The sequence below is a fragment of the Lytechinus variegatus genome, chromosome 9 (genome assembly GCF_018143015.1).
Source record: "Lytechinus variegatus isolate NC3 chromosome 9, Lvar_3.0, whole genome shotgun sequence".
Lineage (NCBI taxonomy): Eukaryota > Metazoa > Echinodermata > Echinoidea > Temnopleuroida > Toxopneustidae > Lytechinus > Lytechinus variegatus.
The window spans coordinates 33,305,861-33,437,634 of NC_054748.1; the positions used below are offsets into that span (position 1 = coordinate 33,305,861).

The 131,774-nt window shown below is 35.6% G+C and overlaps 3 protein-coding genes across 5 annotated transcripts; 2 read left to right on the forward strand and 1 right to left on the reverse strand.

The window, feature by feature from the left end:
* Window positions 1–31,888: 31,888 nt before the first annotated feature.
* On the forward strand, window positions 31,889–32,934 carry LOC121421987 (salivary glue protein Sgs-3-like). Its single transcript, XM_041616789.1, has 2 exons — window positions 31,889–32,750; window positions 32,867–32,934. Exons 1-2 carry the CDS (start codon window positions 31,889–31,891, stop codon window positions 32,932–32,934), a joined length of 930 nt encoding a protein of 309 aa, XP_041472723.1.
* A 3,144-nt stretch (window positions 32,935–36,078) lies between these two features.
* LOC121421794 (adhesion G protein-coupled receptor L2-like) lies at window positions 36,079–59,222 on the forward strand. Of its 3 annotated transcripts, none has more exons than XM_041616594.1 (22): window positions 36,079–36,240; window positions 37,308–37,433; window positions 42,650–42,687; window positions 43,606–43,839; window positions 44,293–44,455; window positions 44,814–44,966; window positions 45,617–45,674; window positions 46,153–46,273; window positions 47,196–47,269; window positions 47,745–47,868; window positions 48,755–48,858; window positions 49,471–49,573; window positions 51,368–51,524; window positions 52,385–52,451; window positions 53,078–53,144; window positions 53,834–53,919; window positions 54,307–54,433; window positions 55,256–55,297; window positions 56,145–56,243; window positions 56,736–56,877; window positions 57,618–57,733; window positions 58,051–59,222. In XM_041616594.1, the coding sequence occupies exons 1-22, from the start codon at window positions 36,180–36,182 to the stop codon at window positions 58,114–58,116; spliced, it is 2,328 nt and encodes a 775-aa protein (XP_041472528.1). In that variant the 5' UTR covers window positions 36,079–36,179; the 3' UTR covers window positions 58,117–59,222. The 3 variants fall into 3 exon arrangements, with proteins under 3 accessions (XP_041472528.1, XP_041472527.1, XP_041472529.1); XM_041616593.1 differs by lacking the exon at window positions 37,308–37,433 and adding an exon at window positions 39,019–39,258; XM_041616595.1 differs by lacking the exon at window positions 37,308–37,433 and having other exon boundaries at window positions 36,081–36,240.
* A 5,403-nt stretch (window positions 59,223–64,625) lies between these two features.
* LOC121421797 lies at window positions 64,626–95,809 on the reverse strand. Its single transcript, XM_041616598.1, has 4 exons — window positions 95,691–95,809; window positions 77,591–77,663; window positions 73,497–73,621; window positions 64,626–66,135 (listed from the first exon to the last, which is right to left on the reverse strand). The coding sequence occupies exons 2-4, from the start codon at window positions 77,634–77,636 to the stop codon at window positions 65,953–65,955; spliced, it is 354 nt and encodes a 117-aa protein (XP_041472532.1). The 5' UTR covers window positions 77,637–77,663; window positions 95,691–95,809; the 3' UTR covers window positions 64,626–65,952.
* Between the last annotated feature and the right edge of the window lie 35,965 nt (window positions 95,810–131,774).

A 131,774-nucleotide genomic window follows, 5' to 3' on the forward strand; every position in this document is an offset into this window, starting at 1 on the left:
ACGTTAAAGGTCGTTCTCAGAGGTAAATAATCATATTTGATTGATTCACATCTAAACAAACTCAATTAGACACACATACATACAAGGAAAAGAAGTATGATTATTAATATTTCTATTCTTTCTTGTTACATGTTTATTGCAATTGATTTGGCAGTTCGATGGACACTCCTCCTTTGCTGAAAACCATTTCTACATGACTATAGAGCCGTGGTGTAGTGGTTCTGACTCTCGCCTTGTAAACAGAGGGTCGTGTGTTCGAATCCCACCACGGTATAGTGTCCTTTGGCAAGGCGTTAAACCACACTTTGCCACTGACCCAGGTGCTAAATGGGTACCCGGAAGGATGCGAAAGATACTGTATGTTTGAATTTACTAGCGCCATTTTGAGGCTGCGATGAAAGCATGGAATGCTCCCCAGGGAGTGGAAATTGTGCACTTTTCGTGCGGGATTGAAATGAATCCAATGACCGGGGTAATAATATGCTGTAACGCGCTTTGAGCCTATTTGGGGAAAAGCGCTTTATAAATATTGGCTATATGCTTATGCCTTTATACATCAGACTCTGTATAAGTCAACCTTTCATTAGTCAAATAACTACCTAACTTGAAGCATTATTTTAGACCAACATATGCAAATTATGTCTTGTTTACAACTAGTCAGTTGAGGTGAAACATATTTCTGTGTTCCCAAGTTATTTAAATGGAAAATTCACCCTGACCAAAATTTTATGGTAAAAATAGCAGAAAAAATAAAGAATCTTGGCAAAGGTGTGAGGAAAATCCATAAAAGAATAACAAAATTATTAAGATCTAAATATGTGACGTCATATGCGAGCAGCTTTCTTAAATATTGTATGGTAAAGAATCAATGAAATGTCATTTTCTCAGAAAACTGAAAATAGTTCTTGTTATATCACACCAGCTCCTTGAAAGAAAAATATAAATCACAAACCATTAAAAAAATTGAAATTTAAGCATTATATATTACATAACATGTGGGGTAGCTGCTCGTATATGATGTCACATATAAAAACCTTTAAATTCTAATAACATTCTCAATCTTTAATGGATTTCCTCAAGCCTTCAATATCTTTTTTTTGTGTGCTATTTTACAACAAACTTTTTGTCAGGGTGAGCTTTCCCTTTAACTTGTGAAGGGTCATGTGTATTAAACCTTTGAAGGACTTGTAGATTAACACACTAAGTACCCATTTTCACAACTGTTGTCTCATTGCATGATTTGCCCGTAGGTTAATGAGACAACATTTTTGAAGGGGGGGGGGTCAAATATGTTTTGGGCTAATTCTTCCCTAATGGAATCTGCAAGCAAGTGAAGTGAGTGAGCAAAATTTTTGACATTTTATTAAGATTTAATACAAAAATCTAATTTCAATAATAATATAGGGTATTTATATTGCGCACATATCCACCTTGTTAGGTGCTCAAGGTGCTCCTATATTACCCGCCTAAGCTAGGCATTCATAGCGCACACAGCTTTTTAAGGAATTACTTCCTACCGGTACCCATTTACCTCACCTGGGTTGAGTGCAGCACATTGTGGATCAGTTTCTTGTGATATATTCGCAATGATATTGAGGAAATATCATATTTCACCCTTTTTTACTTTTTATACCTTTTATTTTGGTCGTGAATATATCTTTCTTTTTCTTTTATTTATTTTTTTTGGGGGTGGGGGTGGTTCTCCATGGCCCCCAAGCCTCCCCCTCCCCATCTGTATGCCAGTGTCATCTGCCAATCTATTGCCACTCTTATTATGTGAACCATACATCTCTCTTTTTAGAAGCTGAGCACCTGTCTTAATTGCTTCCATGGGCCTCAATTTTGGGGGGAGGAAAGGAAAGGGTGATTTCCCTCATTGGAATCCCTTCTTCCTCTGGAGACCTATGTTTCCTAGAAATGACAAGAGTCGGTGTCAGTGAAGTTGGATGGGGTTGGGAGGGGGGGGGATAAAATGACCTTGCTCTGGGGCCTAGGAACCAGAAGATGGGGGTTCCAATCTATTAAAGAAAATATAAAAACAAAGGACAAAATCTTGAAGATTGCCATCTGATTCTGATTTTGTTCATGTTTATCCCCCCCCTCCCCCTTTCAACTGAGCATAACACTTGCCTTTGCAAAATTGTTTCACAGCCCCTGTTACTTCTCGTACTATTGCCATTATGTGGTTGTTATAATGAGTATGAATGATATTCATTACATGAAATATATTTCATGAGTGTATGATATTTATTGAATATATGCAATAATATATATGTATTTATATGACACCTAGAAAGATCCTTGTCTTTTGATTGGTTGTTTGATATCGGTCGTTCAGCCCATGACATCAACAACCGTGCAATTTTGGATCCATACGATTTTGTCCATTGCACACGCGGACCGAGACAGGCACCACAAAACTACTCGGGTTTGAGGCGCGTATGTTGTATGTACGCGATAATCAGCAGACCGAGCTCGAACAGCATGACCTTGGGCCCGTTGCATAAAACTTTTTACCTGAGAAAACTCGGGTTGTTTTTACCGGAAATTTTGCCCTGTGTTAAAGTCAATGGCAGAAATCAGACTAACCTTAGTTTTCAGTTTTTACCAGAGTTTTCTCAGGTTATGCAACCGGCCCCATATTTTGCAACGAAATATATAAATTTCATATGAAAAAAAAATCAATTTTAGCTGTAATATAAACCAAATAATGAATGTTCTTTTCATTCATGCAATGGACAGAATCATTGATTCGGTGAAAGATGAAATCTTCCTCCTCATTAAGTATTCTGTCCATTGCACGAATGAATATTCATTATTTGTATGATGTGACACTATCATTGGATATTTCATATTTTGTGTTTGGCCATTTGAAGATGGGATCTGCTTACGAAATATTAGTGAAAATTATCTCAATGCATGTTTGTTTAGAGTTACTTCGTAGCTTAATATGAATTGTGCAATATATTCTATTGTATATATTGTATGTAAGACCTTATGAAACTGCCACTTCTTGATCTTTCAAAGTAAGCAGTTACATTTTTTCATCATATATTGTTTATTGCAGTTTTGTAAAATATTGTTAATTGCAATTTCGTCAAACCAACTTGATGCCGTAGATTAATATCATTTTTGAAATGCATTCATTATCAGAGAATGTCATGATCACAGTGATATCATAATGATGCAGATGTAAAGTGCAAAGACTATTTTTTTTGTTTTGTATAGTATGAAGGCATGTTAGATTGCATATATGTTCAATATTTGCATCAGTGGTATGAAAATATCTTACCAATAACCATTGTTTTCTTGTGATAATCTACTTAAAATGTATTGCTAAAAATAGACAAAATCTTTGTGATCACTGTTTGATATCATTTTGATGGGAAAGTGGTGTGGTCATGATGATGTTAATGATGATGACGATGATGGTGGTGGTGATGATGATGATGATGGTGATGGTGATGATGATGATGATGATGATGATGGTGATGATAATGATGGTGATGATGGTGATGGTGATGATGGTGATGATGATGATGGTGATGATGATGATGATGATGGTGATGATGGTGATGGTGATGATGGTGATGATGATGATGGTGATGATGATGATGATGATGATGATGATGGTGATGATGATGATGGTGATGATGGTGACGGTGATGATGATGGTGATGGTGATGGTGATGATGGTGATGATGATGATGGTGATGGTGATGATGATGATGGTGATGATGATGATGATGGTGATAGTGATGATGATGATGATGGTGATGGTGATGATGATGATGGTAATGATGATGGTTATGATGACATGATGATGAAAACATGATGATAATGGGGATAGTACCATTTATGGTGATATGATGTTGATGATGATGAGGATGACATGATGATGAAAATTGGGAGGAGGATGATCAGATGATGATGACTGAAGATGGTATGATGGTGATGATCATGATGATGGTGATGATGATGGTGATGGTGATGATCATGATGATGGTGATGATCATGATGGTGATGATCATGATGATCATGATGATGGTTATGATGATAGTGATGACGATAGCTTGAGGATAAAAGCATCCCAAAATATCAATCATCTTTTATGATCTAACATGAAACAAGCCATTGCAACAATAACACCTTAATAACTCGCAACTATTCCGCAGTAGTTAATTACATTATTGATGTCTCGCTTCGATTTGCTCACCCATGCTAAGTTTGAATTGTTTGTTGATGATTAATTCTGTATTGATTTTGAAGGCCGATATCTAACGCATCCAGGTCATCCATACCAACCTGTCAAACTAGCTGTGAAGCATGTAGATTGATTTTATAGTGACCTAGATCACTGTTATTGTTTTATAACAGGCTTTAAAGGGATGGTCCGGGCTGAAAGTATGTATAGCTTAATAAACGGAGTATAATTCACTGAGCAAAATTCAAAATCGGATAACAAAGTTATTGAATTTTAAAATTTAGCAATATTTTGTGAAAACAGTCGTCATGAATATTCATCAGGTGGGCTGATGATGTCACATCTCCACTTGTTCTTCTTTTTATATATGAAATTAGGTTTATTCAATTTTTTTCCTCCAAGAAATAGAAAAATTGGATTGACAACTGATTTAGTGCGGTAGATATTCATTGCTGCAACTTATTTCATTATGAGGGAGACATATCATTCAATTAAGTATTAAATAATGGAAAAAAAATATTTTATGTAATAACATAAGAAAACGGAAAGTGGAGATGTGACATCATCAGCCCACCTAATGTATATTCATGACGACTGTTTTCACAAAATATTGTTACACTTTAAACTTCAATAACTTTATTATTTGTTATCCGATTTTGATGAAATTTTCGGCTTTTTGCTCAGTGAATTCTACTCTATATTTAAGATGTAAATATTTTCAGCCCGGACCATCCCTTTAACACTCTTTGAATAGCGAGCCACATCCTATCAGATCTTGCGTCGTTCATTTTGTTTTATGTGACAAACAAAAGGAAGGGGTTCTCGTTGCGAAAACAGACCATTTTTTTTTAATGTAAAAACTCCGAAGAGAGAACGATAAATAAAATCACTCGAGGAACGTATAGAGCAATTATCAGCAATGGCACTGGCGGATCCGGGGGGGGGGGGGGGGCAAAGCCGGTCCGTGTCCCCCCCCCCCCCAGGAAAGGCACAATTAATTCTTTTAATTAAAAAATGCCGATAAAACAGAAGTGTGCCCCCCCCCCCTTAAACGTGAAGGCCTTTCTTTTTTGGCATGTTAAACTTTTTCGTAGACGAATTGACCTTACTTTTTGGTTAAACCTTTTTGTTTTTGCTTGTCAAATATTTCCTCGGAAAATGTGCCCCCCCCCCTTGGAAAATCTTGGATCCGCCCCTGAGCAGTGGTATATGCATGGAGCTATATGTATCCTTATGAAAAATCCTGTAGGCGTCATTAATCCTCAACATTCAAGGAATTGTGTGTATAGAGTGAAAGTGATGGGAACAGGATTTTTTTAAAGTATAGTTTTGAAGATTATCGTTTGGCCGCACATATCCTTTGTCTACTGTTTCTGTTTACTCCCGTAGGAACTCGGCAGAACAGCTATTTGCTGGTACACGAAACTGGACTTGATGTGCAGAGGCGGAGAAAGGGGGGGGGGGGGCATGAGGAGAATCTGCACCCCTTCTCCCGTTGCCCCTCCCCCAGCAATATGAAAACTGAAATGAAAATATATTTTGTCTGCCTTTGCCCCCAATTCCTTTTCCACCAACTTGCCCCCTATTCAAACAAAGTCCTGGTGCCGCCACTGTTGATGGACGCTGGACCCCAAACGTTTCCCGACCAAAAAATGGAAGAAAGAGAGAAACAAAACGAAAATGATTGGATGTTGTTAAAGTATATGCAAAGTTTTCATCATATGGAAATCTTTCAGGTTTTCATTAGAAAAAGATCATTTTAATCGCGAGCTCGAGATTCTTTTTCTTTTCTTTTTTTTTTAAGAAAGTTTTGTCCCATACGTCATGTGGTATGTCTAATCATTATCATGGGGCCGATTGCACGAAAGGGTCTTTCCAAGGACCGTCTTTCGTGTCGCCCATCTTTTATGATACGCTATAAGCGGGGTGTTTTTGAAATTTATGATAAAGAATAAGATTCGTTAGCTTGCTTCTCAATCAAATTTTATACAATTTCATGATATATCACATGATTTTTTAAACAAATATTTTGTTTAATTTAACGGACGAATTAAAAATGTTTGCAGATGATTAATTCAAAATGCGTTTCACATGGCGCATCATAAAAAATGGGCGACACGAAAGACGGTCCTTGCAAAGACGGTTTCGTGCAATCGGCCCCTCGTTTCCTAACAGTGAAAGTTTAAGACGCAATTTGATTGATGTAACTGTAAGTATAGTTTTATCACTTTGTTTATAATGGGTTCCTAGAACATCCAGTCTCCTATCGATATAAAGTAAGGATCCACCCAAAAGTAATGATTATAAATAAATAAATAAATTAATTAATTTATTTATTTATTAATTGATAAATAGATAATTGAATACATGAATAAATACATAACTAAATAAATCAAATAATTAATCAATTAATTAATGTTTTAATAGCATTTCACAATTTATCAACCAGAAAACTGGCGTACAGATCGGGGGGCTTGAGGTGCCATGGACCCCAAATTAAATTTCACGACCAACTGACCAAGAAAAAAGGAGAAAAAGGAAAAGGCGAGGGAAAGTGCGAAATGTGATACTATTTTCTGAATTGAATATCGTGTCCATTTTTTTAGAACTTATAGTTCTGCATTTAAACTGCTCAATTTGTCTTGCTCGCAGCTTTTTATAAAATTTGCCCCATACGCAATATCCCGCCCCTTCAAAATATTTGCTTCGTTTCGCTTCTAAAACAGAATTCCCCAAGGTGAATCCTATTGAATAATGCAACCAGTGAAAATGACTTTCAAATCCTGCCTCCTTTTGTATTATACTAGCATAATTAATACAATCATCACTTCTTAGAAAGGCGATCTTTGAAATATTTGAACAGTTTCGATATGTCCATTAAAGGATCCTATTCGGGAATAAGAATGCAATTTAGAAAGAGGATTCGGTTTTACTGTATAACTAATTGGATTGCGGTTTGGGATGAACTCTCGTCAAACTATATATTATGCACACTTGAAACGAATGTGATGTCATTAGACTATTAATCATAATGACTCATTTAGAATTAAGCGTTTTCTATTTTCATGGTATATCTTACCAAGGTATTTTGATACTTTTTAAAATCTCATTTCTTGTACTTTTACTGTCATACCTTGCGAATAGAATTATTTATTCAATCACATAAAAATGTGACTCACTGGCAGTGAATTAACCTATTGTTCAGGGGCGTGATGGTCTATTTTGTCCCCCCCCCCCCATTTGAATAGCATGACGTCATGGATTTACGCTAATTATGTGACTGGTTGTTTTAAAAGCTATAAGAGTATTAAGCCAAGATTTATGACAATTTCAAAAATAACAGTCAACTATTATATTATTTCAAAATACATTTCTTGCAATAAAGATAATTGTTTACCGAGATTGTGTCATAAAAATTGACGAAATGCATGGCACTTTACCTATTTTTGTTCGGTAGAAATGATCACGAAAGAATGACCAAGGCTGTAATGAGTAAAAATTATCAAAGTGAAAAAAAAATGGTTGTATAATTTACCATGTTTAATTGCACTTTAGAGAATTTTTGATTTTATTGAATTTACGGAGCGCTTGCTGTAGCATATGACGTCACAAAATCAAAATGAAAAAAAAAACTAGCAAAACTCAGTTGTTTTCAATCGATTTTAACTAAACTTTCATTAAAAATATTCATTTCACTCATAGGCCCTATTTTATATCAAAACCAATTTGTAATTGTCAGTATAAACCTCCCATTAAAGGTCATTCTGTCCGAATTTCGATTGATGACCATGACGAAAGTTAATTATCATGCCTCATTGATATCTTTCGGTATAACTGGTGAACTATATTTTGTATTGCAGTGCGGAGTTGTTACATCCATGATCGAAGTAAATATATATATATATACCTACGGTAATTCAGAGACAATTATTAATAACTGACTATTTTGATCAACATTATGAAAATAATTCATGACGTTATTTCGAGTAGGTCTGCTTTGTCTTTTGTATCCGTTCAAAGTAGCATTGTGTTGGAATTCTTCTATATCAAAACTAATTATTCGTCACATAAACAATGTTGGAAAGTAGGTGAATAGTTCATTCCTCATATACCCAGTGGCGAATTGAGCCCATTTTTTTTTGGGGGGGGAGGGGAGTATGGCGTATCGGGCAAAATTATTTTTTTTTAATGCAAGCAAATACAGCGAGCAAGCGAATATTTAACCTTGTTTATTTTGAAAAAAAAATCAAGTCTTTGGATAGATTTTGACATAATATTCAGAGAATAATATCACATTTCATCCTTCTCTCTTTCCTTTTCTCTTATTTTTCTTGGTCGTGAATAACGTGGGGGGGGGGGCAAGTGCCCCCAAGGCCCCCCATCTGTTTGCCACTACCCATGCACTCGTTCTCCCTCCCACCCCCTCTATATTACTCTATTTTCTCTCTCCCTCTCTCCTGTCTCTATCTCCCCTTCTCTATTTTACATTGACCGTGTCTCTTTAAAGGACAAGTCCACCCCAACAAAAAAACTTGATTTGAGTTATGATATTTTAAAGTTTCGCTTCATTTCACATAACAGTTCTATGCACATCTCGGTCGGTATGCAAATGAGGGAACTGATGACATCACTCACTATTTCTTTTGTATTTTATTATATGGAATATGAAATATTTTGATTTTCTCGTCATTGTCATGTGAAATGAAGTTTCATTCCTCCCTGAACACGTGTAATTCCATTATTTTAACATTTTGTGCTTCAGGCAAGGAGGTCCTAATCGTCAAATTCGTAAAAATTGAAATATTGTATAATTCAAACAATAAAAAACAAAAGAAATAGTGAGTGAGTGACATCATCGACTCTCTCATTTGGATGTATCTGGCTCGTTCATATACCTATTTTGTTAAAAATAAGCGAAACTTTGAAATGTCATAACTTTCTTATTTTACATCCGATTTTGATGAAATTTTCAGCATTGTGCTCATCTGATTTTTCTCTATTGATTCAAATCAACATTTTTCTGAGGTGGACTTGGCCTTTAACTGTCTTACTGTTTTTTTCTCTCTCTTCCCCTTTGCCTCTTCTCACTCCCCCTCTCTCTCTCTCTTTCGTTTGGATCCAGTGCCTTGTAACATAAAGATACAATTAATTTCTCTATAATCAAGCGTAACTGTAATTCTATGCCACAAATGCATGTACAAAATATGCAATCAATCGTATCTCTTTGTGTTACAACCCCTGGATGTGTTAATTACATCCTTTCTGTCCTGCGACGATTAAGACGATATTAATGATATGCACACAGTGCAAAGTTTGATCGAACTTTAGTATGAGGGTAATTAAGAATCTGGATCCTCGTGAATGACAGATGTCATGTATAATGACATGTTTTCTTTCGTAAGAATAGTTACTCAGCCGCATCATGTGTAGAATGCTTGTCATCTTGAAAATGAAAATGAAACATTGTTGGAGTTCTATATAAGGTGTAAATTTAGTCGTTGTTAATTCCCGTATGACATGTATGATCAACTGAAAAGGCATGAAAGGGGGTGGATCGTTTATCAGCCGGAACGATTACTATTTTACTCTCTCAATCTGAAAAAGGGTGAAATTTTAGTCGTTTTTCGCTCCCGTCAGTAGTAACTAAAGACCACTCGATTTGGAGTGAATTTAAAGACAATAACGAACGTTTCACACAGGTTTTACTTGATGAAAGAGGTGAAATTTGCTCAACGACGAGTAAAAGTCAATCTTAATCTCGCGAACTCTAATGCCACCAAGCATACACGTACTTTTAAAACAAAAATTCACAATTTATTTTTGATTGATTTATGAAAGTGTATTGTATCATGAATAACCTAGGGTACGTAGACCTGTGTCATGTACATGATATATGGTAGGGGATTCACTATTTTGAGTTCAGTGCCCCCTTTAAAGGGATGGTCCGGTCTGAAAATATTTACATCTAAGTAAATAGAGTAAAATTAGAGCAAAATGATGAAAATTTGATCAAAATCGGATAACAAATAACGAAGTTATTGAATTTTAAAGATTTGCATTATTCCGGTGAAACAGTTCGAGGCATGTCTTTATGAATATTCATTAGATGGGCGGATGATGTCATATCTCCTCTTGTTCTTTTGCTTTTTAGTATATGAAATTAGGTTTATTCTAAAATTTTCTACCAAGAACTAAAACAATAGGATTGACAACTGATTGGAGGAGACAAAGCATTGGGGGGGGGGCACTGCATTGTTTGTGAACAATGCCGTGCCCCCCCCCCCAATGCTTTATCTCCTCGGGGTCACGGTCCGCCACTGTTAGTTATTTATTGCCACTATGACAAGTTATTTCATCATAATGGAGACACATCATTTACATATGCATGAAGTAATAAAAACATTTATGGTTACATGTAATAACATAAGAAAGAGGAAAGTGGGGATATGACATCATTATAAGCCCACCTAATGAATATTCATTACGATGTGCATATAACTGTTTTCACAAAATATTGATAAACTTTGAAATTCAATACCTTCCTCATTTCTTGTTCGATTTTGGTGAAATTTTTAGCATTTCGCTCTGTGAATTTTACTTTATTTATTTAGATATAAATATTTTCAGCCCGGACCATCCCTTTAAATATTGTTTCAACAAAGAGCTTAGCTCGTCTGCAGCATCTTAAATGCCGCGGTCACACCCTCGAATCCGACTCCAGACCGATCAAAGCTATTACGTTATTACCAATGACATACCAACGGTCGGTTAGGGGTCGTTGTATGTTTTTGTGACTAGAGCCTTAGTTCCTTTGCCTTGTTTGCAGAGGCCATTTAAATCTATTTTCTTCCCAACGATGAAAGGAAGTAATTATCTTGATCAATTTAACAGCCTTGCTCCTTTATGATTCACAATGTTGGTTTACTATGAGGAAAAGGTGGGGGAAAGGCATAGCACAGGAGAGCTGGAATGTTGTTATTTTATCAGAGTGTCGATCGCTCTCGCGTACAGTTGGGAGGGGGGGGGGCTTGAGGGCCATGGACCCTTAAAATGTTCATGACCGAGAAAAAAGGACGAAAATTGAATAAAGGAGGAAATATAATATTATTTCTGAATGTCATGTCAATATCTGTCACAAATTAGATTTTGTTTAGTTAAAGGAGTGACTTTTGTGATAGCTAGCCTCACTCGCTTGCATGTCTGACCTTATCAATCAAAAATTGTATTCATTATGCTACTGGATCGGCGCTGGTGGTCAAAGGAGTCCAGCACATTGTGGGTACATTCCTTGCTGAAAGAAACTACGCCATAGCTGGGATTTGAACCCACGACCCTCGATCTGTTTCAAAGTCATGAGACTAATCCGCTGGGCCACAACGCTCCACATTCAATTCAGTCATCCATTTTCCTCTTTCAATATTGCCATATTTACAACGATATATCAATTTCCGTATAGACAACATTTAAATCAGTTTGTACAACACCATAACATCATGAAATCGGAAGGGAGTGAGGCCGAATGAAAATAAGACCTCGTGGGGTGAAGTTCTGAAGGCACCCATTTCTAAGAAGATTTAATAAAAAAAAATCCCTGATTCAAAACCCTTACATTTTATAGGGATATGCTTAAAACAAGATCTGACCAGTACATTGTTTTATAGCGATACGACAAATGAAAGCCTTGTTGATATCCGAGCCGGATCCGCCGTAATATGATAACTAATATCATGTTCATGATGTCAATCCTTTCATTGCTTACACGCAAGTAAGGTAATGGTCAAAATTTAGCCTACTTGTCAAATAGGACATCCCTACGTCATGTGACATAGTATATTCCAGAGCATATTAGTCAGCTTTATTCGTTGAATTATGTGTTTGTTCCTAAACATAAACATAATTGCTCGTGTCATCTATTTAAAACGATTCATTGTGTTCCAATTCATATTGTCATGTTCATTCGCTGTATAAATTACGTGTTTGTTTCCAAAAATAAAGAGGATGATAAAAATGCTCATTGCAGTTTCAGTATGTTCCAATTCATATTTGTCATGTTCATTCGACACTATTAGTCATTCTTTGTTTCTAAACATAATTGCCCATTTTTTTATATTAATACATAGGCCTACATGTATGTTCTAACAACATAAACAATATAGCCCCACCAGTCATTGGTATATTGTATTCACGGCAATATATCCACCATGCATGGATAATAATGATGATTAATAATAATACTTGCTTATATAGCGCTTAATACTTACTTTGTCAGAAGTCTCTAAGCGCTCTACAGTATATGCAGCATATTACCCTGGCTTTAGCAGTGCAGCTGTTACGCGCGCTGCGTTTCAAGGAATAAAGTCCTAGCCAGGTACCCATTTACCTCACCTGGGTAAATGGATAACATGCGAATATAGGAATAATATTGTAAGTAGGATTTACATTATCAAAGTTCAAACGGTTTTCGTGTATAATAATTTCAAGAATATCAATCACCTTCGCGTGTCCCCACCTCCCTATATTGATAAATTTGAATCCCAGCATTCATTTGCAATCTTCAAATTTATACAGTTATTCATGGGATATTTATAAAGTTTGATATTGGTATCCGCCTCTTTATACACGGAATACGATTTCCGAAGAACGACCGGGAAATCAAATTGTGAAAAATAAGGGAATACCAGACACGGATTGGTATAGGGAAGTTATAAATAGGTTCCAAGAACATCTTTTTGTTCAATGTAGTTATACTTTCTATCCTGAACCTTTGAATCACTTTGTCAAAAAAAAAAAAAAAAAAAACAGGCCTATCATTTTCCTGAATCAGTTGGATTATATACACCATCAGTTTCAATTTCAAGTCCAAGTTTTAGAAGCGTCGAATTGACAAATATATTCTTTTTGTCTTCTATGTTTAAAAAAATATATTTTATGGGAGGGTAACTCTAAAAAATAACAAAGAATATAATTATTGCATACTTATAATTTTTTTGTATCAAGTAGTTTTTATTGACAACTTCAATTCATATACAAAATAAAAATACATATAACAAAATAGAAGTTTGTTGTCTTTAAATACCTTGACAACTCATAAATTAAACAGCATTTTTCTTTCCTTAAGTGTTACAATAAAAATGACAAAGAGGATCGATATATCATTGTTATTCCAAGTTTGATGTATAATTATAGGGAATATGGATTTATTGTATAATTTATAATCGTCTTTCAAATAATTTGTGAAACTAATATGGAATGTCAATGTGTATTTTGATTTGAGAGAATACAATAAAAACATCCTAAAAACAAAAAAATCCTCAATAATATTTCCATAGCATGGCTTGACCAATAATATGAATAAGGTATATGAAACCATGATATCATTTTATTTACCGATAATAATAATCCGCTTTTATATAGCCCTTAATACATCGAAACGACGTGTCTAAGCGCTTTACAGATATATCATTACCCCGGTCATCGGATTCAATCAGTCATTCCCGCACACAATGTGTGCACATCCTCCACTCCCTGGGGAGTATTCCGAGAGGGGAGAGGGGGTAGAAGAGATAAGGGAAATCTGCAATTGGAGTGAGATATAGCATAATAAAGCTTCTGTGGATATACAGGGGCCACGGAAAGGGGGGGGGGGGGGAGTCTGCATGGGTCTGTACCCCCCCCCAAAAAAAAAATGAATAAAAAAATAAACAAATAAATAAATAAATAAATAAATAAATAAATAAATAAATAAATAAATAAATAAATAAATAAATAAATAAATAAAAAAAATACGTAAACCGTGTCGATTTTTTTTTCAAATCACCATCCTATATATTTGCATGATAATTCCTCCCCCCACACTTTCGGTTCAGCCCACCCCCCCCCCCCCCTTCCACATCCGTTCAGCGGCCCCTGATGTGTACAAAATTTTCTCCTTATTGCCCCTTCCAAAAATATAACCCCGGTGGCTATTTGGTTGTTCGCCATATTATCCCCCTTCTTTTTCCCCTTTTATTTGATATATCAATCGTTTCACCCTGTCTGATGCCCCTGAAATTTACAAACGAAATATGTGCCCCGCCCCCTCCCCCTTCTATATCTGTAGATCGTGTTGATACCCTGCGGAGGCGATCGAGGAAGCTGCAGGGGCGCCCCATTCGCGGTACTTTCCCCCGTTCCATGCTGCGGGTACTTGAGCGAAAGCGTGCGAGTGCTGTCAATCCCCAGTAAGGTCCAGTCACATCCACAAAACCAATACCCGTCCGATCAACGCAGTCGCGTTATTTCCAATGGTATACCACCGGTCGTTTTTGGACACAGCTTCCTTGGTGAGACTCAGCCTGCATGATGTCATAGTTCGAATAGATCGAGAGCCTTTAGATGGTGCGGATCAGTCATTCACACTTCGTTATTTTTGGTAACTACCGTGATGTTATTGAGGGGCTTAACAAGGAGAAAAATTAAACAGGAAAAGAAGACGTGGTATTGCTCTAATCAGCTTTCTAAGACTGTAAACGGTTGATTGTTCTCCCCCGCGTCTATGCGTACTCGCCAGGAATAAAAATAGGCGCTATGGAGTATTTATATAGGTCTCTACACACCATTCATTTGAACAAATGTTTTTTATGATTTATTGTGAATGCATATGGATGATCTCTCTTCTGCTGTAACTTCTCCAAGTGAAAATGTCGATGGATCTAAAATTAAGGAAGGAAAAGTCTGCATCCGAGGTGATGTCTGAGTAATGTTGGCTGTCTGATTGCAGCGCTGATGTGCAAGGCAGAAGAAAAGTTGGAAACATTGTCCTTTGTGGTTTGAATATTCATTCAATACCCCCTTTCACTTTCCATACCTACAGCACCGGGGAAACTTCGCCAGTTCTGCGCCTGGTCAAACTCTATTATCACCAAGCGGAACCGTTTCAACAACTAAAAATACTCACTTGAAATCTATTTATAGAATCATTGCAAGATTTGTAATGTTCCTATCTGTGTCAGATGATATGATTTAATCTTCTTTGTATTGTGTTTCAGTCGAACTCTGCGATGAACCTTGGACAATCGGTTGGAAACTGATCGTTAAAAGAGGAAGAAACTTTATTTTGATCCATCCACGCTAATCAAAAGGGTCTATGCCCTTAAATATATATTTTTTCATAACATTTTTTTTTCGTCTGATTCTTCCCAGGATTACATTTCACCATAGCAACTTCCTTCCTCTGAAGCCTAACTCTGATGGTAAAATTCTAACCCGTTTTGAACTCTACAATTAAAAAGTGAGACGTTTTCATTCAGACAGCGAGCGGAAACAACTCGTCATTTTATCATCAAGATAGAATCCCTCTATACATGAAAGTCAATGCCATGTCAACAGCGAGCTGCCTCGTATAGTTATCTCGGACAGCCAACAGGGACAATTTAGGAATAGATCATTTTTTTCTAAAGACGGCACGATGTGGATTTATTACAAGTGAATATTACAATAACAATGACCATCTTCTGCTAATTAAGGTTTATACATTGTTATTGAGTTATAGCTGCACGCGACTTCGTCGTTTTCGTAGTTTCGCCTTTATCCCACCAAGGACATTTGTACTAATAAAATTGTGTTCCACTTTGAACTTCAGGGTTCCAATCAAGATGCACTCTAATTTCTGCTCGTACATGGTAAGTGACCATCTTCTTTATTAAATATTTTGCTTTGAATGAGATATTGAAATCGTAATATCTTTGAATTACAGGAAGTTCGACTTCTGACATACTTTTGACTGCAAGATGTGTGTTCAATATACTGTTTTTATGATAAGCAGTTTGTATTGTGATAACGGATTCAAGTTATGTTAAAAGTTAAATTATTTTCACCAGAATTCTTCTTACTATTATTATTTTGATTATTGTTATCATTGTTGTTGTTATTATTATTATATTATTGTAATTATTATTATTATCATTATTATTATCATCATCGTCATTACGATTACTATTTTTATCATTATCATTATGAATAATAACCGTTCTGATCATTATCATCATCATCATTGATTTCCTTTTCATGGTTTGGATGGTTATGTTTATACAGTGCACATTTTGTACAAACATAATGATAAGATAATAATATTGTACAAACATAATTAATATAACTTCATTAAGTAATAAAATATAATAAAATTATAATAAGGAGAATTTGAGAAAGAAGGAACTAGTGTTACATAAACAAATGATTGCATATTATGCAATCATTTGTTAATGTATTCGTTGTTATTGATTATTAATCAATAACAACGAATAAATAGTCATCGCAGTCACTTTCACAAAGCATATTCTCCGGGCTGAAAATAGTATCATTTAAACAGATAGAGAAAAATAAGACAAACAAAACACCGAAAATTCGATCAAAATCGGAAAAGGAACAGCAAAGTCATGGCATTTTAAATATTTGTATTATTCCGGTGATCAGAAACGGTAGGCATGTCATCATGAATATTCAATGCAGGCGCGGAAATAAAACGTGCTTAGACAGTTTCCAGGTCGGAATATCAAAAATTTTGATCTCACGCTTCGCACACCCATTATTTAATTGGTGATACTTGTATCCTTTTCATTAATCAGTAAAAACCGTTATTGAGTCCCTTATCACAATACTATATTAAAATTTCGGCTCGCGCTTCGCGCTCGCATTGTTTAGTTGGATACTTTTCTTTGTTCATGATTATAAAAACTGCTCAGAATCTTCGGGTCTAAGGACATAAAATATCAAAGAATTTGAGCTCACGCTTCGCGCATTATATTAAGACCACATGAGATACATTATCCTGTATAACAATAAAAACTAAAACTTCAGTCTTTAGTTAGGACTATATCCCCTGAAAACCAACAATTATAGCGGCCAATCGAGAAACATGTTGATGAAAATATTTTTCGCCCCCCTCCCCTATTGGCGAACACTGTTAAAAAAAACGTGATTTTACAGAAAATAAACAGAAGATTTTGCAGAAAGCAATAACAGAATCATTCTGTAAATTCATAAAACAGGAATTTTTCTGTAATTTAACAGAACAGGTCTGTTTAAAAAGGGGAAAAGGATGTTTTATTCAAGGAAATTTGTAAGATTCCATACTCCAAATACCAATTTCTTGTAAGATTACGCAAATCGGTAAGATTACAGGTGTTCTCGAGACTCTGCTGCAGGAACTTCTTTTATTTTGAGGATAAATTTTCTAACAGTGAAAGCTGGATCCGCCCCTGCAATGAGTAAATTAAGGATGTCACATCCCCACATGTTCGTTGGTATTTTATTATAAATTATGAAGTTAGGTTTATTCAATTGTTTTTTTTTTACCAAGAACTTTAAAAAATTGGATTTACAACTGATTTAGTGCATTACAAATCCATTGCTGCAACTTATTTCATTATAAAGGAGACACATTATTCACCCATGTATGAAAACAAATGAAAACAAATGAAACAATTATGATTTCATGTAATGACATAAGGAAATAAAAATGGGGATGTGACATCATCAGCACACCTAATGATTATTCATGATGATGTGCATATAACTATTTTCACAAAATATTGCTAAACCCCAAAAAATCAATAACTTCGTTATTTGTTACCCGATTTTGATAACATTTTCAGCATTTTGCTCTGTGTATTTTACTCCATTCATTTAGATAGAAATATTTTCAGCCCGGAGAACCCCTTTAAAAATTGTTTGGAAAACAAGACAATATGTCACAAAGGAATATCATAATTATGACACTCTGAATCTATTGGTGGCATTCGATTACTGAGCATTAATCATGTTAATCATACGTTGAACAGTATTTCATTTATTTAATTCCTCTCAATATTGAGCATCGTGGAGAACAAACCGTCTTTGGGGTTACTGGGGTAGCTTATGTAGTAAATGTGTGATATACTGCTGTGTTAAATCATGCATGTACAACAGCTTTGGCAACTCTTTATTTAAATATGTGATGATCTAATTGAATTCCTAAACATAACGTTATCAACTCATACTTATATCTACAGCAATTACAGACATTCAAATGCCAAGCGTCATAGATTCTTAATTCTTATCATGGAGATAGCTCTATATGTTCTTATCATGGACCTATTATGGAGGGTCAGACTTGATAAAGTATTTTTTTAAAGCAAAAAAGGGAAAAAGTTAAAAGAAATGTGTTTAAAAGATATACAGCGGTGAATATTATAAAATAATGATCTAAAGTTATTTTTTAATAGGCCATACATCCTGTATTGAGTGCAGTCCGTTGGTTTGTCACGATTGGTCTTTATATCAGAAGAGTTTTATTACTCTGTTTACTTTGAAATCACATCTCTGGATACCATTATGTCTTCTCTATTATGACGTCATGTCTCTTCTCTCTTCGTGCATTTTGTAATGAATGAGATGGGTTAGGGTTATTATATAGGAGTAACAAAATAAGTAACAAAAGAATTGATAATAATAATGATAATAATAATGATAAAGAAGAAGAAAAAGAAGAAGAAGGAGAAGGAGGAGGAGAGGAAGAAGATGATGAAAAAGAAGCAGAAGCAGAAGAAGAAGAAGTTAAGCGACAGCAAAAAGAACGGTTAACGGGTTAAAAAATAGTACAGTACTACTTATTCTGCCACGACTACTAACACTATAGAAATCGCAAGAGAAAAAAAGGAAGGGATATTTCGAACAAAGAAGAAGAAAAATGGAGGAGGAGCAGAAGAAGGAGAATAAAAAAATAATGTAGAACAAGTTGAAAAGGATGAAGAGGGGTAAGAAGAAGAATAAGAAGAAAAAGAAGAAGAAAAAAGTTAAGCGACAACAGAAAGAATGGTAAACGGGGTAAAAAAAAAAAAACTAACGACATCTTCGATATCATAAATAATCATTGTTTAGGCGTATAGGCCAATATTTGAGCTACTAAAGGCTTCAGTGATTGAAATGTGGAAGCACTATATCTAGTTTAATGCAAACTTTCATATTTTCATTATATCTACTGATCGTTGACTTGTTATCTTAAAACATATTAATTACATCCTATGCCGCTAATACTTCCAAAAATATGAAAAGATACATAGTCTTCGACAAAAGTCACTCTCTATTTGTAATTAACGAGTTATCGTTTATTTATAACCTCGATGAATGAAAGACACTGCTAAAGATAGGGAGACTTACATTTCCATTCTAAATACAGTTTCAAATTTCTTATTCCCTTTCAAGGGGATTATACAACGGGTTTAAAGTTTCGAAAGGGAGCGCTTGTTAATGAGAAATTCCCCTCGGTTCCAAAATGCAGACCGTGATGTATAATGGGCGAAATGACAATAATTGTTCCAGTTAACATGACCGGGACTTATGGTAAAGTTTTAATGCATGAAAATAATCATCATCATGATTCGTGTGTGCGAATGTTCCCGGCAGCAGCATATAAAGACCTCAAAACCTTTAGGGGGCCAGAAATGGGGTAAGGAGATTTTTTTTAAAGCTTTCAACATTTTTAAACGAAAAATCTAACTTGTGATAGATTTTGACAAAAACATATTATTCAGAAAATAATGTCATACCTTTTCCTTTCATTCCTTTTCTCCCTTTTCCCCCTTGGTTGTTTTTCTCTCTCTTACTTTTTTTGGGGGGAGGGGGTGGTCCATGGCCCCAAATCCTCCCACCATGTACGTTAGTGGTTCTTAGATTTACCCTTGACCGATATACACTAATAACCTACAACATACACAGATATGGACTGGTATTCAGGGAATAGAGTTTTCTTTCCCTGTACTGCAGAATTAGTAAACGGGAATACACAGCAAAGAAATTACCCCCCCCCCCCTCCTCACTATGGGGGGCCCTCACTACGGGGCTGAACCTAATTGTAGAGACTTGCTTGTGGGAAGGGGGGGGGCATCATGCATAAAATCACGAAGATTGGACATGAAGTAAAGAAAAATACTCTGGGGGGAATTTGCCAATATAACCAAGGAGATATCAGAGATCCTTCAATGCACGCTGCGGATATTGTCTCTGTATAGTGAAAACTTTCGATGTGATTATAAACTTGCGTGTAATTGATACGTTTCCCGTTTGATAAGTAGGTTATAACAGCCCCTTTTCCCCAATATAGCTTTTACACATTAGATGGAACATTATATTGATTATCACACAGATGAAATAATGTCTACAAGTCAAGAACTGTTGACTTCCGAGAATAATCACTCGTAATATAGGACTTTTCTGAGTGGTGGAGTTCTATGCTTATAATGGAAGTCAATTCAGTTTCTGAAGACAAGCTTTTGGGAAGTTAGAAACAAGAACCTACTATTTCAATGGTGATTAATAAAGATCATAACAGGAACAAAACACAATTTTTGATTATATATGGCGTAGTCCTCTGTGAGTCAACACCGATGACATAGATGTTGTTTTTAGACAGTATTTGCCCCCCCCCCCCTCGATGGTATAATGAGCCAACAAGATTTCGGCCCCAAACATGGTGTTTTGGCCAAAATTTAGAAAATGTCGTGAGAGAACTAGGCGAACGAGCAAAATTGATGACACTTTTATTACGAAAAGCTGATTTTATGCTAGATTTTTGCCGATATTGATTTGGAAGAAATAATATCACACTTCACCTTTTAATTTCTCCATTTTATCCTTTTTTTTGGGGGGGGGGTTGTATAGCTTTTGGGGGCAATGCTGGCTTTAAGACCACAACTAATACGCCGCAGCTCCCTTTGTATATTGATTATCTTGTCAAGTCAAATTGAAAAAAAAAACACTTTCGGTATGGTCTCGGAAACCCTACCCGTGTTCACTCAAGACCCAGAGGAAAGAACAAAAATTAAAAAAAGTGAAATACTTTCAATTTTAACAATAAAATGACAACATAGGTTTCGGAAACTTTCATTCTTACAGGAAAGCTACGCTTAATGAAACCGGATACCTGTTATCAAACTTACCCATTTTCCTAATCCCCATTAGTATGATTAGTGTTTCAAACTTTCATAACATGTGTGTTGTTAAGCACTTACGTGTTTGGAATGCCCCCTTTCTTTTTTTATTTTACTTAATCACACTTTTAATTTTGACAGATAAAAAAAAACAAGATAAAAAAAAACCATTTATGCTAGAGACGTGATGTGATGGCTAGCATTTTGTGTTTGCTTACTTTAGTGTGTTGGCATACGTGAGAATTGAAACAAAAACTGAGTGTTATGATGATGACGGCCTATATCGATGTTGGCTTAATGCCATCTGTGCTTTCCCGCGCTCTGTCGATCATTGTCATCTATCATCATCGGTAATACATCATTAACAATTCATTATTACGTCACAAAACACCATTATTAATTCATCACTACGTCACAAAACATCAATCAATCATCATGTCACCATCGGGTTCAATATTTTATGTTTAGTCTTTTACCGCTTAATGTATGGTTATTTCTTTCGATGAAGAACGATAGAATTTGACAAAAACCCCGCCATGTATCAATTTAATTATTGTTGGTGTTAAAAGTAATGCAGTGTCAAATATTGATATGTGATCTGCATTAGTATACACGCTATGCGGAAGCATTCTTATACGAATATCAATTTCTTCCTTGAATTAATAGTAATATGAACTAAAATGTTACTATGTCACGGAACGTTTATTTAACTAGCGATGGGTTGGCCTACGTGTAATGAACTATAGCAAAAAATGTATCAATGTATCAATTTAATTATCTACATTACTAGACTACTACTATTATATAAGCTATGCGAAAGCATTTATACATATATCAATTTCTTCCTGAAATTAATAAGAAGTGAATGTTATTGTGTCATGGAATGTTTATGTAACTAGCGATGGATAGGCCTCCGTGTAATGAACACTGATAAAGACGACTGCTTTATTGCTTGGAAAATATCGCGTGCAAACTGGCTAACGCTAATTACGAGCGATGAATAACGATACCCATAGTAAGAGATATTGGTCAAGGTGATATCGATAATCGACCGGACAGTTGATGTTTTAAAGATATATGAAAGACTGTCTTGTATGTTTTTTGTTTGTTTTTTGAACAAGCTAGTGCACACCAGGTTACCAATAGCACGGCACCTCCGTGAACCGTACCGAATCGATCAGAAAACGACATTCACGGGGAGAGAGAGAGGGGACCGCTTCTCGATTAAAAATTGTAACAAAAAAGGTCACTTTACCTCGAACTGCGCCCGCCCCCCTCTCTCTCTCTTATATATTCATTCATTTATCTATTTAATGTTCATGGAAGTCTAACAAAAATGGGAAAGTCTTTCTTTCCTTATTTCTTTGTAAACGAAATTGACTGTAAAGATAACTTCGTGGAGTTATGGCCCCTATATAGTGTACAGGGCAGCAGTGCCAGTGAGAAGACAAATTGAGCACCCCCTACCCCCCCGCCAGGATTTTAACACTGAAAAAAAAACCCACCGTAAGTCTTGATAACCTCACTTTTTGCTTGTTAGAACATTTTGCACCTCCTGACCAAGTTTTCCAGGTATACGACACTACACTGTAAACAACGAAGTGCTAATTTAGCACTTACAGTGCTCGAATAGTGACTACACTACGAGTGCTGATTTTCTAGTTGAAATTTGAACTAGAAAATCAGCACTCGTAGAGCAGTCACGATCTGTAAGTGCTGAACTAGCACTTCATTTTTACAGTGCCGGTAGCTGGTGCATATCATGCACATTGGGCCATTAAAGAAATGAATATATCCATTTAATAGGAGAAGGCCCCTATATATCTTATGCTACACTCTAAAAAATGAAGTGCTAATTCAGCTCTTAAAGAGCGTGTATAGTGACTGCACTTCGGAGTGCTGATTTTTCTCGTTCAAATTTGAACTAGACAATTCAGCACTCCGAAGTGCAGTCACTATACACGCTCTTTAAGAGCTGAATTAGCACTTCATTTTTTAGAGTGTAAAATTTCAAATTCGTTATCAGCGATTAATACTTGGCTTTGAATATTGCGGTTTCTCTCAATTGCATTTCCTCCCCCATTTTGAACAAAATACTGCACGATAAAGTATAATAGATTGTTCAGTATAAAATAGTTCATCATCACAATTGCATACCAACAACCGAAATATGAAAATAAAGAAGAGTGAAGAGAAAAGGACGAATCCACCCAAAGAAAAGGTTTATTTGAATAAAAGGAGAAAAATCCAACAAATATAACACTGAAAATGTCATCAAAATCGGATGTAAATTAAGAAAGTTATGACAGTTTAAAGTTTTGCTTAATTTCGCAAAACAGTTATATGCACACCCTGGTCGGTATGCAAATGAGCAGACTGATGGCGTCATCCACTCACTATTTCTTTTGTATTTCATTATAAGAAATATAATAAATCTACTTTTTGTCCCAATTGACATGTGAAACAAATTTTATTCCTCCTTGAACATGTGGAATGAGCATTATTTTAACAGTTTATGATTAAGTCAAGTAAGTCCTTGTTGTCAAATCTTTTTAAATTTGAAATATTTTATAATTCAAACAATAAAAAAAATAGTAAACGAGGGACATCATCGACTATCTCATTTGCATATCACTGAGTTGTGTATATTACTGTGAAAAATAAGATAACCTTTTTACATTCGATTTTGATGAAATTTCCGCTTGTTTTATTTTTCTCTTTCATTTTCAATCAACAATTTTCTGGGTGGGCTTTAAAAATGGTATGGACATGTACCTCGCAGTTATTGTAATTTATGATGTCACATCGGGGTATATCGGAAAGAGTTAAATACAAAACAAAACGTAACCGATCTCTTCTGACTATAAATTATGAGACGAAATACTGTCGATATTATCGATTGGGAAGAAGCTCTTAATTTTCGTCTGAGTAATACCTCGGAGTCGGTTACATTTGCTCTACGGCGGCCGTACGGCGAGTCGAAAGCGGCCGTTTTGACATTTTTTGTACCAGCTACTGGTTTGTATGAAAATTTATAAAACGGCTGATTTCGACTCGCCGTATGGCCGCCGTAGAGCAAATGTGACTGAGGTATAAAAGCCATGTTGACCTCTTCCGCTGAAAGACATTGATTGCCTCTTAACTTGATATATTGTTTATAAAATGTGAGACAAATTAATCTGTACCTTACCATCATGATTTGGATACTTATAATTATACTACACTCTAAAAAATATTGGGTAATATAGTGCTCCATGAGGGTAATTATGTATCCGACCAACATTGAGCATTTCTTTTGGGCACTTTTAATTATGTATGATGAAAATTTCGCCCATTCTAAAGTAATTGCTGTTTGTATCTTAACCTTACTGGACAATATGCTTCCGCATTGGGTAAAATACTGCCGCATATTGGTTGGACACATAATTACCCTTGTGGTGGTAAAAATTTGACCCAATATTTTTACAGTGTAGTAATGTATGCTTACAACATATTTCGAAACTCGGATGAAGATTTGCCAACAGACATCACACAGCCTTATTGGAATGGGAGGGGAGGGGGGCTAAGGCTGTCTCAGCTCCCCCATATACCAGTAACGCTATACATGCGCGTCATGCTGTAACTCTGATCAACGTACCGACCCGGGTTTGGCCAGAAAAAAAATCATCTAAAGTGGCTCAGTGATCTGTGATGACAGCCTGGTGTGATTCTCCCAAAATTGCGCGAATAATGCAGCGTTATGCCTTACATCTAGAATTGATTCCGGAAAAAGTTATGTAAAATTTTCCGCATATTATGCTGGCGCAAATATTCAGTGCTGAAAATACGCGCGCCGTAGCTAAAACAACAACAAAAGAAGTGAAAGAAGTGGTTTAAAATCCAGAGACACCTATTGTACCTGCTTTATTTTATTTATAGAGTTACAACACAATGTTACGTTAAGGTGGAATGTGAATGTTTGTTTGGGTAAAATAAAGCCAAATGTTATGTAAATATTTTCAAAATGTGTAAAAACAAGCATAAAAAAAAGCATTAAATGAATACTCGAAGGAGTTGTGATATCAAATAAAGCCTGCTAAAAGCAGTGTCAATTCAAACATGTTAAATAATTATTATGCTTTTGAAAGTGTGGGACCATACGTGTCGTACGGGACATTTTGACAACAATTTTTAGTTTTCTAGCCAAATGCTTGAGCAATAAAATATTCTTGTTTGTCAATGATAAAGCTATAATGGTATAGTCATGTGAAAAACTAATAACAAACACACAAAAAAATGATTATGGGTAAGTTATAGGTGAAAATGTTGTGTGTCGTACGGGACGCAGAAATGTCCCGTACGACACGCAACATTATAAGCTCTAATTCACCTATGGACAACATATTTTTGTTGGTTGTCAGTTTTTTGCATGTCTACCCAGTAGTACTTTAATAATACCACAAAGCAAATTGAAGTTTATCGTTCATGAACAGCAGATTGAAAAAAATGTTGTGAAAATGGCTGATTTTCTAGCAAGGAATCGCCCTATGAAACATGGGCTAGTAGGCATGGAAGGTGAATCACAGGGGGGGGGGGGGGTGAATCATTGGAGTGCGTCATGTGTGTTGGTTACATGTGTGATTGGTAATGATTGGGTGCGCGCTGGTCTTGATTATATGCAAAGGGTTTGCCCAATGAATAAAAATCGTCATAAAGCTGTTCGTAAGATACGAATGACTTTACGCACGACTGGTGATCCTATCTTGTGCTATATGTGATATCCCTATGTAATTGATCTATGACCTAAGATCATGTTCCAGTCGTGCGTAAAGTTGTGCGTAACTTTACGAAAAGCTTTATGAAACACCTACCTTGACGTACGTGGACTACCCCATAGGAGGCTTTTTTTTTCAAGAACAGCTAGGTCATGAATTTGGCGGGAAAGTTGGGTGAACTGTGAAGGAATTGCAGTGTTGAAGAAGTACTTGTCGTCCCAGTGTCTTCTCAACAACCCAACTGTATGCAATGGTCATAGGAGTTTAGAGTTTAATGGCGTACCGAAGTCCGACGTCAATGTCATGACAACAAACCGGCTGGTTCTGAACAGAGTCGCAGCTGACGATCGTCTATACACATTTTATTTTGGCAAAAATTACCTTAATTCTGAGGTTGCAAGCTGTGAAATTCCGTTAGCAGCCATTTTTTCCTATGAGAAACACGCTCCGGGTTCATTTGTTTAGAACCAGGCCGCCATGACACCATGGCAACTGACGTCATCGCTTCGGTACTCTATTGTTATGAGGACATTTATCCAAAGGATTTGAGGAAGTGTGTAATAGGTGAGAGGCTGCTCTCTTGGAATGGAACTCATGCACGGCAGCTTTATATCTACCAGTTTGGACATGGCTTCCTTTCATGTCAATCCATCCATCTTTATTGTTCGAAATAGACATGAAATTAAATACTCCGAAAAATTGCTTTACCCAATTGATCGTGGGCCCGGCAGCCGGGCTGTGCAGCGCCAGATCGACGAGGCTCTATCCCTTTAATAAGCCAGTTCGTAGTTCTTTTCTGCTCATGATCAAAATATTCTACGCATGATCAGAGGAAGGTAATTTGTACTAAAGTGACATGGTGGTTTAAAATCTAATGAGATAAGCACCAACTTTGATGTCTTGATTATTCATATATTCTCTTGAATTGTAGTTTTCATTTACCTCCACAAAAAACAGCAATGCGTCCACGAACGACTGGTATTTCACAGTTTGCCAAGTACATTGTGCAACATGCTATGATATGCATTCAAAGTAGGAATGCAACAAATACCTTCATAAAGTGTTCATTGGTATGTTATTCTAGTCACCTGGTCTATTCAATCTCTTCATCCTGCTATGTATGGCAAGTTTACGTAATATCTGGCTTTGGAATCTGCCTATCATGATGAAAGAAATGAAAGGTCATAAATTGCCCCTGAAGTAACTACGAACTGGTCTATTGCATATGATTTGTTCCTTGGCAACCAAGGAGTGTTCACACCGCGTCCCAGAACGTTTTTAAGAACAGAGAAAATGTATTGTCAAACACCCTTCATGACAAAGAGCAACCGAGAAGTCTTTGTCGAATATTGGTGATTAAATACAGCAGGTTCGTCCTGGACTCTGGAAAAACGATACATTTGCAATTCCTCGTAAGCTCCGACACTAAGGACGAAACTGCCCTTCCGGTTCACCAATTTTCGACAAAGACCTCCAAGCTGTTCATTGTCACTTGACGAACATTCTCAATACATTTACTGTGTTCTTGGATTCATTCTGCGTCGCAGACGAGTGAAAAATCCTAATATGGTATGAATGGTGTGAAAAAGTATCGCGAAAGTATGATTAATTATTCTATACGAGTATTAATATATCGTAAGACTGCATGGTCAGAATGATGCATTATGGGAAAGGATCCAGGAACTATTTTTGAACATTCCATGGCTTAGGCTGGACCTGTTCAAAATGAATGTAGAAAACTGGCTTCGAATATGTTGTTTAAACAAATATTTTACCTCATGAAAATGCAATAACACCTTTTATCGAACATTTGGATAATATATCCTCTAATTCTACTTTTTTTAGAGAGTGTGAATTTGTCATTGTTTCTATTTTTGTCATTCTACAGGTCGCTACATTTTTACTGGTTTGTAGTTGTTTCGAAACAGGATGCGGTAAGTCAGTATAATTGCAGATTGAGGGTAGGATTTTTTTTTCTAAATCGGTAGACCTGAGGTCCGTTGCAGAAAGAGTTGCGTTTAAACGCAAGCCAAAAAATCATTCGCAAGTCCCAAATGCGCGCTGTTGATTGGTTGAAAATCAATTAGTTGCGCATGATTTTTAGAGTTGCGATTGATTGCAACTCTTTCTGCAACGGGCCCCTGAATATACAGGATACAGACAAAATGAAATGTAGTTGAAAATAGATAACAAGGAAATAAAGAAGGACAATGGAGGATAAGGGGATAGTGAAGGGTAAGGAAAAGAAGAACAAGGAAAAGAAGGAGGATAATAAGTAGTAGAAAAAAAACAAGAATGAAAACAAAAGACAAAGCGAAACTAATTGCTTTCATAACAGACATCATGTTGATTGAAGACAGATTAAGGATTTACCGAAGGGGAAATCTTACGAGCAAAAAAAAGGTCAAATGTCACTACCGTCGGAAACCATTTTATTCGGAGAAAAAAAATCTGACAAGCCATTTTCTTTAAAAAAAAACGGTCAAAAAAATGACCCCTCCCGAATCTTCGCATCATGTTCATGTTAAATTAGTTTCATTAAACTACACAATGTTCTAATGATTTGTGTAGGTCTATGTTTATTTCATATGTATTGCATGAAACTCAGTATCAAGCAACTCGAATATATTTTTTAAATTTGTATTGGACTTATGATTATATTGAATTTTATACATTGAGTTATATGAATTGAAATTATCGTTACAGCTCAAGATGGCGAAGGCGCATATGGAGGCAATATTTATTACTATTACACGCCTGAGAATTTGACTTTTGACGATGCACAGACACACTGCCAAAGTTACACCAATGGTGGATTAGCTGAGCTTTCTACAGAAGATATCAAAACATTCGTAAATAGCCTGATCACTGGCAGCCATCGCATGTGGATCGGATCTAAAAAAGTAAATATTTTGTTTTGTTTTCTCTTATTACTGATTAGTCGCTCATGAAAGCTATAACTTTTTTTCTTAGCGGAGTGCTATTTCTTGTCAGTACTTGCTCCCCGACGTTGAGGGCAGTGGGAATGACAATATAATAGGCTGTTTGGAGGCTTTGGATCGGATTACAAATCTTGGACATGCATTTCTTGTCTTGCCTCAATTTTAATAAAAAGGTTTTTTTTAATCGTTCTAAGCGAGACTCAAAACTGCGTCCATGAAATCGACATATCGACTGCAGGGTTAGCTTACTGATTGAGCTACACCAATGGGGAGGTAGATAGGTCGGAAATTATGATATATCCTAACGTTTTGAATATTCATGTAGCTTAGTCTGACTAAATAAACACTATTATATCGCCATTCACACTGCCCTCTTGCGTCGGATGGTCAAGTACTGACAAAATAAAAACGGGGAGGGTCGTGACTCAAGACCGTCAGAGCTATTTTCGTTCTAAACACAAAGATATACCATCGGCCGGTTTGGAGTCGATTAGTTCATATTCCAAGAGGCGTGTAGATGGAGAGGGGGACTGATGGTATTGACCCCCAAAAGTGTCACAGCCAAGAAAAGAAGGTGGAAAAAGACATTAGTTTCCTACTTCCGGGTATTCTCAGGTGCATGTCGTCATGCAATGTTTAGGCGAATGAGAAGTGGTAAATGTATTCTAGTCCTATTAAGGATGTCAATAACGACGACTGACGTCAAATAATTGTAACAATAAAATATAGACATAAGTGTGTGAAAATGCATTGCAAAACTGTCATATGTCCCTCTGAAATTGATCCCCTCACTTATATTTTCTTATTTCATTTTTTCCTTAGCTCTCTAATACATTTACATGGATTTATACACTTACCGATACACCCGATTCAAGTGTTAAAGGCGCTGGTAATGGTGAGTAAATACTAATGCTATACATCATTTCCCTTTGTTGACATATGTTTTGGAATATCATTTAGAAATATTACACATTATAGAGGGCATTAAAAGGAATTATGAATTGGGTGTTTCGGGACAGTCCAAGCATTTTTTCAAGTAGTTAAAAATGATGGAAAGAGCGGAAAAAATAAAAGAGGAAGAAATGGGCAGGAGAGTCAAAATAAAAGGAAGGCCTGTGTCCTGTACCTCCAGAATATCCTTATTTTCCAGTGGAGAAAAAAATAACCTAAGGTAGTCTTGGCCCATTTCAAAATAGCTCGGCGCCGCCCCTTGGGTTCATTTTCCTTATTTCAAAACTATAATGACTGGTCGTTATAATTCACTTATGACCCCTCATCACCGGTTATAAAACACGCGAATTGAGCCAGCCAAAAACTGATCGCTCTTTATGCTTAAATTGATTTTTGTTCAAACTAGTCTGGCGTGTTCAATCTGCCAGATGCTAATGACAATCCAATGAAAATATGATGTAATAAATATGCCACTTTTGTGACATGCCTTGAAAGGAAATTCACGCACGCACACACACATATTTTTTTTCAACAGCATACACCAACACACACCCACACAACCCCACCCTTACACACACACACACCCTCACACACCATACACCAAGTCATTGAGAATCACATTTCACAGTTTTTGCTGTTGATATACCAAAAAAGCTATTACTTTCGACTTAATTTTGCAAAAGATAATATGTTACATCTATGCACATTTTATATCAAACTCGGTCACGAATCTTTTTATGAGGCCGCCATCAATTTCAAACTTAACCGCTCACGGTCATGACGGTGGCGGTCTCCTGCGTTCATTAAGTATTATTGTTAATAGGTTGAGATTATACTCACTTTATTGTTGTGTATATTCATTATGCATTATGACCATACTGTTTATTTTATGGATTGTTTTGTACGTTGCATAGAATTATGTCACATTTATATTCTATTATTTGAATGCAGAAATAAAAGCAGACATAACGACGTTTACTCTGGCCTTAATATCTCAGGTCTTAGGGCTAGTATTACGATTATAATGAAATTTTAAGTTTAGAATATTGTAAAGATAAGGATTAGAGTTTATTTAGTTTTGGAGGTTAGGTTTTATGTGTTGCCTAATGTGCATATTTTCCATCGAGCCATCGTCACATGAGCAAATGTGATGGAGTCTTTCCTGTAACTACTCTATATACTTTTATTTTCTGATTTTTAACAAGTCGTTGATGATATAATTACCATGACTGCTAAATTATTATTGAATCATATTTATCTTTTTTATACCAGGTAAAGATTGTGTATACTACAGAAACTCAGGAGAGTGGAAGGCCGCCCGATGCACCGACAAATACGGAGCAATCTGCTCAAGACCCGACAGTGAGTGATATAATCAAAATCTGGATTTTATTATCATCATTTTCAATCTATAATAGAGCATTGAACCCGTATGCTAATAATAATAATGATAATAATAATTAATAATAATAATAATAATAGGCATTTATATAGCGCCATCTATCTAGAAATATTCTATTCCGAGGCGCTTTGTTGTTATTATTATTACCCCGGCTTTAGCTCGAGCTGCCTCTCAGCGCTCATGCATTCAAGGAATTAATCCTGCCGGGTACCCATTCACCTCACCTGGGTCGAGTGCAGCACAGTGTGGATAAATTTCTTGCTGAAGGAAATTACGCAATGGCTGGGATTCGAACCCACAACCCTCTGTTTCAAAGTCAGAAGACTTATCCACTTGGCCACAACGCTATATTTTGTATCGTGTACATTTTGAACCGGGGGGGGGGGGGGTAACAATTTGGCACTGACTGTCGACTCATATAGAGGATGGATGGTCCGACAAAAAAACACATCTTACAATTCATTGCAATATCACTGCCATCTTAAATCTTTAATTTTATCATGTAATTTATGTCTGTTCAAATGTTTTTATTTATTATTTTGTTCATGATTTACATGTATAATTCATTATTTTATGTTTTTCAACTTTTATGTACGGAGTTGCTGAAAAACAGCATTGCGGCTGAAAGCAGTTTTTTTTTCTTTATCCCGTATTTAAATAAATAAAACATACAACCATACATCAATAACGTAATGATTAATACAGATTCAGCCCAGACAACCGAAGACTCAACTACAGTTGCAATACCTCCAACTGCTGGTCCATCCTCAGAAATGTTATCCACTACCACGAATCAAGTAACTGCCACTATGGAATCAACGTCGGGACTTATGTCCGCAACCAAAGCTCAGGAAATTACGGTCTCTACAACAAAGCCCACCACTCGAGTTCAAACGTCCGAAATCGTTTCTACCACCATCGGTCAAGTAACCACAGTATCTACAACTACGCCTACCACTGCAGCTGCAACATCCGAACTGGATTCTAGAATCACGACTCGGGAAACTACGGTATCTTCGACAACGCCTACTACTGCAGCTGCAACATCCGAACTGGATTCTAGAATCACGACTCGGGAAACTATGGTATCTTCGACAACGCCTACCACTGCAGCTGCAACATCCGAACTGGATTCTAGAATCACAACGACTCGGGAAACTACGGTATCTTCGACAACGCCTACCACTTCAGTTGCAACAACTGAACTCGACATTACAACCACGATTCAAACAACGCCTACCACTCTAGATTACACAACAACGAATCAAGTAACTACAGTATCAACAATAACAACACCTATAGCTGCAACATCTGAAACCGACTCGACAACCACAAAAGCAAGTACTGTATCTATCGCTGCAGCTGTAGGTCAAACATCCGCAACAACGCCTTCTCTTCCTGGGCAAACTTCTCATTCTACAAACCCACCAGTTGTAGCACCGACATCATCATTCCTACCTCAAACCCTCCATCTAACGTCCTTGACGTCAGTGCCTTTAACAAACACTCCAGAAGTAAGTTTTCAACCGCCAACAACGATGCAGCAGGCGTTGGGTGAGTTTCTAGCCAGCTCATCTACAAAATTATCTGTTGTCGCCCTTTGCGTTGCAATCGTTTGGGCTTCATTGAGAACAAAATGCTATAATGCTCTTTATTCTTTTTCTTCGCAGAGTTCTACAGACGTCTCAAAGCTATCCTGTTGTCACCTCTTTTTTCTAATGCCGCAAATCTCCGCTGAATATCATCCTGTCTCGTCTTCCATTTTATTCTATATATTATAAACTTGAGATGGATTTAATGTAATGCTTTGTGTATACTACTACACAGCAAAAACTGAGGTGTTAACCGGAGTACATAGAGGACCACACCAGTTATTTTACACTGGTGTTAAATTGGTGGTGTTAGTTTTACATCTATAGGTGTTATTACAACACCTTCTCTTGTTACATTTACACTCTTTGGTGTTATGTTTAATCTCTAGGGTGTAATTTTAACACCCCAGGGTGAGGTCCTCTATTAACACCAATTGGTGTCAGTTTTAACACCGCAGTTGTAATAATAATATGCAACATTATGTTTCTTAGCGCTGCATTCTGTTACCCCGGCTTGTATGTAAGTATAGTATGTAAGTATGTGTATATGTATGTATGTAAGTATAGTATATAAGTATGTGTGTCACTTTACAGATAATTAAAAAAAAAAATCTTCGGGTAGTTCTTAAGTCCCTCGTGAGGTATTGGAATTACTATAGAATGATTATTATCTTTAAAGTGATATTGAGTTTTATTCTGCAGACGGGATGACCAATCATTTGTTATATTTCGTACAATCCATTAATCCTGCTTTCAGACACACCGATTTGTAGTGTATGTATGCGTCGTATGGATATACCATAAATGAATATATACCACCATATGGGATAAATCAGACGCAATGGTCTCTCCGCCTTGCAAGTCCACGAGCACAGGTCACGTCTACTAGTGGACGTGTAAATCGAAAAGTTCCTCTTATGTGTTGCATTGTATCAATATAGCTTGGAAGCGGTAAACCTTTGAATTTAGATACGTCGTATACGATGCGTGGTATATCGGGATGAGATCGATCTCTCTCGAAACTGAAAATCCCGGTTATGTTTGACAAGGTATCAATGTATGAGCATTTTGAAGCCGTAAATTCCGTTGTATATCGAATTATCGATACATGGATACTGAAAGACCGTGTATCGATTCGAAATCTCTTTCGAAGCTGCAAGTAGAGTGTGTGATTTTGTTTATCTATTAAAGGGATGGTACAGGCTGGAGATATTTATATCTCAAATAGAATAACATTCACAAAGCAAAATGCAAAAAAATGATCAAAACTGGACAACAAATTAACGAAGTTATTTGCCGCAACTTATTTTTTCATCGTAATGGAGACACATCATTTACACATGTATGAAAAAAATGAAACATTTATGATTTCATGTAATAATATAAGAAAAGGGAAAGTGGGGATGTGAGATCATCAGCCTACCTAATGAATATTCATGACGAATCGTTATCCGATTTTGATGAAATTTTCAGCATTTTATTCTGTGAATTTTACTCTATTCATTTAGATATAAATATTTTTAGCCCGGACCATCCCTTTAATGTGAAAGTAAGCGATCGCTCATGGTTTCTTGGATGTTGTTCTGAAATCTACTTATATGTCACGTGTGTGAAGCAGTTAACATTCCCTTACGTTATGCTGATTTTGACTCTGTAATAAAAAAAATAAATGTTATGTTCCTGTTGGTGTTGTTTGTTATTGTTTTCATTGTATCACGTTTTATTGTAGTTTTCTTTTTACGTATATGTATGTACTTACAATCACAACCGAGGACTTACTGACACACAAACTTCCAATTTAAAACTGAGTATACACAAAGAAAATAGGACGTCCTCGGTTTCCGGACCACTTCAAAATGTCCCCAAACCACAAACAAACTTTACCCTTATCCATTTTTGTGTAAAAATTCCTGTTTTTCAGGTAGGATGATACTTTTACTGTGTATATTTTACTCAGCGGTGCGTTGAAATATGCATATTGCGCAGTACAGGACAAACTCTTACCCAAGAACATTCCCAATATTGGGAGAAAAAAATGGTAGGGGGCGTGCTTTGCAAAGCTGTACTGTCAACATCTCCTCAATTCAGAATGATATGAGATGTCCTCGGTTGTGTGGTAATATTTAAAAAAAAATACATGGTCCTCTATTGACTCGAGACAGGCCTCTTTTGACACCAAGAGCTTCGACTCTGCAGCAATCTACTTTTATTTTCAAAATGTCACCGAGTTTTAGTGTTAAAGATTGTTTGTGTATGCGCTTGATTCGCTGCCAAGGTAGGTTTGCAGGTTTCGTAATCGCTTCACAATGTGTGTATAATTTATGTACCAATTCGATCTGTGATAAAAAGATGACAATATTTTCAAATGTAGCAGATTGTTCTTCTAGTTTTCAATAACGTGTATGTGCTTTTGTAAGGTTTAATTTAAACGTTGGTATCATCCCTTGTCTACCAAAGCATTTTTCTGCCTCACATTAGAAGTGTTAATTCTTATGTTATGTACTTGTATCATGATTCCATTACTATACTATTTTACATCTTTTACAAAATGTTTGTTTTTACCATTCATTTGTCTTGCCTATTTTGTTACGTGCTTGTCGAATAATAATTTAGTTCATTCAATGCAATATTGGTGATATAGCTTTTATTATGGAAAAAAAATCACGTGATGCGATTTTACCAGTAGTAGGTCGTATACGAACACAGCAAAATATGTGGTGTTAACCGGTGTACATAGAGGACCACACCAGTTATTTTACACCGGTGTTAAATTGGTGGTGTTAGTTTTACACCTGTAGGTGTTATTACAACACCTTACGTTGTTACATTTACACTTTTTGGTGTTATGTTCAATCTTTATAGGGTGTAATTTCAACACCTCAGGGTGTGGTCCTCTATTAACACCAATTGATGTCCATTTTTAACACCACAGTTTTTAGTAGCGGAAAAGGTTCTAATAACAGGACGAGGTGTAGTAGAAGTAGTATTATCATTCACCAACATCATTTTCCCATCAAATCTCGCTATCGTAATCTATGATCATCATAATCAACATTATCACCATCATCGCCAACTCCCCCCCCCCCTGCTCCTTCTTATCACCATCACCACCACCACCACCACGACCATCATCATCGTCATCATCATCACCTTCATCGTCATCGTCATCACCACCATCTTCCATCATCATCATTCGACTTATGATGATGATGATCATCATCATCATCATCATCATAGTCTTCGCCATTATCATGATTATCACCAACATCATCATTATTCAAAAACACATGTCTCTATAAATTCGAACTGTACATTTTCATAACACTACAGTATTTCATTGATTTGATTTGACTGAAGCAAAGATAAATCGTTTTACTATCTTGAATTTATCATGATAACTCTTATATTATCTGCAGACGTAACCAGTTCAGCGCCAGGCACAGACGTCACGGGTAAGTTTAGTCACTTCATCAACTAATCCTGCCCTTAACCCTTTGCGCGCTGATGTTGCAACCTTGCACATTCGTACAATTAAATTCAACAATAAACTGTAATAATTAGTTTTCTCCCCTACCTTCAAATTAGATAAGCTGATAAAAGGCAATAGTTCTTGGATAAAATCTACATAACAATAATAAGTATCAATGGTGCAATATGGTAATCTTGAATTAAAGAAAGTAACAAGGAAACATTATTGTCATTAGCACAGATGATAGAGTTCCAATACAGTTGGTGTTTAATATTCAAATCGGGATCCTGTTTATTAATACCTTACAAACTTGGATGTTGAAACTGACAGTAGGTTGTGTCAATAAAGGAACACATCCTGATATGTTAAAATCACGCCCTATATGTCAGTATAATTTATAGAGGTTGAACATAACAGGAAAATAAATAACACCAAAGGTGTTAATAACGCACATAAGTGATGAACCAACACTTAAACTAAACTCCACAGCGTTCGATATGAAGGGTGTTCCTCAGGTTTTCTCTATGGCAAATTGTTATAGAATATATATATATATACATATATATATATTACTGGCAAGTAAGCAGCGTATTTTTAATGTATACTATGGAACAGAGATCTTTCAAGAAACGGGGATGTATAAGAAGAATGACTCGCTAGTGGTACATGTTTAGTGCATGTCTGTTTTATGTGATATTTGTTCTTTTATTTTGACGATGCTTGACGTTTAATGCCATTAAAAAAAATTAAATATGAGACGGCTTTATGCATGAGACATCATAAAATTAAAACCAAGAAAATTCGTATCCCTATTACTATGAGATGCTTTTTGTCCGACTTTCATTCACTATTTTCTCATTTTTTCTGTCTTTATCAAAACCCAGGTTGATATTTTCCTTTAAGACAAAGCTCCTTCTTACGCATTTCTTAATCAAGTTCATTCGGTAGATTTATAATTTCCTCAGTGAGGAAGTACTCATTTCCCAATTTTGTTCTTTAATAACAATCGAAATTAATTGATTAATACCGAGTGGATTAATTATTGGACAGGTATATCTAGACTGGTCAGATATCTTCATCGAATGCGACGAAATCCAGAAAACATGGTTAAAAGACAATTGAAAAGGTCTACTTCTGTACCGACCTTCTCAACTCCTACAAGAAAACCGACTGGTAGTATGTATCCATTTCTCGTTTAATGAAACTCATGGCTGCTGAAACCACTCTATATTACACTAAAAATATGTTATTGCTTTTTATCATCAACGTTTATTTTGTTTTATTTCAGCTAACATTGCACAAAATACTGCGTTTTACTTCTGAAATTAAGTGCTTGCCTGATAATCACATGTATATTGGACTATATATACTTTTGAGTTCAATTTTTGCCCCCACACACAAGAAAATCGACGCAAGTCATATTAATAGGTATTGATTTCTATTTAAAAAATACATGTCTACTGGAAAATACTTATACTTTAAACACTGATAATTACTTTTAATTTGCTATCAGATTAATTTGTTTACTTTTAGCTTTGACATCGCAAGAAGCATCGCGTTTTATCATTGGAATTAAGTGCTCGCATGTTAATCATATTTCTAGCTTCATCGTGTAAACTATACTTGAGACGCAGCTATCATCATCAGCAGCATGATCAGAGAGAAATGATAATCAATTATTAATTTGGTAAAGCATCTTTTCCTTCCGGCTACAGTGCTTCCCAAGTTTCTCTTCTAGATGAAAATGTTGGCTACACAACAGTGATAACATTTCAAAAGACCAGTTGAGCACTGATAATTACTTTTAATTTGCTATTAGATTTATTTTGTTTACTTTTAGCTTTAACATCGCGAAAAGCACTGCGTTTTATCATTGGAATTAAGTGCTCGCATGTTAATCATATTTCTAGCTTCATCGTGTAAACTATACTTGAGACGCAGCTATCATCATCATCATCATCATCAAATAGAAATGATAATCAAATATTAATTTGGTAAAGCACCTTATCCTTCCGGCTACAGTGCTTCCCAATTTGCTCTACTAGATGAATATGTCGGCTACTCAACAGTGATAACATTGCAAAAGACCAGTTGAGCAAAAAAAAAAGTTCATTAAAAATAAATAGATTAATAAAGAACTTTATTAGTCTCCACTGAGGTTTTTTTACACGGAACGTTGAGGGCAGCAACATCTGTAAATAGTTGACGCCATCTACGTTCAATGATGTTTAATTACAACATGATGCACTGTAAAAGATTGTGAAGTGTTAAACCTGACATCAGTTGGTGTTCCTGGAGAACCACGCCTTGTATGCCTTGAGTTGCTAAAATAGCACCTTAGAGGTTGAACATTACACCACAGAGTGTTAACGTAACAACCAAAGGTGTTGTAATATATCCCATAAGTGTTTGAACTAGTATAAATTAACACAGGGGTATATGACTGGAGTGGTATATACGTACACTAATCAACACTGCACCATGTCCCCGTATTAAACGTACACTCTAAAAACAAATCAGTCAAAAATAACTAGTTAATAGGGTCAGCTGGGTGCAACTGTTATTCTAGTCATATTTGACTATTTTCTAGTCATATTTTACTAAAACAGGCTTTCTGACTAGAAGATATGTCAGAAATGTGACTATCAGTGATTGCCATATCAGTTGCTCCCAGTTGACTACTGGTCTAGTCAATTTGACTGATCTGTTTTAAGAGTGTGAACTCAGTCACGTTCTTATTGGTGAATATTATTTTGTCAAGCCTTTCCATTCAGACGCCTAACTGATTCTTTGAGACGTAAGAAACGAGATGAAGAGGGGGACGAGGGGGGCACGGAGGAGGATGGCTGTGGTAAGGAAAATTCGACAGAGCAGAGTAATGCCGGATCAGTTAATCCTCGATTTGAAAATATCAGGAATGATGCAACCTTCCCATCCACTTTGGAGCCTACTTCGAGTTTAGAAGTAACAACGGAACTCCATCGAACTGTTGAGCCTGACGGTATAGACAGATAATTAAAGATTTCTTTCGGTATATTCCACGTATTTCATGGGGCCATCCGGCCATCGGGTTTCATCGGTCGTTTTTCTTGTTTTTGTATGGAATAGACAATGTTGGTGGTGTCTTTGTCTGACCTCATTTCCGGTTCTTATACATGGATGGTTTGAATGGATCGTCTTTCATTTTCCTTAAAGGTCAAGACCAACTCAGAAAATTGTTGATTTGAATCAATAGAGAAAAATCAGAGAAGCATAATGCTAGAAATTTCATTAAAATCAGATGAAAAGTAAGAAAGTTACGACATTTTCAAGTTTCGCTCATTTTTCACAAAATAGTTATATGCACAATTTAGTTACATGCAAATGAGAGAATCGATGAAATCCCTTACTATTTCTTTGTTTTTGTTTTTATTTGAATTATACAATGTTTCAATTTTTACAGATTTGACCATAAGGACCAACTTGACTGAAAATAATATGTTCAAACGTTCAAGGCAAAATAAACTTTGTTTCACAGGACACTGAGGAGAATATTAGAATATTTCATATGAAAAAAAAAAGAAATAGAAAGTGAGTGGTGTCAGCATTTCCCTCATTATCGATCGGGATTTGCATTTAACTATTTTGTGAAATGAGGCGAAACTTAAAATGTTATAACTTTCTTACTTTACATTCGATTTTGATGAACTAAGATTTCAGTGTTTGTGCTTGTTGGATTTTTCTCTCTTTATTCAAATCAACTTTTTGTAGGGATGTCCTTTAATTTATCAACACTGATAGCCGTTCGTCACCACCTTGTAGCTTGTCCGTCTTGGGAATGAGGACCTTGATGTTGTTGGTTTGAATGATTATTTGGGTTCAAAGGTCGTGTCGGAAGTAGGCGGATCCACGTGCAGTATCGGAGATCAACCAACATTTTTTTATAGCCTGACGTGTTCAATCAAAGGAGTATTCCGGGCTGAAAATATCTATATTGAAATCGAGTAAAATTCACAGAGCAAAATGCTGAAAATCTCATCAAAATCTGATAGCAAATAGCGAAGTTATTGAACTTAAAAGTTTAGCAGTATATTGTGAAAACAGTTATGAATATTCATTAGGTGGGCTGATGATTTCACATCCCAACTTTCCCTTTATTTGATTGTTTCACTATGTCATACATGTGTGAATGATACGCCTCCCATATTATAAATCAAGTTTCGACAATGAATATCTAATTTACTAATTTAGTAGTCAATCCACTTCTTTTATTTCTTGAAGGTAGAAATTTAATAAGCCTAATTTCATACAATGACATCATCAGTATGCTCTATGAATATTTATGAAGACATGCCGAGAACTGTTTCACCCGAATAAAGCAAATCTTTAAAATGCCATAACTTTGTTATTCCTGACCCGATTTTGATGAAATTCTCAGTGTTTGGTTTATCTATTCAAATCATACTAATTTCAGCCTGGAACATCCCTTTAATGATTTTGTACACTTCTGTTGAAACGATCCTTGGCAATAATAATAATGTAAAAATGTTCTCCGATGATGCACGGAGGACCTCTATTTCCGACTCATGATATCACAGCCCTTTCCATCGTTGGTGGCGTCTGTCATTTTCTCTTCTTTCTCTCTTTCATTCATTTAAGCCCATTCTTTAATGCGGATTGCAAGAGACAAGGTCGCAGCGATTGCAATTCAAAAATGTCAACAAAAGCACTTCACAGTTCAATCTGAACCTGGTAAATCATTACAGAGGGGGCATGCCTATTAAAGTTATGCTGGCAATCCAAATAACTATAATGCATTCGTTATCTTTAAAAATGCAATTGCACTGCTTGAATTTGATGTTTTATATGCTTTTGCATTTCATTTACATTTTATTTATCAACTTAATGATTTGTATTACTATGACACTCACCATAAAGAAACAACGATCACTAACTGTCTCCAAAGCGGCTTTGTGCACGTTTACCATGTAGATTGAAATACGTATAGAAGGCATACACGATGTGCCGAGTTGTGCCGCTGTGCGCCATCTTGCTGAGGTTTGCACAATATGAATTCAAAGGAAATTTGCCAAACCAAGGACAAGCGTGTCTCCTTGCAAGAAAGCGGCAATCTTGTTTCTTCTACACTTCATGTTCTATGCATTTTGGATATGCCATAGCCTCCATCGTTCATTTTCAGACTGTGCAAAATGAATTATGAGGCAATCCAGTCATTCAATAACAAGAGATGCTGATCAGTGCTTTCAATAATTTTCATTTAAAAAAATAAATTCCTTTTAATAATAATTCTTAACCTATTGACTGATTCGTTTATCAATTGATTGGTATGTTTATATATCCAATGATTCATTTTTTTTCTTAATATCTATTTATTTATTTATATTATTTCTCTTTTACAACTCATCTACATGTAGTATACTAACCCATTCATTCACTGATTAATTGATTTATTTTAATTTTCACCTTTTATCAATGCATTTTTACATTTATTTTCTTGATCGGTATGTTTATGCATTCATTTATGATTTTTAAATAATTATTTCATTTGCATTTCTTGTAAAATTCGTTTCATGATTTTATAATTACCCCTTGATTGATGGATCGATTGATTTTTTTTAACCTTTATGTATTCAGTTATTTACTTTTTTTGTATTGTTTATTAATTCATTTGCATGTAGAAATTGTTGATTTAAAATAGATCTTATGTAATATCGAACATGCCTTGTGACTTCTTTGTTGTACTATTTTTTAAGAGGCAAATGTGCATTTACCAACGCAACCATTACGACTTTGTTAAGTTTTGAGTGTGATACATTTTCCAAAATCGTATGCCTGTAGCCGGCATGCATAGTACAATCATCGCATGGGTACTGTAGGTAAACCGCGATTGTCGTACAGTGATCGTACGATTTGCCTAGGACACGGAGGCATGCAGACAAAACGTACGTAAATCGCAGTGCCATTGATGGATTACCGCACAGCCTCTACACAAAAATGATGCAATGTATGTACGATATCGTTTGATGTACGCGCAGAGGCTGACGGGGCCACAAGGTAGTGATACGATTCCCATACGATCTCAGCACGGGCTCTTTACGACATACGCCTCGCAGCCAAATAACTAAATTGAATGATGGAAGTAGATGAGATGACACATTAATACCTCCTTAATTCGCACGAAAATCCGACGGAATTTGTAAATAAACAAATCATCTCACTACTGCCAAATTTTGATATATCGTCACTTTAATAACATTAATCACTAGTAATTAGTATCAATTATCATAGTTATTATTAATCATATAAAGTGGTGTATTATATCGATTTTTCGCAGAGAGACTGCGTTAAATTGACTTGAAATCATTTTAAATTTTATTCTCCTTTAATTTCAGTTAGTACACCATGCAGCGGGCAATGTGAGAACCCACAGGTAACATTTTCAGAATTTTTAATTATACTACCCTAATCAAGTTAAATTTTCATGTTTACGAATAAGTTTTTAGCAAATAGAGGATAAACAGTGACCTAGTAAATATGATAATGAAATAATAATAATAGTAATGTGAATCATTATAATAATATTAATAATAAGATATTCACACTAATGATAATATAATCATACTAATCATCGTTATAATTGTGATTATCATCATTTTATTACCATGATAAACATTATAATATCAACGAACTCCATGGCCATTAATATTTTCGATAAACATGATATTTAAAAAAGAAAAAGACAGAGGAAATACTTTCATCATGCTAACGATGAAAATAAGATTTATACCAATTTCGGGAGTAGGTAACTTATCCGTCAATTGGAATCTGGCCAACTAAAGATAAACTAAAAATGATATGTTAATATCCGTGGACGTCTTATACCATTGTAAAACGAAGACGTTTTGACTGAAGGTAAACCTCTTCATAATTTGGGCCAATTGCTATTGTGCTCCAATCGAGATCGTCTCTGATTTAAGGTGTGTCCTTGTTTTAAATGTAAGGTTTCGTATATATAAGTCCTCGGTTGCCAGTGTGCACACACAATGTAAAAACTATGGTGTTAAAACTGACACCAATTGGTGTTAATAGAGGACCACACCCTGAGGTGTTGAAATAACACCCTAGAGATTGAACATAACACCAAAGAGTGTAAATGCAACAACCATATGTGTTGTAATAACACCTATAGGTGTAAAACTAACACCACCAATTTAACACCGGTGTAAAATAACTGGTGTGGTCCTCTATGTACACCGGTTAACACCGCAGTTTTTGCTGTGCAGAAAGAAACAAAAACACAGTTAATGCTTGTTACAATGACGGATGGTGTTTATCCCTTTTGGTAAAGGTACCTGCTACGACAGATCGCCCCTCTGATGTCTCTCCTAGAAGCACTTCGGTCCCAGTCGTAACGGATCCACCACCGGAAGTAGAAGGCAACGTGTCCCATGTAGTAGACCTGACTCTGGACACGTCATACTTCAAATCACCGGTGTTTGTGACCGGTCTGGAAAAGTGGCTCGCATCAAATGACGAGATACCGGATGATCTAAACGAAGAACAGAAGTTGGAATATGCTAAGGTGTGATTTTTGTTCTATATTCTCTTCACCCTATCCCTCTCCCTGTCTCTACATGTGTGTGTGTGAGGATGTGTGTGTTTCTCTCTCCCTTCTCCCACCCCCACGCCCTATTCCTCCCCTCTCCACTTTATCTTCGTAGCATAAATTATAGCTTTTGTTCTTTTTACGGTTTTCCTTTCATTTATTAATTAGCTGTATTTTTAGAAATCTCATTTATATATTAAGCTACTCATTTATTTATTTTGCCATTCTTTCATTCATTCGATTATTTCATCTATTTACTGATTTATATATTCATTTATTTATTCCTTACCTTTAGGGTTCATTTTTTTTCTTTCGTCAAGTAGCGGGTTTTTCGGAAATCTTGTTCAGAATGAAAAATAGCATTAATAGAAAATAAAATGTCACCAAATAACATCTTGTAATCATGTTTATCTTATTTCATGCTTGAAGGAGTTCTTCGATGTCTGTAACAACGTGTTCGAGGTTGATCTATTAGCTCTAGGAGAGACAGATGCAGCATCCATCTTCGCAGACGCCTGCAGTCATCTAGCTCAAGATTTGACCTCTGACCTGAACATCGGTGAATCGGTGAACATCTCTACGGCTCATGTCGGTAAGGAGTCTGTTTCGTAAAAGACTTACAACTATTGTAACTTTGCAATGATGAGAACTGCCATGGTAACAGGGCTCAGCAGCCAATCACAATTAACACAGATTAAGGTTCATAAGGGACGATATTTAAAGAGTTAAGTTGTTTCCTATTTACACAAGAAAAAATAATGAAAGATAATGGAGGGGAAACAGGAATGACAATATCAAATCATTGATACAGGGACCAACTTTCACATGCAAGATCATCACGTAGTCGACATCAACAATCAATAGCCTTGTACTTTGTGAAAGATGGGATGAGTTTGAAATGAGTATATGTGCGTCTTCGTGTTTAATCATGTACTGTCTTTAAACTACAGATGTGTATGCCTCGGTACAAAAAGGCAGTAATTTCACTGGCTACGTGCAGGTGATTGAAGACAACGAAGATGTCAATGACAGCGACGATGAGTCCGATGCCGTCCAGGTGGTCATCATCCCTCCCGATGGCGTCAGTGGCCTTCATCTTTCAGGTTCGTGAAGAAAATTTATTCCGCTGTGGCACCAAAGAAACTAGTAGATCTTATGTCCCTGTCCTTGTGTGTGTTAATTGGTGATCTTCAGCTGACACATTTCTGACAACTCCGTTACGCGTATTCCTTTATCCTCTGAGTGAGGGTGCCATGAGACTATGACGTGGTTTTACATAAGGTTAATCCCAAATCGACCGATGATATCTCATAGGACATAACTTAATAGGTTCGATCGGTGTACAGATTCGATTGAAAGTGAATTATTATTTGCCGACACCATACTGTGTAAAAAAGCAATTGATGTCCGTCTAATGATGTAGTAGGCAAAGAATACAACTGTTTTTGAAGATCACACGAAATATTTGCATATATCATTGGTATTATGTATGATGACTTAGTTTTTTTTAGTATAGTTCATATTGAAAAATTTGTTAAACCCATCAGGTTTCATCGAAAAAAATGTGTATTTCAGAAAATGATTATAATGAACCTTCGCCGATACATATATAAAATACGATTTTGAAAATAAAGATAGAATTAGATCTGATGTCTATTCGAAAATATCTCATGTTTTACTCTCCTATTTTTTATTCGATATTTCATACTTTTAAATCTTATGAAAAAAAAATATTTTGATTTTTTATTTGTAGAGGAAGATACCATAGGAGTCTCAGTGGTGGTATATAAACGAGGACACTTCATTGTAGAGTAAGTCTTATTTTCCCTTCTTTTATTATACTGTGTACTCTGATATGAATAGGGAGTTTTCGATCTCACAACCAGTCCTAGCCATAACACGGAATCTGCTCTTGGTAAACGCCGCGCTCTCCACTTTGTTCATGCGCGGTAAGCTGATTACCCCTAATCAGATGAATTTGCGTCAGGAGTGATCGAAACGAAAGCTCTACTTGACATTAGAAAAAGAATTTTATCAAATGACCCATTCCTTGTTTCTATCTTGATTACTTACTGTTATCGTATATTTCTCAACTTATTATGAATTATGAAAAATTTTATACTGCGGAATGAAAATAATTGATGATGTCACCAAGTATTTAATTTTGTACCTTTGATTTTTATTAGTATCATTGTCTCATTTGGTTGTGTTTTCTAAATAAAGGCACTGTAAATATATAGAATATTTTCAGTTCTGTAATACATAATTATATTTGTTCATTCTCTATAGCCATCACAATCAGTCAACCGACACGTCACATCGGCCAGCTGGACCTGTAGTCTCAATAACAGTCGCGGTTAATGATAATGTGACATCAGTACCTGTCGAATTCATTCTTGAGAATGATATTGTAAGTTTTTAATTACACCATCCTTCCTTTCCCTTGCAAACGTGATAAGTGCGATATGATTATTATTATTATTGTAATTATTATAATTATTATGATAATTATTATTTTATTTTTATTCTTATTTTGATGAATGTAACTGCAAAATATTGTTTTTTACTCGTATATTATTATTGTGCATGTTTTTATGCGAACAAAGAGAACATTTCATTGAATTTGATTATTATTGTAATTATCATTAATAATATTTTTACATTGTTATCTATGTCATCATCGTCATCGTTGTTGTCATAACCTGCTTAAAATCCCCATTACGCACTGAGAAAAAGAAAATCAAGTTTACATCCTAAATGCAACACTACCGGCAGCTCTTGGGTGCAATCTTCCACCCTTAGTGAGATTTCTTGCAACAGAAATGTACCTCCGTTCGTTTCACCCTAAAATGTATAACTTTGCATCTTTTAGGGCGCATTAACTGTTGCATTCAGAAGCTGCAATTTTGCACCTTCCTCAAATATATTTACATATAGGGGTGCAGAATTGATGCAAAATGTAGCAAATGCGCTCTTGAAGAGGCAAAAAGCATTTTAGGATGCAAATTTGTTCCCTTGAGGCGCTCCAAGTCTTGCATTTAGATTGCGCAAAATTACACCTTTTCACTCAGCTGTGTAGGGGGAACTAACTTAAGGGAACCCCGGGAGAACAATTGTTCATTTCGTCAGCAGTAAGGTATGCGACTTCAGCGACTTTAAGGAGAACCAAACCTGAGTTCGGGGGGGGGGGGGTTAACAGAATCATGCTCCCAGACTCAATATAAATATGTTAATAAAGAAGAGTTAAGCCTCTTGGTTGCTTGCTTTTCAAAAATTACTAAATGACTAAGTTAAAGTGAACTTTTTGGTTTATCTCATATTTTCTACTTTAGTCTCATCTTCTGCCAGCTGATCAGTCAGATTATGAATTGGGAAATGTCTCCTGTAACTTCTGGGATTCAACGGTGTAAGTCAAAATAAAATTGTACTGATTCGAATATTTCAAGTCCGGTGTTAATGCTGGTGTTGATGTCACAACACATTCATGATTTTTTTAAACATTAGAAAAATTACAGATGTATTCTTGACACTATAGATGTTTAAAATAAACTTTGGTAACGGATAAGGGAAATCCACAAGAAAACAGAGCTTGTAATACGAGGTATTGAAGAAATCCTCTTTTTTTAATTAGATAGTCGCCAAACATCAAGGGGCGATGAACACATGTGTAACTGCGATACAGTACCAATAAAAAAATACGGACAACTACGAGCGTAGAGGGCGTCACTGTTGACACCTACGTGTGTTTGGCAGGACCAAATATTTTGACGATTATTTTATCACTAAATGGGAATGAAAACTTAAAAAACCCAAATGATGTCAGATGTTTTAAGAAAGGGAGGTGATGATAATTTGTTTTCTTTTTAAAACTCAACTTGCAGCGAAGGGGAAGGAGAATGGAACGACTACGGATGTGAGGTTGTGAACGCAACGAGGGGATTCACCCAATGCGCCTGCAACCATACCACACATTTTGGAGTACTGCTGCAAGTCTGGCCTGTTGAGGTAACATACGGAAATCTTTAAAGTGCCATCGAATTGTCGAGATGGCAAAAATAATTTATCTTCCCATGTCGACATATACCAAACGTTGTATGTCATTCTAATAAGATAATTTATCTTGCCATGTCGACATATAAAACGTTGTATGTTGACTTGCCGACATAACTTATCTTGCTATGTTGAGATACAACATTTTATATGTCGACTCGGCGATATAACTTGTCTCGCTTTGTTTTGACAAGCAACATTCATATGTCGACTTGGCGAGATATCTTGGTGAGGTTATTACGATAGCAGACAATAACGAAAAAAAAATCTAAAATGATGTGAACAAGATCATTCTAAACAAATTAAGATACATATGAAACAACAAGTCCAACCATAATCAAGATATGAGATATGTATACTATTTTAATAGAATTAAGAGTCTATTCCACCAATTGAAAACATAGGCCTACATGATAAATTTTCATAAATAAAGAGAGTACAGTAGGGAAAAAAACAGAATCATGTATAAATATAATATTTGAATTCTAACATTGAATAAAAAAGGAATTTTCATATCTTTACTAAAATGTTTCAGACAAGGTATAGGGGATAACAACAAGGGGAAGAAGGGTTAAGGAAATGCGGAAAAACGATAAGAGTATTTGAAACCACTTGGGGGTAAATTCAATATTAAAGATAAGAAAATAATACTACTTAAGATGATTACGATAAAAGGATAAATCAAATTACAAGAAGATAAAAATTATAAATTATAAAACACATACGGACTTATCATTATAGGTATTGTGAGATTACATGTAGACAGCGAACATGATAAAACGTGGCTTGGTAAAGCAATTACGAATTATTTGTTAAAAATTCTTTCTTTCTATTTTTACAGACCCCTGCGAAGGATGAGCTTGCACTTAATCTTATTACGTACATAGGTTCAGGAATCTCAATTGCTTGTCTTCTTCTAACCATTCTTATACTCAATATGCTCACGTAAGTTAGTCTACGTTAGTCAGATAAAGATTGCCTCTGACGATAGTTTTTATAAAAATAATGTATTAAAGACTAAATTAATAAATGGTAAGCAATTTAAGTGAATAACCTCGCTAATTATCTTTTATGTTTTATGCTAGCTTAATTAAGTCCCCAAAATAATAAGATGCAATTAAATTGTTATGTATATTTAAGGAAGCGCTAACTTTCTATAAAATCCACAACTTTGCACCATAAGAAGATGCAAGCCAAAACCTTAAACTAGGAGCGACTTCCAAGGGTGCAACTTGCACCTCTCCGTTCTTGAAACATACCTGTAGGCCTTTAATTATGGACAATCTTGCACCCTTAGAAAGGTGGCAAATTGCTTCTTTAATAAATTATTCCAATCTGATACAGCTAAACTTCATTACAGAGTGAAACTATACTTTAATCGTGAATAAAAATCAAATGATGATACTTTTCTTAACATATACATCAAGACAAAATTACAAGGGTTCATTAATGCGTTTAAGCATATGATTAACTTAAAATAAGTTTTGCCAATTATCTCCCTTATTCGAATGCTCCTCTAATGCAACTTGCTTTCAATCTGGTTTGATTTCTTTGAAGTTCGCTGACGTCTGATCGAGTGAAAATTCATAAGAATCTAGTCACTGCCCTCACCATTGCCCAAGGTTTGTTTCTGTCTCTAGATGCTGCCAGCAGACATAAGGTAAATCGTCACTTAAATTAAGAGCAAGAAAAGTATATCAGTGCCTAAAATCTAATTTGTCTACCCAGGGAAATATAAAAAGGCATCCTTGAGTTTCCATGCATATTTGCGTCCTTATTATCCTATTCATTTCCTCGTCCTTATACGAATTCTTATACCCTCACATTTATCTTTATCATTTTATACTTATCCTTATACTCATTATTGTCCTTGATTTGAGTTTTATTTCCCAACAAATGCAAAGAATATACTTACATGTATTATTCTACTCATCTTCATTCTAATTATATTCATATTTACCCATAGCATTATTCTGGTCCTTATCACTATCCTTATTTTCTTTCATATCATTATTCTTATACTCTGCACCCTCTTTCTGTCCTTATCTTTAACAATGCATTTATTCTTATCTTATTCCCTGTCCTTAGCCACCTTTTTTATACTCATTTTTTTTCGTTCATATCATTATCTTTCATATACCTATCCTCATTTTATCCTTATCTTTATTCCTATCCTTAGCCGCCTATTATCCTTATTTTCTATCCTCATCCTTCTTCCTATTCTTATCCTTATTCCTTTTCTTAGCCGCTTTTATCCTTATTTGCTATTCTCATTCTTATACTCATTTTATCTCTACTCCTATCCTTAGTCTCCTTTTATCCATATTTTATATTCTGTTCATTATTCTTATCCTCATACTCATTTTTATCCTTATCTTTATTCCTATCCTTAGTCGCCTATTATCCTTATTTTCTATTCTTAGCCGCTTTTATCCTTATTTGCTATTCTCATCCTTATACTAATTTTTATCTTTACTCCTATCCTTAGTCTCCTTTTATCCATATTTTATATTCTATTCATTATTCTTATCCTCATACTCATTTTTATCCTTATCTTTATTCCTATCCTTAGCCGCCTATTATCCTTATTTTCTATCCTCATCCTTCTTCCTATTCTTATCCTTATTCCTTTTCTTAGCCGCTTTTATCATTATTTGCTAATCTCATTCTTATACTCAATTTATCTCTACTCCTATCCTTAGTCTCCTTTTATCCATATTTTATATTCTGTTCATTATTCTTATCCTCATACTCATTTTTATCCTTATCTTTATTCCTATCCTTAGTCGCCTATTATCCTTATTTTCTATTCTTAGCCGCTTTTATCCTTATTTGCTATTCTCATCCTTATACTAATTTTTATCTTTACTCCTATCCTTAGTCTCCTTTTATCCATATTTTATATTCTATTCATTATTCTTATCCTCATACTCATTTTTATCCTTATCTTTATTCCTATCCTTAGCCGCCTATTATCCTTATTTTCTATTCTTATAATAATTATCATCCTTATACTCATTTTTATCCTTATCTTTACTCCTATCCTAAGCCTCAGTTTATCCTTATTTTCTATTCTTATCATTATTCCTTATACTCATATTTCTCCTCAGTATCCTTATCCTTGTGTTACATATCTTTAACTTTACTATTTTCTTTACCTTTATTCCAATTGAAAATGGAACACTTAGATTCTAAACTGAATAAAGAGCAGGAAAGAAAGCTAGAACAATTAGATGATAAAAATATTTGTTTATTCTTTTAAAACTGACACAGAGAACTTACCTGCGTGTAAAAAAAGTCTAAAGCTCACTAGCTCCTAAGTTTCACTCTTACTGTATCATTTAATATCTTCTATCTTTCATTCACAATATCTTATTTATTTTATAGTATGTTATTTCAACTGCGATTTATCTGCTTACCGCTTGTGCATATTTGTCATCATACCTTACCACAGATAAGCTGCAAAGCCATTGCAATCTGCCTTCATTATTTCTACCTGAGTGTCTTTTGCTGGAGCCTTTTGGAAGGCGTGAACCTCTACATTCAAATCGTGCAGGTGTTCTCAACGGGAAAGTCTCTGAAATATAGGCACTATCTTCTCCTAGGATGGGGTAAGAACTAGCCTTTAATTGTTGTCATTGTCGTAACCAGTGTTGGATTCAAGAATGCCCAGTAGGAAGGGGTAATAGGAGAGTAGGAGAGCCCACTTTTCACCAAAATTCTGGATTAAGCAAAATGAATCATCACTTCAATCAGTCTTCATATCGCCAGAGAAGATTGGGGGCTGAAGTTTTTAACACCTCTTGTTTTCCCAAATGTGTATTTTCTTTTCCGGGGGAGGAGGGGGGGGGGGGGGGGTACGCTGACAAGAAAGTGGGTGTGGTAGAGATTTTGCAGTTTACTGTATTGTATTTAAGTTATTTATGTCTTTTTAGGGTATACGCCTTCTTTAAACCTAACATGTACATATATATATTCTTCATGACAAACTGATTTTTGTATGAACTTGTGTTTTATGTTTACGAAAAATGTAGAAAATGTAGAAAAGATTGGGATGGGGACGGGGAGGGCTCAAATTTGTAATACCTCTAGTTTTCCCAAGTGTTTATTTTACCGGGGGAGGAGGGGGTGTATGCTGACAAGAAAGTGAGTGGCGGTAGAGATCAGATACTGAGAAAAGGGTGATTCGGAAGAATTACGGACAGAGTGAGTGTGTGGTGACGTGTTAGAAATAATGATAATAATTCAACTTTATGTGTTATTATTTTTGTCGCTTTAAAATCCGTAGTTTGTTCGCTTTTTAATTGCTTTCATTTGATCCTTTTGATAGTATAATCAAGATTTCTTTATCACACGCACTTTTGAATCACTTGAAAACAATGATTAGAAATTTGACAGATCGCTTTGCGATTTATCATGTTATTTTTAGAAGTTGATAACGTATTCGTATCATTATGTTTTATCTGTGAAGGCACTCCTATACCTATCGTTGTTATCAGTGCCTGGACCAAGTGGAAAATATACGGCGTCGAAGGACAGTAAGAACATTTAATCTTTATATTTACTATCATATTGTATTTTAAAGTAAAAAAGCCAATATATTAAGAACTTGATAAAGTCTTTCAATTCAAGGTTAATTGTCAACATAGACGTATAGATCTGGGAGCTTACATTAACACAAGCCTAACTTCATGAAATCATAAAATCTTTAAAAAAAAATAACACTAACGATTGCCAACACAGATGAGGGACATTGTATATACTGTTTAAAACAAGGCACGACACCTGACTGTAATTCCATGCTTAATTTTGGTATTTTTCATCAATTCCACATTTTCTACTAGAATTATATGGCGCAAATTATATCAGTGAAATTTGTTATGCATACAAAGACTCAATTGGTGATCATTGTAGGATTCCGTTTGAACTCATTTTGAGATTGTCACCACTACTTGCAGTTTACTGTATTGTATTTATGTCCCTTTTTATAGGGTTTACGCCTTGTTCTTAAACCTAACATGTACATATTTATATTTTTCATGACAAACTGATTTTTGTATGAAATTATGTTTTATGTTTACGACAAATTTAGAAATTTGTGAAATGGAAGAATCTAAATGTTTATTTTATTTGAATTGAATTTTCTCTTTAAATGAATCTGTAGGTGCTGGCTAACTATTGAGGACGGTCTCATATGGTCCTTTGCTGCTCCCGTTATCGTGGTTATAAGTGTGAGTATAAAACAGATTAGACTAAATTGTGGGCAGCGATTTTTCTTATGGCCTACCCCCGACCCCCCCCCCCCCCCCCCCCCCCCCGCTCTCTAAAAAAAGACCTCGAATGGGAGCGACTGGAGATTGAGCCTAGCGCTACTGATCAACAGTTAATAATGTTTAAAAGCCCGTAGGACTCTTATCAGAAGCTTGTAGCGACATGGACTACCATGTAAGAGGCTTGAGTTCGAGTCTCGCAGTCCATTTTTTTTTTATTGTTGGCGACAGTTCATGCCACTAATTCGTCAATGAAGGAAAGTGATTTTGTTAAAATGTGCTGCACTCATTTTCTGAGAGCAACCGTCTTAACGCCTATGTAACGGTTGGAACGGTTATGCGCCTAACTCCAGAACCATAATCATTATATATACATATTAGTATATAGAAGTTTCTTTATGTATTTTGGTTACTCACGGTCCCCATGAATGCGGCTGATAAAAGCCAAAAGTATCATTATAAGAATGACTTCAAATCTGGCGGATCCAGGATAAAGGGGCATTTAAAATTTACTCACAAAAAAGGGCCTTCAACATAAGCTGCATAATTATGCATGATTTAAAAATAGCAGCCATATTCACAGCAATATGTTTAATGAAAGTTATCTAAATCCATGGCGTCTTTTAATGACTATTTTTTTCTCAAAACAGGTCAATTTGATTGTTCTCATCATGGTTGTTCGTGTCATCGTTAAGTCTGCTTCGGCCCACAAGAAAGATAATTATGATCACATAAAGTAGGTATAAGCTTTGGGGAAATCTTTACTTATGTTTTAGGAAGTAAAACTGATGTTCTGGGAACTGAAATTTCATTTAATTTTTCGTTTAATATAACCACAATTACATGTACATGTTTTATATTTTTAAAGATATTTTTTCTTTATCTGTAAATATTTTCTTTATGAAATACTTTTAATTATGATTTCTAAAATATCATTCAAACTTCTTTTCTCAATAGATTTATTAACCATCTCCTGCGCTCGTTAATGATGTTATAATAGAAACGTGTGATGATGATGACGATGGTGATGGTGGTGGTTAAGATGCTATGATTGCATTTTGTTGTATTATGTGAACGGAAAAGAGTTAAATTTCAAATCTCGAATGACACATCTTTATTTCAGAGCTGGGGTAAAAGGAGCACTTATCTTGGTCCCAATACTTGGTCTAGGATGGGTATTTGGTTTCCTCTCACTCGGCAGGGCTACACTCGTCTTCACTTATCTCTTCGTTATTATAGTTGCTCTTCAGGTAAATGATGATAATGGTGATGATGGTGGTGGTGGTGGTGATGATAACGATGATGAGGATATTGATGATGGTGGTGATGATGGTGCTGGTGCCTGGTGCTGGTGTGATGATAATGATGATGATGATATTGATGATGATGATGATACTGATGATGATGATGATGGTGGTGGTGGTAGTGATGATGACGATGGCGGTAGTGGTGATGATGAAGATGATGGTGATCAAGATGATGGTGATGATGATGATGATTGTGATGATGGTGGTGGTAGTGATGATGACGATGGCGGTAGTGGTGATGAAGAAGATGATGGTGATCAAGATGATGGTGATGATGATGATGATTGTGATGATGGTGGTGGTAGTGATGATGACGATGGCGGTAGTGGTGATGATGGTGATCAAGATGATGGTGATGATGATGATGGTGATGATGATGATGATGATTGTGATGATGTTGGTAGTGGTGATGATGATGGCGGTCGTGGTGATAATAATGATGTTGGTGATTATATTGTGATGATGATGGTAAAGAATGTTGGTGATTGCAATGATGATGACGATGATGATTATGATGATGATAATGACGATGATAATTATAATAATAATTATTTTTTTTGTGTGATGAAAGGGATGGTGAGGACTGATTTTTACAATGAGGTTGGTGATTATGATGATGACTCTTGCTACGGACCGATCATACTAATAGAAAAATATAATTAAAAGAATGTTATTCATTGACATGATTATTGAACGCTAGTATAAATCATCAGGTATACCGTATTATCAATCGTTTAAATATATTTTTATTCTTATCTTCTAAAGGGTGTTCTCATCTTTCTACTCTATTGTGCATTCAACTCTGAGGTAAGTCAATGAATTGCAAAGTCGACCAGTACAATTGAACGAAACGTCACAATCATTTAAAACTAGATTTTACTTGGGCTGTTTTATTCACGAAATTACAGTTTACAGATAAAATGTGATCTATTTATTCGTATATGGTTCATTCAATTATTGGTGTTATTTCCTCATTAAATGCTTACAAAAAAAGTTTACGAAGTGGTGCCAGCAGGTAGTAAAATTGGGTAAAAATATGTATCTATGATTAATGAATGTTATGTGCTAAGCTTATCTATGAATAAGTAAAACTTTGTATAGAAATGTTAATGTGACTTACAAGTATATCGTTGTAATGCCGATGATACATTTTGTCTTTAAATGAATTTGAAGTCTTCTTATAATATACAGAAGTAAACCATGGAAGTATAGTGCATAGTGAAACTACAAACCATTGTTAGACGCTCGAAACAGGCTTTTTTAAGAGGAGCGTTTTATGTATAACTCATAGGACCAAGAGGGCGTTTCATCAATATTTTCGTCTGACAAGTTGTCAGATCTGACAACTTTCCTGGATTCTGATTGGTTGAGAAGCTCTGTTACTATAGTAAATGTCGGATAAAACAGGACTTGTCGGATAAAACGTCTGACAAGTCCTTTCATGAAACGCTTCCCAGATATCGTATTGCAATAGGCTTAATGATACAAAAATCGAAACCAACCACATAAAAACAAAATGAAAATCAAATATTTGGACTGATCCATAACACAGCCATTCCAGAACCACCCCCCATCCTTGATCATCTATCATGAATATTGACTTAATTTATTCGAATTTAAATTTCGGTTTTGATCATGTTGTTTTTGTATTCAGGTACGCGCTGCCCTGAGGAGAAAAGATGAGAAAAGAAAATTACGGAGGGGTGACGGGTTGAGTTCGGTGCCTACGCCCTCATCGGGCAACTCGACACAGGTAGGAAGGGGAGATACACATACAGGCTTTTAAGGGGGGGGGGGGTCCAAAATTGCCCAAAGTGGATTGGGGTAACGTTTTCTCAAAATAATATATTCGATGGGAGAAAAAAAAAGTTACTAATGGGGAACATTTCCCATACATGTTTTTGGCTTGACAACCGCAAAAATTATGGGTCTAAGGGAGCCAGGCCCCCTCCCCCTAGATGTTCAATGGGTCAACACTAATATAATATATGACAGGTTGGGTTTTTTAAAAGCAGGGAAGTTGTGAAGCACGTTATTGAAGATTTGACAGAGATGCATCAAAGAATCATAGAGATACAAGTTTTCAAAAAAAAATTGTGACGTCACTTGTGAACAGTTGCCACACGTGCATGGAACTCAAATAATGGCCCCACCCCGCTAATAACAAGCTTTGAAATACCCCGCGGGAGTATTATGGTTAATGGGTCGTATGAGTGACAGTATTTTTTTCTTTTGAATATTGCAGTCTAATGATACATCAACCACGTTTGCTTCGAAGCTAATTGATAAAATCAAAAGACGGAGGTCATCGACCACGGCAGCGAGGAACACGCCCATCGACAGAATCGAGCTCGTGGATCGGAGCGATTCACCATACAGCACTAGAGGTGAGAGAATAGTCTGTAAGCTCAGACTAAATTTTGACACTTGAACAAATTGTACCACGTCTAGAGTGAAGACTAGACTCCAAACTCTCCGTCTGTGTCAAATAAGAGATCCCCACAGTACTTAGTCGATCTAGTCTCACTATTTCAGACTCTGCATTATGCCCTTTGCGAATTGCGAAAAACAAAGGCGTGTGCCTGCATTCTCGAGCTTAGACTAGTTCCCGGTCGTTTTAATGCGTCTTCCTTTAATTTCCTGAAGATAAAAAGAAGGTGATGAAGAAGAAGAAAAGAAAGAGAGAAAGAAAGAATTGAAAGAAAGAAAGGAAGAAAAAACGGGAAAAAGAAAGAAAGAAAGGAAGGAAGGAAGGAAGAAAGAAAGAAAGAAAGAGCAAAGAAAACGGAAAGAAAGAAAGAGCAAAGAAAACTGAAAGAAGGAATAAAGAAAGAAGAAGAGGAGGATGGGATAAAATACAGAGGAGAAAAAGAAAAAAAACTGGGACAAAAGAAATAAAGAATGAAGAAAGAAAGAAAGAAAGAAAGAAGAAAAGAAAGAAGAATTCAAGGAAGGAAACAGGAGGAGACAAAGAAGAACAATGCTGAACAGCAAAGAGAAGAACACGAGGAAGAAACAGATGATAATAGAAAAGTGTTATGGATGAGATGATGATCGATGTATTTTCTTAATGACTTTTCTTCCAGTACTGTCCACCAAACTGTCATTCCCTCTTCTTTTCTTCCAGAAGTCGTTTTACACTCCAGAAAGACTGGCAGTATAGATTCTGGTTACAGTCAGAACCTTGTACATACACCAAACTACATTCCCGCAGACAGTACCGTGTCCATTCGAACTGAAGTGGTAAGTTTGCATCATGTGATGTGTAGGGAGCCAGGGAAAGGAACTGTTTTTTTTAATATCCGGGTATAATATATTATGATTGTTATTTACATAGTTCTTTTTTCTGTTATCACTATTATTATCATTAAAATGAATATGGTTATTATTCATACTGTTTTCTTTTTAACGGTAGTCGTTATGATTTATTGTGAAATATCAATCAATTCTAGCCTATTAAATCAAAATTATTAAATTCATTGGTTCCAGAATGTAGTATAGTGAGTTCTTAATGACTTAATAGTTACACTTTGATTTCCATTTTCTTCTTGATGCATCAGGCAGCTGACGAGTTTATTCCGCCGAACACACCTACCTATGATCATTCCACCATGCGAATTGAATGACTGTGACGTCATACCATGGACATCCTTCATAAATCGTTGTTGAGTGGGGGGTCATAAATATGTTTGAAAGCTATTCACATGGCTTTACGAACAAGTTAAGCTTGCTCTTGCGTGCCAAGTCAGAATAAAAAAATCTCTTGCGTGATATGTCAAATATCATGGGGAAGGGGAACGATTTCAGCGCCAACCGGACGACTGTAAAATAAGAAAATTTGTGATAGTTTCGCTTCATTTTCACATCCTGTTCGTAATGCAAATAACGGAACCGATGGCGTCACGCACTCGCCATTTCTTTTGAATTTAATTAACTTAAATGTGCAATATTTCAATTTTCTCCTATTTAAACTGTGAATGGTCAGAGTACTCAGCCCCCCCCCCCCACCGTGTAATAATAGATATTCATCCACGGCCAGGTGGGTGTTTCATAAAGCTATTTGTAACTAACGAATGACTACGCACGACTGGTGATCCTTTCTTTTACTGTATGATATATGTAGCTGACTTAGCACGTAAGAACATGATTCAGTCGTTTGTAAAGTCATGCGGAGCTTTAAGAACAGCTTTATGAAACATACAACAGGGTTTTCGGATTCCAGGGGCATAAGAAAATTAATATTGCCCTTTTTTGCACACATAAAGTGTAAGCATTTGTAAATATTTCGAGTACCACCAATCGGGTGTAGTAATATTTATGTGATCTTTTTTGTTTCATTCATTATATTAATGAAATAACGAAAAATAAACTTACATCAGCCTTTGTATAGCGACTATAGTATCTACACTCTAAAAACCTATAAGGAAAAACGAGTGGAAAAGGGCTGAGGGGTAATAGCATTTTCCACTTTTTTTAAAACGCCGTCACTCCTTGGCCCTTTAAAGGTTGATTTCCCCCTTTTCCATCCTTTTTTTTTTTAGAGTGTAGAAAAGAATAAGATATAATTAACATACATCAATGTCTCTCCATACCTTGAAACTTGCTGCAACCAACTACTCTTCCATTTTTAATCTGTGATATACAGTGATGCTCGAAGGTTAGTGAACCTCTCCAAAATAAACATATTTAACAGGGGCCACAGACAAAAACATAAAAATGACCATATGATTGTGATTTTTCGCGTGGCCAGCCCCCCCCCCACACACACACTTTAAAAACCCTGCCCCGGCCCCTGTTTAAAGTGATCAATGCTCTGTCATATTGTAGATATCCAATTGTGAAGTCAGGTGGTGAAACCACCTGATGGACCACACGGGTGGTGTGGTCCAGTGGTTAGAGCATTGGACTCATAATCGTAAGGTTGTGAGTTCGAATCCCAACTCTGCCATTGTCTCCACTTTGATAAAAAGACCCGAGAGTGATATATGTCGTCTATTACGTCAGCCACTATATGACTGATTAACCTAGACGTAAAATGTTTCATAGGTAATTGGTTATATACCAGCTTGGGGTTTACCAGCAAAATGCTGTCCAGCCGAGTTCCTACGGGAGTTAACAGAAACAGAAATATTTCATTCAATACAGTTTGTTTCTCTCGGCTCTCCAAACATTCAACACTCAGCGTGAAGGAGTGCATTTTGTGGTGGGTTCACTAACTTGAGCACAACTGTATAGTCTGTCTTGTATCATGGTTTGTGTTCTAGGCCTAGGTCCCGTTTCATAGGGTATTCATCATAAACCTAGGTTTAAAGATGAATACCAGGGCCCCGTCTTACAAAGAGTTACGATTGATCTGACCAATCGTAACTCTATGGAAATCCATCAGTGTCGTAATTTTCTCTACAGGGAGTTTGTAAAATGTCCTTTGTAAACAAAGGAAAACACACCAAATTGTCAAGAAATCAATGAATTCATGGATATACATTCATATATATAGAATCTTTTTTGAACAAACAAGCATTTTAGATGTTGGCGTTGCAGGCTGTCCATAGTTGCGATTGATCGGATAAATCACAACTCTTTGTAAGACGGAGCCCTGATGTGATAACGATCTCAAAATGAGTACGAGCAGAATCGAATAAAAAAGACGAACCAAGTGTTTGTATGTATAAATATTTTTAAAAATATGTACCACATGGCTCTGAAAAAAATGTGTAATTGCCGTGAAATGTGCAAAGTTTAGCACGGAATTCCATTAAAATGGGTATTTTTTCAAAACAAAAAATACTGTCCCATATATATATTTTTTTCATATTTTATTGTTTGAAATAGACACGACATGATCAAAGGAATATCGGTTTTCAGCTAAGATTTCATGATTTGACAAAGATAAGATTATTTCAATGTACCAGGTCTAGATCTATAATATGGTGGCATTGAATCGTGAGTTTAATGACTTTCTCATGAAATAATTGTTTGCTGCAACTACTTTTACCTTTAACCCCTGTCTAAACTCTAAACTTTAATCTTAAACTACACTTTCATGGATTGCTAATTCGTGTGGTCCAGTGGTTAGAGCATTGGACTCATAATCGCAAGGTTGTGAGTTCGAATCCCAACTCTGCCATTGTCTCCACTTTGATAAAAAGGCCCAAGAGTGATATCTGTCGTCTATTATGTCAGCCACTATGACTGATTAACCTAGACGTAAAATGTTTCCAAGGTAATTGGTTATTTACCAGCTTGGCGTTTACCAGCAAAAAATGCTGTCATGCCGAGTTCCTACGTCAGTTACAATATTACTTCCATATTATTTGCAGTTATAATGTATCAATTGATTCATTAAAAGTCATATTTTTTGTATTTTCCTATCTTTCCTATTTCAAAACAATTTTTGACAACTTTTATTGAATGAGTTAACAACTGGCGCTCAATAAAAGTTGAGTCCAAGTTAATCCAGATTTAACTAAAACCAGGGGTATCAGAATACCATCCTTTGCATCTAATGGGGAAAAGCACAGTTATGAATAATTAGTAATAATGATAAAAATTATGATAAGAATGATGATAAGAATAATCTTAAAGTAAAAAATGTACAAAATCTATTTAGGACCTTCCACAGCTAAAGTGAAATCCATGTCATTCTCACCAAACTTTGCACGTAGATACTTTTGAACCTGAATATTCGAAATATGTGAAAATCAACAAAGGTCCACTTGCTTAATTTTTTTATATAGAGCTTCAAATTTCACCAAACTGGATGTTCTTAAGAATTGCGCATTCAAAAGAATTTGGCAGTTTTAGACGTCGGGGTCATATCCGTGATTATTGGCAGCACTGCAGAGTAAAGTATGTTGAAATTACAAAGATATTTTTTTTAATGGTCCATGGAATAATTCCAGTTTTTTTAGTTTCATAAAATAACACATCGGATCTGCAGTTAGAGTGCAGATAATGAGAATAGTCAGTTCATACCCAAAGCTAATGAATCACCTGTTCATCCATTGTGACGTCCGCGTGCAGAGTGTAAAATATGCGTAGATTATAATGCGCACAAACATAACTGTGGAACGAAATTAAGTTTACTATAGCTTTAAGTTGTTATTACAAATTTGTCATTGTAACCTATTTTATGAAATGGGGCCCTAGTTCTTTATTTTTTTAATCACGAGAAATCGTCCTGGCTACAAAATAACCAATAATATGCCGCATTCACTCACAGCTGTCTGGACCGTAGTACAAAAAAAAAGATATCTGCCATAATTATGACTCAATTGTTGCGCATGAGTTTTATTTGTTTCACATGAGTGACCACTTTAAATCAAAGCAACAATCACTATGCAAGCATTTTATTTCGGGGTTAGTACGAGTATTTTGTGGTTTTTATCAGCAAAAAAGAAAAGAAGAAAAAAAATCAATTTTTGTTATTGGTGGGTAGGACTATCATACTAAATTTGCAGGTGGGGGACTGGTGCAGCTGTGGCCGAGTGGTCTAAGGTTCGATTTGCGGACACGGCACCTATGCTTTTTTTTATCTTGCATTCAAATAAATGGATATGCTTTATGCATTATTTATAACTAGGCTTGTACTTGTTTTTTTTTAAATGTCCGTTTATAACTGCCAAGCATAATCTTAACACGGAATTTTGGAAATTTGGATGTTGCCTTGTAAAGGCTTTTAACTTATTAATAAATTTTGGTAGAATAATAATTTACATCAGCTGTCTTAATTTGTATGACAAGAATGTGAATTTTCCAATGTTTGATTCTTATGTGATAAATTCTCACTAATAAAACCAGGAATTGGCGTTAGAGGGGCACGGAGGCGGTCGCCCCTTTTATTTTTTCAAGAATGATCTAAAAAAGAAATGAAAGCCCCCCCCCCCTAAAAAAAGGTATTCAACATACCATGATCTAAGGGAGGTCTGTTGTGTATCAACGAACGTAGAGGGCGTCAACACTTTGCAGTGTTAGCAGAGTGAAACGTTGACGCCCTCAACATTCGTTGCTTTGTATTATCGATGATAATATGGGGGGGTCGAAAGCATAAATTATACAAGTAATAAGAACATATTTTTACAGGAAATACAACGAAAGGAGCGCGTACATGACATCTCGCCCGAAATCAAGAGATATTTTTATAAATAAATTCTTAAGCTCTTTGTACCAGTTTTTATAGTATGTAGAATATTTTTACCAATGTGAGCTCAAATTGGGTGGGGTCATTATGTTGCTAGTACTGTCAGTCGTTCCATTAAAAAAATTGTGCGAAATGTCATTTTTTTCTCAAGTTTTACTTTTTTTTTTAAAAGAACGAATAGATATAAGCTTTATAAGGTAGATATTTATATACCGCCCCCGACGGTGAAGGTTCTTAGCAGGAATCCGCAATGGTCATTTCTACTTGCCTGTCAATTGCAAATTTGATATTCACAAAATCAAAGGGATTATTCCTTGTCTTAGTTCTTTCAAATATCAGTCTGTTTTTTTGAGATATGAACCCTTTTACACCAATGATATCATTATGATAGTATAACATGAATTAACTTTTATCTAATGTCTGCAATTGTCACAGTTTGGTAAAATCAAATGAAATAAAAATGTACTGTACATGTAATTGGATGAGATATCTTGAATGTTTTATTTATGTTTTAGTACATCGCGACTGGGGCCCGTTGCGAAAAGTGTTACGTTTAAACGAATGCACGCTTTATTTGATTGTTTAAAAATCAAGTTGTGTTAGATTTTTTTACAGTAATAATGTTTAAAATTAAATAATTCGTTGGTTACTATAACATTAGGTTGTTTAACAATTTAAACAACCATGCTTTTTATTAAAAATATCAAAAATTGAACTTTGTTGTTTAAAAACTTCACAGTCCTGAAGTTCGCGACACACAACTTGTCTTTAGTTGTGAAGTTCGTGATTTATTGGGTTGCAAACTTTTGTAATTTTAATCGTTAAACGGGTAAAAAAACGTTGTATAAATTTTTTATAGGGTGTTTTTTCGCAACGGGTTCCAGGAAATGCACCGCTCCACTGACATGGGTCACGACTGTTATGAGGCAGCAGTGGCGTACGCAGGGGGGAGGGGGGGTTACATGTGTTCAACCCTCCCCTTCAATTTTTCTAATACCCCCGTAAGAATTCAGCCCCCCCCCCTAAAATTTAAGTTGAAGACTTCTTTTTTATTGCTTTTTATTTTTTGCAGTAGAAACGACCTTAAGTATGTGGTGAAGACCTTTTTTGTCAACATTTCATTCAGCTTGAACCCCCCCCCCCCCCCATACTACAAAAATCCTCAGACTATGCCATGATGGCAATGAAGTATGGTCGATCACACGCAATTAATGACACGCAACTACAGACGTGAAGTTCGCAATTTATTCATTGCAAACTTTGCGATTTTGATCGGAAACTCGCGATTTTTGTTGCAAAGTTTGCAATAACAGCCGTGTAATTGGCGATTTTCGTTGCAAAGTTTGCAATAACAGTCGAAAATTTCGCGATAATCGTTGCAAACCTTGCAATTTTAAGCCGCAAATTTTACGATGTTTGTTGCATTATTGATGTTTGCAAACTTTACAGCGAAAATGGCGAAATAGAGTCGTGTGTGACCGACCGTACTTCAAAAAATGTCGATGAATCTCCCTAACATTTTTCTACAACCACTCCGTCGCACAAAATCTTGTCACCGCTCACTATTTTTTTTTTCTTTTAACTGTCCAATCTCACACATTCACTGATACCAGTCGTTTTTCCCATTAATGTAGGGTACCGTTTTAAAATAAATAAGAAAACGACTGTTTACGAGAAACACAAACGGGCCCCACGACTATGGGACGTAGTGCAGCAACTTGCCAAAATCCTTTGAATTTTCATTCCATTTTCTTTTCCGTATACATTCTCATGTTTTTTCCCGTCCACACAGTGATGCAATTACAGAAAAATAAAGAAGTAATCAAACAATATTCTAGTAGTTTAGAAAAGGTTTAATAGAAAAGAGTTGAAAGACAGCTACTTGGATTCATGTACAATGAATATTCTCTGAATAAACATGTTAAAAAAGATATTAAACTAAAACAAATGCATCGAGTGCAGGGGGGTGTGGGGTTGCATTTCTTAAACAATCAATCGTACTTGATTCGTCAGCATAAGGATTTATACCTCGGTCACATTTTCCCTCCTGCCGGCGTACGGCGAGTCAAAAACAGCTCTGGTACTCATGCGATAGGTTTAAACAACAAATCAATCAAGATGCATCTGTTTCTCTAATATTTAGAATGAAAAATGAATGGAATTAAAATCACGCGACCTAACTGATTTTAAGCACTCAAACCAGACCGATTGCTATAACCCGGGAAAGGGAAAGGAATAAGGAAATCACTTTTATGACATGTTTTATTGATATCATGGCATGTAATTTGAAAAAGCATGTGGTATTTAACATACCAAGATTACGGCCAAAGTTGGATGATTCATAACATTACGCCACAACCATGTGACAAAAAAACCCCGTAAAATTAAATGACTCGTCAAAATGGGAAAAATATAAGAAAACGAGGGTATTGCATTAAAAGTACAAAAATTGGCAAACTCTACGATATCAAATACCAGGTGACATTATTGACTTAACTATAGACTATACACAAAAATACAAATTATTGCTTATATGAATGGTTTTATCACACATGTCTCAACGTGATCTAGCAAGTCTGTCGATACGTACAGAAGAAGGGGAAAATAAATCTCAATTAGCAGATCCTAGAAAGTACAAGTCTGCACTGGGCATATAACTTTGTATAAGGTAGGAAAAAATATTTGAAGATGACTCGATTCCATGGGGTATCCCACAAAGAGAAGCGTGATTGGAGTGTTTCATGCTTGAACATGTTTTACGACAATGCCCATTTAACGCGTTATCTGATTGGTGGATACTACGTAGTAGGTCGTGTTCCGTGGACGTGCATGATTTGACCAATGGAGTGAAGCGTTATATACCGACTGAAATTCAAAATGCGACATCTATGAAATTTAGTAATTGAAATTTCATGATTATAATTTTCATTTACAAAAAGGCCCTCACCAGCATATTAATATTCAGAGGTTTGATATGCCTGGGGACTGTTGATATGAGGCATCAAAGGGGGGGGGTAAGGGTCGCAAATAGGCTACCCATACTGCCATGAGTGCCCCCACCCCCGGGGGGGGGCAACTTGCTAAAATATTCTAAATACATTCATTTTCATTGTTACATTTATATCTTTGAACTGTTTATACTGTATGTATGTTGTTTTTAAAAAGAGCCTTTTTAATCGGCTTGAGAAAAAAAAGGAAAAAAAGGAAAAAAATGAATTGAATTCACAAACACTATTTACTGCAAATGCACTCCTTTTACATTATTTCGATGAAATTCAACTGATGAACCGATGACCTTGATCACGTGAGCCTCTGATCCATTCTATTGTCTGGAAAAGATGAGGGCCCCCAGCAAAGCCACGCCCATAGCAACGAAGCTAGTCGACACGGCGGTACTTCCATTACACAAGTTGCCTGTGCAGCAGTAAATACAAGAATCACCCGCACAGCCTTCAACGCAGAGTGCAGTGCATGCACGCACCACACTGTTTCCGGATGTTGTTTTCTATATAAAATACAAAATAAGAACAAAAACTAGTCGTTGGAATATAGACAAGGGAGGGATGGGAAAATTAACATAAAAAATGGGATATCTGGAGGATTTTGCCCGAAAATAAAGCGAGCTACATGATCAAGGAGTTGTAAAAGGGCAGTCGGACTTGCCTGAATATCAACTGAGTAAGCCAAAATATTTCACTTAAAGAGTGGATATACACTTACGATCAGCAATGCCACACAGAATCGTAATGTGATTGTGGTATGAAAAGTGCAAAGAATGGACAGGCGCAAGTATCCAAGCACACATAAAGTTGATCAAAGATTATGAAGGTCCAAATAAATACACCATAGGGTGCTAAATTAAAGACGAGAAACTTCAAGATAAGCATAGATCAAGGTACTTAAAAGATAAGTCTAGATCAAGGTACTTAAAGGACTAGAAAAGCGTTAACTGGCCTTTTCGCAAGAGGACGGGAACGGACGACGGTAGTTGATTTTGGAAGATATTTTGGGGATCGTCGTAAAACACTGCGCTGCAAGCGCGTTTCCGTTTTACACCCTGGCGAAGGCATTTTCCGGAAAATTAGCCAAAAAGCGACTAGTGAAGAGTCTACACACGTCGCTGGTTGCATGCAGCGTGCGACACAGGCGAGTCCACCACCGCATGCAATTTGCACAGTTACTGATCAGAGCGCAGAGTTCCTCGGCACTTCACGTACAGAGAGAGCGGCAGTCAGGAGTGAAATCAATATACATCTCTATGAGTGAAATCCGAACATGCTTTTGCAGTCGCGTTGTTTATGATAGTTTTTTTTCTAAAAATAAATTAAAATGAATAGAATGACAGACAAAATCAAAATAAACAGATACTTACCGTATAATGGAAAGACAAATTGAAGTTTGATGGATTGATACCTTAGAAGCTGCCGAAAGATAGATATAGAAGACTGACAAATAGATAGAGACAAGATAGACAGATAGATAGATATACATAGAGAGAGAGAGAGAGGTGGATAGATAGAAAGAGAGAGAAAGAGGGAGAGATGGAGATAGAGAATTTGAGAGACACGGCAGATAGATAGATGTTAGATAGATAGATAGAAAGATAAAGAATGAGAGAGACAGGATAGAGAAATTAACAGATAGATAGAGACATAGATAGATATATAGATAGAGAGAAATATAGAAATACAGACAGATGGATAGATAGAGGATTTGAGAGATAGATAGATGTTAATAGATAAAGAATGAGAGAAAAAGAGAAGATAGACAAATTAACCGATACTGTAGTTTCATAGATAGACAAATAGATAGAAGACAGACGGATGGATAGAGAGAGAGAGAGAGCTGGAGAATTTGAGAGATAGATAGATGTCAGATAGATCAAGAATGAGAGAGAAGAGCGACAAATTAACAGATAGATACTGTAGTTACATAGGTAGGTAGAGAGAGAGAAATAGAGAAAGACAGACAGATGGATGGATAGATAGAGATAGATAGAGAATTTGAGATAGATAGATGTTAGATAAAGAATGAGAGACAGAGAAGATTATTAGATAGATAGATACTGCAGTTACATAGATAGATAGAGATAGAATTTGAGAGATAGATGACAGTGCGTATCAAAAAAACGGGACAGATTTGAAGTCTATAAAATTTTTGTTTCAAATAATGATGTCTATATTTTGGTGTTAATAGATGCTCTAAGGTCTTATCTTTGAAATGCAATTTAAAAAAATAAATTTTATTCATGCTTGAGCGAACACGGGACATTTTTGTTGGGGGTTCAAAAAGAGGCTTGCGCCAGAATTGCAGAATATGTGTAATACAATGATCAGACTTCTTGCTAATCAGGAGAAATCCTCTTCACCTTTTCATTATCTGTTCCACAATTTTCGAATTATGCTCTCAAATTTCATTTACAAAGTTATTTATTTAATTGAATTATTTCGTTTTTTCATTTAATCTTCTCTTACCTTTTAATTTTCCTTCATAAGTAACTGAGAAAAGAAGATTTTTTTGTCAACCCAAGCAAGAAGATTTGAATGATTAATTGGGAAAACTTGTGATTATTAAAATCGTTTTATTATGTGAAACAAACAATGTTATGTACCTTTAAGAGACATGAATCTATTTTTCAATGGGTCTTTAATTCCTTGACCAAGTTTAATTGCTTGACAGGAAACACAGGAAGGGATTCATGTCTTTCTATGACAATGGTGTATTGAGTCAATTTTGAAGGAGCTAGATATGGCAGATCGGGTAAAATGTATTAAAAAGTTGTGAGCGAGCGAAGTGAGCACGCAAATATTCCCACTTTTTTAATTACAATATCAAATTTTGTGATAGATTTTGACATAATATTCAGAAAATAATATCATATTTTACTTTCTATCTGTCCTTTTATTTCCTGTCCACTTTTTTTTCTTGGTCATGATTGTTTTAATGGGGGGGGGGGAGCAACCCGAGCGCCCACCCATCTGTGTGGCTTTGTCCAAAAGGCACCATAATCTTTGTAGCACATAATGAAAGGATTTGAATAAAAAAATCCATGCTCTCCCATAATTCAGTTGAAAAAAATAATTTTAGCTTGAAGAAGGAATATTCAAAGCTAACAGAAAGCATATTAAAAAGAAATAACAGAATAATTCAAGCAAATAAATAGATCTGAAAATGAATTTTGACCGCATGATTTGAAAATTATGGCAAAGATAATGAAAAGGTTAAGAGGAAGTCTGCTAATAAGCAAGAAGTCCGATCATCATATTACTCATATTCTGCAATTCTGGCGCAAGCCTCTTTTTGAACCCCCAACAAAAACGTCCCGTGTTCGCTCAAGCATGAACGAAACTAATTTTTTTAATAGCATTTGAAAGACAAGACCTTAGAGCACCTATTAACACCAAAATATAGACATAATAATTTGAAACTAAAATTTTATAGACTTTTCAAATCTGTCCCGTTTTTTTTGATACGCACTGTATAGACAGATAGAAAGACAGACATCAGCAAATCGGCAAGGCAAATGATCAATTAACATGATTAAAAGGCATACATTCGTATTGAACCTCGATATTATAAGCTCAACTGCATTTGCATGTACGGTATGTTCCGCGGATAACTTCGGTGCGGACTTTGGATCGCGCGCCCAGCTGATAATGTAAACAAACGTAGACGTAGACTCTTCACTAGTCGCTTTTTGGCTACTTTTCCGGAAAATGCCTTCGCCAGGGTGTAAAACGGAAACGCGCGTCACGGAAACGCGCGTCCTGCAATGCGAGTTGTGTCTTGTGTGACAAAAAAATTGGTTTACCTTTCATATCCACAACGGAAACTTTCAATCTTCGGTTCGTGTGCAAGCTACTCTGGGTAACAACGACATATCCGATTTAGGACGAGATTACAGAGCGACATTTGGCTCCTCCTTGCTCTCGAGGTAGCCGGCGGGGGGGGGGGGCACTTCCATTGACGAGTGCATACCAGGCGCGACCAAAGAAACGCGTAAAAAGTATCTCTTTTTCAAGATTGGGCACTTTACGTAGGTAACGTAATAAGGGTGTCAAAATGATAGAATACTGAAAAAGCGTATATATTTCGCTATGAAGCTACGTGTTTACGGTCAAATTTGCGAGGCGAGGGTATAAAAAAGACAAACACTTTATAAAGGATGTACTTCTTACCCCCAACACGTGTTTAGGGTTCGATTTGAACGAGGTATGGGAGATGGGGTGGCGCTAACCCAATGTAAGTAAAGGTAAGGCCCACGTCCGTGATCAATATCGCTTTACTTGTTTAGGGGGTCAATTCAAGAGGAGCGCCTTGAGCACCTAACAAGGTGGATATGTGCGCAATATAAATATCTTATATTATTATTATTCAAGGAATAATTGTCAAGGGTACCGTTTCGTTTCCAATACTTGTTAAGGCTATGGTTTCACAGGCCGATACTTGTTAAGGGTTGCATTTTCAGAATTTGCGAAAATACTTGTTTAGGTTACGTGCTTTTCGGAACCCGTCATGGTCGCGCCTGGTATCCACTGGTCAATGGAAGTGCCCCCCCCCCCCTTGGAATTTGAAATCTAATCCTCCATTTCGGGGGAATGTAAAACATAATGCTCACGGGGCATATATCCTTCACATCGTTGCCTGCCGTTTGTGTATAGGAGGAGCTAGCAAAAAAGAAGATAAAATCCGGATCGTTTTCAGACAGGCTTTGCTGTGCGATATGGTCTAGCAGGAGAGGTGAATATGACCAACAGATTCGATTGCTAGCGATCCATCAAAAATCCACGTAAGGTGCAATATCGATTCGACAGACTGTATTGATAAATACCTAAGCCTTAAAGATAAATGCCAGTTGTGGTAACGATTTCAAAATGAGTTCGTACTGAATCCAATCAAATGACCACCAAAGTTTGTATAAATAAAAATATGTGCCAAAGGATTCTGGAAGATATTGAGTAATTGCTGAGAAATTAGCAAATAAGCAGGGGATTCGGGCCAACGTTCCAAGCAATAATAATACACTGTCCCACGTGCGCTTATCTGTGTTGGTGATCTTCAGCGTGAACATTTTTTAGCGTAGATTTCAAGATTTTAGTTTATGTAACTGTACCAGATCTAGATCTTCGATGATATAGTGACAATTAAGCTTTGTTTTACACACTATCTCGTGAAATCAGTGTTTACTGCAACTTCTTTCATTCCTCTTTAATTCAACATTTTTTCCCGTTTTTGTCCGGGGTTTTCGTACTCGATTTTTAGCGTTTCTCATGTTATCACCAGCCCAGCGGCCAGAGTACCGGGATCAGAAGGGTATGATGTGATGAGCAGTCGTACGTACGTGCAGTGGCGTACCGTGGGTCATGGCATTGGGGGCACCAGCAAAAAAATTGAGTCACTAAGTGAGCGCACGAAGCGCGCCCAGTTGCTGGGTATACTGACCCATTAGAGACATTTTAAGGACAGTGCTATCAAACGGAAATGTCTCTCACTGGTCAAATAATGCGAGCGCGAAGCGCGAGCTTCCATTTTTTATATTCAGACCTAAAAAAGGACATTGTAATCAATCTAATCGTGATACGAACTTGTCTCGCTAAATAATGACCCCCAAATACATGAAATCCGAAGATTTTAAGGACTATATTTTAGAAATCCATTAAGATTATACACATCTCACCGTAGTAATCTCATGCGAGTGCCAATAAGCGCTTGCTTATTTTGTTAGGATTGCATCTAAACATGCACATAAAGCACGTGTAATCATGATTTACCATACCCATCCCACTTATCAAATCTTGCGAGCGCGAAGGAAATTCAGAACTGAAGAGGGGCATTTTAAGGCTTGTTTGTAAGAATCCACGAAGACCATACATAGTTTACTAACCAAATGATGCGAGCGCGAAGCGCGCGCTGAAAATTTTTGATATTCAGATTAGAAAAAGGGACATTTTAAGGACTGATTCTAGGAGTTCATATTTCACCAATCCACTACTGCGAACGTGAGCACGGACAGGGAATGATTTATATTAAGACCTTAAAATGGGGCAATCACTATAAGTAGTCATGAAAAAGAAGCATAATATTGTACATAACACAATAATATTAAACTCAAAGTGCGAGGAAATATATTTGGCAGTTTGGAGTATGTTGACTTGCAAACGGGAGGATTTAGTATAGCATGATTATATTTCTCGGTAAACAGACAATGCGAGCACCAGGAACAATGAAGACATAGGCCCTGAGCAAATTATGTCTCATAAAGTTATGAAAAAAAGTTTCTTATGTAAGATAACATAACATAATTATGATATAATATAACATTATAATGAATAATAATGTCTTCTTTCCCACTACGTTTCTCTTCCTTTCTCCCTCTTTTTCTTCTTTTCCCCTTTTTTTTTGGGGGGGTCAGCCGATTGGGGGCACGTGCCCCATGCCCTTCCGTAGTTACCCCACTGCGTACGTGAAAGTACGGGATTTTCTCATCTCACAACTTGCATGCATGGTGTCGCATGCGTTGATCTCGACATGTTGCCTGCCCCATTTGCACACGAACCGCAGATCTAATGTTGCCGTACTCGAGGTTGCGAAAGGTCTCAAAGGCCCCAAAGGTACACATAATGGTTCTAAAAGACTAGGAAGGCGTAAATGAGTACGCGTACAGGTTCTTTAAGAGTTTAGAATGATGTGAACAAGCAAACATAAAAGCGCACAAAGAAAAAAAGGTTAAATAAGTGCACACAAAGTTGCTCAAAGAGTAGAAAGGAGAACACCTAAAGGTGCATGCTCAATGCACCTTTCTTTTACGGCGGCCGTACGGCGAGTCGAAAACAACCGGGTTTTTTTTACATTTTTATTCAAACCATCTATATGTATAGCTCGTACAAAAAAATAAAAACGGCTGTTTTCGACTCTCCGAAATGTGACTGTGCCACAAAGAGAGGGAAAGGCGTGAACAAGTAGGCCTAGACTTTAAGGTGGTCAAAGAAAAGATAAGTGCAAATGACTTCACAGAAAGGTGCACTCAGGTTGGAAAAGGCATAACTAAGTACACATAGAGGTGCTAAAAAAGTGGAATGGCCCAAACAAGTATACGGTGCTCAAAGACTTGGAAGGAATAAATGACTACGTAAAGGTGCGTAGAGTTTAGAAAGGCGTGCATAAAGGTGTTTCAAAAAAGGAAGGTGCAAACAAAATCAAGGTGCTCAAACGATGGAAAGGTGCAAATAAGTTGACATAATGGTGCTCTAACAATGGAAAGGTGCAAATAAGTTCACATAAGGGTGCTCTAACAATGGAAAGGTGCAAATAAGTACACAAAAGGGTGCTTTAACAATGGGAAGGTGCAAATACTTACACAAAGTCATAAGGGTGCTCTAAGAACAGCCGTGTTATAGTTTAGGAAATCGATAAGAAACAAAGCCCCATGCATACTATACCCATTTGTTGCGATCCGAATTTTAGAGAAATTTTGATAACATTTGAGATAAACATTCTAACCGATATAACCTTAGCGATCAGAGTTAAGAATATGATAATGGCTATATACTGATATCGAAATTCTGTTTAGTTCGAGCCTCCGTGTGGGGATAAAAGCAAATTCCTTTCAAATCACTATGAAGTCATCATCGGTTCGACTTGAAGCTGATTCGGACTTTAATCCGACCACATAAGCAAAGTTATGATTTTATAATTCCTTACATTTTCCGCACTTCAAATAAAATAAGATTCCGTCTTGGTACCTTCAAATTTAAATGCAAAATGCGATTTATTAAAAAATAGCGGCTCATCAAATCGCATAGTGTGCGCGGGGCTTAGAACGTTTCATATCGTTATTATGTTTAACAAAATGGCGTTATTCCTTACGATGCAATGTGTGTAAGGTACTAAGCTGCTTGCTGGACATGTATCTCCAACCCCTGCTGCAGTCGTATCCAGAGGATCCCGACACTCCGGTCCAGAACATACGTAGCAGTTGAGGGCCGAACTTCCTGTGTGTTGTAGCACAATATAACAATTCTTATTTACTAGACAGGTAAGTATACGACCAAAATACCCTTACCCGGAACAAATTGCAACAAATGGATGTTCGACGGGGTTTTTTTTATACTATTTGTCCTCAGGAAAAATATTGAAAATTTACCAATTCCGAAAGTGGTTATTTTCAAGAGGGCGTCCAAGATGGCCGCCATTCACTGAAAATTGATACAATTCACTTCTTATCCACCCTAGAATCCTATTTTGGTTTATATTCCATGTTCTAGTGGGTACAATGATTTGTTGATACAGGCTAGATTGAATTTAAACACTCCAGTATATCTGGAAAATCAAATACGGCGCCCAAAATGGCTGCCGTAGGCTAAATATCTACAATTATCCATTACTTACTCGACTTTAATTTGGTTTCTATTCAATAGTTTTAAAGGGATCTTTTCACTTTGTGAGCAGCTGATTAAAAAAAATCCCAAACTGAGATCAAACATGTGTATGAGTGCCAGTATTTGTCCTTAAGAAGCTTGAAGCATATCACATTATTGGATGAAAAACTGTAAGTTTATAGATACAAGAAGCAATTTATTAGCCTGATTTTGAGAACCGTAGAATGAATAGAGTTAATGTGTTGTAGTGCACATTATATACACATGGTCATTGAATTATTTTCAAACTTTGGTGTACAACTCCAAGGTTTTAAATTTGTTCCTGTATATATGATACTTTGAAACTTTTGGGATGGTATTTTTACACTATAAGCTTAATGTTTAGCCCATTTTTAAGAACCAGTATGAAAATTTTTAAATCAGAATTAAGTGAAATGATCACTTTAAGGGTGAAGTAGTACATTGGAACAAGTTACAAGGACAGTCAGTGGACTGGTGAGTCCAAAAATCCAAGATGGCTTCCAAAAGTGGAGCAATGGCTGTTGATACTTAAAAAAGACACAGTTCATTTCATATCCACCTGGGAGATATGATTTTGTTGTTAGATCATGGTTTTAATGGTCAAAATACCTTGGGACAATTTGCAAGGATAGTCAGTAGTCTAGTATGTAAAAATCCAAGATGGCTTCCAACTTTGGAGTCTAAAATTGCTGTTGCTATTTAAAAGAAAAAAAAGGCGATATAATTTGTCGAGGAATATGATTTTGTGTCTACACCACCGGTTTCAAGGTTCAGATAATCAATTAGGAGAAGTTATAATGACCGTCAGTGGCCTGATATGAGAGATGTGATTGTGATATCTAAACTATGGTTTCAACGGTCAGATTATTAGGAAAAGATGGCTTTCAAAAATGGAGTAAAAAAAGGTGGTATGATGCTTCTGATAAGGTTTGTTCAATATATGTCTGGGGAATATGAGTTTGGTGTCTAAGCCATGGTTTAAAGGGTCGAGTAATGCACTAGGGCAAGTTACAAGAACAGTAAGTGGTCTGCTATACAAAATCCAAGATGGCTTAAAATAATCGGGTCTTGAATGACTGCTGTTGCTGAAAAGTGGATATAGAATACTAGAACTGCAATCGTTTCAGAACGATGTGCATGCATTGACGCCTCTGATTTAATAGAAGGCAAGAAACAGGAGGAGATCAAGAGAAAACTCTAGATGATATACATTCTCAAAATATTAGAGGGCGCTATTTCTTAAAGGAATGATCACTGATGCGTAAAACACAGTTGGAGTATGTGAAATGATACAATTGGCAAACCCTGAAAACATGAGACCAAAATAAATTCAAACAAGGAAGTTATGGCAATTTAACTATTTCAAGACTTTGCAATAGAAGGCGCTATTTCTAAAGGTTATGGTCCCTAATTATGGACAGTATGTCTACCAAATCAGAATGAATTTGGATGAGAAACGGAGGCAGGAGAGGACTAACAAAAATTACATGTTAATCAAATTGGATTTTGGCAGATTTTGCTTTTCATAGGAAATTACATTCTCGAGTCAAACAAATTTCGTCCATTTTTAGACCATGTGGCCGCTGAAGAAAGAGAGAGAGAGAAAGACGCAGAGAGAGTAATAGAAATAAGCATACAAATTCGCTGACAATTCATCAACGTAACCCAGTGTTAAGTACATATCAGAACGATGTGCATGCATAAACTGAGTTTATCGCCTTATTGGACAAATGGCGTGCCATAGTACGTTCAGTTCGTTTTTGCGCGAAACCGATGCAATAGACACTGTGTACAATTCTGTTGTTGATAATATGTACATAGTGAGCAGTATACCATGTGTTCAGATTGACTTATCTTGAAATTTTCTGTTGTAACCTATGTCGTATTTGGTATCACTGGAAAGAGTATTCCAATGCGGTGACATTGATACCACTTTTATTTGTGCGCAGGCAATAGACCGGAAGTAAATGCCATATAAAGAAAGACATTAAAAATGAAGGTTTTGCACAATAATTTGAAGCTGACGTCAGATTTTTGTCAGTTTCTGTTACAAAAGGTTGACGAACGGTTGAAGTATATATCAATACTCATATCAGCCAAGTTAGAAAGAATAAGCTTCAATAATAAGGAAATAAGAGCAAGTTGAAGTTGTGCTGGCATTAAAGTGCATTTTGGGGTATTTTGCTGATTTTCGGGAGCATTTTTCAGATATTTCGTCAGTTGTAAGGTATATATTTTTTTGAATGGCATGAAAGATCATATCTTGAAGACCCTAAATTCAAAAAAGGGTACGGGTTTGGCTACGCATGACTGAATGAGGAGCATTCAAAGGTAAGCGTTTTTTAAACTTTAGAGGGCGCTATTTCAATGACGGAAAATTAGTGATGCGTAAAAACTAAGTAGTATGTATGATATGATACCGTAATCAATTCTTGAAATAATGAGTTCAAAATGAATCAAAACAAGAAAGTTATGGCCATTTTACGAATTTTTGACTTTACATTTCAATAAATATGACGTTTTTGAAGGAAGGCTATTTCGGATTTGAATTTAGGACATGAAGGTGGCATTTTGAAGGTCAGGTTATACGTCGCAGATGATAGAGAAAGTCTTGGACTATCTATAGCAATTTGTTAGAAGTCTGTAGCATGCAGGATAATTGAGATATGAAAGAATGAAGAATGGTATGCAAATGGACTTGAAATTGACAAAATGGCGCCTGGATGGTCATGCATGAGTGATTTTGGAAAATGGAAGACGAGAGGCACAACTAGGGATGCTGGACAACATGTCTACCAAATTTGGATGAATTTGGATGAGGGACGGAGTCAGGGTAGAGCTAACAAAATCATGTATTAAACAAATGGGATTTTGGTGGAAGAAGAAGAAGATTACGGAATAGGAATATGGAACAAGAACAATGCATTGTCGCCATTGGGCGTCAATGCAATTAACAAATATACCAGGGGTATTATTGAGGTGGATAATTTATAATATTGTATCATGATTTGGTAACAGCACCCATTTCCATGAAATTTCAGAATCTACCTTGGAATTTTGGACAAATTGGAAAACTAACCACCCTTGTTACTTGTCCGAATGTATTTTGAACCTTCATACCACAGTGTAGACATTATTTCTCACAGATTAATACTGTATGAACTCTGGCCATAATTGAGTGATAGGAGTCGTTTTAGATGCCATTTTGAACACCCTCTTGGATTTGTAGGCAAAATGGACAACTGCATATCATTGTGACCAGTCAAAACGTACAATTTCAACCATGAAACCATAGTGTGGACACCGAAATCATATCTCCTTGTTAGATTTTAAGTGAACTATGTCCATTTTTAAGTAACAGCAGTCATTTTAGACTTCGAATTAGGTATAATTAGCTGGTGTATATATATATATATATATATATATATATATATATATATATATATATATATATATATATATATATATATATATATATATATATATATATATATATGTATATATATATATATATATATACCAACTGGTACTTCAACGGAAATAGAAGAAATCTCTTCTTACCTGCCACCAAGGAGACCAAAAGAACGGGAACTAAGAAGGACTTCATGGCTCACTACACGCTTCCAAAGTTTTTCTGAATATTACACAAAGGGAAAAATGTAAAAAATATTATCAATTTTTTAAGGTGTTTTCATAGTTAAAATTAAATTGACGTGAGTATACCCAAGCTTTGCACACAATCATGTATGGTACCCAACTCTGTTGGCTAAATGAGTAAATATATTCATATATAAAGTGCGTATCAAAAAAAAAGTTTACACTTAGAAAAAATTCTGTAAAATTATACATTTGCTTTGCATCATTTCAGTAATTATGTTTGCATCAATATAATTTCTTTTGTTCTCTTTTTCTTTCCTGTAATACATGCCTGTACGCATATAAGAATAAGTCAACTATAATTTCTTCACTTCCAAAGGGGATCCACGCTTTGCAAGCTTTGCTTTTTAGTGGATCCCCCTCATTTCCATGTATGCTCCATATTATACTGTCTTTTCTGTTTTACGAAGTAAGAATGCCCTATAAAATTGTACTTGATTTGTATTGCTTTATATTACTTTGTATTATGTTTTGAATGGAAATGAAATAAAATAATTGAATTGAAATGAATTTGTAATATCCTGAAGATTTTTCAATTTTTTTTTTCATTCATTTCATTTCATTTATTTTCCACAAATCAATCAAAATACAAAGAAAAACATACAACTCATTCCGAAATAGTATGCATAATTACAATATAAAAGCAGATTCTAAGTGGATGGACCTAAAGTAAAGCAAAAGCTTGTTGTGGATAGGCCCTTAACAAATAATTTATGTGTAATCATTGATAGCTACAAATAATTATAGAAAAAATAGAGCTGAGCTCGGAGAAAGTTACAGAAACTGGACAAGGACGAAAACAGAGAACGTTACAAAGAACAGGGGCACACAGGTTACTAGACAAGACAAGGAGGACAAAACACGACATAAAAGAAAGAAAGAAAGAAAGAAGGAAAGAAGACCCGTCTATTATATTGCTGTTCATGATTGCGTCGTTAAAGCATGACGTAAAATATTTTGACAGAATTGATCGTATGCCAGTGGAATAGTAGACGGGTCCTTTGTAAGGGTATCTGCAGCTGTAAATATGAATACATGTAATTCATTACAATGGTAAACATACGGACATAGTGAGGGGATAGAGCACCTGGCAGACGAGGAAAAGAAAAAAAAACTTGATAGTTGCTAGGAGAGAAAAAGTATCAAAGGACCGAAGCAAAACTTAGAAGAGCTATGTGGTTTTAAAGAGTTTCCCCGGCTACCAGGTGCCCAATCCACTCTCTGACCGTCTTAAAAGTAATACGCAATTGAGTACAAATAGATAAATATAAATTGTGTATTTAAAGCTTACAGTTGGGTTCTACGATGAGTAATCTTTTCTCAAAAGAGACGTTTTCAATTTTCTTTTAAATGCAGTCAAGCTAACAGATCTTTTTATATCGATATTGAGTGAATTCCAATATTTGGGACCTGAATAAATAATAGTATTGTGGGCAAATTTTGTTCTGGTTTTTGGAAGATGAAATGAAAATGCTTGGCGTGTTGGATAGTCATGCAACTGGTTGTTTTTTATGAACATGTAATTAAGTGCCGGAGGCAAGTCATTATTATTCAGTTGAAACATAAAAGAACCCAACTGCAGAAGGAAAATATCAGAAACTCTTAAAACACCCTTTTCTAAAAAGAGAGGACCTGTATGAGCCCGTATATGGGCATTGGAGATTATACGAATTGCTCTCTTTTGAATAACCAAAATTTTATCAAGTTGAAGCTTACTAGAATTTCCCCAGACAAGAATACCATAGTTTAAATACGGAAGTAATAAAGTGGAATATAACATTTGCATGATATTGAGTGGAAACATTGATTTAAGTTTATACATTATACCAGTATTTCTAGATAAAATTGAGCAAATGTGGTTTGTATGAATTTTCCAGGTCATTTTGTCATCAATAAAAAGTCCCAAGAACTTAGTTGATTTTACCCTACTGATCTGGACATCATTCAATAAAATATTGTCAGGTAAACTTGTAAGAGAGTTACTAAATAACATAAAATTTGTTTTATCAAGATTTAGAGAGAGCCTATTGGCAAATATCCATTCACAAATACTCTTCAACTCGGTGTTAAAAATATGTACGAGCATTTGAGGGTTTTTATGTGAGAAAAATATACTAGAATCATCTGCATATAGAATAAAAGACAAAAGTGGAGATGAACATTGAAAATCATTTACATATATGATATAAATCAGGGGACCAAGGATACTCCCTTGAGGAATACCGCAAGTAATTAGTTGGCGTTTAGATTCTACTCCATTCAATGAGACAAATTGTTTTCTGTTTGTAAGATAACTTTTGAACCACTCCAAGGCCTTCCCCCTTACACCATAATGATGTAGTTTATAAAAAAGAATACTATGATCAATGGTATCGAAGGCCTTGGAGAAGTCCAAAAATAATCCGATTGTATGGCAATGTTTGTCAATAGCAGATGAAATTTTGTTAATAAAATGAAGAATTGCATGTGAAGTTGTGTGTTTTTCTCGAAATCCAAATTGATTATCAGATAAAATTTCATAGCGTATGAAAAAATCTATTTTTAAATTGGTACAGATCCATTTAAGCAAATGACGATATAAATGCCGAAAAATAATTCCGCTTGAGCGAGCACCACTTACTTTTGATAAGTTAGTGAAAATGATTTGCGCAGAACTTTGAAATAGTTATGCGAATAAAAGTAGACCTTAATCATGAAGAACACATGGAATTTAGCTGGTAAAATTTGATTTGAAGATATTTTTACCTCTTTTTTTAACTTGTTTCCTTGCCTAAAACACTTCGAAGTGTGCATTGCACCCCACCCCACTCCTCCACACACCGAGGCCATCCAGACGATATTTGCTTTACATTGAGCTGTGATTTACATGACATTTCATTTTCATTTCATTTCATTTATTTTTTCCATTTCCAACAATCATTTACATTTACAATAGTTTTGTTACATACATCTTGATATAATTATAATCAATAAAACAAAGAAACTTATTATGTATAATACTCAAGATAACAGGTCGGAAACGGAGGAGGCTGCTAAAAAGCGAAGCTTGTAGGATGCAGCCTCCTATAACATACGTATGAAGAATATAAACAAAACACAAACACAACATGGTAGAAATTTGAACGTAAAACTATCTGAATGAATAGTTTAAAAGAATAAAAAGAAAGAAATAGAAATGAGAGAAAATAGCAAGATCAGTGGTCTCCAGATTCTTGCCCCAACACTCACAGCGAATTTACGGATCAACAGGAAAACGAAAAATATCATATTTCACAGCTCGTAGTGCTGAGTATATATGAAAAGTATAATGTATGAGTGATGAAGAGTTAAAAAAACTAACGAGTATCTTGGAGAAACTTTTTCAACTTAAATTTAAAAGAATTTAGGCTTGGGGAATCTTTGATAGTATTATCAAGAGTGCCCCAAAGTCGAGGGCCTTCGAAAGTGAAGATGGATTTGGCAAGAATTGTCCGGGGTAGAGGAAAATGAAATTCCTCGGATTGACGTGTAGGATATTTATGAATAGTTTTGTTTTTATTAAATGAAGAATCAAAGATTGATGGTAGCATATTATTATTTAATTGATACATAAATTGACCCAAGTTATATTGATATGTTTTTACTTTTAAGATTTTATTGTCAATAAACAATTGGTCTGTGTGGGATCTCCAGGACATATTAAAAATAACGCGCAATGCCTTTTTCTGTAAAAGTAATATTCGTTCTAGATATGATGTATGTGTATTTCCCCAGACAATTATCCCGTAGTTTAGATAGGGTAAAATTAATGTTGAATAAAGCATTTTTAGGGAGGAAGTTGGAAGAAAAAACTTGACCTTATTTATAACACCAATATTGCGTGAAATTGTACGGCATATAAAATCAATGTGTGTTTTCCAAGATAAATTGTTGTCTACTATCAGACCTAAAAATTTTGTTGTAGTGACCACTTCAATGTCAGCGTTGTCCAATTTAATATCGTATGGTAATTTATCTAAAGAATTGCTGAAAAGCATACATTTCGTTTTTTTTACATTGATTGACAATTTATTAGATCTTATCCATTGTACTAGCTTCTCCAGTTCAATGTTCAATATATTGACTAAAATATCGGGATTAGGATGAGAATAAAGTACATTTGAATCATCTGCAAAAAGAATATAAGATAACATTGTCGAAGAATTGTGAATGTCATTTATATAGATCGAAAATAAAAGTGGGCCCAGTATGCTGCCTTGAGGAACACCCCAATTAACCTTTAGTGGAGAAGAATTTTGTTCGTTTATGTTAACAAACTGTTTACGGTTTATTAGGTAATTCCTGAACCACTCCAAGGCCTTTCCTCTGATTCCGTAATTTTCAAGTTTGTATAGTAGTATTTCATGATTTATAGTGTCAAAGGCCTTGGAGAGGTCCAGAAAAACACCTACTGTATGTTCAAAGTTATCAATAGCTTTTGTGATTTTTTCAACAAATGAAAGAGTGGCATGAGAAGTACTATGCTTTTGGCGGAATCCAAATTGAAAATCAGAAATTATGTTATATTTATTCAAAAATTCTAATAGTCTTGTATATATCACTCTTTCTAGAATCTTTGACAGAGTAGGCAATAAAGATATCGGTCTATAGTTACATACATTATTCTTATCTCCTTTTTTGTACACTGGTATTACCTTAGATATTTTCATATTGTCGGGCACGACGCCATTAATTAAGGATAGATTAAATATGTGTACTAAAGGATCAACAATATATTCAATGACATTTTTTAATAAAATATTATCAATACCATCATGACCACAACTCTTTTTGTTTTTTAAGTTATTCACTGTATCTATTATTTCATTCCTATGTACTGGTAATAGAAAAAGAGAATTAGGATTTGGTCGGTGAGTGAAATCGGTAAATTTCTTTTGTGTTAATGGTATATTGTCGGCTAGATTTTTTCCGATCTGTGAAAAATATTGATTGAATATGTCAGCTATCCGGGCAGAATCATGAATTTCGATATCATTGTGTTTTATTGTTTTTATGTTCGATTTTACGCTATACATATTCAAGGCATTGTTTATAGTTTGCCATGTTTTTCTTATATCATGCTTGAAATGAATTAATTGGTTTGTGAAGTATTTTCGTTTTTCGCTGCGCAAAATTTTTGTGAGGGTATTTTTATACATGGTGTATTTGCGATGCGACTTCTCTGAACGATTTATTTTGTCGGCATAGTATAAGTTGTTTTTACGATTTATTGACCGTAATATTGATTTCGATATCCAAGGAAGTCTTGGACTCTTTTTATAATTGTAGTATTTATTGACTAGTGGTACGTGTCTATCTAAGTGTGTGGTTAAATTTTTAATGAATATATTATATGCAGTATTGGTATCTTGCGAACCGAACACCTCAGACCAGTCGGTGTCTTCTAGACCTTCTTTCAACCTCGCTATATTATTTGGCGTTACTTTTCGGAACTTATGCTGCGGGGAATGATTTTTTGTTAACCTAAACGGGACTCTTGAAAATATCGGAAAATGGTCTGAGATATCAGATAAAATAATTCCCGACTCGGGTAAAGGAGTAACATTACAAAAAATATTATCAATAAGGGTTGCAGATTGGTTAGTAACCCGGGTTGGTTTTTTAATTAATGGTAAAAAAGCTGAGGATATCATTATGTCCAAAAATTCTTGTGAGGCATTATGGTTAGTATTAGATATGTCTATGTTGAAATCTCCTGCTATATAACAATCTTTATTTATAAAAACTGGATTTCGTAGAAAATCTTGTAAGTATTCTAAAAAAATATGTGAGTTGGAGTTGGGAGGTCTATAAAATACCGCTATAATAATGTTTTTAGATTTTTGGATTTGAATTTCAATAACGATAGATTCAGCAAATTCATTCATACAATTAAGATCTGTATGTATGAAATATTCTATTTTTTCATTAATATAGAGACCCACCCCTCCTCCTCTCCTATTAGCTCTATTATTTTCTACAAAGGTATAACCAGGAAGTGAGTATAAAGTATTAGATTCCTGAGATAACCATGTCTCGGTTAACGCGATGTATCCGTTAAAAGACGTAAATTATCGAAGTTGCAGCTCAGGCTCCTTATGTTCATGTGCATGATTGAAAATGTATTCGCTGACTTTTCCGGAGATTTAAATTGATTTATGGTAAAGTAATTTGAACTGTGATAATTATTGTCATTATTATCGTTTAAGTCTACAGCTAAATTCATTTCCTTGGATACAAGGTTTTCAAAATACGGCAGGTTGCAATTTTTCTGTTGGGTTTCAGTATTCGGCCTAAACAAATGGTATAACTCATCATCATTCAACATTGCAAAAGGTTGATTTTCAATGACCGGGAATTTTGTGAGAATAACACGAAATGAAAAACAGCGCTTCCTGTGGAGACCATGGATACCGCTTGCACGTGAGTGTGGACGAGGCAAAGACCTGGAGAGAAGAAGAATTCGATGAAGAAAAACTGGTTACGCACATAGAGAACACGAAAAAATCTACAAACAAACAAAGATTCAACAGGTTAACATTTACATATATACAATGTCTACTAAATGTTAACCTTTGCGTTCTGAACAGATGCATAACGAACATGGGTGAGCTCCCATAGATAATAACGAAGATGGGAAGCCTCCCTATAACAATACTTAAAGTGGCATAGTCATTGATACAAACAATTCAGGGCAGACTTTCCAGTAAAGTGAATGGAGGTGAAAAGAGTCAATGTTCGAATTTTGCAACAATATTCTTAATCTAAAATCAAACTGGTACATGGTCTACGTAATTTTGCATTTGTACGTGTATGTACAAATTATTCATCTTGCTTAAATTAGGAACACTATGAATAAAAATGCTTTACAGGTTTATGACATATGCAAACTTATATAAAAAATAATTTATTCAAACTCAATTTAACATTGAATTAGCTTTTTTTCCCCCTCTAACATGTCTAAGGATGTGATTTACAAAAACTCCTGCTGATTAACCTTTTTTTCATTGATTGATAAAATTATTTAAACAAGCCTTGATAATAAAACATCTAAGAATTTATGGTTTTATTTTCCATTATCCTCTAAACTGCAATTTGTCATTATCATTATCATAATTATTCATAGATATTTGTGACAAAGAACATTGCATATTAGAGCAGGTCAATGATGAACTGAGCAGTTTAAATAAAGGTCAAGCTACTCCAAGTTATTGAAAGCCATTGAAAACCGTTATTCATGCCACTAGACCTTGTTTTTAATCAGAGGAAAGACACTGAAACATAGGTAAACGAAAAAAAAAATCCTTTACACTTGGCCTCGCAAACCTTTCAAGGACTTGAAAAATAGACATGCAAGTGTCATGCGAATACATTATAAACCTGTATATATACACATATATACAAATGAGTGTGCCTTATATATATTTTTTTTAAAATAATTTTATATCTGATGTAAACAAAATTATATAATATGAAAAAAAGAATTGAATGAAATCTATGTATCTCAACTCTCTCGATACCGTCATTAACATTTTTATAAATGCATTTTCTATATACGTCAAGCATATCCTTGTTGATGGAATAACAAAAAATAATGGACTCGTGTCCGAGACCTTAAACTTCTACATCAGATTTTGTAGAATCGTTTAAAATGTCTATATTTTTTGTTACAAATGCAAGAGGAACGCAATACACAAATAACAGCTCCAGCTTTTTCAATTTTTTTCCATTTGAGGAAAGGCACTCCAACATAAAAAATAATTTATTTACAGTTGACCTCAACAACCTTTCATGGAAATAGAAGACCAAAAAATTGACACGCAAGATGTTATGCATGTACATTTATCAGATACATTTAACAAGTATTCCTTATTTGAAATTATTAGTTGCATTAAGAGAAGAAAAGAGATTATTTATGCATGCGTTTGAAGCTGTTAGACGAAATCATACCACATTATCTATACAAATACAAGTATAGGAATTAAGACCTAAATAATTCTTTTGTAATTTTATATTTATATGCAAGGAGATTATGTGAAGTGATTTTTTTTTCTTCAGTCAATAAAATCCTTTCTCTATCTTTTCAACACTTCTTTCTAAAGATGACTTAATATCAAAACAGCTGTAATTAAGCATTTTTTTGTCATAATTTTTTTTTTAAATTTCATTCCATCCAAGACTTGCTGTCATACTTTTATAATACTTTGGTTCAGCTTTGAGTATTCTAATCAGTCATTGTAAACGTCTTTTAACATTTTCTTTCCCTCTTTTACAAAAGAAAAAGAGGAAAGAAAACCTACAAGAAATTGAAGGTCTTTAAATCGAAAAAAACAAAAACAAGGACAACAAACAAATAAAAGACCTTCTTCTCACTCCGTCATCTTTCTATCATTTCTTTATAACATGATCTTTCGGTTGAATACTATTGATTATTTGCTCAAAAAAAGAAAGAAAAATAACTATACCAATGCAACCATTTTACTACACATACAGGTAATGATTTAATGATGATATTTTTAAAGAAAAGAAGAAACGTGAAGGACTTTCCATTTGGAGAATCTAAAAGTATTCTCATTCTGTTTCATTTCATTCTGCCCTTTCTTCATTTAAATCTTTCAATCACTTCCTTTTAAACATTTCCTATCCAACGGTGATTTGCAGCAACGATATATGTACACTGGAACCACATTCTATAATATTCATTAAAATGTTCGTGACATAAAGTAAAGGACATTCAGTTTAAAAAAAATGTGTTTTTTTGAATTCTATTTCAACTTATTCAATCCTTCGTAACCTGTCTATTGCTTCTTTTTTTAAGGACATGCTGCCAAATTCAATTATTTGATTCAAAACTAATTTTGATGCCAATTTTTCACTTTATAATTATTTTTTGTTCACCCTACTTCCGTAAAAAATAGAGAAAAAAAGTGAAAGGCATTTTCAAATTGAATAAAAAATATTCATCATTCTGTTACATTGTATTCTATAATTTCATCGTTGTTCAACATTCCTATTTAATGGCTTGTTGTTAGATGCTTATTAGCATTTGTTCTCATTATACATACACAAGTCAAACGATGTTAAATATTTTTCATAGTATTTGATCATTAAATAAAATAAGGGGGACAAAAAAAAACAGAAGGACATCAAAACCCCTCATTTCTCCGTTTTAAATCCAATGATTACATGTTTCAACTTTAGTTACAACCTGTTTAGGGATTTCACAAACCTTAAAGTTGTTTATAAATATAAGGAAAAGGAAAAGTGACAAGCAGCTTCACCTTATCTTCCATCACTTTCTCTCAATAAATACTAATTTCATATTTTTATAATCAGCAAAGTTTTGCCGTCTTAGTTATCCATTTAAAACTCCATTTTGATCATGTAGCAACTTTAAAAGAAAGCAAAAAAAACCCTTCGTTTCTCATTTCTCTCTAATTACTTGCCGTTTTAAAGGTAATGATTATATGTTACAACTTTAGTTACAGCCAATTCTGGGGGGGGGATTTCACAAACCTTAAAGTTGTTTATGAATATAAAGAAAAGGAAAAGTGACAAGCAGCTTTACCTATCTTCCATCACTTTCTTTCAATAAATACTAATTTCATGTTTTATAATCTGCAAAATTTTGCCGTCTTAGTTATCCATTTAACACACCATTTTGATCATGTAGCAACTTTAAAAGAAAGAAAAAAATGCCCCAAAGGATACATATCATTTAAAACAAAAAATGCATAATTCCACCGCCTGACCATTTTATCTCATGTATCGATGTTATTCAGCGTGAATACACTCTTCATTGTTCTTCAAGTACATATTTCATTTAAGCATTATTTCATTGATTTTCTTATTAAGGAGTTAGCTGATTTCTTTACATTTGCTTCTGAAACATTTCTTTGACATTTGTAAACATCACTACTTTTCGCTACCGGGATCGGACCAAACAGACCAGCTCTCAGGGGTTGCTCCAGCACTCCTCGAGAATTTGCGTGTTTGTAGAATTACTTTCGATCCAACAATTTTGATTCTCGTAGCCATTTGATCCTTCTTTCTTAGTGAATACGCGATTGAGGCCAATCTACCCCTCTCCCTTTTCATTTTCGGGGGCAAATCGGTGCGTATGGTAACTTTACTGTAAGGGGAAGATTGAAGCTGTGGGATAGGCTGCTGGGTAGATGTCGGTGAGTGTTGACGTGGTCGTCGCTCAAATCCATACAACAAACGATCACGGTCAATCATCATGACGAATCTGACAATGATTGCTGGGGGTTGACGTTGAGGTTCTGCAACTCCACGGGTGGAAGAGGGTAGCCTGTGCGCATTAACAAGAGGGATCCGGGACGCTTCTTCCTTTGATATTCCCATAAAATGAACAAACACTTCATGCACCACATCGTAGGTGTTTTCCTTCTCATTTCTCTGTTGAACTCCATAAATGAGCAAGTTAGATTTCCTATCGTGAATTTCATTCAGTAGTAGTTTTTCATCAAGTTCTTCTATTTTCTTGAGGATTTGGGAACGCAACTGGGGAAGATAAGTGTTTTCAATACTTGAAACTTTATCAGAAGTAAGAGTAAGACCCGTTTCAAGATCTGATAATTTGTGGTTAGTATTAGCAAGATCTGCTTTCATAGTAGACATTTCTTCCATAAATTTATCCAGCTTACCGTTTAATTGTGTGAATGAAGCCCTTGACTCTAGCATAAAAAAGCGAGTTCCGGGGTATCATGGCTGCTCCCTGAGCGCTGCGTTCCTCGTGCAATGACGTGTCACCTGTCATGGCGCCTGTAGTGGTAGTGGTGGACTGCTCACTTTCTGTAGCATTTGCCTCACTGTTTTTGCTTTTAGTTGCGGCAGTAGATTGAGATTTTCCTTTCTGCTGCGCCCTTAGGTTGTAATCTCGCATTCCTCTATCCATATTCACGGATATGCAACTGTTTAAGGGATATTTTCACCAAATTTTGTTGAAATATCGGGAGCTCTCAAAATGTCCGTGCGTTTACCAGGAGGTCATCACAATAACATGGCTAAGGCTTGATGTTTATTTTGTTAATCATTGTCAAGCTTCGGAAAAGTGTGGAGAAAAAAGTATTAAGTGAAAAATGAAATGTAAACCCACTTTGAATGATAAAAACTTAGTGAAAAATTCTGGAGATGTCTGATATAAATTTTTGTTCAGATTCAGTTGTCTTCAGATCCAGCTGGCACAAAAGGGTATTAGTTCTGCTTACTTAGTGTTGACATTTCAATTTGGGTGGCAAAATTGTTACAAAATGTTTGAATGTATCCGTTTTATTTCAATTGAATAAAAGTGCAAGGGAAATGTATGAGAACTGTTTCGCAGGGTAAGTTTGATTTCGCACTTTCCCATTGACACAGCGTGAAAACAAGCATTTCTGCGCAAACTGATTTCTGTGAGCTTTACAAAAATGGACAGTGCTAACTCATGTAACATTCTGTAAAAACTTTTACTTGCATTGGAATGATGAGACCCAAACCCAAAATTTTTATGTAAAAAAGTACCCACATGTTGTTTATTTTTCTAATTCCCAGGGCTATTTCAAATGGTAAACTTTTTTTGATACGCAATGTATAATGTATATAGGTGCATGTGTATATTGTTTTTATAAGCTTTTAGGATCGACGAATTAGGAGTTGGGTAAAAATGTCGGAGAAGATTTTAATGAAAATACGTCAAAGAATTAATGTAAATATGAATTATTAAAACTTTTAATTTGTGACGTCATAGACGTATGGGCAGACTCACCATCATTATGTCGTGTGATATAAATTTCAAGCATGGACTTTTCTAAGAAAACTGAACAATGCTGAATGTACTTTTGGGATGGATATATAATCAAACACATCATTTCACACTCCTTTATATAGAAAAATATCTGTATTCATCGATTTCCATGAAAAATTTGAATATATGGAATTTACATGTGCATGAAACATGAGGGGTAGTGGCTATAGCATATGACATCCTTGCCATGGTAACGAGTTTCTGTGGAAATAGCAGAGTTGTCCTTGTGAGCGCTATCAACTGTATTTCTTCTCCGATCATCTTCAAATGTGGCATAAAGGTCCATTAAGCATTGCCGCCTATTGATTTTGGTGTGGGCGGCGACATCGTTGCCATGGTAACAAGATTTTTTTTTTTAAATAGCAGAGATTTCCTTGTGACTGCTCTACTGGCTGCATTTCTTCTCCAATTATCTTCAAATTTGTCATGAAGGTACATTATGGTAAAGCAAAGCCGCCCAATGATTTTGGAGTGGGTGGAAACATGATGCCATGGTAACCATATTTTTTTTGGAAAATTTGTAAAACCTGTAACTTCTGCCTTTTTTCCCATTTTGTCATAACAGTTCACACACAGAAGCAATATTAGAAGGTGAAGCGAAGATGCCTACCATTTTTTTATGGGTTTCTTAGGGTTAACTTTACAAAATATATCCAGATTACGCTATAATTGTATTCACCAACAAGTGATACTGGACAATACTTTAGGTTCTGCAAAGTCATGCTGCTACATCATATTATAGTCATCAAATTTGGTACCCACAGGCAAATTGTGGGCAGGGTCAGTGGCGCCATGATTATTGTATTTTTTGTCAAATTTCTGTGTGAGCTCTATATATCGCAATGACGGATGACGCCGTAAATAACTTTACCAATGTTTCTCTTTAAATTTTCTGCTTTTACTAAAAGATACGCCAGGGTGACCTTCCCCTTCAAGTAAATTTGACGTCACCGCGCACGGGACGAGGGGGAAACATAAATAGAATCATTTTCTATCGATAGGTTCAACAAAGGAAACACAATTCGATAAGAAATCATTATTGTCGCCTCAGCATACAAAGACATTTGTATGATGAATGAACGTACTTCCTGATAGCATGGATAGTAAACAAGGCTTTGAGAAAGTATCGTGGGAATTATTTATTCGAGGTTGGACTGGCAATCACTAGTTTCTCCGAGGGGTGAAGTCCCGAGGAAATATAGTTAATATCGCCAGTCCAATCGGCCATAATGTTAGAAGATTTCGCACCCTCATTGGGCTTATTAGATTAATTGATATGATAATAAAGGGGTGGTCCAGGCTGAAAAAATGTTTAAATACACAGAGTAGAATTCGCTGACCAAAACGCTGAAAATTCCATCAAAATTGGATAACAAATAATAAAGTTATTGAAGTTTAAAGTTTTGCAATATTTTGTGAAAACAGTTATCATGAATATTCATCAGGCGAGCTGATGATGTCACATCTCCACTTTCCGTTTTCTTATGTTATTACATAAAATCATATTTTTTCATTATTTCATACTTGCGTGAATATGTCTCTCTTATAATGAAATAAGTTGCAGCAATTAATATCTAATGCACTAAATCAGTTGTCAATCCAATTTTTCTAGTTCTTGGAGGAAAAATTGAATAAACTTAATTTCATATAATAAAATAATAAAGAACAAGTGGAGATGTGACATCATCAGCCCACCTATATTCATGACGACTGTTTTTACAAAATGTTACCAAACTTTAAAATTCAATAACTTTGCTATTTGTTGTCCGATTTTGACGAAATTTTCAGCATTTTGCTCAGTGAATTCTACTCTATTCATTAAGCTAAAATAGTTTCAGCCTGGACCACCCCTTTAAGTTGATAATCAAATATTGTCCGTTTTCAGAATGGAATATCAATAAGCTTCATCTATATAGCGCTTAGGAAGAGAATAGGAAGACAGTCATCATTTTTATATGATTACATTATGTTCTTAGAATGTCCCAGTACAATGTAAAAACTCAAAGTAATAATAATGAAACATATCAGCTCTTTTTATAAATGTGATCCATATCCACATCACAATTTTCCTACAAACTGCTTGAAATACAGAGCTTCAATTGACCCTTTTGAGATTGGAATATCAAATATTTTAAGCTCGCGCTTCGCGTTCGCTTTATAAATTTTCAAGATGAAAAAGGGTTTTTTGAATGCCCAAATTCTATGTCGAAATCTGGAACGCGCGCGCATGTTTATTTAGATACGCAGCTTAATATCTATTTAAATCATTATCCAGTTTCAGATCACAATATCAAAACTTGTCTGCTCGCGCTTTGCATTCGCATTGGTATAGTAGGAAATTTCAAATTACTCATTATTATCATTATTTACAGAACATGAATAACGTCCAATTTTTAGGTGTAAATCTTTTTTCTTTCCGCTCGTGCTTCGCGCTCGCATCAATTGTTTATTCATATACATATCCTTTCACGATTACAAAAAGTGCTTAAAATTTCCATTCTTCAGGTAGAAATGTCAAAATTTTCAGTTCAGTCGCGCTTTGCGCTCGCACTATTTGATTGTTGAAATAATTGTTACGTCTGGCTTAATGGCTAACTGCAAGCAGCCGTTTACAAGTCCTTTTACGATCAGGTCAAAACGTATATTCAAATATCTGCGAGCGCAAAATCGTAGTAATAATTTATTTTGATACAAATCAAGCATTGAATCACAAACATTTCCCAGAATGTTTAAATTTTTAATACATGAAATTAAAAAAATAGTTCGCGTACGCACTATTTAAGTAATGCTCATGCGATTGTTATATATTTTATATTGACTTATAAGAATAAAGCTTAGAAGTGACTATTAGGACTACCCCTTCAAAGAAACAAACAAAAATCAACTTAGAGCGGCCGAACGGGGAAAATGTGACAGAAAAAAATCCGACCCCCCCCCCCTATTGGCAAAGTCTTGATCCGTCCTTGGTGTACTAAGATCAATGGATATCAATGCTGTCAAGCGAACCTGTTTTGTTGACAAATTTTAGTTATGTTTATTGTTATCAATGCATCCATGGACGCGAGATGAAATGATAAAGACTATATTCACTATTACTGAAAAGATGCATTCCGCTTGTGGGTGGGATAAGATTGCGTTGTTTGATAATGTGGAACAAAGGAATCATCAAAATTACTATCAACTTTGTCAATCGAATCGATTGTTGTTGACCGATTTAATATTTGATTCCATGGAGAGGGAATGATAAATGTGTAAATTTACAGAAAATTGGTATTGGTGTATGTACCCTTACAAATTTATTGTAACAGAACTGTTTTCCCCTTTTTTCTAAACAGACCAGAGCCCCGTAACACAAAGGTCAGCGATGAATAGCAAATCTAAATGAAAACTTCTGATTGGTTCCTGGTCAGTAGTTTGAACCAAACGTGCATGTAACATTGAACTTGATTGGTCATTCTATTTAGCGATTGATGGCTAATCTTTGTGTTACGGAGCCCTGAGCTTTGAAACATTAGAAAATCTTTCCTGTTATAACAATTTACAAAATGATTTGGTTATTTTTTTTTTTCTGTAACTTCTGTTTTTTTTTCTATTTTTCTCTTCAGTTTATCAAACATTGTAGGAATATCTATTATGTTCAAATTTTTGACTTTGCTATAAATCCTTATTAGAATAAAAGCGAATTATATCAGAGACGTCACAGCAATCGTTGAGTACGATTGACTACGATTTGAAACTCTATAACACGACCTTCACTCTAAAGTAAAGGCTTAAAGGTAAATGCCAGTTGTGGTAACGATATCAAAATGAGTTCGTACAGAATCCATTGAAATTACCACCAAAGTGTCTGCTTGTATAAATAAACAATATGTGCCAAATGATTCTGGAAGAAATTGTGTAATTGCTGAGAAATTAGCAAATAAGCACAGGATTCGGGTCAAGCGTCGGGTCGACATTCAAAGCAATAATAATACACTGTCCCACGTGCGCTTATATGTGTTGGTGATCTTCAGTGTGAACATTTTTCAGCGTAGATTTCAAGATTTCATAAAGTTCTGTTTATGCAACTCGATGATACACTGACAATTAAGACTCGTTTTACAGACTTTCTCATGAAATCAGTAACTACTGGCATTTCTCTTTTAACGATCATCCAAATGCGCTATATTCGCATTCTTTCAGTTATTTTGAACTTCAAATACACTTTTAATTTTCAGAAAGTGAGCGAAATGCGATTGGTTCCAAAATCGGATCGTGGACCAGAACGATTCCTTCATGTGGCCATGAGTCTTCTGCAAATGGATTAGATATTTTTTTTTCATACTGTTTTATTCTGATTCCATGAACAAAAATATATAACATTTCAATTTAACATTTCAAAACACATAATATAACATTTTACATTTCATATTTTGACTTTTTTCACTAACTTAATACAAGCATAAATCATATATAACTTAAAGGAGAAACAATGAAATCAGTTATAAAAATGGTTGAAACACCACTCCCCCCCCCCCCCCCCGCGCCCCAAACAAAATTAGATACACCCCCTCCCTCTTCCACACACACACACACACCCACACACTCATGTAAACAGAGGCATGGATACACTTTAATTCCCTTTTGGAAAAAAGATACCTCCACTATAGATAGATGAGTAGTAAAATGAGTAGAAAATGCTCCCGTACACTCCAAAACAAAGGTTTACCCAACACTGGGTAAAATAGGAACATGCATGTTGGTTGGGTTTTTGCAATGAAATAGGCCAATATGGGGTTAAAAAAAAACATCCCAGCAAACATGCATGTTCCCTTTCCGCCCATACATGCACCGTTCAGATATTATGTACTGTACGAGACGTCTCATTTTATTCACCCGTCGACCTCGTGTGGTATAAACTTGTATTTTAGTCTTTAAATCGGCACAGACGCTGATTTAAACTCTGATCGGTAAGTGGGTCTTCGAACTAGACTAGCACATGAAACTCGCTGTTACTATTTAAGAGCGAGAATGTGTTCAGAATATAAGTCATTGTATGCTGCGAATTCAGACCCCTTTGCTGGAGGGAAAGGTTCGCACAGTAGACTAGCTAAAAGAAGGGTCTCCAAACGCGTGTGCACATACACACACACACAAATACATTATCTAAAACGTTTTTTTAACTTCTTTGTTCGCTGGAATTGATGCATATTAATCTTAATCAGCATTTAAGTGAAAAGTGATTTTTGAGCAATGTAGGATCCGAGTGTATTTTATCAATTTGAGTTAATATGTAACAAATTGACTTGAAATAACTTTAATTTTACTGCATTTTGTCCGGCTAAATATCAAGTAAATTCAATACAATGAGAGTTTGAGATGGTATTCAATCGATTTTTTTTTAGATAGGACACTCTATTATAAAGTTCAGAATAATAAAGCAACAGACCAAAATAAACATCTTTTTAACAATGTGAATGTATGGTAATATGCCCTATATCAGGAATATAATATTAATGATATAAATAATAATAATAATGATAATAATAATGATAATAATAATAGTAATAATGATAATAATAATAATACTGATATATTGATGATAATAATAATAACAACGATAAAAGTTATGATATTGATAATAATAATAATAATGCTATAGGGTATCTGTATAGCGATTTTATCCACCTTGTTATATGCTCAAGGCTCTCCTATATTACCCCCGCTATGCTTGTGTACATGGTGCTCACAGCTTTTTTAGGAATTATTTCCTACGGTTATCCATTCATCTCACCTGGGTTGAGTGCAGCGATATACGGGTAAATTTCTTGCTGAATGAAAATACGCAGTGGTTGGGAATCGAACCCACGTCCTCAGATAAAAGGACGAGAGTTATCACCACTAAACCATGACACCTCCATACAAGAGTCTACGACACCATGTAAATAAATGGTTTACTCAAAATTGGTTAAAAATGATAAACATATTTGTTGGGTAAAACATCGCCTAATGCATTCTACGTTCTACCCAATGTTCTGTAAAAATCACCCATGAAATGTGTTTATTTTACCCAAGAAACATTTCCAACACTGCTAAACTTTTTCCCCAACCTATTTAATAATTGAGATCAACTAAAATGTAAACGATCTATACAACAATTAATTATTATGGTTTGATATTAGTATAAAAAGGACGTCTTACCTTACAGAAAAAAAATGTGGCTGAGAAAGTCAGATCGTAACGAAGAGTATAACCAGGGATGAAGAAGAAAATCAGCAATATGAACTTGAAAAGAAGTCAGTATTCATTTCAGGCAACAACGCTACAACCCCCAAACCTCATTGGCGCCTAAATAGGGTCGTGTGCAATCAAATGAATAGGAGGCGTGTCTTCTAAAGTTTACGGTCATTGATTGGCTGAATGATCCTGACGACGGAGATAAGCATTCGTTGGCAATTGTAACATGATACCGTGATTTTAAAAGAAGTGCGTACAACAAACACAGACATGGAGTCATGGATATAAATAGCTGGTTTTAGGCCCCCATCTCACTAGGATGGCGATCATGGCGACCATGGTGATCTGTGTAAAGGAGGAGGAGGAGTTCAAAAAGATCCTGGGTCCGATACTGTCTGTCACTTAAGTCATAATATACAATGTATATTAAAATTTCATTCAAAAGATGTCGATGAGCCTAATTCTTAATATTAGGGATGCATCCAGAATTTCATAAAAGAGCATAAAAATCTTTGATATTCTGTTTATTTCTTTCCACAAAAGTTAGTCAATCAAAACTGTTAGTAAATTCCTTTCAAATTAGCTGACAAGAGGTAGTCTACTGATGTGAGAGCACTCATAAAATATTGTCTACTGTCACTGTAGTTAGAATGCAATCAATTTTTTAAACATAGTCAATTTACATATTTTTGCAGAGGTAACCCATTTCGTCATCAAGACATATGAGCGTCTTTTTTTTCTCTCTTTCCAGTTGGCTCAGCAGTAAGATTTTCATCCTCCTCCTGTACCCCCTCCTCCTCCTCCTCTTCCTCCTCCTCTATCACCATCAATACCTCTTGTTCTTCCTCTTGGACCGCCGGCATAACAGGGGTAGCTTGGGCAGCTTCCACTTTTTGGTCCTTTTTCTGGGAGGTATATTTGAAAACGTCGTGGTGTCGCCTCGTAATCTGTTGAAAATGCCGTGCCGCCACCATCGGCACGGTATTTTATAGCAGCGCGGACGGTCGCTGCTCAATCGCTGCCCGGTCATCAGCGGCGCAGCAAAAGCGCAACGCGAATGCCTGCAGCGGGCTGAGAACGCGTTCCACATGCCACCCAAAGGGAAAGCGTCGCGGTGGAAACGGTGTGAAGCGTGTCGAGCGCAAGGCAGTCGCCTTGTAAACGGGAGCAGCGTAGCAGAATCGTCTTGGGAACGGGCCTGAAAACATGGGCGATCGGTGCCGCTTTTAATGCGCTTCTACTGCGCTTTATGCGTTGGAGCTCCGTTACAGCTACGAATATGTCGTTTGTAATACGCTCATGACTCGATTGTGATGCGCTTTAGCACCTCCGCGATCTCGCTACGTAAGTTTTGAACATGTTCAAAATTTTGTGGCGACCAGGTAGATGGTGGCGATCCTTGCCGCTTCAGAAAAGATCAAGGTACGACGGAGAAGGTTGAAAAGATCAAGCCACGATCAAGCTACGATATACCACGCTTTGTCGATTTTTGACGATCGCAGCGGAATCGCCATCTAATGAGATGGGGTATAAAGGAGAAGTTTATCCTGAAGAAAAGTTTGTAGTAAAAATACCAGGAAAAACATCAATTCCATTCCATCGCAAATGATATCACCAATCATAGTTGACATTCTGATGACTTTTTAAATCTGCGATGGATTTTCCTCCATCCTACACCAATATTTCTATCATTTTATTTTTATTTTTTGCTATTTACACAATAAACTTTTTGTCAGGCGAACTTCCCCTTTTTGGCGTAATATTAAAGGGGTATGATTCCAATCATATTCTTTCTGTTCTGATATAGGGATAAGGAATCTATTAAGCGTAAAGAATGGTAAGAATTGTAAACTCAGAACTCATACATGCAACTGACTGGATTAAGGCAAATAAACTATCACTTTATCTACAAAAGACGAATTTTATGTGTGTTTTTTTAGTATTTATACCTGATAATCTTATTTTTTATAACACTGTTTTTGAAAATGTTTCAGAGACCAGATTTTGGGGGGTTAATATTGATAATATACCACCATGGAAACCACACATCGATAATGTATGCTAAACAATTTCAAGAAACATCGAAATCAACAAACTCATATATTTTTTTCTCATCTCTCACTGTACTTAAACTGTATCATACACTAATGTTACCATACATTTATTATGGTATTTTGGTATGGGGTTGTGCGATCAAAACACAATTAAAAAGAATAGGCCTACTGTTGCTGCAGAAGAAGGCCCGTAGAATATTTTGTCATACCCAATTCAGATCCCATGCAGATATGCTATTTTTCCAAAATATTCTCATAGTGAGCGATTCATATTCATTTTTGTCTCAAATTGGCTTTCGTTTCCTGGAAAACTGGTTTTAGCTTCAAATCGGTTTTCTGTGCAAATTGACTTTCGTTTCCCGGACAAGCCCCCAAAATTATTTGCTACGATAGTGCAACAAATAACAAGGAAGATTTAATTTTATATCTGATTTCCCTTTTATAAGTACAGGAAATAACTAACCATATAAAAACAAAATAACAAAATGATAGCGGTCTTACATATCTTGAAGAATCAGTTCTGGCAATTAATCCAAATGATAGTATCCAGATAAAAGTCAAAGTTGGTTGGCGAAAAAAATAAAAGAAAACAGAACAGAGAAAAGGAAACAAGAAAAACAAGAGGTAGAAAAGAAAGAAAAATAAGAGAAAAAAGACAAAGAAAACGAAAGTTAAAAAAAATGGAAAAAATAGAAGGAAAAACAGAAAGTAAAATAGAAAAAAAGAATGATGGGAAAAGGGTTTTCATCATCTCAAAGAAGGCTACAAATTAAAGCAGTGGCAAAAATAGTCATTTTTTATTAGTTGCCAACACACAACAAGACAGAAGAAGAAGAAGAAAGGAAAGAAACGGAAACAGAAAAATAAAAATAAAAAGAATGAAAAATAAGTAAAAAATAAAATAAAAGAAAAGAGAAAAGAGGTAGAAAAGGGAGGAAGACAAGTAAGAACAGAAAAGAGGGAAAAGGGACAAGGAAAAATATAGGAAATAGGAAGAGGAACAGAAAAAAAGAAAGGAGAAAGATATTGAAAGAAAAAAAAAAGCTTTAAAAGGCAGTGGCAAAAATAGTCATTTGTTGACTGGTTGAGAACCAAACCAAGCAAGAATAGGAAAAAGACCTCGATTTCCCACGCCTGTGGTGAGATAGAGAATCGAGTGAATCAAATTCATGGATGCTCTGTCTTCCCTTTATGAACACAGACTTACATACTGCATGGGCCAATTGCACGAAAGGGTCTTTTTGGGAAGCAAAATTGAACATTTGTAATGTAAAAATACAAATAAAACAGAGGTGTGTCCCCTCTTCTGAACTTAAAGCCCTTTTTGGTATGATTTGTGGTTGAAAACCTTCTTCTTTTTTTTGTGGTTCTAATGTTTTTTGGGGGTTACGAAATATCCTTTATTTGTGGTTGAAGCCCTTTTTGGGGCTTGCCAATTCTTTTCGGGGACGAAATATCCTCCGAAAAATTTGCCCCCCCCCCCTTTGGAAAATCCTGGATTCACCCCTGGCAAGAACGGTCTTTCGTGTCGCCCATTTATTATGATGCGCCATGTGAAACGCATTTTAAATAAATTACCTGCAAACATATTTCATTCATCTATTTAAGTGAACAAACCCTTTGTTTATAAAATGATGTGATATATCATGAAATTGTATCCAAATTGCTAACAAATTTTATATGTTAGCATTTATTCATACATTTCAGAAATATCCCACATACAGCGCACCACAAAAGATGGGCGACATGAAAGACGGTCCTAGAAAAGACCCTTCCGTGCAATCGGCCCCATATCAACTGCTAAAAGTCAATTGCTGTTTATACTCACCATCTCCAGACCAGGAGGTCTCTTTCTTAGATTCACACGATAGCATTATGCTCAACAGAGGAACACCCTTCATTGTTATTATTTTCTCTCCATATACATTATGCTCTAAAGTGGAATATACGGAAGTCATGCAGTCATGGTTGTATAGTTTCAAGTAGAAAAGCTTAATAGAATTTCTCGAGTGAGTTTAATAGCAAAATTGTACTATAAGCTACGCGATTTCAATATTTCCCCCTACATTAATTATGTATTTGCAACATTATTTCAAATGTAATTTGAATTGTATTGTTCATAATAATTTGGGATGTAAAACTGTATTTTATTTGCTGCTGTGGTAATAAATAAAATTAAATTTACCGCCCTCCCACATGGTGAAAAGATCGTAATTTGAATGATGATTCCAGTGAAAAATAAAGCTAATGACGAATATTTAGCACGTGTGAAACCAAACTAGAACATAATCAGAATCATGACTGCTAATCACAGTCACGATTACAATATAGCAATCATCAATATGATTATGATTCAAGATTCACATGCGAAAAAACCCTATGTAATTTAAAGATTATTTGTTTCATTTACCTAAAATCTTAATTCATTATAGGACAAAAAGAAGAAGAAAAAGAAAAAAAGAATAAATTACGCTGTGTGAACATGTTAAAATATACAATAGAGAATTATCATGGGCCTTTTCACACGTGAATCTTGAATCACCATTTTAATGATTCGTGACTGTCATTAGCGTTCGTGATTCTAAGCTTGTTCTAGTTTGGTTTCACACGTGCTAAATAGTCGTTATCAGCCGTAATTTTCACTGGAATAATCATTCAAATTACGATTTTTTTACCGTGTGAAAGGGTGATATTCATGGGTAAACTTCATAATTTAGAATTAAAGATTGAAAAAGTTGGAACCCTGACAAAGCGACAGAAGTGCGGATTTTTCATTTTCATACAAACCCTCTTCTCAAGCATGAAATGTGACGAGAACGCCTCATAACACAATCCTCAGTTCTGGCATACGATTATTATTATGAAAATTATTACTTTTATCGCAACGTCTACGGTATATAGAGCATGTTGAAAGCAATCACACGTTTTAAGAAGCTGTTACAGAGCACTTAACAGAAAGGGGAACTTGCTCGGAAAATTTCTGAAATATAGTTCATTGTAGTCAGCTCTAACCCGCCCCCAAAATACCAATTATGACGCCACTGACGCTTGTTTTGCATGGCCGACTGTTTTGTGAACGTTATGCGAATGACAATGGTATACCTTGAGAAAATAAATGCTATTATCATAACTATTGTTATCAATTTCTCATTGCATGAGACAAGCGTGGAAAAAAATATAATCTTTACTTGCAATGGGAACTTTTCCAAAGGGGTAGCCGGTCTCATATTGGTATAAATTGAATAACGGAGGACGTTAAACAAAAAAAAAACAATATTTTCATAAAATGATTTTGAAAATATCTTAGGTATTAGAGGAAATTACACCAGAAAACTGCACACAATCATTGTCATTAGTATTATTGGTATCATCATTCAATGGGGTATATAGCAAGCCTCGTATTAGAGGAAGTTTAAGTAAGAAAATACCGCTGTTTTCAGGAAAGAAATGTAAGAATGAAGCAGTTACGGTGCTATCCTACAGGGGAGCAAGGGTCCACCACCCTATTTAATTTGTCAAGTTGTGAAAATAGGCGAAAAAGCAGCAGGAAATGGGGGGAGACTAACAGGTATTGGCACTTGTCACGCCGTGTAACGCTGGCCCTTAATAGTTAATTGAGAGGGGAAATGACGTCATCATATTGTCGCCTTGCATCTTAACCCCCCCCCCACCACCCCCCAAAAAAAGAAATAATGAAATACCCCGTTGTTACCATTAAGCAGTTTTATGCATGAAATTTCGTGTTTAGTATTCTCCTTTATAAAATTAAAAGATGGTTTCTACTGCAAGTAATGTAAATAAAACATCTATGTACACACACTACGACAACATAAAATGATGAATAAATTATAAAGCAATACGAAACTGAGAGTAAGGACATTCAAAATCTCACTCGGAATTTCAAACTCTGAACTTCTTGAACAATGAAGGCCAGGGCTCGCAGAACGCAATAAAAGTGGGGGCGGTTGAGTGCAATATAACCAGAAATCTAAAAAAAAAAGTCAAGAACGAACCCTTTTTTGGAGGGGGGCGATGTTTTCGAATACATGTTATTTCCTTTTATTCATGGACATACTGGCCCGTATTCTGAAGTCGGGTTTAACTTAAACTCAGGTTTAAAGTTGTAGTTAAGTATGGGAACCCAAAGGTATAAAAACTCTTATTAAGTTGTACGTTTTTTATGTTTACCCTGCTCTTTCCTGACTCATCGATGGTTAAAACAACAATCTATTAAACTTCCTAGATAATTATGAATGATTTAAGAACCAAATGAGCTGTAACATCATATCTCTACTATTAGTGATTTATTTAACAACTGGCCATCCATACTTCAACCAGAACTTTAAACCTGGGTTTAACTTAAACCCGACTTCATAAAACGGGCCACTGTATCTCATTGTAGATTGAACTGAGGTGAGCGAATGTAAACACCAGTAAGATGAACATGATCAGATGGCCACACGAGTTTTCATCAAAATGAACAGTAGAATCCACATAAAACGCCAAAATAACAGCTTACCTACGACTGCTCTTTTAAACAAACCACGCCCACAACACAGCATTTGTTGTATGCCCAGATCAGTAAGCACAGTGTTTACTATTTACCGTAATATCCCAATACCGTTACCATAACGATCATAAACCTATTTTTCGACTCTGTATAGATGCGTGAAATGGCGTTAAGGACCTGTCAGGCATTCAGTCTCCTGTGCGCATCTTTTACCAGCAAGGGATCGTCTCAAAATGTACCGATATGGTGGTACTCAAACGTCTTTCAAGGTTAATTGATTCTATTTTGATGCAATATTGGAATAGCTAGGTGGTGCACTGTGATATATTGATATCAGTTCGTTTAAAATACAAATTAGATATTATGATTCGAATAAAGAATGGACTTTGGGTCCTAAATATATTTCTTTTTCAACCACGATTGGCATAAAATACAGAGAAAGCAAGTACAAAGTGTTGAATAAGAAAAAGAACGTCATAAAATCACATAATATTATATGTTCTTTCTGTAATCTGAAAACTGACTACTCGGGGAAGTCTGTAATCTGAAAATTGAAACGATCGAGCATTTATTTTGAAGTTGTGCGATTACACGAGTTTTTGGAGACGGCTTGGAAATGAGCTCACATGTTCTCGTCTATTCATATAGGCTCATATTCTGCAGTCAGGTCTTATTTTGTACTGCGGTATTAAAGGTATATTGTATATTTGGTTAATCTCAGACAAGGGCAGTGAATCAATTGTAAAGATATCATATTCATTAAATGGGTAGCCAATTGACAGACATAATACAGTAGATGTTGAAATTATCAGCTCAATTAACGCTCAAGCCATTTTCGACACCACCCACCCACCATTACACTCACAGCCTCTCTACACTTCAACCACACTCCCACTCACACTACTACACATACTCCCACACACATTACCCTCTACATATTTCCACCTACACCCACACACCCTCACACACACACACACATACAACTCCCCTCTACACTTCACCCACTCTCCCACCCACATTCACATACACTCCCACTTACGCTACTACACACACTCCACACACATTCCTATCTACACTCCCATATAGGCCTACACACACTCCCACACACACCCTCATCTACGTACACTCCCATAGGCCTACACACTACCATACACACACACACTTACACTGCCACCCTCACATACTCCTCCCACCACACTCCTAACCATTTACCCAAACACACCCACACCCCCCACACACATTTCTATCAAACTCCCACCAGCCCTTTGATCCACACACACGATATACCCTGTTCTAGGAAAATGCGGCTTTCAGCCTCAATCAAGCTCTTCGAATACAAGAATATGCTCTTAACATTCGCTGAATATCAGTGTTATTACTGAAAGAAAAAAAATCCTATGTCAATGAAAGAAAAACTAATCACAATTCTGTCATCTTACGTGTTCTTGCCAAACGGTGCGTTGGACGTTCTTTTGTGTATCGAGCTAGTCTGTATGCCTACTCAATTTTTCCTTTAACCAATCATTGCCAATATCATCACAAAGTCAACACACATAAAGCTTAACAGAAACTTCCAAACGAATTAAAACAGGACAATGAATGAACAAGACGACAAATTAACAAACTTTAAGACTTACTTGCATCAAAGTAATCTGAGAATCTAGTACTAGAAAATGGTATCTTGCCTCGGAACGTTGTCGAAATGAACCACACCCACAAAATATTAGTTGCGTAGTGAGATCATCGCAGTGTACACAATTCTATACTTCTGTAGACTTGCGTATGACTTGTGTTTGACCCTGCCAAAGCGTTACCATAACGATGGTAAACTATGGCCAGTTTATCGAATCTATATTGATGCCTTCGTTGTCTGCGCGTCGTTGATTTGGATTAATGAACAAAGGATGCAAAATGCACGTTTTATGATGAAAACAACTAAAAGGGACCGGGGGAGTTGGTTGTAATTTGGCAAAATTTCACCAGGGTGGTATTACACTAAATACATTGGTTATGACAAACGTTCTTTGAAAAATAAAATCTTTACTTCTTTATCATATATCACTCAATAATATTTTCAGATATATAGGCCTATATATATATGTATATATATATATATATATATATGTATATATATATATATATATATATATATATATATATATACATATATGTATGTATGTATAATATACATGTGTGTGTGTGAAGTTATACATGTACAACAGCTTTGACAAGTCTTTTATCTAAATATTGTGTGAAAGAAATGGACGAAGATACAGTACATATAATATATATATATATATATATATATATATATATATATATATATATATATATATATATGTATATATACATATTTTATTAATCGCAATACAGGCAAGACTGGCGAAAACCACTTTGTATTGTTCTTCATCGCGCGTGCTTGGGAACTAATATTTACTAATTCGCCCCTAGGCGACAAAGTAATACACAATTGAGTATACCGGGTTTAAGGGGGGGGGGGGGGGTGGTTTTATTAACAGATTTTAAGAAGGGTCGATTTAAGTTTTGTCATTTTTTCAACTGATCTTATTTCCTTTTTTGTCAGTAATCTCCACGATGTACATCAAAATTGTACACAGAATATTGAAATTTTGGTGCGAAATTTAATCCGCCCGGCCCGGGCACCTAGCCTGTTTTTCTTTTCTGAGCCCCCGGAGATAACATCTAGGTGTCCCCGGCGCCTGCTAATGACGAGCCCTGTTAATATGCAATAATTCTGAAAAAACTCTTTCAAGATACTAATCTAACTATCTCTCCCATCCCGCTCTATATCTTATTATCTCGCTCCCACTCAATCTCTCTCTCTCTCTATCTCTCCCATTTCCCCTCCCACAAACTTGCTCAACACACATACACACCCCACATTTTTGTCTCTTTACACCTCCTCTCCCATCCTATACCTCTCTCACAACCGCGCCCACACCAATCCACGCTTTTCCCTCTCTAACACATACACACACACACACACAAATAAAGGTGATTAAAATTAGGTCAAATATTAAATAGATTAATGAATAGATAGAAAAAGGAAAAATCCATTGTAATATTGCAGTTTATTTCAACCTTAGCATTTTTCATGATTTTTCTTTTTCGTTGGGTGGGGGGCGTCGGGTGCTCGAGTTGAAAATTTAAACAAAAGGAATATGTGGGCAAACTGATCTCCAAGTCTATCACAAAATAAAGCAAACTCAATATCCATTTCCATGAAAATAATGGGATTTTTTATTAATCAAAAACTGTTTCTTAAAGGATAGTACATAACAATAAAACAGTAATAATAATAATAATTATACTTGCTTAAATAGAGCTTATCTGCAGTGTCTGGAGCTGGTCGTGTCAACGATGTTATGATGGATGCTTTGTGTTTAAAAGTTTCTAACGTTTTCAGACAATATGAACCATCAATGGAACATTCAAGTGTAATACATTAATACAATTTTTCATAACCGTAAACACATTTTTTTTCCTGTGGGGCAAGACGCATGAAAAAAAATCGCACAAAAAAATACCGAGCAAAGACACGCTTATCCCGTGCTGGCCTTTAGTTCCCAGTGGGACGTGTTCACCGATTTCTTCTCAATGGAGTAAGTTTGCATTTTTCTAAAGTGAAATTAAAAGATTTTGTGACGGTTTTTTGTGGGGGGGGGGATTTTGTGATTTTTAGTAAGAAATTTTTGTTTTCATTTTTTGGGGAGGGGAGAACTGCCTCTATGTAGCGTACAGCCATTATTTTGTTAATATCTACTGGTTCTTTGTGAATATTGGGATGCAACCCTTGTTGATATTCATCTCGGCCCTTCCCCTTGGAATGCTAGAATATAAGACGATTTTTCCTAATACTATGGACTTTAATTCATCACTTGTAATTTCATGATTAAACACCGGTTTCTGACCCAAGACAAGAACTTTATATTTCTACAAAATTATATGTCGTGGGGCTGCCCGTCTATTTACTACTTTGGCCAAATTTTGTCAACATATTCGAGGTGGGGGGGACACACAATTGAGTTTACCATTGTTCATAAACACACATGCACATGCAAGGGCTACCCCCCCCCCCACACACACACACACCTGAATGAATGAATGAATAAATAAATATATATATATCTATATATATTTATATATATATATATATATTTATTTATTTATTTATACATATATATATATATATATATATATATATATATATATATATATATATATATATATATATATAATAAATTCTTAGCTTTATTCTAATAAAAGAACATAGCTGTCTAATATTGCGAGCGCAAAGCGCGAGCCAAAAAGAATAGAAATCTCATGTATTCCGTCCTGAAAATTGAAAGTTTTTAGCAATGTTTGTGATCCTGAAGACAAGATGCGTATGTAACAAATAATTACTGCGAGCTCGATCAGCGCAAGCATATATTTTTAATGTGTGTTCTGGTCTGATCGAAAAGGGACCTGTAAAAAGGACTGTTTGCACTTACCCATGAAGACGATTCATATTTAAACAATTAAATAATGCGAGCGTTGAAGCGTGAGCTGAAAATTTTGACGTTCCGACCTAAAAACCGGATATTCCAAGCACTTTTTGTCTTCATTATTAGGATTGATATATAACTATACAATTGGAGATTTCAGACCTAAAAACGGGTCACTCTATTCATGTTTTGTAAATAAGGAAAAGGATGGATAATTAAGTATCTTCTTTCATTAATTAAGTGGGCGCAAAGTATTATATACAACATTGTAAGAGCAATTACATTTGTTATTTCCTCTTTTAAGGATATTTATAGCATATATACCATATAATGATTAAGAATATTCCAGAATGTCTCAGTAAAGCTTTGTTGAGCATGCCTATATAATAGGCTGAGTAATTTATGTTATTTCTGGAATGTGCAAAGATAGACAATATAAAATCCTGAACAACAGAGCCTGCCAGCAGTAGAAAATCACAATGGGATTAGCTATTTTGTTTAGATTGTTAATTTCACTGAGGTCATTCAAGAGTCTTCAAGAAGTTACTGCTCTAGAAAAAAAAAGGAGAATGTTCTTTTTAAAGACAATACTAGAAGCTTCCAGAATAGTGGAAATTTATAAGCTGGTAGTTTCTTCATCATATCAGATCAGGGGACCGCTTCATGAAAGTTGTCAGCACTGACAAGTTGTCATTCTCCGACAGTTACCATAGTAACAGTCAGAGCCAGTGCCTTTCAGCCAATCAAAACCAAGGATTTCACTGAAATTGTCAGTGCTGACAACTTTCATGAAACGCCCACGAGAACTCAGAATTTCACACCATACGTTATGTCAGAGCATAGTTTATTTCCAACTGAAATACAACATTTATCTTCTGTGGAATTATTTGCACGCCATCAATGAACTGTTTGCAGTTACATTGAGAGAGGACTTCTCAGTTCTCATCGAGATCACCAACCTGTTTTGATGAACGCTTTCCGACCCATGGATGCTGAAATTGACTGTTAATCATCATCAACATCGTCTTCACAGACATTTCAACTCGTTACAGTGACTCTTGTTATTCATCGTGCTTCAACATCAATTTCATTATCGCCATCATTGTGAACTTTGATTTATGGAATCTTCGCAAACCAACTTGGGCTTTATCTGGATTTAATACAGGACTATCATAACTTTGGATTGCACATCAAACTCTTGAAGATATGTAAGATGTTTGGTTTTGTTTCGTGTCGTGTATGATAGATCTATTTCCTGTAATAAAAGAAAAGGAAATCAATATAAACCTAAACTTTCACTGTTATTTGTTGCAGTATCGTAACAAAAGCGCGAGTACAAAGTTGTTGACATTCTGATCAGAAACGTTATAATTTAAGAACGTTTTAAATCTAAAAAGAAAAAGCTGTGTATCTGAATAAACATGCGTGGGCGTGTCTAGATTAAGACCTTAAATTGGGCATTTTAAATACATTTTGTTTTGAAAATCAATAATGCGAGTGCGAAGCGCGAGCTCAAAATATTTGTTATTCCGATCTGAAAAGGGTGAATTTAAGCACTATTTCAAGCACTGTGGAGGAAAATTCTAAAGGGGATTCCTACAAAACGTCGTTCATGTTCATTACATTTCTGTCAGTCGTCATACCTACCAGATTTCCAGGGAGTGCTGCCTATGGAAATTAACACACACAGGACCCCAAGGAAAATTGTGGGGTGCTTAGCATCCCAGCACCCCCTCTTCCCTGGGCCATGGTTAAGCAGGTATACTTAGTGGGGTTTTTATGAACAAAAATGCGATCGAAACGGGATACCCTGGACCCGCCCCTGAATGTAGGCCTACTCTTCACTCAACTATTTTTTTTGTAATAATGATATACGTAACTGTCTCGCTAAACAAACAATGCGAGCGCGAAGTGCAAGCTAAAATCTTTGTATATATTGACCCTACACAGGGAAATTTTAAGGACTATATTTCAGAATCTATTAAGATTATAAATATCTCACCATAGTCATCTAATGCTAGTGCCATCCTTTGCTGATTCTGTTAGAATTACATTTAAACACAGTCGAAGCACCGTTTGTAGTCATTGTAATCATGATTATCATGCGCATATTACTAATAAAATACTGCAAGCGCGAGCTGAAAATTTAGGAAGATTTTATTCTTATCGAGTATTGCAGAATAATATTAGAATCATGATATCGCCAGCGGTCATTTAAAAACGAACAAAATATATGATTTAAAGTTAAAGTTTACACATGTACATTAAGTAAACTGATAACTTATCGTACGTACATGTTTGTTTTTACACCTAAAATTCCAATATCATGAGCTTTTTATCCATATTATTCACATTACTAAGATATTATATGCAGCCATAAAACAGAACAAATATAAATCACCAATATAAGTTTACTTACATTATCTACTGATGTGATGATATATATGCACAATATCGTACCTACGGGGGGGCAGAATCTTTAGCCAAGGGCTAGTTATATCCCGTATGTATAACCTAGGTAAAACCTTACGCTGGATAGGTTTACCCTAAAAAGCTACATTATGTTTACTTTGGCTAAATTTCCAAAGTTAGAATCACATAATTACAATTTCATTTTAAAATCATTTGAAAATATCAATTTCTTCTGGCTCGCTTCGCTCGCTGGCGATTTTCGACAAATACTGCCACATTTGCTACGTTGTGCTGCCTCAAAATATATAAAAAGAAAGAATGAAAGGAAATGAAGATGATGTTATTTTCTGTTGAGTGAATACCATATCAAAATCAATCTTAAAGTTAGATTATTAGCATGAGAGGGTGATTTTTTCTCGGTCGCATCCCTCGGGACTTATATTAAGCAGCTTTTTGCCGCGCGAGCCTTGCTGTGCCCCCTCTTTTTTAGTACTTATCTCGCAATGAGATTCGTCCTAATGCTCGGGCACAATCATAAAAAAATCCTGTTCAGACCTTGATACGACCGGAATATTTTTGCTCTTGCCCCACCCCCCCCCCCCCCCGGCCACCGACCCCTGTTACGCCACTGGACTTTGAGAGTCGGCCTGGAAGTGAGCTGACATGTTCTAGTGTAATTCTTGATATAGGCTCATATTCTGAAGTCAGGTCTAATTTGTACTCTGGTAAAAGTTGTGGGTTAACCATGGGTAGCCAATTGTGACAGACATTTCTAACAGTAGATGTTAAATTTATCAGCACAAGTGACGCTCAAACCATTTACGACACCACCCACACTCCTACTCACACCCTCTCTACACTTCAATCACACTCCCATCCACGCACACTCACACACACTCCCACTTACGCTGATACACATACTCCAACACACACATTCCGATCCACACACTTCCACCAACACTACTACACACCCCCATTCGCACACACACTCAAACAACTCCCCTCTACACTCTACACCCACACTCCCAACCACGCACCCAAAGACACTTTCCTACCCACATACACTCCCACTAACGCTACTACACACACTCCCACACACCCCCTCATCTACACTCCCATAGCTCTACACACTTCCATCCACACTACTATACACACACCCACTTACACTGCCACACACACCCCCATTCGTGCACCCACACACACACTCCCACACACACTCCCCAAAACACTCTCTTACTCACTGCCCACCCCACTCACCCTACTAGCCTCACATACTCCTCACACCACACTCCCAACCGCTCATCCAAACACCACCCCCACGCACACACACACCCACACAAACAAATATTCCTATCCAATACCCCCCCCCCTTGATTCACACACACGATATACCCTGATGGGTGAATACCAGGAACTCTTAACATTAGCTGAATATCAGTGTAATTACTGAAAACAGAAACACTTTCCAATGTCAATGAAACAAAAACTAATCATTATTCTGTCATCTTGTTCTTCTAGCAAGCTTTACGTTAGACGTTCTACTGTATGTCGAGCTAGTCTATAGGCCTACTTATTTTTTTTAACGAAACATTTCCAATATCAACGCAAATTCAACACACACAAAGCTTTAACAGATACTAATCTACATGAATCTTCAAAACGAATTAAAACAGGACAATAAATAAACAAGACCACAAATTGAGAAACTTTAAGACTTACATCAAAGTAATAAGAGAATCTAAAATGATATCTTGCCTCGGAATGTTGTCGAAATGAACCACACCCCTAAATATATTAGTTGTGTAGTGAGAGCACCGCAGTGTATACAATTTATACTTCTATAGAACTACATGTATGACTTTGCCATAGCGTTGCCATAAGGATGGTAAACTATGGCCATTTTATCGAATCTATATTGATGCGTTCGTTGTCTGCCCGTTGATTGAACTTACTGAACAAAGGTTTCAAAATGGAAATACATTGTGGTTGTAAATGGGCAAGATCAGTTTCATCTGCCAATGCTAAGAACTATTTTTGCTCAAAGTACTTTCATTTTTACAGCGCCCAAATTTTGGAACTCTCTCTCCACAAAGATATTCAGCAGGCCCCCTCCATCAACTCCTTCAAGAGAATATTAAAAGTATTTTGTTTCTATCTTACAAACGCAGTTGATTTGTTTGTAGGTCCTGAATATCTTGTATCAATCCCAAAACAGTGCTTTCATGACCATGTTTGTAGCGCTCTCGTTGATCCATGTTAGCACAAACTTTGTTTTCTCTCCCCCCCCCCCCCCCCTCTCTCTTTCTCTCTCCATCTCCCCACTCTGGTTGCCCCCCCCCCCCCTCCCCTCTCTTTCCCTATGTGTGTCTGCCTGTTCATCTAACTCTATCTGTCTGCCTTCTCCCAGTCACACACTCTCCCTCTCTATCGGTCAGCCTATTTCTTCACTCTCTCCTCCATCCTCTAATATGTCACTTTATTTTTTTTCTCTTTGTTTCCTGTCTGTGTGTCTTTGATAATGCATGTCGTCCCGTACTTCTGTCATCTTATTTTTATTTTTTTGCTATCATTTCTTTTTTTATAATATTTTTCCTATTATAATTATCATATTTTACTTTCCCATTTTATAATATTGTATATTTGTACATTTGTACAATCAAATGAATTTTCACATTTAGATAACTGTTATTACTTTGCCTTTTCTCAATTGCTTAATATGAATTATTTCTTCAACTCTCTGTAGGGGGTCCACGCTCTACAAGCAATGCTTTTTAGTGGATCCCCTTATTTCCATACACGCTCAATACTATTTTATACAAACTTTTGTTATACAATTAAGCTAAGGTAAAATTGATTTTGTACTTGTACTTTGATTTGTATTTGTATTTGATTTATATTTGTCATGGATATGAAATAAACTTCTTGAATCTTGAATCTTGAAAAGATATAATAGCGTGGCAGTATAATACACTGGTTATGGATAATAGCTTGCCCAAATTAATTCATTCCTTTGTGTTCAACGTGTGTAAGCTTTTTTCTTATATACAAATAGGATCATTATTTGTTATATGTCGTATTCAATGTATAAACTGTTTTTGTATTGTTATTCTACAATGACCCATTACTGAAGCATAAAGTGATGAAAAACAACCATTCAAAAAGCTCTCCTTGTTCGGGTTTCTTAGTTTGCTTGGACTATTTTGGATATGCCCCCCCCCCACTCTATGCCATATTATGCATCCAAAAATGTTTGACTCAATTAAACCGATGAATGGAATCATCCGAATCATTGCACGTCGAAAAAGGCGCCAATGCCACCCGTCAAACCTTGTCTAATTATACAAGACGTCGAGAGAATATAGGGCCCGGTTACAAAAAATAGACGCGTACAAACGCAACTCGAAATATCAAGCTCACTTCTCGAATACACGCCGTTGATTGGCTGAAAAACAAGTTATGTTTGATATTAAGAGTTATGTTTCATTACAAATCTCTGAGAAACGGGCTCCAGAACAAATTTATTACACGAGAATTCACTAATATAGCGTATAAAATATATGAGACTTTGCCTTCCACTTTGTGTCTCGCCTGTACAAAGTTTGGCAGAGACCTTGGAAGCGTGCCATCAATATTTCTGTTAGTCTAGATTCTAGACGTCGGTGTACTAGTTATTTCTCTCCATTTGCTTCATTCTCCATCCCCTGAGCGCCTTCCCCAGTGATCGCGCTATCCCCTCTTTCACGCCCCTCGCATCGTGGGGCTGTTTTCATTTCGGGCGTAGAGGTCGAAGATTGTGTTATTGATCAACGTAACTGAAAAGTAGAACAGTCCAGGTAGTCTAGGAGCCAGGGGGCTTTATTCAGAATTTTTGGTGGGGAAGGTTTGACAAGCTTATCCGGGGTAAAATTGTGCGCTGATTCCAAAAATGCCACTCTTATTGACCGTACTCACGCCATTTTGGTCATTTTGGCCAAATTTTGGCCAAAAATGACCATTTTGACCACTCTTTGGAAAATGGTCCCTTAACAGACTGCTTTTGTAGCCACATGCAATTAAAAGGGTCTATCTTAAGTAGAAATGCACACAGATTCCAGATAAAGTGCTTTCATTTGCCAAAATCACAATAGCAGTGGTCATTTTGGCCATAATTTGGCCAAAAATGACAATTTTCATGATTTTTTGGCCGAAATGTGTTACAAATATTGATCAGAGCTTCGACTGGATGTTTTTAGAAATCCACATTTATTTTCAAAATGTGCGCTGGATCATAACCATCAACCTCATGTAATTTATTCCATCAGTTTTTACCAATGAGGGTCATTTTGGGTACTTTAGACATAACTAACCATTCGCGCAATTTGCATTATTAACCCTTCAAATAGGCAGGAAATTGAGGTCTTCAGCATGTTTTTTCTTATTCCCTTATAAAATGAGAATGGATTTAAATGTCCTTCATGTGTAAAATTTTATGCTGATTCCAAATATATCAGTCTAAATGACCCTATTTAACAGTTTAAACGTCATTTTGGCCACTTATGACCCTTAAAATGACTAATGACATCAGTTCAATTTATCCAAAAATACTTTGAATGTTACCAGAATCGTTACAAGGGCATACTGTGACACCTAACATTGGTGTATTAATCCTTGAAATTGAACATCTCAAAAGTATTTTGACCTAATGCAGTTTATTCCATCAGTTTTGACCTATGAGGGTACTTGGCGTACTTTAGCCACAACTGACCATTCACGCAGTTTTGCATATAATAAACTGCACATAAAATGGCCAATAACATCAGTTCAATTTATCCAGAAATACTTCGAATGTTACCAGAATCTTAACAAGGGTGTGCTGTAATACCCAACACTGGTGAATGAATCCTTAAAATTGAGCATCCCCAAAGTTGACTACCTTGGTCATTTTGGCCACCTTGACCCCCCCCCCCCCCCCGGCCAGCCCTGCTCATTGTGTATGTTAATTCAGGTGATATCGAACATGGTGAGGAGAAATTTTGGATTGCGTTAATATTAGCATCAATTATTGTTAAATGGGGAAGTTTGAAAGCTTCTTGGTGGAAATCAATGAAATTATTCCACACAGACCATAACTATTGGACCCTGTGGTCATTTTGACCACGTTTCCCTCAATATTGACCAGTGACCATGGACCCTAGGAATCTCCAATTAGTGGAGAGATCAGCTAAGAGAGAGACCTTGCATGCTTTGATGAGTCAAAAGGGCTCAAATGCTGGTCAGTATCATTACATGTATCAGCATGAGCTACCAATAATCGGTGAAGAGTGTCATAATTGTGATAAAATCCTTTACATCGTGCATACATAAGGTTGTTTTTAACCATGGCACTGTGGTCATTTACATGATTTTAGCCACCATGACCACACAGTAAATGTTTATGGAAACCTCACATATATGGGGCAGTAAATTCGCGCAATTTGCATTATTAACTGTTCAAATAGGCAGGAAATTGAGGTCTTCAGCATGTTTTTTCTTCTTCCCTGATAAAATGAGATTGTACGACCCATTTAAATGTTCTTCAAGTGTAAAATTTTATGCCGATTCCAAATATATCATTCATAATAACCCTATTTAATAGCTTGTGGTAATTTTGACCACTTATGGCCCTTAAAATGGCCAATGACATCAGTTCATTTTACCCCCAAATACTTCGAACGTTACCAGAACCATTACAAGGTGTGCTGCGACACCTAACATTGGTGTGTTAATCCTTTAAATTGAACATCTCACAAAGTATTTTGACCTTGTGTAATTTATTCCATCAGTTTTGACCTATGAGGGTCATTTGGGGTACTTTATAACTGACCCTTTACGAAGTTTTGCATAATAAAGTGCACATATACATGTAGGCAGGAATTTGAGGTCTCAGCGTGTTTTATCTTCTTCCCAATATAAAATGCAAATGCGTTCAAAAATCCATCTTGTGTAGAATTTTATGCAGATTCCAAATATATCAGTCTTATTGACCCTATTCAATAGCTTATGGTTATTTTGGCCACTTATGGCCCTAAAAATGACCAATGACATTAGATCATTTTACCCCCAAATACTTCGAACGTTACCAGAATCGTTACAAGGGTGTGTTGCGACACCTAACATTGGGGTGTGTTAATCCTTTAAATTGAACATCTCAAAATTATTTTGACCTCATTCCATCAGTTTTGACCTATGAGGGTCATTTTGGGTACTTTAGACATAACTGACCATTCGCACATAGGCAGGAATTTGAGGTCTTCAGTGTGTTTTATCTTCTTCCCTTATAAAATGGGAATACATTTAAATGTCCATCTTGTATAGAATATTATGCTGATTCTAAATATATCAGTCTTAATGACCCTATTGAACACCTAATGGTCATTTTGGCCACTTATGGCCATAAAAATGTTCAATTTATCCAAAATACCTCAATGTTACCAGAATCGTTACCAGGATGTGCTGTGACATCAAACATTGGTGTATTAATCCTTTAAAATGAACATTTCAAAAGTATTTTGACCTCATGTAATTTATATCATTAGTTTTGACTTTTGACCATTTTGGGTAACTGACCATTCGTGCAATTTTGCATAATAACTGTGCAAATCGGCAGGAATTTGAGGTCTTCAGTGTGCTTTATCTTCCTCCTTTATAAAATGGGAATGATGCATATGTCGTTCTTGTGTAGAATTTCAAGCTGATTCCCAATATGTCAGTCTTAATGACCCCATTTAACAGATTATGGTCATTTCGGCCACTTTTTGGCCCCAAATGACCAATACCATCTGTTCAATACTTCAATTTATCCAAAAGTACTTTGAATGTTACTATAATCGTTACAAGGGTGTGCTGTGACACCTAACACTGGTGTATTAATCATTTAAATTGAGTGTCCCAAAAATATTTTTGACAACCTTGGTCATTTTGGCCAGATTGTCCCCTGCCCAATGTGTATACTAACTTAGCCTTTAGTGAACATAGTGAGGAGACAATTCAGGATTGTGTTAATATTAGCATCAATTATTGTTAAATTGGAAAAGTTTGAAAGCTTTGGGGTGAAAATCAATGCAAGGATTTCATATAAATCAGTGTTATTGGCCGAACTATTGGACTTTGTGGTAATTTTGATCACCTTTCCTCAATAATTTCTCGTCACCACACATTATTTGATTTAAAAAGAGCTCAAATGTTGCTTAATATTATTTTCAGCTTGAGCTACTACACCAATAATCAAGAGTTTAATGAATGTGATAAAAACCTTTACATCAAGTACACATAAGGTTGTTTGACCATGCACTTTGGTCATTTTCATGATTTTATGCACATTAACCATTTTGTAATTCATGGAAACGAATTCAAGAATGATGTTAGATAAGACATATTACAAAAACTTTCTGCACCAGATTAATACAATGATTTAGAATATATCAGTCTTAATGACTACTTAGTGGTCATTTTGGTCCCTATAATTAGCAATGACAATTACATGTATCAAAAGTATTCCAATGTTCTTGCTCTATATTTTTGTAAGATTTGTTGTATCAATCATAATAAATGACAAATTATTTAATTCAATATGATATTACTAATAGTACATAATCAAAATGTGACCACTTTGGCCACTTTGACCGTTTATCCAATGTGTGAATTTTGAAATAAAATTGCCTTAGCAGCAATTGTAGGTCTATGAACATGATGAAATGCGTAATCCCTTTTCATGGGAAATATTAAAGGCTCACCTTGAGTAAAAATTGTGCCAAATATCATGTGACTGTCTACTGTGGCCCCTTTGATCACTGTATGTTCCTAAATAGCCAGAATTATTTTCCTTCTTTAAAGTCAAATTGTACTGAGAATCATTACAAAGCAAAATAGGTCACAGTGAAGTTCACAAAGAGTTTTAACTATCATTCATTTTTACAATCTTTGTTTTTTCTTGTACAGTGATTCACAAAGCTCACATTGGCATGATTGGTGAGCAGCAAACTTACCCTTAATTCTTTTGAAGACGTAATGGGTAATAAAATACATTCTCTGTATGAAATTATTCTCTGTGCCGAATTTTGGTCACTCTTTAACAATTTAGGGCAAGTTTTCCACTTTCAACTTTACCAATCATGCCAATGTGAGGTTTGTGAAACATTACACAAAATGGCAAAGGTAATAAAAATGCACCATGGTTAAATCTATTCGTGAAATCCACTTTGACCAATAGCTTTGTAATGACGCACCTTTGAGTTCAGGATTAGTGCCTTCCTCTAGAATATAATTATCTGTATAATTTAAATAAAAAAGGAGGGAATGATGTTATGGCTACTCAATGACCACACAATGACCAAATGGTGAGGTATTTAGCACATTTTTTTTACTCAAGGTGAGCTTTTAATATTTCCAATCGAAAGGGATTGAACGCATTTCCACAATTGCTCCTGTTATGTTTATTTACAAAAGTCATACATGCGATAGATAGTCAAAATGGCCAAATTGGTTTCAAAATTTTGATAATGTGCTATTAGTCATATCATATTGAAATCAATAATTGATAAAATACATCTTATTAACAATACGGAGCGACAACAACATTTGAATCCTCTTTGATACATGCAAATGTTATTGGTCATTGTCGGGACCAAAAGCGACCAAAATGACCACTAGCTCATAAATGGTCATTAAGACTAATATATTTGGAATCATTAATCTACATTAATCTAGAAAAGTGTCTTAACCCTATCTAGGCCGGGGGGGGGGGCCTCGGAGGCCCCCCCCCTCAACGAATCGCGCAATATTTTCGCTGCGCAAAATTTTTTGGCCGCGCCGCTCGCTGACTTTTTACTTTCAAGTCTTGCGCAACTTTTGAGACCAACATTGCGTCACCCGGGTATGTGGTTCGGAAATTACGCAAAATTATGTAAGTGCATGTCAGACCGAAAATTGCTCAAAAACGTGATTTCGTGTACAAAGTCAATGCAAATTGTGTTTTCAACCAAAATTCATAAATGTATGATTATTTTTAGTTTTGCTGGTCTAAATGTATTTATTTATGCTTTTTATGATCACAGAAGAGTCCCCAACAAATTTCATTGAAAAAACAATGAAAAACTAAAGGTAAAAAAACAAAGAAATACATAAGAAATTGCAAAAAACAATAAAATACATAAGAAAATTATTTGATATCGCAATTTTTTTCATGTATACTTGCTAAGAACACCACAAAGAGTTTCTATACCAAAAATTAGTACATTTGGAGCTTTATTTAGGGAGTTAGAGGAAAAAGTATGATTTCGCATACTAATTACGCATAAATTAGCATAATCACTTAATAGCGATTCGCATGAAATAAATTACTATACAATCTTGTAGATTATGTCCCAGGCAACCCGCGTGCCAATTTTCGGCGCGATCGTGCGGTCGACGGCCGAGATCTGAGGGGGGGGCCTGGGAGGCCCCCCCCCCCGGCCATATGAACTCCCAAAATACCCCGGCCTAGATAGGGTTAAAATAACATGTAAATGATGATAAAGTGTCTCATTCCTGAATTTACTGCCCCATATATGTGAGGTTTCCATAAACATTTACTGTGTGGTCATGGTAGCTGAAATCATGTAAATGACCACAGTGCCATGGTCAAACAACCTTATGTATGCACGATGTAAAGGATTTTATCACAATTATGACACTCTTCACCGATTATTGGTAGCTCATGCTGATAATGATACTGACCAGCATTTGAGCCCTTTTTGACTCATCAAAGCATGCAAGGTCTCTCTCTTAGCTGATCTCTCCACTAATTGGAGATTCCTAGGGTCCATGGTCACTGGTCAATATTGAGGGAAACGTGGTCAAAATGACCACAGGATCCAATAGTTATGGTCTGTGTGGAATAATTTCATTGATTTCCACCAAGAAGCTTTCAAACTTCCCCATTTAACAATAATTGATGCTAATATTAACGCAATCCAAAATTTCTCCTCACCATGTTCGATATCACCTGAATTAACATACACAATGAGCAGGGCTGGCCGGGGGGTCAAGGTGGCCAAAATGACCAAGGTAGTCAACTTTGGGGATGCTCAATTTTAAGGATTCATTCACCAGTGTTGGGTATTACAGCACACCCTTGTTAAGATTCTGGTAACATTCGAAGTATTTCTGGATAAATTGAACTGATGTTATTGGCCATTTTATGTGCAGTTTATTATATGCAAAACTGCGTGAATGGTCAGTTGTGGCTAAAGTACGCCAAGTAACCCTCATAGGTCAAAAATGATGGAATAAACTGCATTAGGTCAAAATACTTTTGAGATGTTCAATTTCAAGGATTAATACACCAATGTTAGGTGTCACAGTATGCCCTTGTAACGATTCTGGTAACATTCAAAGTATTTTTGGATAAATTGAACTGATGTCATTGGTCATTTTAAGGGTCATAAGTGGCCAAAATGACGTTAAACTGTTAAATAGGGTCATTTAGACTGATATATTTGGAATCAGCATAAAATTTTACACATGAAGGACATTTAAATCCGTTCTCATTTTATAAGGGAATAAGAAAAAACATGCTGAAGACCTCAATTTCCTGCCTATTTGAAGGGTTAATAATGCAAATTGCGCGAATGGTTAGTTATGTCTAAAGTACCCAAAATGACCCTCATTGGTAAAAAACTGATGGAATAAATTACATGAGGTTGATGGTTATGATCCAGCGCACATTTTGAAAATAAATGTGGATTTCTAAAAACATCCAGTCGAAGCTCTGATCAATATTTGTAACACATTTCGGCCAAAAAATCATGAAAATTGTCATTTTTGGCCAAATTATGGCCAAAATGACCACTGCTATTGTGATTTTGGCAAATGAAAGTACTTTATCTGGAATCTGTGTGCATTTCTACTTAAGATAGACCCTTTTAATTGCATGTGGCTACAAAAGCAGTCTGTTAAGGGACCATTTTCCAAAGAGTGGTCAAAATGGTCATTTTTGGCCAAAATTTGGCCAAAATGACCAAAATGGCGTGAGTACGGTCAATAAGAGTGGCATTTTTGGAATCAGCGCACAATTTTACCCCGGATAAGCTTGTCAAACCTTCCCCACCAAAAATTCTGAATAAAGCCCCCTGGCTCCTAGACTATGGCAAAGGGCTATATTTCTGTCCGACAAGATGTCAGATCTGACATATTTCCTTGATTTTGATTGGCTGAGAGAGACTGTTGCTATGGTAACTGCCGGATAAAACAGGGGGTGTTTCATCAAAGTTGTCAGCACTGACTAACTGGTCAGTGCTGACTGTTTCAGTGAAATCCTTGCTTTTGATTGGCTAAGAAGCACTGGCCTCTGACTGTTCCTATGGAAACTGTCGGGGAATGATTTGTCAGTGCTGACAAGTCCTTTCATCAAACGTTCCCCTAGTAATCACTTTTGATACATTTTGTAACGAGGGAATATCATCTTCCATAAATGTATACATGTGTAATATTAAATGTACATCTCATCTTGTTTGTTTCAATAAGCCAGTTCGTAGTTCCTTTCTGCACATGATCAAACGATTCTACGCATGATCAGAGGAAGGTCGTTTGTACTAAAGTGACATGGTGGTTTGAAATCTAATGAAATAAGCACCAACATTAATGCCTTGATTATTCATATATTCTTTTCAATTGTGGTTTTCATTTACATCCACAAAAAACAACAATGCGCCCACGGACGACTGGTATCTCACAGTTTGCCAAGTACATTGTGCAACATGCTATGATATGCATTCAAAGTAGGAATGCAACAAATACCTTTATAAAGTGTACATGGGTGTGTTATTCTAGTCAACTGGTCTATTCAATTTCTTCATCCTGCTATGTAAAGCAATCTTACGTAATATCTTACTTTGAAATCTGCCTATCATAAAAAAGAAATGAAAGGTCATTTGACCAAAATTGTCCATGAAGTAACTACAAACTGGTTTAATGCTGGAAGAACGTTTAAGTGCAATTGATCCCATATCTACATAACAATACGTCTGTTCACGAACGATTAATGTCCAGCTTGGCTTGGCATAGGTATGACGTCAAGCTTAAATTATATGATACTTTTATGGAACGAGCCCAATGCCCCGTTTTACAAAGAGATTTGATTGATCTGATCAACCACAACTATGGACGGCCAGCAAATTTGTGCAAACTTTTTTTCAAACTAGATATGATGTATATAGGTCTATATATATATATATATATATATATATATATATATATATATATATATATATATATATATATATATATATATATATATATATATATATATATATATATATATATATATATATATATATATGTATATATATATATATATATATATATTCACACATTTATCATTCTCTTGAAAATTCAGTGTGATTCTCTTTGTTTAATAAGGAGATTGTGCAAGCTTATGGTATGGATGGATTTTCATTTCCAGACTGTTGAGATTGATTGGGTCAATTGAACTATTTATAAGACGGGACCCGGACCTTTAACTGATTTTTAAATCTAACGGTTTTACATTATTGCACAAATTGCTCACAAGAAGAGAGCAAAGAAATAAAATGAAATAAAGTATGAAATGGTCTGAAAGGGGGAGACGACATTGAAGAGAAAAAAATATAAATTGCCATTGCGTTCTAAAAATAAATGGGGCAAGAATATCAAAAAGCGGAGGAATATTAAGCAAAGCGACGAATCGATTACAAGTGGCACATTTTGAGGGAAAAAAGTTCAGCAAAAATTTGACAAATAAACAAAAATGTTTATTTTCAATTTCAATTGAACTTTTTTTAATCATGATCGGAATTTAATAACTTTATTACATGTCTTTGTATAATTATATTTCATCAAGTTTAAAAAATACATAAAGTCAATTATATTTTTTGTGAAGAGTCATATTTATAAACAAGTGGAATGCCTCTGGCCGTCTCACCTGCATCAAGCAGTTCAATATAGCAGCAGTGCTGACTATGAAAACTACTCTAACTCGCACAAGATGTTCAGTGATACATGGTTACTATTATGTCCACGTTTAATGGACTAGACCAATACACTTACAGAGATAGGATGGTAATTCAACAAATACCCCCAATGTGGCCAAAATTCATTGACCTCACATGACCTTTGACCTTGATCATGTGACCTGAAACTTGCAAAGTATATTCAGTGATACTTGATTACTCTTATGTCCAAGTTTCATGAATCAGATCCATAAACTTTCAAAGTTATGATGGTAATTCAACAGATACACCCAATTTGGCCAATGTTCAATGACCTTTGACCTTGGTCATGTGACCTGAAATGCGCACAGGATGTTCAGTGATACTTGATTACTCTAATGTCCAAGTTTCATGAATCAGATCCATAAACTTTCAAAGTTATGATGGTAATTCAACAGATACCCCCATTCGGCCAAAGTTCATTGACCCTAAATGACCTTTGACCTTAATCATGAGACCTGAAACTTGCATAAAATGTTCAGTGATTCTTGATTACTATTATGTCCAAGTTTCATGAATCAGATCCATAAACTTTAAAAGTTATGATGGGAATTCAACAGATACCCCCAATTCGGCCAAAGTTCATTGACCCTAAATGACCGTTGACCTTGGTCATGTGACATAAAACTCATGCAGGATGTTCAATGATCCTTGATTAACTTTATGTCCAAGTTTTATGAACTAGGTCCGTATACTTTCTAAGTTATGACGTCATTTCAAAAACTTAATCTCAGGTTAAGATTTTGATGTTGATTCCTCCAACATGTTGTAAGTTCATTGACCATAAATGACCTTTGACCTTGGTCATGTGACATGAAACTCTAATAGGATGTTCAGTAATACTTGATTAACCCTATGGCCAAGTTTCATGAACTAGGTCTATATACTTTCTAAGTTATGATGTCATTTCAAAAACTTAACCTCAGGTTAAGATTTGATGTTGACGCCGCCGCCGCCGCCGTCGCCGGCGCCGTCCGAAAAGCGGCGCCAATAGTCTCACTCTGCTATGCAGGTGAGACAAAAATGATCAAAACTCTGTCAGCAGATTTAATCTAATGGGTTCACTTAGCGGAGTTTATATTTCCCTAACGTAAAGTTCAGAAGTGGATTAGCTGACAACTAAAATCGCATCTTCTCGCGGAGTTCGCTTCATAAACGCTTGCAAATTGTTTTTTCGGCCAGAGCTCATTAGATAGTTGCAGATCCTTGCATTTTTTTACTGTTCCCTCTTATATATATATATATATATATATATTATATATATATATATATATATATATATATATATATATATATATATATGCAAGACTGTTTCCTCTAATGTGCATCTTACAATGACCAGATATTTAAATATAATAACAATAATAATGATATGTACCATTATGAGGCGCCGATTTATCTAGTTGCCTATTCAATGGCACACTATAGGCCTATATTATTCCGGCTGTAGCTCTAGGTGCGAAAGGCGCTTGGTGCATTCAAGGAATTAATCCTACCAGGTACCCATTCACCTCACCTGGGTTGGGTGCAGCACAATGTGGGCCCGGGGGGGCCACTTCCATTCACGAGTGGATACCATGCGCGACCATGAGGTCTCGAAAAGCACCCTAAACAGTAATTTTCATATTCTGAAAATGCACCCCTTAACAAGTATTGGCATGTGAAACCCTACCCTTAACAAGTATTGGAAACAAAACGATACTCTTGGCTAACTTCCATGAAATGAACCCCTAAACAAGTACAGGAATGTTTTATTGTTACGGGTCCTTCGGTCGTCGGCTTTACCTTATTTGGTTTAGTACGACCCCACCTTTTACACCTCGCGTAAATCGGACTCTAAACACGTAATGCTGGGGCAAAAAGGACATCCTTTATAAAACATTTTAATTTGGTTTTATCATCTCCTCAAATTAGACCCTAAACACGTAATTTTTCTAGTGAAATAGATACCCTTTTTTCATTATTTTTGTGTTTTTGACACCCTATCGTGAAAAAGACATCCTTTTTACGTGTTTTTTGGTCGCGCATGGTATCCACTCGCCAATGTAAGTGGCCCCCCGGGAATGTGGGTAAAAATCTTGCTGAAGGATCAGAAAAGGAGACATTTAAAGTACCGATTTTAGGAATTCATGAAGAGCAGACATCTCACCAATCCACTAATGCGAGAGAGTACAACAGGATTATATATCTCGTTAAACAGACAATGCGAGCATCAGGAATGATGAGCACATAGGCCCTGAGCAAATTATGTTGCAAAGTTATAAAAAAATATTTCCAATGTAAAATAACATAATATATAATGTAACGTTATAATGTACAGTAATTTCTTCTTTCCCCCTGTAGTTACGCCACTTGATATTGACTTTTAACTAAAAAAGAACACTTAATGTAGAAATAACTTGGTAATACCTTCTATTCTTAGTACCAAATTCATTATTGCGAGCTGATTAGATTTTACTGTTATCAGATGTTTATTTTTTCCAGGAAAAGTTAGGAAATAGACTACAAAATCGCATCAGTCCAAGAAATAGAAGAAAATGAAAATACACGAAGTAAACGTCCAAAAGTTAAAGGGGAAGTTCACCCTCGCAAAAACATTATTTTGAAAATAGCAGAAAAATATTACAGGATATTGCCGAAGCTTTGAGGAAATTCTATCATATAATAAAAAAAGTTATTAGAATTTTAATTGATTTGTGACATCATATGCGAGCAGAATTTTTACACAGCGAATGGTAAAAAGTCAATGAAATATAATTTAGTCAGAAAATTGATAATGGATATTACGGCATGTTCTGTTTATTAATAGAAAACATCATTCCACACCTGATCATGAAAATAAAACAAAAAAAAAATGAAATATGAAATTAATGCATTTAAATATTACATAACACAAGGGGCAGCTGCTGGTTTATGACGTCAAAAATCCTATGAACCTTAGCCAATATTTTTCATCTTTTTATATACTACATGTACTTTTACAACAAACTTTGCTTTAGGAAGAACGTCCCCTTTAATTCTAAAAAAGACAAGAACAGAATTGTTATGATCGATTATGTAATCGATTAAAAAGAAATAACACGTCTTTCATCGGAACATAACAAAAAGTTAATTTAATACTATCAAGTACACCCAAAATTTAAGTCACAATTCTACATGAAACTCGTATTTAGCATCAACATTCTTTTACACTATTTAACTGCCTTTAAATTGTTTAATTATATGTATTGATATATATACTTTTACAGTGACATATCAAAAACAGTGTTTTAGCTTGATCTACTCTAATCTACTACTGGAGTGGCGTAAAATTTTCAAAGCTCACAGGCAATGCGTCAATTTTACATGAATGTCATATTTAGAGTCAAAATACTCTTTATTTTTGTATACACTTGTGTATTATTTTAAATTGTTTAATTATATATTCAAACATCGATATATACACTATATAGTGACCTTAATTTGGTTTACCATCAATATCAATTTTATTTTTGCATGATCTACTCTTATCTACTGATAGAGTGGCGAATGACTTTCAAAGCTCAAAGGCAATGAGTTAAGTAGTAGGTCTAATGTTCTTTTCAGAAGGTAGTTCAAACTCTTAACGCGACCAAACACCTTACGATTTATTTGCGACTCAATTTTGGAATAAAATATAGAGACTTGTGGAATATCTTACTGTGTAATGTTCTAAATCATCGTACGAATACCTATGTTAAAATCTGTGGCTATGCTATCATCCTTCTTAGAACAAAAGCAAATTTAATATCTAGTCGTAATGACGTCATAGCAGTCGTACGATTGGCTACGATTTGAAACTAATTAGGCCTTTACTCCAAAATAAAGGCTTACAATGTTACAAAATTGTTATATTAGTATTCTTTCAATTAATTTTAACCTCAAATAAAATGACGTGTTCAATTCACATTTTCAGAAAATGAGCAAAATGCGATTTGTTCCAAAATCGGAACGCGAACAGTCGTTTTTGTTAACTATTCATTATACATTGTTTGTATATAATTATGCTCAACATCCACCATTACATGGAAAGTCTGACAATCCAAAAAATAAAATCTGCTCGCAAGTGCTCTTCACTGCTGCGGGAGTGGCGAAAGAAAATTTTGGGTAACACTTATTCTGGTAAATTTTGGGTAACACTTATTCTAGAAAATTTTGGGTAAAACTTATTCTAGCCACATACAACAATTTATTATTCTACAAAAAAGCAATACGTATATATAAGAAGGCAGACTATGATGCCCCGACTTCTTTGCTATTTAAATAATTACGTACAGCTAAACTTCCAGATATTGATTCAAATTGGTTCAATTTTGCAACGATACCACACAAAAAGTCTTTCTCCCTTTTTAATGAATATGTTCTTAATTAATGCAAACATTCACAATTATACTTCACTAGATCATATAACAAATTCCACAGATGGACCTTTTCAAATGATAGATCTAAATATTCAACACGACATACTAGCCCCACACTTTGGAATAGTTTAGACGTATAAACATATAATAATACAATTTAATAATACTTTTAAAAGACAATATAAAAAGAAATTACAGAGCAATTATTGATTTTTTTAACGTGGTTTTGTACATTTGCCTTTTTGATTGTTTATCCGTTTGTATATATTTTTTGCTTTTTGTTTTTTTATCTTTGTTCTGATTTATATTACCTTGAAGTTTGTTTCTCGTTTTTTAATTTATTTTATATTTTTTAAACAAATCATTATGCTTATCTCTATTTATTCTTCGGTACTTCCCGCATCCATACCATATAATGAATTTTATTTTAATTATTGATATTTCTTGGGTATATGCGTTTTAACAAGCCTTTTTATGGGGTTTTTGTGCATGCCCAATTTCCATTCATTATTTTTGTTCATCTATATTTTTATAATTATGTGCCAACCATGATTTTACCATCACCACTATTGCACTAGTGCACGAGGCCGAGGATCCAAGAGTCCATGAGGACGAGTGTCCACTTCCACGAGGCTAACATTACACGAGGCCGAGTGTCTATGAGACCAAATATATTATAAGTATCTCTCTAAATCAATTTCTGCATAGCCTGGTGCTCTCAGTTTTAAAGCAGGCCCTGGCACTGCAAAATGAATGTGTACACTTTAACATTAATCGGAAAGACTGGAGATATCTAAAGATCGAGTACTTTTTTAAAGTAGTGTTTAAAACTTAATACTCCAACAGAAATATACATGTGGAAGATTTTAATCCAGAGATTTATTACTTTTTTTAACAAATGCACACCTAGTTACCAATAATGCATATAGCATTTCCATTTATCATGTTTATTTGAAAGCAGGATAAAAGAGCATTGTAGATTAAATGCCTTGCTCACGGGTATAGGTGCCGCGGCCGGGGATCGAACTCCGGACTTTCCATGTATAGCCAGGCGCCTCAGACCACTTGGCCACGGCACCTCCACTCTTTACGGAAATCGAATCTTGACAAAGGAATGTAGATTTTAGTGTAGAAATACGGGAAAAAACCTCGCAATGTGACCTAAACCTATTTTGTAATCGATTCTAAATAAAACTTGAGATGCTCAAGTTTAATTATACCCCTTACAGAAAAAAAAGAATTAGAGCAAAATTATCCCTGACTATAAACCCCAAAATATCTGTTATATTTAGCTTAAATGTTTCTAAATAGATTGACAATCGATTATGTGGTAATTTTGTCATTCTTATATTGTCATAACAATTTATCATATATATTACTGTTTATCCTCATTTATTTCAAAATTTTAGAATACGAAAATCTGCCTCATCTAAAAAGTCTTTTTGCACGATCTACTCTTTCTATTGCTGGAGTGGCGAAATATTTTCAAAGCTCGTAGGCAATGGGTTAGTAGTAGATCTACTTACACTTTCAACAGACAATTCAAACCCGATCGGTTGCTATCGAGCAGCACAGGATTGTTTTTTTAAGGATGTTTTATTATAGTCTCTCAAATCAAAATACACAATCACATTCTATAAGAAATTTGTACAAACTATTTGAAACATAATTATAAATTATACAATAAATCCATTAGAAATATAATTATACAAATTATACATCAAACTTCAAAAATACTACAAATCAATACTAATGCGTTTCAGCAATTACGAAATTAAATAATAACAAAATATATGACATGATAACAGAGAAAAAAAGATTAAAAAAAGTTGTTCCTCCCCCCCTACTTTATCATTTTTTTTAATGATACTAGGAGAAAAAAGAGCGAAATCTTGGATTGGTCCATTTTGTAAAGGGGGTGCTGAAAAATCATTGTCACAGACGGACAGTAGTAAAGGTAAAATCCGTCCCACCAACAAGTGGATTTGAGAAAGATAAATTCCAGTTTTGGTAACGTTCTCAAAATGACTTTTGACAGAATCTAATATAATGACCACCCAAATGTATGTTTGTATGAATAAAAAAATATGTGCCAAAGGATTCTGGAAGAAATTGTGTAATTGCTGAGATATAAGCAAAATAAGCGCGGATTCTGTCACTTCCGTCGGGTCTTTATTCCAGCAATATTACTACACTGTCCCACGTGTGCCTATCTGTGTTGGTGATCTTTAGTGTGAATATTTTTCAGCGTAGATTTCAAGATTTCACATAGTCCAGTTTATGTAACTGTACCAGATCTAGATCCTCGATGATAAGCTGACAATTAAGCCTGGTTTTACAGACTTTTTCATGAAATCAGTATTTACTGCAACTACTGGAATTTCTCTTTAAATAGGGAAAAATCAAAGAAGCATAAGAATGAACTTGCAATGTCAGTCCCCTCACTTGCAAACTGACCCGGATGTGCATAACTGTTTTGTGTAATGAAGCGATACTTTGAAATATCACAACTTTTCTTTTTTAACTTCCGATTTTGATGAAATTTTCAGTGTTAAAGATATGGTTACGATCTTAAAATGAGTTCGAGCAGAATCCAATGTATATATAAATAATAAAAATATACATGTATATATGTGCCAACTACGTCTGGAAGAAAATATCACTCAAAATTATCATTAATGATACCATGCTTATTATGATCACGCCATCACAAATAGAGCAGGATTCAAAAGTGTTGGATGGGGTCTGTATTGAAAACCTGCAAAACGAGCAGAAATAGTCATGAAGGGTAATCACGAAGGGTAAACAAAGAACATGATTCGTTTGTCTGTGTCAATAGAGATGAATATCAATTCAAATCAAGCCCCTGCCTCTTCATTTTTGATGTGGTTTATGCATAGGCGGCGGAAGCGGGGGACGGTCCCCCCCCCCCTTTTTTTTTTTTTTTTTGCTTGTCAATTTATTTTCCTACGTCCGCCCTAAAATTTTTGGCTACCGCCGCCAATGGGTTTATGTCATGTATGTACACTGCAAGAACACTGGTGTTAATCTAACACAAGCCCGGATTCTATATATGTCCACACCAGAGAAGTGTTCAACTATACCAGTTTGGCTTCAGTCAAACACCAGATAAGTGTTTATACAACACCAATTCGTATTAAAACAGCATCGGTTTGATTCCAAACTGGTGTTGTTTCAATACATATCTGGTGTGGACATATGTGGATTCCGGGCTGGTGTTAAATCAACACCTGAGTTTTTCAGTGTATGGTTCTGTGCGATAACGTGGTTAAATTTCTTGGGACCAAAATTTTACATTGAACCTATTTTGCTTTTTAAATTTACATCAAGAAATTTAACAAGCAAATAAACAAAAAGGATTGCACTACAAAATGAAGGTTATTTTAGTAACTTTTTTTTCGTTTTGTCACATCTGCCGGAATTCCAGGGGGTGCTGTCTATGGAGAATAATACACGTAGCACCCCCCCCCCCCCCCGGAAAATCTTGCGGCTGCTTCAGCCCCCGCTTCCCCTGCCAGGGCCTCCTCTATCTAATGTACATGCTGCCTTTAATAAGTGCCCTTTTCCAGATGAGGGCTTCACTTAGACGATATTCTGAATATATATTGTCAAAACAAAATAAAGGGTTGGGAAACTTCGACAGGTCACCGTCATGTAAACAATGCCTATGTTTTTTTTTGTCAAGAGGAGAACGTAAAGAGGCTTTACTGTGTGTAGTAGAAATGTATCTTTCTTCCGATTGGGCTCTAAAAATATTTAAATTTAACATAGAGTGGAATCAATTAAGGGGTTTGAGTAGTTTAGAGCTTACGTGTGGCTGTTCTTCAATGACATGGAAGAAAATAAATGTTTTATTTGAATGAATACCAAAGCTCTTCTACATGTCACTTGTAGAGTATTCTCTCCTCAATCTATTCCAAGATATCAATACAAACAAAAGTAACCTTTTAAGAGTTCTAAAGACAATAAACTATTTTTGAATACATAAAACCAAAAGGGGAAAGGGTATCTCTAGGCATATTCCTGTTGGGTTATAGCCTTTACTGTGCTAGAGCATTATTACAAACTGCAGAACAATAATAATAATGATGATGATGATGATGATGATGATGATGATGATGATAATGATAATGATAATAATAATAATGATATTGATAAATATGAAATATAGATATAAAAGTTGCTTTATTATACAAAAAACGCAATATGCCTTGCTGGTGGCTTTAAAACACGATATTTTTTTATTTAGTGTCGAAATACGGAGTGGGGATGCATGGGGTAAATTCGAAGGGCTCCCGTGGGCGTAGGCTTACATAAACAAAAAAAAAACTTTCTTCAGGAAACATATTAACTGATTCAAACTGGTTTTGTAAAGTAGCTGGAATGCCGCGGGGAATGCAGTTTTGCCACTTTGGGGTCTCCAAAAAATATGTATGTAAGTTAAAATATGGATTGAGGTGGGGTGCATTCGTCATGATTCATGTGCCAGAGCTTCATTAAAGCAGTAACCTGCAAAGCAATGTCTCCTGTAAATTTTCCAAGAGAAACAAATTAGAAACAAATAAAACAAATGGTGTTTTACCGATACCGAAATGCATTCTGCCCGTATATACCATAGATTACGGTGTGGCAGACACACCAACAAAAGCGATACGAGAAGCCGATGGAAGCTATTGTGTTGGGATTGTGTTATCTCGAATGACATACCATTGATGGCCTTATTGTCCGATTCGTGAGTGTGACTGTGACATAGAGGTTGTTTTGGTCTCGTTTTAGCGCAATATCACGTCATACATTTTGACATATTTGCCCTCTTTCTAAGCAAATTAAGACACTAATACCGTCATGAAGCATATCGATGCTTTCGTTAATATATTATCTTTCATGTAGAATGTTGACATTGTGTATTAATTGCTGTTATTTATAAAACAGTTCAGGATTCATGAAAAAATACTCTGTTGTAAACTATAATTTGCATAATTTATGTAAATTAGGTAATAATAAACAAGGATATCCCAATCATTTTATGACAATTTCCTTCCCTTTCTTACCCTAAGTCTTTATTTCCAATTTTAGGGCAGTTCTAGTTAAATATATATTCTTAAATACTTGTTTTCAGTATATCGACATAATATGCAAATT

What these genes read in the sequence shown, in the direction of transcription:
- LOC121421987 (XM_041616789.1), top strand. Translation starts at nt 31,889, where the DNA reads ATGATTAATACAGATTCAGCCCAGACAACCGAAGACTCAACTACAGTT. An exon ending in AACGATGCAGCAGGCGTTGG is followed by an intron (nt 32,751 to 32,866) that starts GTGAGTTTCTAG and finishes TTTTCTTCGCAG; the next exon opens with AGTTCTACAGACGTCTCAAA.
- LOC121421794 (XM_041616593.1), top strand. Translation starts at nt 36,180, where the DNA reads ATGATAACTCTTATATTATCTGCAGACGTAACCAGTTCAGCGCCAGGC. An exon ending in CTTATACTCAATATGCTCAC is followed by an intron (nt 48,859 to 49,470) that starts GTAAGTTAGTCT and finishes ATTTCTTTGAAG; the next exon opens with TTCGCTGACGTCTGATCGAG. An exon ending in TTATTATAGTTGCTCTTCAG is followed by an intron (nt 54,434 to 55,255) that starts GTAAATGATGAT and finishes TATCTTCTAAAG; the next exon opens with GGTGTTCTCATCTTTCTACT.
- LOC121421797 (XM_041616598.1), bottom strand. Translation starts at nt 77,636, where the DNA reads ATGAAGTCCTTCTTAGTTCCCGTTCTTTTGGTCTCCTTGGTGGCAG. An exon ending in TTTGGTCTCCTTGGTGGCAG is followed by an intron (nt 73,622 to 77,590) that starts GTAAGAAGAGAT and finishes TACAACACACAG; the next exon opens with GAAGTTCGGCCCTCAACTGC. An exon ending in TACCTTACACACATTGCATC is followed by an intron (nt 66,136 to 73,496) that starts GTAAGGAATAAC and finishes TATTTTATATAG; the next exon opens with AAAACAACATCCGGAAACAG.